General features: G+C 40.6%; 3 protein-coding genes across 4 annotated transcripts; 1 reads left to right on the plus strand and 2 right to left on the minus strand.

The window, feature by feature from the left end:
* Positions 1-54,148: 54,148 nt before the first annotated feature.
* Positions 54,149-56,377, minus strand: snai2 (snail family zinc finger 2). The gene is made up of 3 exons (XM_031737768.2): positions 56,156-56,377; positions 55,383-55,904; positions 54,149-55,085 (listed from the first exon to the last, which is right to left on the minus strand). Exons 1-3 carry the CDS (start codon positions 56,232-56,234, stop codon positions 54,904-54,906), a joined length of 783 nt encoding a protein of 260 aa, XP_031593628.2. The 5' UTR covers positions 56,235-56,377; the 3' UTR covers positions 54,149-54,903.
* A 3,643-nt stretch (positions 56,378-60,020) lies between these two features.
* sntg1 (syntrophin, gamma 1) lies at positions 60,021-100,905 on the plus strand. Of its 2 annotated transcripts, none has more exons than XM_039601900.1 (19): positions 60,021-60,547; positions 72,474-72,793; positions 73,443-73,492; positions 76,090-76,224; positions 78,276-78,332; positions 78,520-78,577; positions 78,666-78,709; positions 79,048-79,089; positions 79,434-79,560; positions 80,114-80,196; positions 80,507-80,637; positions 82,654-82,783; positions 89,102-89,140; positions 92,755-92,871; positions 94,516-94,587; positions 95,028-95,180; positions 95,366-95,458; positions 98,913-99,023; positions 99,154-100,905. In XM_039601900.1, exons 3-19 carry the CDS (start codon positions 73,466-73,468, stop codon positions 99,334-99,336), a joined length of 1,602 nt encoding a protein of 533 aa, XP_039457834.1. In that variant the 5' UTR covers positions 60,021-60,547; positions 72,474-72,793; positions 73,443-73,465; the 3' UTR covers positions 99,337-100,905. The 2 variants fall into 2 exon arrangements, with proteins under 2 accessions (XP_039457834.1, XP_039457835.1); XM_039601901.1 differs by having other exon boundaries at positions 79,434-79,536.
* Positions 100,906-102,900: 1,995 nt separating this feature from the next.
* On the minus strand, positions 102,901-121,554 carry pcmtd1 (protein-L-isoaspartate (D-aspartate) O-methyltransferase domain containing 1). The gene is made up of 6 exons (XM_031737733.2): positions 121,320-121,554; positions 111,049-111,505; positions 110,572-110,674; positions 109,276-109,447; positions 106,470-106,593; positions 102,901-106,128 (listed from the first exon to the last, which is right to left on the minus strand). Exons 2-6 carry the CDS (start codon positions 111,353-111,355, stop codon positions 105,755-105,757), a joined length of 1,080 nt encoding a protein of 359 aa, XP_031593593.2. The 5' UTR covers positions 111,356-111,505; positions 121,320-121,554; the 3' UTR covers positions 102,901-105,754.
* Between the last annotated feature and the right edge of the window lie 342 nt (positions 121,555-121,896).

A 121,896-nucleotide genomic window follows, 5' to 3' on the forward strand; every position in this document is an offset into this window, starting at 1 on the left:
TAACTGCCTCAGTGACCTCGACCCCAGAAATTGGCGGGTCATTCCCTCATCCCCAGACTCTGCTTCCTCCTCGGAAGACGTGTCAGTGGGATTAAGGAGGTCCTCAGTATTCCTTCCACCGTCTGACAATTTTTTCTCAGTCGACGTCAGCAGCGCACCGCCAGCACTATACACAGTGCAGGTAGAGCACCGCTTTCCCCTCCTGAGACGCCTGACGGTTTGCCAGAATCTCTTCGAGGCAGTCCGAAAGTCTTTTTCCATGGCCTCTCCGAACTCCTCCCACACCCGAAGTTTTTGCTTCAGCCACTGCCTGAGCCGCATTCCGCTTGGCCTGTCGATACCTGTCAGCTGCCTCTGGAGTCCCACAGGCTAACCAAGCCCGATGGGACTCCTTCTTCAGCCTGGTGGCTCCCTTCACCTCTGGTGTCCACCATTTGGTTCGGGGATTACCACCACGGCAGGCACCAACCACCTTGCGGCCGCAGCTCAATGCAGCAGCCCGGCAATGGAGACGCTGAACATGGTCCATTCGGACTCAATGTCCCCAGTCTCCCTCGGAATGTTGTTGAAGCTCTGCGGAGGTGTGCGTTGAAGATCTCGCGGACTGGGGCCTCTGCTAGACGTTCCCAGCACACCCTCACCACGCGTTTAGGTGCACCGGGTCTGTCCAGCGTCCTCCCCGCCACCTGATCCAACTCACCACCAGGTGGTGATCAGTTGACAGCTCAGCCCCTCTCTTTACCCGAAAGTGTCCAGAACATATGGTCGCAGGTCTGGTGATACGATTACAAAATCGATCATCGACCTGCGGCCTAGAGCATCCTGGTGCCACGTGCACTTATGGACACTCTTATGTTCGAACAAGGTGTTCGTTATGGCCAAACTGTGATTTGCACAGAAGTCCAATAACAAAACACCACTCGGGTTCAGATCAGGAGGCCGTTCCTCCCAATCACGCCCCTCCAGGTCTCGCTGTCGTTACCCACGTGAGCATTGAAGTCTCCCAGTAGGACAACAGAGTCTCCAGGTGGGGCACCTTCCAGCACCCCCAGGGACTCTAAGAAGGCTGGGTACTCTGAACTGCCACTCGGCGCATAAGCGCAGATGACAGTCAGGACCCGTTCCCTGACCCTGAGGCGCAGGGAACAAACCCTCTCATCCACCGAAAAACCCCAGCGTACCGGCAGCAAGCCGGGGATATAGAATACCCACCCCAGCCCGCCGCCCTCACCAGGGGCAACTCCAGACTGAGACAGAGTCCAGCCCCTCTCCAGGAGACTAGTTCCAGAGCCCAAGCCATGCGTGAGGTGAGCCCGACTATATCTAGCCGGTACTTCTCAACCTCACGCACTAATTCAGGCTCCTTCCCCACCAGAGAGGTGACATTCCATGTCCCTATTGCCAGTCTTGGCAGCCGGGATCGGTCCGCCAGGGCCTCCGCTCCTGGCCGCCGCCCGACACACATTGCACCCGACCCCTATGGCGCCTCCTGCGGGTGGTGGGCCTGCGGGAGGATGGGCCCATGTCTCCTCTTCGGGCTGTGCCCGGCCGGGCCCCATGGACTAAGGCCCGGCCACCAGGCGCCGCCCTCGGGCACCCTCCCGGGCCTGGCTCCAGGGCGAGGCCCCGGTAACCCTATCCCGGGCAGGGTAAACTGTTCCCTCGATGTTCTTTTCATACGGGTCTTCTGAATCGCTCTTTGTCTGGTCCCTCACCCAGGACCAATTTGCCATGGGAGACCCTACCAGGGGGCAAAAGCCCCCAGACAACATAGCCCCTGGGATCCCTGTGACACACAAACCCCTCCACCACGATAAGGTAGCGATTCACGGAGAGGTTTGAAACATTCCTCGGAAAATGTTATTGACGTGAAAGCATCACGAAGTTGATCCAAATGGCATGATGGCTGCATATCTATGAGAATCTACTGTACCATCAGATCTCAAAGATGCTCTACTGGACTGTGATCTGTTGAAGGTGGGAGCCATTTGACTACTGAGAAACCAGTTTAAGATAATCTGAGCTTTGTGATATGCTGGAGGTAGCCATCATGAGATGGGCACACTGTGGTCATAAAGGGATTGATATGATTAGCAACAATACTCAAGCAGGCGGTGGTGTTTAAACAATGTTTAGTTCAGTGCAGTCTGGCCATTAATGAGACATTTTCACTGGTTGATTTCTATTTTTCTGACCATTCTGTGCAAATCCTAGAGATGCTTGTGTGGGAAAATCTCAGCAGACAGGCAGTTTCTGAAACACTCGGACCAACAACCACACCAGGTTCAAAGTAATTTAAATCACCTTCCTTCCCCGTTCTACATGCCTAAATGCACTGAGTTGGGATTGGCTGATTAGATATTTGTTAATGAGCAGCTGAATCGATGCGCCTAATAACGTGACCTGAGAGTGCATTTATCATTGTGACGTTGCTTTTATGACATAATGCAGTGAAGACATTTCGAATGAAAATAAGTTTTATTTTTCTAAATTCTTTCCACAAACAAAAGCCAAATGTGGTTCTTATGAAAAGCCTCATTTGACAGTAATTGAATTTGGAAACTCTAATCACAATGTTTGCTGTTTAGCAGTTGACTGCAGCTGTATTAAAATGATAAATGTATTAAAAGCTCTAGTTTGCTTTAGGAAATTGGTCAGCGAAATGCAAAGTATATGTGACTTCTACTGAATTGGCGAAATTATGCAAAAGCACCAGCGTGACCTTTTGAGTAAACCAGAGACGCAGTTTATTAAAAATGCAAAAGGTCAGTGAAAGTTACAAGACGTAGGTGTTACATGAACAGTCTCCTGCATGGAGACAACAGGCTTCCTGTGCCATGTGCTGAACATGTTTTAAACATATTGGGTTCATATTTGTGGATTTCTTCTTGTCACGCAGGTAATTACCAAAATATTATCCTGCAGTCTGCTCAGGTCTACTGAATAATTGAAGCTACTGATTCAACAAGTGAATGGAAACGAATAAATAAGAGCCTCATCAGCCACTGAAACAGCAGCATATTTGTTCAGGGCCCAGTTCTGGTATTTTCTTACCCCACAGACTTTCAGCTTAATCCCTACACAGTTAACACTCAGTTTCAATTTGCTTTCAGGGTCATCTTCATGCCCTTAATTGAGAAGGAAACAACATTGTGTTGTTGGCTGAAACAAATGAGATGCAGCAATGCTTCGGAGTGAGTCTCGCTTTATAGACCATATGTCTTATTGATGACCCAAACTACCTAAGCCCTCAATTTGATGTTCCAAACTTGAAATTGAGGGCACAGCAGATAGGTGTTATTTTAAAGCACTGCCTCCGAAATGATAGCAATTTAATATTACCAACATATAGGACAGCTATTTCTAGGTCAAAACACCTTCTGGGTCAGACTGGAAACTGTCTATTTTAAAAAATACATCAATTTGAAGCAATAAATCATTTGAAGTCAAAACACAGAAGACAGAAATAAGATCATAGATCTCAAGCTTTTTTCACCTGTTGATATATAGAAAAAAATAACAGCAATTTGAAGACTGTGTAATTTTATATTAGCTAAAGCAGCACTTTGAGATTTATCACAGTTACAGATTTACACTGATCAGCCACAAAAATAAAAACACCTACCTGAGATCACCTTGGTGACGCCAAAGCAGCTCTCACCCATCAGTTAACTCATGCAAGTGCTTTCAGTGCAGCATTAACAAACATTAAGGAGAATCCTAACAGAGAATCACCTAAAGCTTGAATGTTTTCTTGAACCTATGTGACAGAATCCATCTTTTTCCATGTATTTAGTTCAGGGTTACAAAGGAGCCAGAACCCATCCCAGCTGCACAGGGTGAGAATCTGTCCCTGCACATGTTCTCAAAGCACTTATTTCTTAAAGCCAGCATTACATCCATGCCAGTTTTTAAGAGCATGGTTCCATGATGTAAATTAGGGTTAGCAGCATGCAGACTAGAACAGATCGAACCACCAACCTCCCAACTAGTAGGGGAACTACTCTACCACCTGAGCTACAGCCACCCCTTTAAAAGAGGCTTGCCTACCTACTGATTTCTAGATCATGTTGTGCAAATGTTGGCATACGCTTAAAGGACTGGTAGAGTCCATAGTTTCTGCTCTCACATTAGCTGCTCCACAAAATATCAAATAAAGCCATCAACGATAAGTGCTGCAGCCGTCCGGTCTCTGGATTTGTTAATGACCAGTCCGTATCTATAGCAGCTCATGTCTGTTACTAAAATATACTTTTTCATGACTTCTTATGCTTTAATGCATGGCATGAAATTGACTAGATAGCTGAACTGATATTTAGCAGCAACATTACTTAACATCTTTGATGCTGCCTTTTGGTGGCGCCTACCAAAACAATCTGCATCCCAAATCTCAAGGAACCCATAAAGAGAAAATAAAGGTGCCTTTCTGATCAAACAATACTTTCTGCGAATGAACCTAATAAGCTCTAAGTGTCCATTAAGATGGCTCCACATTAACTACCTCTTCCTGGACTCTTTTACTACACATTTATTTCCCAATTAGCAGTAATCCTCTGAATGGCTGGCATAGGATCTTGCTAGCCACTCTGGAATAGGCTACAATTAGACACATTGTGTTGTATTAGCATTGTGGAGCCTGAAGTCAGCCACTGTGAGGGCCAGTGTTTTATTTGTCACCTGGGAGCACTGCTCTGAGGCCGGGTCACAGCTCCGCACAGCAGGGACCCTGTAAACCGCCTGTTGTTGCCGCCTAGGCTGACCTGCAACAGGACTGCCATTCAACCGTCTTGTGAGGAATGTCTCCTGCACCAGAAGGGGGGCAGCTGAGCGGAAGTTACATGGTTTAAAGGGAACAGACGGATGAACCGTGTGCGGACAGTGTTTCCTTTGAAAAGCCATTCAAAGAGTCCTTTGACAGAGACTTTGTCAGCTGATTACAAGTCCTTTGGCTGTTTTCTCTGATGTCAAATGTGAAGAAACACTTCAGCCTCACAGACACTGCAGTGTTATATTGACATTGTCTGCCTGTTTAGTACTCCAATCCAGTTAAAGACCAAAACTAATAACATTTCTTCATTACTACCTCCTTCTGGAGAACTCCTCTACATCAATATATTTTGAGGAATGTTAAGGATGTTGTTGTTTTTCATAACTTTGCCTCTATACTCAACTACAGTAGATTTTAAATCAAAGAGTCCACATGTGATTGTAGGATTTTTTCACAGGCTCAAAATTAATTGGTCAATTGACTGAAAAGCAGCTTCATGGCCAAATGAGGCCCGTTCTCTTGTTATTTCATGACAAATCAAGTTGAAAATCAAGTGCCGAAGTAACATTTTGTAGTTGTTTATCGAAACTCTCAACATGAGGTTCAAAGAGATGTTGATCCAAGTGAAGGAGACCATCATTAGACTCAAAAGCCAAAATAAACCTTTCAGAGAGATAGAAAAAACGCTACAAGTGGCCAAATCAACAATTTCGGGCCAATTTTAAAAAGAATGAATGCACCGGCCAGCTCAGCAACACCAAAAGGCATGAAAGACCAAAAACTGATTGAACAGAGCTTCACGGAACAAATGGATAATGACCCGAAAGCAACCCAAGAGTTTCTCAATGCAAAGAAATTGGATATTTTTCAGCGGTGAAGTCAGTCACCTAATCTCAACCCAACTGAGCATGCTCTTCAGTTATTAAATACCAAACTGAAGGCAGAGAGCAACTAAAGAAGCAACTAAAGGAAAGGCCTGGCAGAGTCTCTCAAGGGAGGAAACAGCATTTGATGATTCAGACAGTCATTAACTTCAGTCGATTTTCATCCAAACAATCCAAAAACATTTAAAATTACATTAGTTTATTCAGTTTGTATAAAATGTCTGTAATTCCTGAACAGTTAAGGCAAAAAAGCACAGTGGACTTTTGTTTCAGTTTGTTTATTTCAGCTCTAGACGAGGACAGAATTTTTACACCCCTATGATATTTGATTTTTTTTAAAGTATTTCACAAGTACTGTTAAACAGAGCAAGGAATTTTAACAGCTTTTCCAAACAGCCTAGTTTGCTTACATTATTTTATTTTGTACTAGAAACTTTTCACAAAAACCAAAAACTACCAGGGTGAAAATTATTACGACCCTCGATGCTAATAGTCAGTTGCGTATTCTTTTTGCTGGGTAACAGGCTGCAGTCGTTTGTTGTAGTTTGCAACAAGTCTCACACTCGTCTCCTAACCAATCCCAGCCCATTCTTCTTCTCAAGCTCTTAAGCTCCTCCAGATTTCATAGCCTTGTGGCACGGACCTTGATCTTCAGTTCACCTCACTGGTTTTCAGAGAGATTCGAGACGGGTTTTCTGCAGGCCAGTCCGTAAGGTTTACTTTGGTCCTCTGGAGGCAGTTCTTCATGTATGTTTTGGATCATTGTCTTGTTGGAAGACAAAGCAATGACCCAGACCCAGTTTTGCTGCTGACTGTTTGAGGTTTTCTTTTAAATTCTTCACTTATTCTTCTTTCTTCATGAGTCCTTCCACCTTGATAACATTCCCAGTTCCAGATGCCCTGAAGCATCCCCACAGCATAATTCTACCACCACTGTGTTTCACTCTGGGGATGCTGTTCTTTGCGTTTTTTGTTGGTCTGCAATCTTGCAGTTCATTCCTGTGCTGTGTTCTAGTGATTATCTTCTTTGAGACTACAATTGCTGACTTGGCTAAGTCATTCATTTGTGTCTTGCCAGTTGTTCTTGGGTCTTTAGATACATCTCTCATTAGTTTTCTTTTCAAAGACTTTGAATTTTTTGCTTTGTACCTCTGCCAGGCTTGTTCTGTACTGTGTCGCTCTCTTTGAATTTCTTGATGATGCTTCTCACTACAGTTCTTGACACTTGGAAATGCTGTGATATACACTGTACATCTATCTCCTGCTTTGTGAGCAATTATTCTTCAATTATTCTTTTTCTCAAGTCAAAACTGATTTCTGTTGTTTTTGGCATGATGTTGTTTTTGGAGTGACAGCTCAAACTTTTGCTTTTGTACTGTGTGTAAATTGGACGGCAATACAAACCTGAAATTATCTAATTTAAATTTTAGGGAATTCAAAGTGGTTTGAATAACGCAAACTGTATTCAGGTCAGTGAAACTTAAAAAAATGAACCCTTTAACACCCTTTTTGACATGCAAGTGTTTGTGAGTTTTTTAAAACCTCTACATCATTTACTCCAAAAAGGCCTACATAAATTCCATGATATATTTTTAAACATTAAATTGCATATAAATAAATAAATAAAATTAAAAAATGCTGGATGTAGAAAATTTGGTCCAAATTAAAGTCCATAAATGCAAATGAATATTCAATTTCTTTTTTTATTAATTTGTCAGAAGTTTCTATAAACAATCTATTTTCAAAAGGTTTTCTAGTGATTTTTTTCATGGTTTAGAGTTTAAAGGGTTAAAACTTTCCATCCTCAAAGAGTCAATTGATTGATATATCAATCTACCCCATCTACCCCATGTTAATGAACATATACAGGTTCATTAAACCCTGATATGAGGGTACATGCATGCATTCATTTAGACGAGAGGCATATATACAAATGTCTGCCTGCAGAACACCTATTCATACAAGACAAACTTTAACCTGCTTCTAGATTCAAGTCAAGTGCTGACTCAGTGCTCCCCCAACAATGTCTCATAGGGTTTGAGTTAACAAATGAATAAAGTTCTCAGAGAAACAACGTCGTCAGAACTTGGTGGAATTATTCTAATGTTTTCACATTAAACAAATCCTCAGTGGGCCAACGAGTCAGAAAGAGGGAAAAATCTGCGGTGATTAAAAAAGGTCAGTCTGGATTTCTGGCTAAAGATGGAAAAATGGCGTTAAACACTCAGACTCAGACTCGCTTCAGCCAAAAGCATCAGGACTTGTGCGTCATCAAATTACCGCGAATGTTGCCAGTCTCAATTGTAGGGTAACATAATGAGTGTGCTTTGCTGTAATAATGAATAATTGCAATTCTAATAGCATGGCATATTTGTCTTCAGCTCTGTGGTGTTGCATCATACCACCCGCTGTTTTTCCCCCCCTTTCATTCCAATGATTTCAGCTTATCAGCAAAGTTTCAGCCTACTGACACAAACATGTTCGGAGACTGCATTCACACGAGACAGCAAGTGTCACGAAACATTACAGCAGTTGTATGAGGCTGTGATTACATTCATCCTTCTGCAGAGCCACTATCATCAGCCCATTCTTCATTATTAAAGCGCAAATGATGGAAGAAACACTTGAGCGAGAATTTCTTAGTCAGTTGATTCGTGCCTCCAGCTACTGTAGCTGTGACTCTGAATAGCCTGTGACTGGAACACAATTAGCTGTAGCAGCAGGGGGCTGATCTTAACAATGCTGTTGTTTTCCTCTTGCCATTGCGGTTTTAGTTTTATGGCCATCCCAGGCACACGTTTTTGCCTCTGTTTTGCATTTACAAGGTAGACACATTGTGATGTAAGGAGCAGAGAAAGGTGGAGGGATTATAAAAATATGTATCTCATTTATTATTTAGTATATTTCAGCTGGTGGCGATGTGTGTCACCCTCAGGGAGACAAAATGTTCTATTTGCAGTTTCCGTCACGGGGGAAAACTACAATTAACTTCAAGGTATGTTTTCAGTCACAGTCAGGTGTCAGATTCATGAATGCAGCCATAAGCAGCTCCAAGTGGCACGCTGGGGCAAACTTGTGTGGTTGTACCTGCGAGTGTGTGTGTGTGCTACCAGATAGAAACGCGCAAAGGACGAGGGAGGTGGTGGCAGGAGTGCGGCGCGGTGCAGTCAAGGATAGACCTCCAGTGTTTGTGCAGGGAGGGAGGCCAGCCAGCTCGGGTTCTGGGGGGACTGTGGGGCTCGTGGGTTGGCTGACGGGGGTGGGGCGGTGGGGGTTAGTGGTGGTGTTGGTGGCAGGCAGGAGGGTTTTCTAACCTAGAGACTGTAACTCATTGTAGCCTGACTCCACTGGCTTGGGTGGCAAAGTTCGTGAAGTCCTGGACATTCATCAACCTGCCGAGGAGGGCCGACTGACTGGAGCCAGGTCCTGTTTTCTTCCCCCCGTCTTCTCCCTCTCACCGTGTCAATGGGATCCAGTGCGACTGTGCCGAGGCAGCCGCCCTGAGGAGACAGACCCGGGTCAGTGCAAATAATCAGGCCTCTGACGCCTTGCCTCGTTACTGGGCAGGGAGGGGAGGGAACCCAAAGTTGAGTGTGGGGGATCCCAGAGGAAAGCTGGGACAGACTTTGGGCAGTGGGTCTGTCTTTCAAAGAGGAAAAGGTCATGATGTGGGCATTCCTACACAAGGATAACAACTGAGCAACAATTAAGATATGCACTCGGTATCCAGCAGCTTTGACGATCCATTACTTTGCAGTCACCCATGTTTGGTCTTGTACATTTAGATGTTAGAACGAGATTAGAAACATGGTTACGTGGTTATTAAATCTAGCTGCTGAAAGGAGATTTCTCTAGTCACCTAAGCCCATAGATCCTATTAAAGAAACCGTTATTATTAATTTATATCATCCATTAATTCAAATCATTAATTCATAATTCATATATAATTTTTTCAGAAAGTCTGCCTTTTGCGCACTTCTCTATCTATCTATCTATCTATCTATCTATCTATCTATCTATCTATCTATCTATCTATCTATCTATCTATCTATCTATCTATCTATCTATCTATCTATCTATCTATGCTTGATGAAACAGTAAGTAGAGAAAACGATCCATAAGCTAGAGAAAAAAACTAATTCTACAAGGTGAGCAGTTTTGCCACAGATATTTAATTAGGTGATCAGAAACAAAAAATTTTGTAACATATTTAAGCAATTTCAACAATAACAAGATTGCATTCCTGCTAATTGTATATAACTTGCTTATGAGAAATTTGACAGAAGTGACTGAAGTTCTGCATCAAGAATGAAATTAAATGTCTTTAGAAATTATTTATTAGATTGCATCTGTTCATATCATTAAAGATGTGGAGCTGACCACTTACCGTCTGGCAAAACTTAGAGCGCACTGATCTTTGTTCTAAATTTCACAGTGAAAAGTTTGGTGCTAAATTTGCCGTCAGCCCAAAATTACACAGCATACAAAAGCCATAACCCAGTCATCTGAGTGTACACAAACACGCTGATTGTTCTAATAAAGCTTTTACTCAGGTAATAGTCCAGACACAATCAGTGGCTTATCCACTTAATTCCTTTCATAGCTGTAGCGTTCTCATGCCTCACACTGCAGCGCGGCTGACCTTCACTAACATCAGGCGGGAGGAAACCACATCGAACGCGGAGCTAAAACATTAGTCTGGACATGAGGGCTTCACTCTGCAAGTCATCAGCAGCTTTCCGATGACTTGGTCCCAGCGATAATGGCGCTGACTCAGGGCCTGAGCTCAGAGCATGGGAAAATGTAAAGGGAGGAATGTGCGGGGGAAATGCTGTCTACCCTGATGACACTCCAGAGTCTGCTCTGTGTCCTCACTCAAGTCTGACTATGACTCAAGCCTTGTGTATTTACATTAACTCAGTCATATTGTATTGTTTAATAACCTCCATTTTTCTGTATTTATCCCTTGGCTCAGACACTTCCACTCACAAGAACAGCTACAGTGCAGCTCTGTAAAATCCTTCTGCGCATTCAGGTTTTATTTGGTTTTGCTTGCTGAACGCTCTTGTTTCCTCGCTTTATGAACTTGTATCATTTTATCTACTTGGAACTGGAAGATTTGATTGAAAGCGCCCTGAAATACCCTGACTGTGACCTGCTTCCACACTCATGTCTCCTATTTCAGCGGCGGATAAAGTTCTCTGCAAAAGTCATCATTTAGTCTCCCGTCGACGTCATCCTCTTCTGCTCATTTAGCGACCCGCGGCTGAGCCAGCTGATCTCATTATCCCTTTTGGATGAGAATATTCAGACATTTGCTGCATCTTTTGTGCATGTTAACAATCCCTGTCCCTCGCTACTCATCAGTTGCAGTTTGGTCTTCTCACTTCCAAATACCCTCCTTTTCTCCTTTTTCCCTGCAACACCACCACCTCCACCTCCCCCGGGGCCTCGTGGGAGCTCAGCAGTACAAATTTCCGTTTATACCAGTGGCTGGGGCTGACGACACCGCAGCGCTCTACCCCACAGATTGACGAGCCCTCAGATGCCGATTTACTGTACATGGCAGCCACTCTGGAGCCGCCGCACATCTGGAGTGGAGTACGCTTACTGAAAAACAGGGGCCAACCTTGGCCCAAACAAGTGTAGCCGAGCAAAGCCGATGAAAGGCAGCCCCTCCGCACACACAGACACACATCCTCAACCCCCCCCCCCCCTTCTCTTCAGAGCGCAGATCTCTCCAGCTATTATAAAGACCTTGGAAGGACTGGATTTTGTAAACAAAAACTTGAGAGAAGCATTAAGAGACATGCTGGAGCTAATGATGTGATTGTGGTGGGAATGTCTTCACCGGAGCTGCTGAAGTCTCCACTTTGAAAGTGTGACTGCGTGTGTGTGTGTGTGTGAGTATGAACACAGTGAACCTTCAGCTTTGACAAAGTTTGCAACATGAAGACTTTGAAAAGTGGCAACTTTAAAGGGAAAAACACTGAGGGAGAGATTTGAATTATACATAGATTTTACAGTATGTGTGTGTGTGTATAAATATATTTATATATATATGATTGCAATGTAAAAACATGAATGATTGGAAGCTTCGCAGGTTTGAAATCATTTCACAAACTGACATGGTATCCAGTAACAACATAGGAAAGCAGATGGTTTCCTGGAGGAACCTGATATTTTGTAATCTCGTCTTTTGCAATTCACGACTGACATTGTTCCTCACAAAAAGGAAAGGTTTCATGAAGCTGGGACAGGGCCAAGTCCGGAAAATGACACTGTAAGAAATAAAAAAACAAAAATCACGTCACACATCACTCACCACAAAAGAGAAGTCAAATCTGCAACTGGTTTCTTTTTTGAATGTAGTTCAAGAAGTCATTTCTTGTAACAGCGCAAGATTAAAACTGACTAAATCTTCAAATTCAGACCTAAAAATTTTAAAATCATTCATTTTTCTTCGTTTTCTCGTGTATAAAAAAAATCAAGTAGGCTGCTGTGGATTTCTCTCAGACCCTTCTTGCGGCTGAGGTCGAACCACAAAGGCAGCGTCGTGCGTTTGAGACAGTGTCGGTGCGTCTGCGAGCGTGTCTGCGTTTGTGTGTGTGTGCGCGAGGTAAAAAGTGTCAAGGAATTCATTGTCTGTTCTCCACCTGTTATTATTCTGGTCCCAATCAACCTGCTAGCCAGTCTGGAGCCAGTGGCCATCTGGAAACACTGCTCTGTTTATAAACTTGGCAAGGATCAGCACTCTGGGGCTCTGACCTCCCACACAAATCTGGAAACAATTAGAGCAAGACAGTCTGGCTGATTACTGCGAAAGGGCCCAGCGTGGATCCCACTGACGGCTGTGGGGACGCCAGACCCTTGTTAGAGAAAATGCAAACTCAGTACTATACAAAACGCCACACACCATTATTACACACACACACACACACGCGTGCGCTTACACTTTCAGGATTATGTAGCTTTTCATCTGCAGTCTCTTTTCTGTGTGTGTGTGCATTTATGACTTTTCCCCACCCGCGACACACAGAGGGACACACAAAACCACCCACACGCACAAACAAACGCAATTTATTGATCTCTTTGTGTTGTTCATGGAGTGACTTGCACCTCTGTTTTTATTTTAAGGAAGCATGCTGCCACAGCCCCTGCCTGCATGTTGACTCATGCCCATGAAGCTGAAACATATTAAAAAAAAAATGCATCTAAATTTAGAAAATGCCTTTAAAAAAAACAATAAGAGGAAAAGATCCAAAAAAATCTTTTGCTTGATAATCTTTGTTTTCTTCATCGCCACAAATAACCTTTTAAAAAAAAATCTCTAACTGCTCGAGAAGCCTGGAGGTTCAAAGGAATCTTGGTTTTAATTTTAGGAGCTGGGAATGATGTGGAGGTCCCTTCGGATCGTGGCTGAACATGTGTATCACTTGGATCCTCCCAGCTCGCTGTAAGAAGATTGTCCTGACATGTGATATCGCGCATGGTAATTTGAAAAACAAGCCCTGGAGTTTATGCAAACATTTGATTAAATTCTAATTAAATGGATTCACTTTATTAGCATTAATTTCCAACGAAATTTATGCACCCTAAAACAAACTAAAAGTCTGAAACTAATTTTCCAAAAAGAAGAAGAAGAAGAAAAAAAAGTTTTCCTCAGTGTGTTGTAAATTGATGTCTGTGCAGTGAAGCAGGATCGGTATCAATAATATACCCCAAACGATTAATTAAAATGGCATATTTTTCCTATTAGAAAGGTCTTATTAATTTGTCATTTTCCATTCAGTCCAACATAAAAGCCCCAAAAACTTGATTATACAGAAATCTGATTATAGATGTCCTGTTCGCATTCATCACTGGCAAATATCAAAACCATACATCAGGTAATAAAAACTTACACGAATCACCTTTTTGTTGTTGTGTTTGTCCAGCAGTTTGCAAATTATTCATAACGTAATACATTCTTCCATTAAAAGAAGTGGAACAAATGAAGAATCATGCATGCTGAGTTCACTCTAAAGTATTGTCCCCTCTCCTGCTTTGGAGAGCCAGTAATTAGTAGGATAATGGATCAAGATGGTAATGATGATGGTGAATAATTGCTCTGCCCATTCCTCTTTCTCTTTCATTTTCACTCTCTTGTTCTCCCTCTTTCTCTCTCTGTCTTTTGGTCTCTCTCACACATTCAGTCTTTTACAAGGATTTATAGTATTCTGTTGCACAGAGCATGTGAATAAAGCAGGAGGGGCTGCTTTTAATAAGCAAAGATTATAGGAAATGGGCCCAAAGCCCAATAGAACATTTCCAGCTGGAAGTCCAGCCTCCGTGCTTAGCAGGAGTGCAGCACAGCTATAGTTTAACAAGGAAGGAGATGGAGATTGAATGCAGATACTACATTACATGGTACTTTCCCATTTCTGTTACTTGTGTTGTTTGCCAAGCTGCTCCTGTGCTTCCAGCGGTGGAGGAAGTACTCAGATGTAGAAATATTTCATTGCAAGTAGCACATTTGTCAAAGCATCAAATACTAAACTATTGCTGAAAATAACTTTTAATACCGATGGATGAAGCTTGTTTGTGCTTTGAAGGGTCAGACCCATTCAAAGCATTAAAAAAATAAACTGTACTTGGTGCTTTTTTTAGTGAAATACTGGACAATTTTAAGTCTTTGGTGACTCTGACACTCCTGAAATGTGAGAGTACAGTATAGAGCTTTCTTTAGGAAGTTACAAACAACAACAAAACACTAATGCTTAGCAATGCAAAAGTGCACAGGATTTACCAAGGAGCACATATGTACCTCATAATTACGAGATCTTGTGTCAAGTGTATTTAAATTCTGGCATTCACATTACTTCTAATTCGCTATGTGAAACGAATAGAGTGTGAGATTTAGCATCTTGTGTATGGCCTTGTAAGGGTAAGGATTTGTGCTGTATGCTAGCAGGCAGCTTAGTGGTGCAGTCCCAGTTCCTTCGGTCCTCATGTCAGTGTGTGTGTGATAGACAGAAGCACTGAGTGAATGTGTGAGTCGATGGGTGACTGGAGACTGGTCAGTCTGCTTCAAGGAAGGCAACAGTAAGTCAAATAACCACCGGACACAACAGGTAGAGGTATTCAGAAGAGCATCTTTAAAAGCAAAACATGTCAAATCTTGCAGAAGACCCCACCGGGTGCCACTGCTGTCAGCTAGCAACAGAAAACTCTGCAATTCACAGAGACTCACCAAACAGAAGATTATTATTCTTGATTTCTTTGGTGTAAACAACCTGGAAGCATGGATCCATCCTACCTTGCATCAACAGTTCAGGCTTGGCACACTTTGAGCTACTTAGTACCGACTGAACATTATTTAAACACAACACCCTACCGGAGTATTGTTGCTGACCATCTGTTTATGAGCAGAGTGAACCTATCTTCAGATGGCTGCTTCCAGCAAGATAACACACCATGTCTGAAAGCTCATCTGATCTCAAACTGGTTTCTTGAACACGACAATGAGCTCACTGTATTCAAATGGCCTCCAGAGTCAGCAGATCTCCAGGCAATTGAGTATTTTTGGGATGTGGTGCAATTATAAAATCTGGACTAACTGCACCTTGTTGAAGGTGTGGGATGAAGCTCTTAAGGTAAAAAGGGGTCCAACCTGGTACTAGAAAGGTGTATCTAATGAAGTGCAGTCTATCCATTTATGTTGCGTTGCAAGCATGACAGTACATCTTAGACCATGTTGTGCAATGTGTCGTGCTTATTACCAGGTTACCCTCTTTGGAGAGAAAATAAGCAACAACTCCAACACTGGACATCTGACATCTTAAAGGTCAGAGAGAAAAGCTCGAGTTTTCACGAGCAGTTTTTAATAATGTCAAGTGACTTATGAATCACTGTCACTTTAATAACGTGACTGGTATTCATGAGTTAGAAATAGCTCAGTGAATCATTGCAGTGCTGCAGTAATCACTTCCTCAAACCGAACAAACTCTTCAAATCTTTCAATGTCTTTAGACTACAGTACAGTTAGATATCAGCCAACTCTGTCATATGTATTCACTAAAATTAGATGCCTTGCTAGGATATTATAACTTCCCTTATAGTAGGAGTCACATGTATGGCAAAGAGCTATTGATATCTTGACCCTTCTCCTGTTTGGAAGCTAGAAATGTTGAACAGAAAAAAAAAACACGAAAGAGTGAAAACAGGATCCTGATCGGGCAGCGTCTGGTGCCGTGAGCTGGAGTATTTTTGACGTACCAAAGGAAGAGCGAGGGCAGTGTCTTTCCTGGTTTTCCACAGCTTCCTGCGCAAACGGGAATTTGATTCAGAGCCACTTGCTGCATTCACTCCCAATGCCATTGTTTCACTGGCCATTGATCTTTGGAGATTTGGTCCCATTGACAGTCCAGCCCTCCTCACCAGTGGCGTGAAGTAACAAGTACAGTTGCTCAACACTGTACTTATTGGCAAATATATTGATTCACTATTTGGAGGTGTGCAAATATATCTACCACATGTAAAAGACAAATATATATTTATTGGAAGGATATAGTCACTGATTATTTTTTGTTATGTTTACATCTGCTGTTGTTGTCAGGTGTAGTTTACGTAGAGCACTGCTAACAGTAGTTTGACAGAAAGGTGAAAAGAAAAGTGCTACATGAATAAAGGTTTTTATTACCATTATTATTACCATTATTATTATTACTCCTTATGAGGGTCCCAAACCTGGGTAAATGGGAAGGTTGCGTCAGGAAAGGCAAATGTGTCAAATCAAATAATGAGGATCTATCAGCTGTGGCAACCCTTTGGTAAATAAGGGAGTGGCTGAAATTGCCATGTCTGCTGACAACTATTGAGGACTTAGTAAAGATTACCTGCTTGTAAATGGTTTAAAAATCATCGTAGAAAGAAGTGACCTAACTCAAATGTGCTCCTCATGTCTTAAGGCTCCATTAGCTGCTGGTATCATAACAGACTCAGTTTTATTGTGGGTAATGTAGAAGCCAGATTTTGATTAGGGATTTATATGTTCGCTTCTGCCGAATTCATTTTTATTACATGTTATTAAAACTGTCCGGTGTAAGTTTGACAGCGTAGAACAGATAGAACAAAACCAATCACAGGGTAAAAGTAATGTCAGTCAAGAGCAGTTTGCACATGTCTTTGCTTTCCTAAGGAGAGATCTAATCAGTGAGTAAAACCCCATTTATGGATGTACTTAGGACGCATGCTTCCTTTCTGCAAATATTCACTCTTCTTTATTTCCACTGAACCCTGAATGAAAGAGAAATTTAATCATGCATTTACTGTTTCACTGCATCTCAGGGCTTACCTTTATCCATGCCTGACTGACGCACGGTGTCAGGAAATGGAGATGAAGTGTGTTTGATCAACACATTCCTACTCCTAAGTCAATAATGTACTGATGCTTGGTCACAACCCCTTCTCGTCCCATTTTAACACTCCAGGTACCCTTTTAGAGTAATTTTACAGCATGCAGGGAACTGCTGCAGAATAACACTTTGCTGAATGGGGGAAAATGCCAACAGAGCCCAGCAGAGCAATTGCTTCTCAGACTGCAGGCTTGCTTGTGGTTTCTAAAGGTAGAATGGGAGGCAGAACCTGCAGCTATCAGGTCCTCTCCTGTGGAACCAGCTCCCAGTTTGGATTAGGGAGACAGACATCTTGTCTATTTTTATGAATAGGCTTAAAATGTTTCTTTTTGTAAAGCTTATAAAGTTGGGGGTTGAATAAGGTGACCCTGAACCATGCTGGAATAGACTTCCCATGGTGCACTAAGCTCGTCTTCTCCACTCCACTCTTTTCACCCCTGATGCGTTTACTGTACATGCTGCTACCGTGTGTCATTACCGTTTGTTTTCTCTTTTCTCCAACGGGTTGTTTGTTGTCTTTGTCTCTGTTTGCACTCCTTTTCTCTTCTTTTTCCCGTCACCCCATGTCTGGGGGCCTGGCTGCCCCTCCCTGAGCCTGATTCTGCCGGAGGTCTTTCCTTGTTAAATTGGAGTTCTTCCTTTCCACTGTTGCCAAGAGCTTGCTCGTAGGGGATACCCTGATTGATTTGGTTTTCTCTCTAATATTCCACCTTGCTAAATAAAGAGCCTTGAGATGACTGCTGCTGTGATTTGGTGCTATATAAATAAAGCTGAACTGAACTGAATAGAGTGGCTGGTGGGCTGCCGGTGGGTTAATCACACCTCACAGTTTCTTCATCCAAAAAAAAGAGTTCAGCTCGCTACTAGGAATGCTATTTTTACACTTCCTTTTTTTGACTTTTCCTTTTTCTGTTATTGTTCAGTATGTTTTTGGCATCAAAACTAAGAAGAGCTCACACTATGGTTTAAATGTCTGCCTGTGACAGAAACACCATTAAAGTCTAAGGAACTGCATGTTGAAAAATGACACTACAGCGATTCCAAATATCCCGACCAGGCATCACTCTGTGACATGTTGGGAGCGACAGTAGGTCTCATCGCTAAAGCATTTTAATGTATTGTTCATACGTCGGATATTATTTGTGATCATTGTGAATATTCCTGTCTTCTTTTAAATACTTTGTACAATCCCAGAGTATCAATAATAGATGTACCATTAAAAATATCAGTTTGAGGATACTGCTGATACATCACTTTGAGCATCAGCATTCTATGATAACATTTACATACTTTAACCTAATTATGGCAATACTTTGAATTAGTTTTTAGTTGTTATTGAATGTTTGCATGCTAAATAATTGCCACTTCCATTTAAGCAAAGATTCTGGATACTTCTTCCACCACTACTTCTAAAGAATCCTCCTCCTTTTCATCACTAAAAACCATGCGAATCATCGCTCACGGCACTCAGCAGGCCTCGCTCCCTACCTTTTCAACTATTTTCCAGTGACATGCAATAATGTGGCAGAAAGTGTGCCAGGTTTCATGTGAAATGTTATCAGTAAGCTGCCATGCTCATCAGTTTCACACAGAGCGCTAAACACATCACAGCCGCGGTTGTGTGGAGATTGCTGTTAATTAAAAAGCTTGTTTTTTGCCTATAATAAGCAGCCTCTCTAGAATTCAGACAAATTTCCCACATTAATTTCACCTTTTCTCATCAACATGGCACTCTGACCAAACAAATGCTTATGTGTGTATAAACAACACATGCTTATTAGGATGACTGAACACACCTGTCTGTTTGGATCCAGGTGTTCCCTGCAGGTGATGCTGCACTGCAGCTCTGCTCCAGCTGGTGGCAACAGGCCCTCACTTCATCAGGTACAACAAACACTTTACACTCCTACACACTGCAGTTAAAATGGGAGGATTTTTTTTAACTCTACAGCACACGATCCCTACCCAATAAGTCTACCTTTAGCGATTTAAATGTTAAATGTCCCTTTGTGTTTTTTTAATAGCCTCAAAGTGTTTCTCATTTAGTTAAAAAATAGAAAAAGTTACCAAGAGAACAAAAATACTACAATCAGTTAAATTAATTTGTTTAACCTCCATTTAGTGAGCTAAAGAGCCTCATTACTGCAATTCTGCCCACATTGGGATAAATTATTGCTAATGCTGACATTGTTTTTCATTAAACTGTTAAACTTACTGCCTTTTCCCCCAACAAAATAGCCCGTTTTTAACCAGCAATTTTGAGGACTGAATGCATCACTACTCGACTTGGACTTAATTGACATCTATCCATAAACAATGGCTGAAAAACGTCCAGTGAGTTCAAGTTTGAAGCAGGTCTGACATTCTTCTGGAAATCCTCCACTCAGCTTGCGTCATTCAAATTGGACAAGCTGAAGCAGCTTTGTCTGACAAACAGCAACCAGGATTTTGACTGTTCAAGCTGGAGGGATTTATTCCATCGATTCTTTCATTAAATAGGAGTCGAACTAACAATAAAAAAGCAAAACGCCACATATTTTTACTATATATAATGTGTGTCTTACACAATGTAAAGTAGGAAAGTGCATTTGTATACAATATATATTTCTCTCTTATTATGAATAAATCTTCTCAACCACACATGCAGACATAGCCACTTCATTAGGTACGCCATGCTACTGTCACGTTAAACACCTTGCTGCCATCAGAACTACCTTAATTCTTCGTGGCACGGTTTCAACAAAGTGCTGGAAAGATTCACCAGAGATTTTGGTCCATACAGACATGATAGCATCACAGAGTTACAGCAGATTCCTCAGCTGCACATCCATGATGTGATTTTCCCATTTCATTGCATCCCAAAGGTTTTCTGTTGGACTGAGATCTGGTGACTGTGGAGGCCATTTGAGTTCACTGGACTACTGTGGTCTTTAAGGGACGGACGTGGTCGGCAGCAAGCAAGAAAGTTTAAATGATGCTCATAAGGGGCCTAAAGTGAGTCATGAAAATATCCCCTACACCATTACATCATGACAGCAGCATGAACTGTTAACACAAGGCAGGATGGATCCATGCTGTCATGTTGTTTACACCAAATTCAGATCCTATCATCCGAATGTCGCAGAAGAAATCAGGACTCATCAGACCAAGCAGCATTTTTATATACTTCTATTGTCTAATTTTGTTGAACTGTAGCCTCAGTTTAACGTTCTCAGCTGACAGGAGTGGCATCTGGTGTGGTCTGTGTGGCTGTAGCTCAACTGCTTCAAGGTTCAATATATTGTGAGCTCAGAGATGCTTTTCTGCATACTTTGGTTGTAACAAGTGGTTATTTGAGTTGTCTCAACTGCACATTTCTGTTTTATACACACTGATTTTTCATTATTGAATAATCTACTCATAAATTTACTGATTAATCAATTAGTTTATCGGTCTAAGGAGTAAATTAAAATGTTTTTTCTAACTGAAAGTATTTAGAAATGACATTCACAGCCAATAAGGGACATTTTCAAAGTGTTTTTCTTTTGGATCAGTAGTAGTCCATCTTTACATGTTATAAGCTGGAGCATTTCTATATTTGTCTTTTTTAAAAAGAGACAAAACAGCAAACTGTGCCTGAGTGACATTTATACTGAATATAATGTTAATTTAATTTGCTTTTAATACTCACAATTCATACTAAAGATATCAGCTCTCCTCAGCCTCTATTAATGATAACTAAATGTATTTATAACTGTCATTTTTCTAGTAATGGAATACTTTTGCACTGAATTTTTGCTCTCTTTCCTGAACGAAAGTATCTCATTGCTTTTTCCACCAGAGATCAGACAAAAGAATGAAAACTAGGTGATAAGAAGCTTCAAAAATTGTCAAGGAAGAAGCCCGAAGATGTGAAAAGCGTTCAAAGGAGCCCCACGGATCAGACACAATCATATGCAACAGAGCGGGTCAGAATTCTGCAGAACGGCAGTGAATGACAATGAGAAAATCAGTGAGGCAGACACACGAACCAGGAGGCCAAATACACTCGTTATCAAGTCAAGTCGAAAGGAATCAGCAGAGCATGCTGGGATGAGCCAATACAGCTGAAGGGAAATAAACTCTGTTGTGTCCAGTGAAAACCTGTAGGTGGAGTGGATCCTCCTTCCTATATGTGGCCTCCAAGCGTGAAGCTTGATCATCTTTCCGCCATCTAACTGTAAAGCACGCTGATGTGCAATCACCATTCCTCCTCGTTATAGTCTGGCAATATCGAGCGCGACACAATCTAACTAACGTGTCTGTTTGATTAATGTGTCAATTAAAGACAAAGGGGAAAAGGTTAGTGAGTAGATGCCAGGAGTGGGTATTATTATTGTGACTGTCTTCTATTTGATTATGTTGGAAGGGAACTCAGAAAGTTCTTCTCATAGCTCAAGCACCCCCCGGGCTGCTGGAATGAAAGAAGAACAAACAGCACACAGTTGAAAGAGAGGGAATAAATATTAGAAAATTGGGGGATAAGCAAGAGCTATGAGATAGTCGTATCTACATTTATGAGCTTAAATGTTCAGGCTCTGTTTCTGGGCTCAGTCTGTCATTTTTTTATGGCTATTTTAGGGTTTTCTGCAGCGAGCCAGCTGTTGCGGATGCTGTGGAGAATACAGGTGTTTCAGATTTGAGTGACAGGTGGTGATCTATGCAGATCTATGCGGCTAGAGTGAGCCACTCCGTGAAAACAGGATTTCTTATTACAGCATGCTGGAATACAAACAGAGCCACTTTAAAGCACTTATGAATGAAACTCCACCCATCCAGTTTCTAAGCCACTTGCACACATGTATGAGTTAAAGACATGTTTTAAAAAAGGACAAACTTGCTTTTACACTTTATTTTAGCACGGCGTGTTTCACCAGTTTCTGAAATGTTTATTTTAGTGAAGAATTCGATGAGCATGTTGATGTCACATTCACGTCCAGTTTAATAAGAAGCTTCGGGGAGGAGGCCAGATCATGTTTGGACAGAAGTAGGTTGGCTGTTTCTCCTTGCTTTCAGTATCTATTGCTAAACCACGCTAATAGGGTGCTGTCTGTAGTGTCATACATACAGCGCACACATGAAAATCACCAAAATTTTCTCTTCTGATTGCTGTATAAAAAGGAAAGTGCCTTTTTTCCTGACACAACTATGAACAACTTCAAAGCATCAGAAAACACTGAATACCCAGCCCTTTATTTTAGCAGGGGGGGAAGCCAATTTTCCATTTCCACTTCTCCATAAAACTGGACAACCACAAAACATTCAATCAATCCCAGCCTTGACCTGAAGCTATGATCTCTAAACTCTACCTCTAAAACTATTTACTAAAACATAGGTGGCTCCGGGCTGCATGTTTTAACTTGCAATATGTGCTTCACAGCTCGCAGCCCAGGAATGCAGGGCTTTTCTACTTGCTTGGGGTGGTGCTGTCGGTCTCAGCGTCAGTCTATCATTATGCCAGGTTTGAAACAAACACACACACATATATGCATGCAGGCACAGGAGCACATAAACATGTGTACGTACTGCTCTGTCCACTTCCTCCAGCACGATTCAGCCTATTTTTGAGCACCAAATTGTTACAACATTATATTCAATGGGATGATGGAAATCAACATTCAAAAAGCTCTGCAAAGTGTTTTGAGCTGATATAAATTATGGATGACTACGGATGCTGTGTCAACATTCATTTATTGTAGTTTCAGATCGCACTATTGAAATGTTATCTGTGCAACACACACACACACACACACACACACACACACACACGCACGCACGCATGCTCAAAGATGCATTAGGATGATGATCACACCTGTACTCTGTATCTCAGTAGCACCAATGATCAGTGAGACTAAGAGATGAAAAGGAGAAAGGGAGAGGATTCTTGTTGCGGTACAGAAAGTGATTCCAATCAATTTGAAGAGAGAAACGCTGCTCTGCTGAAAATGTAGACTATTACGTCCTTGCCTCAAATGACAGCTGATCCTTCTTAGAAGCGCAGAAAAAAGGGAAAAAAAAATCTGACTTCTCTGTAGCTCATGAGAAGGAGCTAAACCCCGGACCAAAACCGTTTTCCACACATCAAACAAAAACCGTGGACGGTGATGAAATGTTTACACTGTGAGTGTGTAGATCTGATGTGTGCTTCTACATAATTTGTGAGCCTGGGTTTGCAGTGACTTGATCATTTTGACAGACTCTGGATGTTGCTGTAGGCATCAGGTTGACAGGCCAACAGTGTGTCTCCTTCCCAGGCAGATAATCCACCTTACAGGTCACTGTCCTCGGATATCTCAGGGGGCAGTCTGTGGCATCACGAGGTGAGAGAACTAGCATTTCTCTTACCTTATTCAGTATTGCATTAATAACAGTTTCAACAGCATATAAAATAAATCTATGTTCTATTATATTAATGATAATTATGTGCGAATAACCTCTTTGCCGAAAAATAACCAAACACAGTTTCAAACTGTCGTTTTTTTAAATAAAGCTCATAATGCTTAGTGTTATATTCATTCTGCCCTAGCCCCGGCCCTTGCGTGACTGGGATGTTTGCAGTCATTTTCACAGTGACAGCTAGCAACCTACCACTCGTGGAATATGCATATTTACCCTGTGTGAATGTTGGTTGCCAAATGGTCATCAACTGATCTAGGCTAGTGCTTAAACAAATTTATATACAGAGCTACATGCTAACAAAACAGCCTTGTACAAACAGCAAGGTATGACTATTAGTAATATATTTAACTTAGTCGAGTAGATTAGCTAGGTTTGTGCAGAGATTTATGTTAACTTGGTATTTCATTCATTATATTGAGACAGAGACAGTATAAAAAATGGCTGTAGCTAGCGATGCTCCTTACTGGTTTTGGAATCTTCATTTAAGCTTCAGCGTTAGCATCTTGCCCACCATGTTGTTTTTTTTTGAGCCAGAAGCCCCAAAAAATCAACATGGTATTTGGATGAAAAGGTGGAATGCTAATTTACCAGCTAATGCTAGTTTGGTTGGCAATCTGTCTCAAACTTTATGCAACACAAATACAGACATATCAGCTCTTTATGCTGGGTCCCATTTGAAGTGGAAAGTTGGAAATCCGGAATTCTCCGACAGAAAGCCGCTCTCACGTTGAATCCCCAACACGGAAAGTTGGACCTCCACCAACTCTGATTCGCCAACTGGGATGGTAGCAGCGAACATGAGTAAAACTGCTGAACCATGGTTGGATATTTCTGACTATGTCATAGTAAGTAAATAAGACATAAACAAAGCACTGACCTGTCTAAGCTAAGCACCAAAAAATGGCTATTAACATCGGCTCTGCCTTGCTCCACCAAAACTTAAGCGCAGGCGTCTGGGATGGTTCATACTTCACAGGAAGGCACCAGAAATATCAGCAGACAATGAAGAGGTCCAGTATATTGACCCAAAGTTGGGGATAAGGACTAGCAGACACTAATCAAAAGATTCTGCCCATGCAGGTTAACTCTCCACAGAGGTAAAAATTAGATTTTGCAACAGGCTAAAAGTGGGGTGCGGGTTATATAGCTTCAAAAATACAGGATGAACAATGTTTTATTGATGCTAGCAGGCAGCATTATTTACAGGTGTCCCAGCAGCACAGTTATAGTGACACAGCATCATTTAAATGTAAGCACCAAAGTAGCCTAGCTAGTGTTTCCCCTGGAACACTTTAAGTAAAGTAACTCGCCAGGAGCTGCACAATGCTGTTGCATAACAAGACGGAAAAATAGTTTCTACCTGGGATGTTGTAACTTGGGTCTGGATTTTTAACCAGCTGCTTAAAGTCCTGTTTTTCCACTGTGGAACAACATCAGTAATTTTCATCCACTGTTTGCTCTTCCTGTCATATGGAGTGCAGCTAGGGAGTGCTCCAGCAAGACTTGGTAGAGTCATTTGTTGACATTTGGGTCACACATCACCAGCTGCTAGTATCTCCTCCATCGTAGACTTCGACAGGAAGAGTTTTCTTGTATATTTAGCAAAGTACTAATGTACCTTATTGTGTTGTGGAAGTTGCACCTTTTTAGGTACTAAATTGTCATCTTAGGCTGATGTGCTGCTTTCACTCCCTGAGTTGCCCAAACTTGTCTCATTTTTTCTTGTACTAGGGAACATAAACACATGATGTTATTACAGCAATGATAATGATACTTAAAAATGTATACAGGTATTATTGTGGATATGATGTGACACAGCTGTAGCTGTTAACCATGCTTTTTAATGCAGCAGCTTCAGGCATTTGGACATGAGAGTGCATGGAGAGTAACTCCCTTTTGGAGCCAGCCTCAAGTGGCCACCAGAGGAACTGCACATTTTGCTGCTCCTTTAGCTTAATTTTCAATTCCGGTTGCTCCTTGAGAATTACACTGCAGACAATTTTCCGTACTTGCTGCTATCGTTCTTGGCAGACACGTTTGTGTTTGATGAAATCTAAACAAACATTACACAGAAATACATGGTGAAATATATACTGAATGTCATGTCTCTACCAGAACGATAATAATACATTTTTACTCAGCCTTGTGTGCAGAACGTGTGTTGATATTTTTAAATCGATTTCTAGCTTTACCATTGTGTCACATCCTGTAACGTGAGCTAGGAAGTCAGTGAAGGCTATTGTTAGATGTTGTCTTAACATGGTTAATGGGTTGTCAGATGTATATTATGTTGCTTTACCTTGAGACATGTTCCAGTCTTCCCTGTAATTTTTCAACATTTCTCAGAAAAATGTTTTTTCAGTGTGCAACACAACAGATCAACATTTCTGACAGCAGCGCAGCAGCAGACTGAGTGTTAGAGTATTGACTCTCTGAATTTTTTCGAATTCATTAAGCTTGTTTTTTTCTTTTTAATTTTGATCCAGCTCGCTGTAGTTTGATTGAGTTATCTGGTTAGAAAATGATTCATACAGCAGATTAGCCATTCACCCCTGTGTGGTCTTCTCAGTGTTTATTAAAAGAAAAATTAATAAATTTACCAATATATTTACTGAGAACACTGAAAGAAACTGACTGTATATTCCCTACACAGTCAGGTTCACTGGACCTGAGAGTAATATGTAATAATAAGTAATAAGTGTGGAAATGATTGCACATGAAAACTATTAAACGTGGCAGATATTAAAGGAAAAATTGTCTTCCCAGCTCCTCTGTGCATCACGTACACACAGATTCTCATGGCAGTTTATGTATACATGAACACTAACCTTTGTGTACTGATATTGTTTCCCCTTTTAAACGAATTCCCGCTCACACCACAGTCTGCAGGCTTTTATTTATTAACAGTTTCTCTTAGATTACAGTTCATTTGTTGCTTACTTTTGTTTCCACGTGCTGTTTGATTGAGTTTAGGGGTAACAATTGGTGAAGTTTAGGCATCAAACCTGCTTGGTTAATTACAGGCAATCAGCTATTTGGTAATAGTTGAGATTAAACTGCAGAAATCTTTAAAAAACTTAAAGCTGCCTTTTCTTGGTTGCCAGCGTGACGCGTCCCCCTCAGGGAAGTTTCAAAAACATACATCGTGCAGGCAGAAAACATTCTTCCAATTGCAGTGCATTAGTTTGAAAGTGATGCTGACTGTAATGAAAAAAACATTACACTATTTCACCGTGACATCAGGCTGACACTCGACATAACATAGCACTGAGAACCTGCCTGCTATTCCTGCACACCTTACTCTCTGTAGTGTGTTAAACTACACACACACACACACACACACACACACACACACACACACACACACACACACACACACAGTAAAGGTTGCAACATTGTACATTTCAAGCACAGAAAACCAGTCGGCTGTTGCATTTTCCTGCACACCTTCCCCTTTGTAGTGTCTGTGTGTGACTTGTATAAAATGGATTGGAGGATGTTTTTTTTGTGCATGTAGTCAAAACATCTGAATCATCGTTTTCTCACACTATGCTGTCAAATTATGACGATAACCAATAAAGAGCTTCGAGTGCATGTATCTTATCCCAATCATCTGTTTGATAAAAAGATTTTCTGGTCAGAGGACCTTAGAAATTATTTTACAGGAGAGAGAAGCCTTGGAAGATGAATAGAAAGTATGGAGTGCATGAATCTTTCAGGTTTGTGCGGTTCAAAGCAATAAGCAGCCACGGGGCTAAAAACTCAAAGTAAACATATATAAGAACTAAATCTTTATAACAGCTGAACAACTCTTTTATTATAAATATTTTCTAGTGGAGATTAATGTTAAATATTACCCAGGATTCATAGTGTTTGTAGCCAAGATAAAGTCAGCACTAATTTCATATTTATTCTACATTTTATAAAAGTTTGTTTTATTGTTTTGGGGTTTTTGTAACTTTGGGGTAAGTAACAAAAACACAAAACACAGGAGTTATTTCAAAATTGAGTGGCATAGCAACTATTACATCAGATACTTATACCAGGACTATGTCTGAGTGCAGAGTACAGTATAAATAATACATAATGTGCAGTTCAGCATATTTATTAGACCACCACCTGGTTAATCCACCACTATGTGCAAGTGCTTTAATTTAGATTATATTTTTAATGCTAAAACAGAATTATTGTTGTTATTAATGTTATGCAAAGTTTTACAAAAAAGCAGAAAAAAGCAGATTATTATTTTTTTCATTCAGTAAGATTCCAAACACATTTATTTACTTGCTTTGCTGAACTGAGTTTTAGTGTTTGCATGTTATAGTTGATTAATTTCTGACTTCTCTTTGAAGTCCAGTGTGCCTCAAATTTAAACAAGTTTTTGACAGATTGCTAAAATATTTGTGTTTTCTTGTTTTTATCACAGGTGGTGTAATCAGTGTGTTCAGCCCTGTATGTTTCTGCATATTTATCAGTCTATCCCACCCGGATTAGAGAATGGGAGACTTTTTAAATGTATTTATTTATTAAGTTTTCACATTATTTTAAAAAATATGAAATTTCAAGGAAATATCACCCACCAACTTTATTAGTCCTTCATCGACTCTTTTTTGAGATGCTCTTAGCTAACATGTGTTGGGCCTATTTATTGCTTACAATATACATATATGTAATATGTTGAATATTTTCCCCCTTTTATAAAAGCCAATTTCTAATTTAGTTATAAATGCATTTGTTAATATAATACATGCAAACAACGTAAAACACAACCTTAAAAATGAACTAGCACAGTATCAATTAACACTGTGACTAATATGACTTTAAAACTGGTTTTAATTTGATTAAAATTATGTTTTTCATAGTTACAGGAACAAACTGACTTAATAGCAGAACACCTGAGATCAATGCAAGCTTTAAATGTTTTTATGTTAACAGAATTTAAAGGCAAGGGTAAGTTAATCTTAGGTGAGTGGTCTTTCTGAGCATGCACCAATTCGGGGGGAGGGGGGCAGAAGGAAGTGCCAGAGAGGAGATGGCAGGTTGGTGTTGAAGCTGTTGGCTGTCACAGTCGCAACCAGTGAAACTTTTTTGAGACTTTTTTTTCCTTTGTGATTTACAGGTGGGGGAGGCATGTGAAGTTTCTAGGCAAGTCACAATGAGAGGTGACCAGCTTTGGGTTTGCAGGTATATCCTTGCTTTTTGGGTGAACAGTAAGTGACATTTTCAGATTGCAAGTTACTTGAGTCCAGTCAAGACACACACAGGGAGGAAACTAGGAGTAAAGACTAGAGAACAGGATCAGGTATAAACAAAAAAAAAACAACCCAAAACCCACTTACAGGCTGATTACCACCACAAAGGTGATGGCAATCTGGCAAAGAGTGGTTTCAGCTAGCCTTTTATTCCCAGGAGATAATGAGTTAATGGAAGAAAGGTGTGCTGGCTGGACTAAAGGCAGAAATGCTCCACCCAAGGGGGCAAGGCACCAAGGCCTGCCCAACTCCGCCTGAGAGCAGAGAGAGAGACAAGGGGAAGGAAAAGGAGCAGGCCTGCCGGGACCATGCCAATAGTACTATTCTGCTTTTAGGTGCCCTTGTAGGGAAAATGTGAAAAATTGCCTGAATGAACAGACGGTGTACCACTTTCAGCTGCTCCCTTATTTACAAGAGGTCACCACAGAAGGTAGCTCCACATATTTTTTTTTAGATGCCCTTCATAATGCAACCCCCAAGGAGTTTGTGCCTCCTCCTAGTCTAAGACTGGGGATCTTTTGGCTGTTAGGCAAATGTGCAAACCACTATGGAGAAGCATGCCTTCACCCTAAGCCTAAGATTTTTCCATCTTATACTCTGCGTAATTCAAAATGTGGGCATATTTAGAATTAGAATTGCACTTTTTCTTTATATCACGTTGTGTGTTTTATTAGCCTTTTTTCAGCATCATGCTTCACTTTTTGTAAACTCATTATCCAGCAAGTTTCTTATTTTGAATAAATAAAGGCTTTTATTTTGTAAGGAAAGCAGCAGAGTGGTTTGCGAGTGCTGAACTCTTAACCTCTGCCTTTGGGCTCTCATAGAGGAACTTCCTGTTGTTTTCTTAGTTACACGCACTGAAAACACTGAACGGTTTGGAAAATCCTCCTTTTACTCGCATCCCTGGGCTATGTTTATAAAATAAAAGATAGCTGCAGGCGGCGTAAAGATCCTTTATAGATGGCCACCTAAACATGCTCTCTTTAAAACGAAAGATTAAGTGGGCATCATTTGTTGAAGTTAATGACTGTTTGCTCTTCCGTAATGCATGAGTATACACGGCTGCCCTAAAAATGAGTAACTTTAATAGCGCGTGTATTCCTGTCTGAGGAAATACAGTCAGTGTGGGAGATTTATACTTTGGCAAATTCCTCTTTGGCAGCTCATTTTCAGTTTAAACTTCCTCTATTTGTGCAGGTATATTTCCCAGAAGTGAGAGCTCCCAAGTCCACCAAGCAAATGCGTGTCTCGGGAGATTGAGTGACATCCCCTGCTTTTAAGAGGATTTTATTTTGTGAAGGCAGGGAGATGGACCATGGCGCTAATCTATTCTGACACTGCCATGCTGGTGGATCTGCTATTCATTCAGGCAAAGAAAACAGGGGAGGGAGAGGCGGATCCTTTTGCTTACTTTGCTCTCATTGTTAAAACCCTCCACTCCTTCAGGTGTCCACAGTAATTGCCCCTAAACTTTGTGCTTTTAGATGGATATCATCACTTTTGCCCCATTAGTTATAGGGACTAAGACAAATTTTAAATACCAGCATATTGTGTTAAGTCCAGACTGAACTTCCCTGCTGATAAAATGCTCAAGGCTGTGGGGCTTAAAGAGGGCTTAAAGAGGTAAATTTAAATTCCTGTGACTCCGTGTTGGTGGGCATTGACGTGATCTTTGATTCTCTAAACCAGCATGAGGGCTAAAAATCTTTCACATCATCTCACTGGGGGGATTTTTTCCCTCTCTCTCTCTCTCTTTTCAACACAGGCTGAAACAGGCTCTGAATCTTAAATATCAGAGCTCAGATTCAACTGCAAACATCCTGATATGGAATTTTGATAAGTTATAGCTAAACACCATCGCATCGAGGAAACCCTCTCCCTCTCTCTCTCTGCAGTATGTCAGAAACAAGTTTGCAAGCAGCATCTTTGATGAGAAACGATTGCCTCGGGCTTTTCATTGCCACTCCTACAACAAGAAAATGTTTTGAGCGAGCGCTGCACATGGTGAGTCACGTCTCCTTCAGAAGCTTCTTCTTTGCATTTTTTTAACACACTGAACCTTTTCATTCCTGTTTTTCCCTCACTCAGACTCCTCTGTGACGATGATTACTGTTGCGCCGCGATGACAGGAATCCCACCTGACATGGCTAGGCTTGCAAGCTTCCATTTGTTGGCGATTCGCTGCAGTGTATGACGGCAGCTACAGGTGCCTCTCTGTGGCTTAAATACAGGGGAGGCTGAGTTTTAATCATCCTCGCACACAGAGCCAGAAGGATGAATAACCGCGAGGGCCCCGATGAACAGGAAGGATGGGTTTTTATTAAGAAACATTTCTGACTGGGACTTCAGTGGAAAATGTGAATCCTCTCCTGGAAAGCTTCATAAGTGCCCTGGTTATTATGTATCCCTCTAAACCCAAGCTTTAGGATTAGTCCACTCCCATAAAAGCTAACATTTCAAATTTTAAATATAACTGCTGAGCACTTGGTGGATGATATATGCCTTTATTTAAATCTGCCTTTAGTGCTTTTTTTGGGTGGTACATAAAAGAGACAATCCCTGAGATTGTAATTGCTGTTATGATGTATTATCTTCCACATTAGCTTCCATGACAAGCGTCGCAACAATCCTATAATTTTACGTTCAAGCCCTGGGATTTTCCAGTTCCTCCATCGCATCTTTAGAAGTGCAAGTCATAGTGTGCGGATCTGGTTAGTTTTTTAGAGCAGGGTGGTGACTGAGTCCTCTAACTTGTCCCGACAACTCGGCAGGTTGGGTACTTCTCAATAGAAACACCTCAGCAGCGTCACGTCTGCTACCTGCACCTGCCACAGGCAAGTGCTTCTGCCTTACAAAGGCATAACTTAATGCCGAAGCAGGTCCCAGCCTGCATCCGCCCCCCTCTGCATCCTCTTACTCAGTCCTGTCTTGTTGTTCTCACCGCCTCATTGTCAGACCACAAGGAAGGCAGGAAAAAGTGGCTACTTGACCCTCTTTGGTCGCTTTCTTTGCCGTGACTTTCACATGAGAGCGTATTTTTTGCTTGTTTCCTGCATTAGGAAGCCAGGTTTTAAAATCATCCTTTCAGTTGATGTTATAGGTCCCTGACAGCTCAAAACAAGTATTAGTATATACACGTTATTTTTTCCAGGCCCTGTGTGCGCGCTGATCAGTGAAGTATAGCTATGTCTTCATTAAGGGCTCTTTCGGTATCCTTCCACTGCTGTTTCTGGACTGAAATGTCAGATTTCCACAGCTCAGGCCACTGTAAAATGAAAGCACTTGGGCAACACTGAATCAGTGAAACAAAAGTCAAAACACGATCCCACTGCGCTCATGATAACTCCCTCATGCATGCCCAAACAGATATTATTTTGAATTCCTTCTCCTTTATCTCTGTCTTCCCCCACATCTGCTGCCAATTACATCATCAGAATGCTTCAGTTCCTGTTTCCTCCCTCCTCCTGAATGGCTGATCACCCCTCAGCGACGGCCGAACAGACCCATGAAGTCCTAAATTTAGAAGGTGCACGTACCAGTAGGGATGAACAGACGCTATTAATGTTGGGGGGGAGGCCACAGCATAGGATCGTTATTCGGTTTCGGGGGGGTGGAATGAAATTTCTAATCAGAAACTACTTTAGGTGCAGGAGTAGAGGAGTGGTATCACAGGAACACCTTACCGTTATATAAAAGATAATAGGGGTGTATAACATGCTCATGTTTTTGTTGATGCTTTGTTAGAGAATTAAGTTTATGGATTTCATTAATAAATCTTTTTAGCTTACTACACATCTTAAATATGCAACACCCTATAGATATGAATATTACAACTTGATCTATTGATTTTAAAGCAGACAGCAAATGTTGGACATTTTTACTTGATAAATAAGGTATGAAAATTGCTGGTGCTTTTCCTACTTATTGACGTCACTAGTAATTGTTTTAACACAACTTTGGAAGAATAAAAAAACAACAAACCACAAGAAGATTGAACAGAGCTTCCACTGCAGACAGATATATGATATAAAGGCCACACTAAGTATGGAAAAATAAAAAAGTAATTACAAAACCTCTGAAATATTCTAGTGTAAATATCAAAACCTACTTTTTTGTTCTCTCTCAAACCTGTAAAAGAAGATGGGCTCGTTATTAGTTTTTCTTATGATGTTTTTAATGATATAATTATACAATATATAATTTACGGTTGTTTTCTGTCAACAGAGAGGCCTGAATAATTAGCAGCCATGGCAACGTGGCTGGTATTGTTTCCAGCTTGTGAGTATATATGCGTGTGTGTGTGTGTGTGTCATGATGATGTTTTGTAGTGGGAACAACCACAAAAGGTGGTTTTTAGTACCTTGGCAGGTGTTTGTCTGTGACAGATTTTAAACAACACAGCGTCAAAGATGTGCAGGACACAGACACAAAACAGGTCGTTAGCTGAGCTGCAGATGAACGCTGAGTGTGAATACATGTGTGGTTTGACTCACGACTGCTGATGTCATGAAGTGCTGGTGATTACTGAGCGGTCACGGTTTAGAACAGCAGAAGAAGGGGACTGGCGTGCTGTTAAAGGGCCATCCTGAGATGATTTCTGGTATTTTATTGGTTTTCTTTTTTTGTAGTTGTGGTTGACACAAATTCTTGGTCCCACTTACATTATCTGAATAAGTCTCGTAAGCCGAGGTGGCTGCTTTTGTGCATGAAAGTTACAGCTATTTTATTAATTTGACGAAAAAAATAGAAAACATCGAGCTCAAGCTAACTCCCGCTTGGACTTTACCCTGTTATAAGGTGTTCCTGTTATTTTGTCCACCACCTGCCCCTATAGTCTGCTGCACTCAATTTCTTGACTGAACAATGTCATAATGCCCGACCCAGTTGCAGAATTAATGTGCACATTGAAAAATTCCCTCTCGCAGCGGATGTTTTCTGAACTCAGTCTATTATTGTATTTTTTATTACTATTCTTTTTTACTCCAGACTCTACTTTGAATGATGGATGGGCATGTGGGTCAATAAGATGACCACATAAAAAATGGCTGCTCTTTTCTTACTGTGCTTCATAGAAAAAAAGTAATTTGTCACTGGTTTTTCCCTGTCTTGGCTTCAAATTACTCTCACTCCTCCGCGACGCCTAACACCTCTGGGAGAGCTGAGAAAAAGAGGACAGCTACACCTGCGGCTGCTGAACAAGTGTATCACTGTCTGGGTGCTCTGTCCTGGCTTGTCAGGCCTCCTCACCTGGAATGTGCCGATGAGACAATCAGGTGCAACAGGCGCGTGGCGGCTTGCTGCAGGGAGAGATAACCTGCTCTAAGACGCTGAGCAAAGAGCGGCAAGGCCTTTCCGCCACCACCACCTTCGCCGCCGCCGCCACCCCCCCCCCTCAAAGTCGACAACTCTCTAACGCCCCGAGACATGCCAGTGCGGAAAGAGAGCCATGTGACACATCGGAGAGCACGGTGGCTGATTTCTAAACAGCTCTTCTCCAGGAGTAACGTCTGCAGATTCATCATCGTGTAGGCTTGTTTGACTATCCCAGCATGACTCACTCAAAGGGTGGAGTGCTGTGAGATTTTGCTTAGCCTGAGGGGGAGAAAATTTCATTTCTATCAAGAAAAGGTCATGAGCAATGTCCTAGCTTCACAGGAAATGCATCAACACACATAATTGGATAACCTATCAGCTTTGAGGGCACTGTGATTGAAATGACACTATTTGCCAGCGATATTTGGTCAGCTGGATTGGAAGTGAATGACAAATGCTGAATGCCCGCACAGCACCAACTGTTGCTGTAGCATTAATATTTATTTTAGCATGCGGTTGCCAAATATCTGGTGTTTAAATATACTGTCACAAGAGTTGCCGAGCCAGTATTAGATTATATTTGTGCATACAATCTAATTATCTAATAAACTCTACTGCTATGCTGTTATTTCCTTTGGCTGGCTCACGCTAAGATCGCTAAGATAAGTGATACAAATAACCACATGACCCCCAAACCGTATCAGTTATAAGTTTCCCCTCAAGTCACACTCCCCCCTCCCCCTGCAGTTAAACAACTTGAGTCTTGTGCGGTTATGTGCTCTTTTTTAACACGTGCCATCACAGCCCTTCAACACTTGTAAAGATGGATTAATGGTTTGATAACAACAGGTCTTATATGCATTATCTTGAGGTATTCCTTTAAAAACAGAAAGAAAAAGCTGCATGAATTTTCCCCTTCTGAAGGGAATACTATTGACCACTGAAACCCAAGCAAGACATTTTGGGGAGAAAACGGCCCCTCTCAAGTGCTCATTTTTCCAGAGTGTGTGTGTTTTTGTTGTCTAGGTTTTCCTTGGTGGCAGTGAACAAAGCGTTCTACTGTGGAGTAGTTTTAGCAATCGCAGACACTGTGTCTGTACAGGGAGTTCCTGTCCCTGGCCCAAACCCACAGACCAACAGCAAAGAAGGACAAGGTCAGCCATTGCCTCGGCTTTCTCTTGGCATCAAGGCAGAGGAGCTTTACCTCACGCTCAAGCTGTATTCCTCCGGGCTTCTTGTTAGCGGGTTTATTTTGCAGCGGGAGATCGAAAATCTAACCAGCCTTAAAAATATGTGTTGCAAAAAACACTTTATGAAATACATATTTTCCAACACTTATTAGGGACTTTTTTTTTATTGGCAAAACATAACAATACACTGGCAGCTGGTTCAAAGATCACAAGGAGTACAACATATGCAATCACTGTAGTCTTTAATCACTGTAGATCAGCCACAACATTAAAACCACCTGCCTGGTACTGTGTATGCTCTGACCTGACAGGGAATGGACCACTGGAGCGTTCCTGTGGTGTTTGGCATTGGGCCACATGTGGCTCTGGCTGTTTCAGAAAGCATCCAAGGGACACTTGATCGGATTGGGATCCGGGGAGTTTGGAGACTAAGCAAACACCTCGGGCGCTCTGTCGTGTTCCTCGAGTCGCTTCTGATCAGTTTTTGCGATGTGGATGGGGACACTGTCCTGCTGCGGTACAGAGCCTCTGACGGGGGTGGGCAATAATGTTCAGGTGGACGGTATGTGTCAAGTAACATCCACAGAAATGACTAGCCCCAAGATTTCCCAGCAGAACATTGTAATGACATGGTCAAGGTTATTCACTTAGATGAGAAGACCAATAGCACTTTTATATCTGTATTTTCTGTGCAGCTAGAGCCTGCAGCCGGTGAGTTAGCTGAAGCGGAACATGTTGTCTTCACATTTTAGTTTTTATATGGATCAAATAAATCCATGAAATACATGCAGCATGTTCATTAGGAGGCTTTAGAGGTGCTGGAAGGCAGATTAGTTATCATAGTCTGCGCTAATCGGAAACTAAGCTGCGTGCGTGAGTGGCATCAATCCTTTTGTGAGGGAAACTGGAAAATAGCAACTGTTTGATATTCTTATTTGATAAATTTAGTTCAAAGAATTGATTATCAAAATTGCTAGCAATGAGCAGACTTCAAAAGGTGCAGCATATGATCGGCCACCTCTTCCAGCACAGAAAGGATTTGCAGAGTAGAGGCTGGGGAACAGTTTAACCAAGACTAATTTCTTATGATTATTATAATAGATGTAATGATGTTTATCCCTAAAATGTTCTTTCACTTCAGAGAAAAGCAGTCAGCGAAGCACGTCGAACTGAAACAAGCCTTAAAGCTCAGGCTGTACGTATGCAGAGCTTCCCTCTGCAGCATCTTTATCTTCTGCTGCTCCTTTACAGCCAAACTCAAATGCATTCCTCAGCTGATCATAACCAGAAGATCTAGCTGAGGGGGTCCGGGGAAAACAACAAAATGCAAAGATTGTATTAGTGAGAGATCCCTCGTGGTAAATTTAGTGACTCACTGATCTGTTTTTTTGAAGTATTTTACAGTCCACAATAGTTTACCTCTCTGCTCGGTTGACCAAAGATTACAAGACAATTATCAGAGGCTGGAATTCCAGACTGTGCTGCACATGATAAGAGAAACTCGGCAGTTGTGGGAGATAAAAGCAGGGACACTCACCAATGAAAACACCACAAGCCTTATCAGATTGCGATACACTTTGTAGATCCTCCCTAATCTGTGTGTGTACTCACTTTGAAAGTAAAAAAAAGAGAAAAGCTTTCACTGTCACATTAAATCACCTGCCATGTGCGATTCGTCACCTGTGTGCGCGCATGTCGTTAAAATTAAAGCTTTTATTCGGTAAAGAGATTTTGATTTACGTTTTTCTTCAAATTAGCCGTGTGCCGCAGCGCTGTTCAAAGCAGGAGGACGATTAGTCTTTCAGATGTGAGAACAATCTATTAAATCGGGATAACAATCAAAATTAATTGTAACAAGATAAAAAAGAAAGAGAGTGACAAGATAAATAGCCTAAATGTGCTCAGATTTGTCTTTTCCTTTTTATACGTGCACCAGCAAAATAAAGTGAAATCTTCAGCCAGCACAAAGAGGACAGGATTTCATAACATGTCACCCTGTAATACGCTCAAATGATGCACGAGGTTAGAAGAATATACCTCACAGGATATTACAGATGATGCAAGACTTATTTTCTGTGGTATTACTGTGACGGAGCGCTTACACGTCTTCTCTGACAACTGCATTAGGACTGCAGGGGGATATCTGGCCTTTTGCAATGCACCAAGCTCCAGCAGCACTTTAGTTCCAGATTACAGAGTCCGCGCGCCTGGGTCTGCGAGTCCGCCCTTCTGCGAGGCTTTAGCAGCATTATGTGGAATCTGACCTTTGACTTCATGCTAACAGTGACATCATCAGCATGTTTGGAGTCGGGGAAACAAGATTGTACAGCACAATCGATGATAAAAACCTGTATCGTAGCGCATGCTGTGACATTTAAACCTGACTACTCTAATATACATATTCAGTTCTTTTTTTTCCCTCTTTTTTTGCCCCCCAACAGCTCTGAATGCTTCTGCAGTTAATTGGTATTCTGAGAGCTACCAAGATCATGTCTTGGCTACTAAACAGGCTGAAGGGAGGAAAATCTCATTATCATATAACTCTCACTAGAGAGCCTGAGCAGTGTGTGCCCGGTGTATTTGGAATAACGCTGATAGATCTGGCTTGTTTTTTGAGTCCTTTATTAGAAATAGAGCTGCTGAAATGCAAAAATAATCTCACAGGACGCTTGTGATGCAGCTGAAGCTCCAAGTGAAGAATAGTAACGTGTGTATTTTTTGCAACAATCCTATTAATTGAGCAAAACCAGCAAGTTTTGCCTGTGTAATTAGAAGCCCTTATGCTGCCGCGTATTTTTCCTACATTATTGTCAGAAAAACTATTAAAAACCCGTCACTGGTACATGCTCCTTCGTTATGTTAAACGTGTTTAGATTTGCTTTTTTTGTTTGGTGGAGCACCGTCATAGTTATCAGTCCAAAATCTGACACGGCTGTTAAGTTGGGTTGAGATCTGACCATTTTTCACACTCATCAGACCGCTCAGTGACCCTTTGTGCTCCATGGATGTTAGACGAGACCCCGCCTATCCGGATAGAAATGTGTTTCATCATAACTCGATGACTCAGAACAATTTTTGCGCCATTTGCAATGATCCTCCACTCTGAAAGGGAAATAAGTGCACGCAAACCACGACAGAGCCTAGATCTTGACCTCATTGTAGAGGTCAAATATCTAGGGGTTTTATTTAATGTGTTACCTGTCTATTTTTATGACTCTCTTTTAAAGCTTCTGCGTTTTCTGGACCTGGAGCTGAAAGATCAGCAAGTATTAGAGACATGTAAAATATATTCAGCATATATGTGACTCAGCACACAAAAAGACACAGACGGAGACTCCCAGCTGCGCACATGAAGAACTAAGCAGTGATGCAATCAAGAACGACCGGACTTTCCGATATTTCAGTGTTTGTTAGAAAAATGTAGTTTATTTAAAAGTTTCTGATGCATAAACTGCACATAAACAGCGCGCAGCGTACACAAAACCTGTCTGTTTCCCATCAGTTTTGTGTTTTGCATGACAAACTTACTCTTGGTATGAAATCAAGTAAGAAGCTTAATAAGATTTCATAAAGTAAGAGTCCAACAGTGACACGTCTGAAATAGAATGAGTTAAAAGTGCTTTACCAAACATCAATATGCCAAAACAACCACTTTAACACAGTGCTGCTTTAAATTATGCAACAAAAATGGCACTTTCCAGTTTAATGCTTTGATGTGACACCCTACAGAGTCAAAAAAAATCACAGCAGGCCTGCACTCGATGATAACAATACAATTATAGGACAATATTGGCCATGGTCGTCTTTTTTAACAAATCGTTCCCTTGCAAGCAAAGCCCCCCCCCCCTTTGGAAGCTTTCTTGTCTAAACCACATCCTAGTGAGTAAGAGCAGCTCCAGACGCTGATGTACGCTGAGCCCTGCCTACTTCTCCACACCTACCACACCGTGTCATCACGGTCAGGGCTACTCGCTGAGCTGTAATTACCTCGGGCTGACACACACAACAAGGGAGATGGCTTCAAGTAAACACAGTCCAGATTTTGTCCCAGCTCACTTCAAAGCTGGAGTACGCTGATAACAAACTAAACCCTGGAGAGCCCTGCTCTTCCCTCCTGTGGTGAGGGTGGCCAGGGCTTGCAGGGGGCTGATAGTGGTGAAGATGTGAGAGAGAGAGAGAGAAGAAGTGTGAAGTGGCTTTTTGACAGCGCAGCACCTGCTGCGTCTTCACTACTAGGCAGCTTCTCGCCATTTGTCTCGACTGACCGGTTACCTCAGACTGAGGGATTAGAGCCTGGGGGTGTGGGGTGGGGGTCATCCAGGAGGCATGTTGATGGGAAAGGGTGGTGTTGAGAGAGATGGGGTGGGTGGGGGGATGTTTTTGTGATTGGACACACCTTCTGTCATCCCGGTGGAACATTCCAGCTGTCTGTGGCAACCAGCGCTGCTGTTGTTGGACGATGACGTTTCTGCCCCTGCAGGCCCTCGATCCATATCCATTCCTGTGCTCAGCGGCATGTCTCATGTCGACGCTATCATCAGTGATCTCCAGCCAGTGGTTGATTTAGTGTTACTTCAATCACACCAGCCTAAATTTGTGTTAATCTGAACGTCATTAGCCCTATCTCCTAATGCAATCCAAATGCTCGTTGCCTTTAAAGGCACGCCTTATCCCACATCACTCCGCGTCTTCTCTGTCTCTTATCAGCTGTGGTTTTCTTTGCGGCTCATGACACAGCTGGATCTGGTCTCTTGTGATCAGTCCGCTGGAATGAGAGCATTGGTGCAGACCAGACAATCTCCGAAAATACTCAAAGGCTGCGGTGAGAGCAGAGGAATGCACCAAAGACAGAAGATATTTATGGCAGGGAAGGCTGTGACTACTAGCTTGGAAAGACAAACAATCTGTTTCTCGGAGGGGGATTGTAATATTGATGCAGTGTTTATAAGACTCATAATTGCAAAACATCGCTCCATACAAATATTCAGCTGCTTGCTGGGTTGTGTTTGAAATCTTAGAGTGCTGAAATATTTCCGATCCCTCTTGAAAAAACAGGAAAATAACAAAAGCAAGTTTTGTTCAGCATAAATAAAAACCGGCAGTCCCTGAGGAGTTTACACTTCACCGTGGGCAGTTTTATTGGATACCGCTGTAAACATTGTTATGTCTATTCTGTTCCAGTGATCACAGAGAGATCTGGGTTAACAAGAAAAAAAAGTCATACTGAAGTTGTCTTTTTGTGATTATGTAACCAACAGTTTTGTTAAATGTGGCAGAGAAGTAAAAGCACTCAGTCCATAAATCTTTAAAAAATAAAATATGATCTATACAGCGCTGTGAAAAAGCATTCGCCCCCTTCCTGATTTCTTATTTATTTTATTTACATTTTTCGCACATTTGTCACACTTGTTTCAGATCATCAAACCAATTTCACTAGTAGACAAAAATAAACCGATTAAATAAAAAATGCATTTGTTAAGGGGTTAAAGCTGCCCTTGTTAAATCATGAATTCACTGTGATTAACCACGCTTCTTGGAAAGCTGAGTTCACTTTCACTAACCACTACCAGACCTGTGGAATCAAGAAATCACTTAAACAGAACCTGTCTGACAAAGTGAAGTAAGTTAAAAGATCTCAACACGTCGAGCCACGATCTAAAGAAACTGAAGACCTGGGTTGTGCCGCACGACATCGATCTACCTCTGAATGGCTCAAAAGAACAAAATGGTTTTAGATTGGCCTCGTCAAAGTCCGCTCAAGCTTGAAAACTCTTCAATGTGGTGAATTAAAACAATTCTGCAAAAGATTGCCAGTTATCACAAACCCTCGATTGCAGTTCTTATGCCAAGGTTGGCACAACCAGTTATTAATTTTACTTTTTCACACAGGGCCAGCTATGTTTGGATAACTATTGCATTTTGTGTTTACTCAGGCTATCTTTGTCTAATATCAAAATTTGTTCGATGATCACACACGTGTTATTGTGACAAAAAACAAAGAAATCAGAAAGAGGCAAATTCTCCTCCACACCGCTGTGTACATAAAACACACCAAAAGGAAGTAAAAAGGAAGACCTCCAACCAAAAAAACGAGGCTCTTTTTTGTAAGCGATAACCAGGTTCAGACTATTAAAGGCCTCATCGACTCATTAACGCTCTAATAACAGACATCAAACACCAAATTAATTTCCCGGCTGGGAACTGAAAGTGTTGGGTAAATATCCATAGCATTACAGAGCGTTCGAGGCGTTGGCTTGTGTAAATGTGAAGCTAGGCATGAGGAAAGGTCAAGGGGTCACTGCAATTAGTGGGTTGCAAAGTAAATCTGAGGAATAACAAGGTGATAGAAAAAGAGGAAAAACACTGAGAGAGAACAAAGCTGCTCACAGTTTTACTCTCACCTGTGCTTTCGTGGTTGATTTTACCTGTTGGCTTCGTTTTAATTCCAACCAAAAAGGTTGCAAAGCTCGACTGGCCCATTTAAATGTCTAGATTAGTTATATCTGTTTTGATTACATTTTTGTAGTTTAAAGCGTAACACCTATACGTAATCGAAGGCAACAGTCCAAACTGACACACAGCTAAGTCAACACAGAGCAACTTTGTTAGTAACAGCTTAATGAAAAGTATTTACTTCAAGGCTGCTGTGTGAAGTTGTATAACATCCCCGAGGTAACTTTTTTTTTAATGTACTACAACAGTTGTGATTATGTGGAACTAAAGATACAGATCATCTACACACTTTTTTTTCCCTTAATCCACTGAGATCTCCAAGCAAAGGAGTCGCACTCATCCCTAGAGAAGCTTCTCTGGAGGTTTGTGTCTTGTTGAGGCTTGTCAGCCGAGTACAATACCCGGAGTCTGAATAATGTGGCCGGGAGCTAGTTTATTCAAGCACCTTTTGTTCGCACTCCATACTCACCTTTTCCCTCCACAGATGATCAGATAACGAGTAAAAAGAGGGTGGAAAAAAAATCCAAACCATCTCCAGAGAAGCCTTAGCTGCCACTGGCTCTTTGCAGAATGTGTCATAGTGGATATTATAGTGTGATTTCATACTGCATCGTGCTTTAGGGCTAAAAGATCCATCTAAGAAATCCAAAAGAACACTTTCAAGGCCTAAATATCATGTGGATTTTTGCTTAATACCTCTCAGGGGCCCAATGTCATGCCAAACTACAGAGAGGGCCTTTCTCAAGACCCCAAGAAGATTCAGTTTCACTATTTACTTCTAAGTTAAGAGAGGTCATGCGGTAATGTGTGTGTCCCTGAACAGCTGCTCTTTGATGTTGCTACCTAGGACTCAATGGGCATATGCATATTCCAGTCACAAGCCCACAGTATTGGGACCAATATGAGCTTTTTTTGTCTTTAAGGAATAGTTTGATGTTTTTGTAAATGCATTTATTTATCATGTTGTCAAAAGTGTGATGACAAGATCGACTCAGGTATTTCTTAAATATGAAGTTGGAGTTTTTTTAGGTTAGGCCATAAAATGTTCACATGTCAGGACATTAACTGTATATGGAAGATGGACATAGAGTAAAGGGTAAAACTGCATTATTTTTAATGGCCAGCAGGGGGAAAGTTTAATGTCTCAGTTGCTAATTTTGAGACTTATTTAAAACTAAATTACATTTTGTAAGGTCTAACCATTTATAGTTAAAAATAAGGAGTAAAAGTAAAAAGTTTTACTTTACTTTTTACTTTTTAGTTGAAAGTTAAATAAATAACTTCTTTAGCTGGGCATGCTTACGGCATGGTATGAGCCCTGTTGCTTATCCTGGTGACTTAAAACCAAATAAATAAAAATAATGAATGAATCAATTTAAAAAACAAGATGACAATGATTATAAAACAAGAATACAATAATACAAACATTTTTTATATTTATTATGTTGTTTTATATTTGTATTGCACCTTTCCAAAATAAGAAGACTAAACGCAAATATGAAGTAAAAGCTGCTTTATAAAGCAAATATGAAAAAGTTCAGAATAATCAGTAAGGATTTTGTTTTAAACTGTTTTAAACGGTCACAGTTGCTACATCCATCTTTTATATGACGGTTTGATGCTAACCTCAACTCACTGAATTAGACCGCTTCAGCCTTGTTGTGGTGTTGATGCCATCTTTATTAGTACAAAGTAACATGGCATTATGTTTAACTATACTTACAGCCCGTCCAAATAGTGTGCTCCAGTTTTGGTGGGTGAAATGATCATTTTGCTTTGTTTGGCACCCATGCAATGCAGCTTGTTAACCAGCTCTGGCATTGCTATATTAGACATTGCTATACAGTCGACCCCCAGTACTCGTCGAGGTTGATGATGACAACCACCTGCGATAAGCTGATATCCACAAATACTTGAGACTCTCTCTAAAAACGGATATAACTGCCTATTTTAAAAGTTCAAACACTAAATATACCTTAAACTGTCATCCTAATGAAAACAATTAGCGAATATTTTAGATATGCTATATATACTGAACCGTGAATAGGCGGGGGTCGACTGTTTACTCATATGAATAATAATAAAAATGAATAGATAAATACAGAAAAGATAAACACTAATAACACGAGCCTATAAAGAGTTTAGAGAGCTTGTCTTGACAAAGCGAATGCTTCTGGCACAACAGCATTTAGATCATGATTCTGATTACAAAAGTTGCAGACAAGACAAGTTTGAAAGTCAAAACACAAGCTTTCTAGGATTAGCTGATAACTTTACTCATTCCACCCTCTCCAGATGTGGTCCATTATGTCGTTAAAAAACACAAACAAACATGGAAGTGACCAAAACCCTAACACTGCTGAAGCTTCACAGACCAGTGGGTGACATCATGGTAGCAATGTCCATCTTCCAATGGGAGCGGTGGCTTTCTGGAGTCTTGTTCTTGCTATGAGTTTGCCAGATTACCACTGCAGGCTACAACAGAGAACATCACTGCACCCAGCCAAGAGGGAGTCTTGAAGATAGTCCTTTGGTGCGCTTTACAGGTGCTGTCACATTTGGCTAGATGTTTCCGATTGATTCCAGGCTTCCAGCCCACTGGCTGTTTCATATTTGCACAAAACTGGAATTCTGTTTCTCGCTTACTCTTATAAAAAAGTGTCACCGAAATATCACCTCACATCTCCTTCATTGCATTTCCTGTGCTCAATAATAACAGTAAGTGTCATGAAACTTCCCTGATCACCTCTGTGGTGCTGAGTACATCTCTGTTCTGTTTTGCTGGTTTGTGGAGGCCGTGCATCCCGTTGGTGTCGCGTGCGCAACCACTTAGACACGGCTGGTGGCTAGACAGCTTCTCCCAGCCCTGATTCATCATAATTAGGTCACTGGCTCTGTCTGTTGGCCTCTCAGGGATCATCTCGCGTTCATACCCTCACATACACCGCTGTGCCCTGTCTACAGTGCTCAGAAATAATCAGTGATAAAAATAATACACAGTGAATGTGCAGTAATCTTCCTCTTACCTGCAACCCTCTATTTAGTGCCACTGTTTTCTTATGAAGCCATCTCGTCTTCCTCGTTTCAGTCTTCTCCGGTGTGATTATTATGGATTTGGAGATTGGAATCAATGTAGGATAATAGCTTTTACCATGTGTCTCCTCATCAGTGGATTTTATGAGAAACGCCCTGTGAAATTTTCTATATTCACAGATAGATTGAAAAATAAACGCACTGGCATGCAACATGCGGCCCACAACAGCGAGGACAGTAATTTCAATAAGTGACTCGGGACACAGCTGTACAATTAGAGAGGACATCCTGTTTCCATTTGTCTTCTAAAGTCCGGCTGTTTCTATTCTCTCATTTCTCCTCCTTATCTGGACGTGAATGAATGCAGCCCCAGTTGCTATTGGACACAAACAGCTGGTAAATATGCAACTGGCTCGGACCTTCCCACTGTTAATTTGTTGCTCAGAGCAGAGTTGATTGTAAAATTGTATAATCACGTCTGAAAGTGGAGAGCCAAGATTTGGTTCTTCTAGCTGGATTGAGTTAAGATCCCAAAGGGCAAACACCCACATGTGCTTTCACAATAAACATTTACCAGCTTATTTACAGCTGAAGCTTTTTTCTTTCTTTCATAAAACCCACACTATTGTTCTCCTGATTTGTCATTTAACTGTTGAACTACCTTCGTTATTACCTGTCTGCTACCTTTTAGTGTTTATGCTTTTTTGAGTTTGGTGGAAGACAAAACACCCAGCGCTTGAAATTTATTATGATAACCAATTAGTGTGAACCTACCATTCTGTGTGAACAGACTGTATGTGAAGCTCCAGTGGGATCACTTTACTTGTAGCTTCCAATCGCTGTCAAAACATCCTCTGAAAGAGGCATGCCAAGTTTCGTGTTGTCTTAGTAAATGAAGAAAATATTAATATTTCATGTTTTTGAGAATTCTGTTGCTGAAAATAACGATCAAAACCTTTGAGATGCGAATGCAAAACAAAACACCTCCACATGATCTATTTATAATGTTGAAATGAAACAAGTGGCATACAGATAGTGACAATATCTATAGACTGGAAAAATCTTAGTTAAAAAATGGTAAACAGAGAGAATTAACCAGACTTTTTTTAAAAATACACCTTGCAAAGAAAACTTCCGGTGTATCCCTTTTTCACGATGGCTTGATCACGTGAACTCAGTCTTTTATAGTTACGCAGCTTTTTAAAAAGACATTTAATCAGCACTGTTTTGTTTCTGCATATGAGAGGAACTTTTCAATTTATTTTAAATCAAAATTCAGCTCCATTCCCAGGAGAAGTAATAATCAAAAAGGTCCCGAACAGCTACTAAATGAACCTTATGGTGAGATCTTTTGTCAACGTTTGTTTCAAAGGTCAGCAATAAATTTCCCGGTCTCAGACGAATTAAAGAAAATAAATGAAGTGCTATGCAATACAATTAAACTGATGATGAAGTCTGTGATTGTTTTCTTCCTCAAACCTTCAGTCTGTTTTATGCCCTGATTATGCTGCAGTTACACTGGGGAAAACAGTGGTTGGAGACCACGGCATGACCAAATATATTGCGACCATGTGCAGTAAACTTGTGTTCTGTTGCCTTTGAAATAGTTGTTTGAAAGCTTATTTAGAGTCCAGCCAGAACCTCATACATTTTTAAACATAAATTTAGTTATGTAAGTGTTGCAGGCTGGCGATTTAACTGCAAATCAGCAACCTTGGTTTTACACAGAATATAACAGGAATACAAGCAGTTGGCAACCAACTGGAAACCAGTGGTTGCTGGAGGTTGCTGGCACTCACAAGTTGAAACCAGTCGCAAAGAGTTATATAGTGCTGCACAAAAACCTTCCTTGTGATTGCTTTGGTGACTAGCAGATTCCTACAGTTGCTCTGAGTGGTAACCACCTATGAAAAATGTGATGCAAATCAAAGATGGAAAACTTGTTGCAATGTGTCGGCTGTAGCAGTGAGACACAACTTTTTCTGAAAGATTTTTCAAGTTTTACTACCACTAACCCAGTAGTTAGCGACTTGCAGTCAAGTTGGTATCTTTTATGTAAACTGTGAGCAACCACAGCAATCACAAGGAATATTTTTGTGCAGTGCCTTCTTTGTGGCCGATTTCATCTCAGCAACCGCTCGCCGACCAGTCAGGGAATACAGATTTTCTGTCATGACCAGTGATTGCTGGATGGTTGCCAACCAGTCGCTCGGCTTGTGTGAACGAGGTCTAATATTTGTTTTACGATGGTCACATATATGGTTCTGTGATATTTTTGAGCACACCAGCATGCTTAAAATCTCCTTACATGCACATGGATGGCATGTCAGTTAAAAACTGCTTTAATGAGTTTAATGAAACTTTAATAAGTTAGCTTACAGATTTGTTTCATTTGGCATCAAACACAAACTATTGGGGCTGATCCAAAAGGCATGAGCTGTGCAGGTTTTTGCTTATAAGTGACATATAAGTAGTATTGGACAAATTACAAGAGTGGGTCTTTTGGCCTTCAGGACACTGTTTTTATACAATTTTAAAACTGAAGTCAAGTTTTTATTATTCACTCTGACGGGAGCACCAATCACTGAAGCAAATTCTATGGAATCCATCCAAAGGCCTATCAAGTCATTTCACTCTTAATCTCACATCAACTTCATGGTAGCGCTAGAAGAAAAATTTAATGGATCGACAAAGTAAGCAAAATTCAGCTTCTGCTGACCTTGAAGCTCAGAGGGTGCTAGAACATCTGCACAGATCTGCTGCCAGATGCAGTTATGGGACTTAAATGTCACAAATATTCGGATTAGGAAGCTTTAAAAGAACATTTGGAAAGCAGCAAAATCAAACATTGTGTTTACAAATTGAAGAAAGCATGAATGAAAAGAGGGTTGGCCCGAGCACAGGCCCCAAGGAACTCCAAATATCATGTTCACTGAAGAGAAAGACGAGTTCCCATATGTAAAATAAAAGTTTCTGTTATATAGGGAGATGAATCAGTCAAGCACAGGACAGGTGATACCACCCAGTGCTTACGGCATTCAAATTTAAATTGGATGATCAACGGTGTCAAAGGCAGCTCTGAGTACTAAAAGGATTAAAAATGAGCAATTTGCTGCATCCGCTTTTCAAAGAATGTCATCATCATTATTCAAATTAAAAGAAGGCTCACCCCACTTAGTGTGACAGCAGATTTATGTCAAACCACCAGTCTCCTGCACCACACTGTGAAACTGACAACCATTCAAGGAGGATCTGTGGCTTTATAATTTTCTCCATCTGATGGACATCCAGTATTACTTCATCCTGAAACTCAGTAGAGGAGACTCCTAGATGGTCTCTGTTCCTATAGGATGGAAAGGATGTGGATTGAGCTGCATGAAGAAGGAGCCACATATGGACTGGCATTTCACATTTTACACACAACACAGTGTTTAAAGGGTATAGGGCTGGAAAAAGAGCTCAAAATTGTACTTTAACCCCCAAAATGCTACAAGCTTTTAAGCTCTTTGCAGGTTTAACAGTCGGTGCAGCGACAGATGACAGAAAAGTAGTTTCTCAGAGCGACTTCACGATGGAGTGATGTCATACAAAATACTGCAGCAGAGCATTATTTTCAGGCTAACAAGTGTGCAGACTCAATCAGTTGTTATTAACACACTGTAATGTAGTTTTGCGGAGATAAAGAGGCATTTGTGATCATCGGTTTATTTATCAACAACATTAGCAGCCTTTGAAACATCCTTAACTGTTAAACCAGCAGTTTCATTTGTTACGCAGTTAAAATAGAATAATCTTGAATAACATGCATCTACACACATAAACAAACCCACTCAGTGTCTTAGACTAAAACGCTACACCCAGTTCTGAAACAGCCAAACACAGGGCAGCAACTCAGTGTATTTAGACATGTAGACATGGTCAAGGTGACCTGCTGAAGTTCAAACCAAACAGAATGAGGAAGAAAGGTGATTTTGGTGACTTTGAATGTGGCATGGTTGTTGGTGCCAGGCAGGCTGGTATGAATGCTTCAGTTCTGTTCAATTCAATTTAATTTATATAGCACTTGAAAGCACATTATTTTTTAAGGTAAAGACCCTACAATAATACAGAGAAAACCCCATCAGTGGTAAGGAAAAACTCCCTTTTAATAGGAAGAAACCTCCAGGAGAACCAGGCTCAGTTCTCTGGGGGAGGTCAAAGGTCAGAGAAGAACCACCAGTCTGCTTGGAGCTGATAGTCAGGCAACAGTAATTCAAACAACCACTTTTTATAACCAAGGTATGCAGAAGAGCATCTCTGAACAGACAGCACATTAAACTTTGAAGCAAAAGGCCATACTGGGTGTCACTCCTGTTGGATAAGAGCAGGAAACTGAGGCTATAATTCAGATGGATTCAACTAACTGAATAGAAGATTTGATGTATAAAATAATGGATACATTTGAGCTCATTTATTTCATTTAGCTTTGTAAGAATGGTTCAGAATACTGATGGTGTAATGGTGTGAGGGATATATCTCTTTGCACACTTTGAGCCTCTTAGTTCCGGCCAAGGATCATTTAAACACCACAGCCTACCTGAGTATCACTGCTGACCATGTCCATCCCATTATGACCACAGTGTATCCATCTTCTGCAGGATAACGCGCCAGATCACAAAGCACAAATCATCTCAAACTGGTTTCTTGAACATTATGGTGAGTTCACTGCAGTCAAATGGCCTCCACAATCATATCAATCCAATGCATCACCTTTGAGATGTACTGGAAGGAGAGCTTCACATCACAGACATGCAGCCAACAAATCTACAGCAATGTCTGATGATGTCGTGTCAGTATGGAACAAAATCTATGAGGAATGTTTGTTTCCAACCCAGTGCACCCGACATGTAACTAGTGAAGTGGCCGGTCAGGGTCGTTTCCCAAAGCTCAGGTATGATTGTGCGATGCAGTTGTTCAGATTGTGAGCTCGAAAACCCCCCACGGCATTAACAGAATAGAGCTACTCAGATAGCTAATGCTTAATTCTAAACCATATTCTATTGATGAATCAAACATATAATTTTTAATGATTTTTGTTTGGTATTCCACTAGCATCAAGACAGTCAACAACATGAACAAAGCCACAGCTAAATTCAGCACAATGTAGCTTTAACTCAGTTTTTGACTCTAGTGAAATTTATGCACTTTGCTTTGAATCTCTACAGTGAATCTAATTTTCAAATGTATTAAACTGTATCTTGCTCATTCAGAAGCCATGAGAATCAGAACAAAAACAGCCTTGCTGGTATTCAGAGGTCAAGCAAACAGGTGGTCAGGGGCTAGTCATGCTCCACCACAGGCGACCAATAGTAAAGCCCAATAGGGGAGGAGCTCGGAGGGTGTGCACCAACTTAAAACAGGAGTTTTATGCAATAACTGCTATTTTTATAGCAGAACCTTTTACAGAGCCATTTACCTGTCCCAATTTTCCCCGTGCCACCCCAGTGTAAGTAATGGCTTCAACCTGTCCACTCCTATAAAACTGTCTGGCTCCATCACTGCTGGAATTACATTCCTCAGAAAGTATACAGGCCTGTAAGTGTATAAAGTGTATTAATACCAGGCTAAAAGGCTAACTGTCAGACTTTATACTATGATAATTTTACAACTAGTAATCTTAACTTACTCTAGCAGACTTAAATTCTTTACACTGTGATTTTCATGGTTGTTCAAACATGCATGCTGTTTTATAACAGAATTATCCGAAACCCATCCGTTTAAAATTAACTCGAAAAATAATTCGATGCTGCGGTTAAAGTGCAAACATCACATGCAGAAATACTTCGTCAGTAACGCTCTTAAGTGACATGATAAGCTGGTGGTAAGACATCTTCTTGAGTCACGGGTGAAGCTGGTTTTCTTTCCCAACAACAAGGCTGCAGTCTATTGTGATTTATTTACCCTCCAGATGTGTTTACTTAAAAATACTTAGAGAATAGATTAATCTGTGAAGCAGGGACCGAAACAGTGAGCTCCCCTACTTTGTGGATCGTCTCCAATGGATAAAAGAATAAACCCTTATCTCTGCCTTACAATGCGTCTGTGTTTTTAAATCATTTATTGCTGGTTTGTTTACTGCTTAAATCCTGCAAGAAACTGAGAATCTGAGAGTTTAACGTGTGAGTTGCGAAAACTGTTAGAGAGTGAAAAAAAGGGCACCTTTAAGCCTGTCAGATCATTTTGTGGTCACAAAGGGCTGTGTTGTTTACAGTGATGTTCTTTTACAGCTGTGGTCATGGGGTTTAGTGGGCTAAACATTAAGGAGGAAACACAATCAAGTGAATATGATCACAGGATTTTCTGACAGCTGACCTCTGCTCGAGAAGAAGGCAACAAAAAGAGGCCACAGAGCTATTGATTAAGACAACAGAGCGCCGTCTGTCTCTGCTGGACTCTACACTTCACTGCTCGTAATGACGTGCCGAAGAAAAAAAATCATTTATGACCTACATGGAGGGTCAGCCACCATCCCTCGGTGCATGACTCGAGCCTGGCGCACATCAAACAGGCAGTCTGCTCCTTATTTCATCGAGCTATAATCCAATTTCTTCAGTCTTTAAACAACTGTTTGCATTAATTCTTTTACTTTAACGAGATAAAGACATAAAACTGAAAGAAAGCGAAAAAGAAATTCAAAAGAATTCATCTTCCCTGCTGATTAAATCACGCTGGCTTGATCCGCATGAATCTAATTTATCAACAAACACAAAGGACAATACACAATTAGAGGAAAACGGTATTATCTGGAGAATGCGCTAAAAGAAAGCAGAATCATTCTAAATAGCTACCCAGTCACTTGAGGAGGCAACGGAAATAAAAGAGAATAGTCTTTAACAAGACACGGGAGCTCAATAAACAGGCAAACCTTCCTTGAGGCGGTCGGAGCGAAGGGGAATACACAATCATCTCCTTTCTGATGTGCTGGGGTTAGAGAGGAGGGCTGGGGATCACTTCCCGGCCAACGCAGTCGGAGCTCAGAGGACGCCCTTAACTGTATTTGTTCCACTTGATTGTCATAAAGGAATCACACTCCCTGATTCACCATAAAGTCAGCAGGTTTTTTTGGGGGGTGCGGGAGAGTAATGCCCCGCTTTACATTCAGCACAACTGTTCTCTGAGGCTTCTTTAATATGTCACCATGGGTGCGTAAATCCACAGAGTGAGGACATTTATTTTATGTGTGATTTAATGCCTGCGATGAAATAAACAGCCTTATGAATGCAGGCTTTAAAGGTGGTCAATGACGAAAACGATGGGAAGTGATAATTAAATAACATCTGAAGGAGTGGCAAAATCTTATTTTAGAGCCGAAAGGATTAGTCGATGAATCCATTACTACAGATGTTTTGATATCCAGTTAATCATTTTAGTCATTTCTCAAGGAAAAAAGAAAAAGATTTTCTGGTGACAGCTTCTCAAATATGTGGATTTTATGCTTTTCTTTGTCCTTTATCAAAGTAATTAAATACGTTTTGATTTGAGGTTTCGGTCCAATAAAGCAAGCCATTTGAATACATCACCTTGGGCTAAGGGAAAATTATTTAGTGTTAGGATTTTTGAAAAAAAAAATCAATTAAGAAAAGACGCAACAGATTAATTAATAAAACATGATGCAATTGCCAGTTGCAGTCCTGATTTGTACTAAATGGGGCTAATAGGTTGCTTTACATGTGCTAAATTGCCTAATTAAATTCATTTTATTTGATTTTTGGGGGAAACAAATGAAAGGTAGCAGTACACAGCCAAACTGAATGAAAGCTTAAGAAGAACAGACCAGGAAGAAATGACTATTCTAGCTTATCCTTGAAAACATTACTTTTTTTTTCCCTTTTTCCTTTTGAATCTACCCCTTAAAAAACGCCCACAGGGTATCTACCTGCATTTATCCTCTGCAGATTTGCAGCTTAAAACAGCCTAGTGCGCCTAGTAACGGTCTCCACACCTAACAAATACTTGATATCACATCCTTTAGCACATCTTCTAATAGCCATATGCTTTGGAACAAATGAGTTCCTGCTCGTTCTCCTCCCCATCTCCACCCACTACTATCACAGCAGCTAAATCAAATATTCGTGTTGGAGGGGAAAGCGCTTAACACGTTGTTGTTATCTGAGAAATCAGTCATGCAGTTAATTGTTGTTGTAAAAGGAAAATCTTGCAAGATTATGAAGCTAATAGTCATTATACATGCATCGGGGTTTTTTTCCCTTCCCTCCCCTAGCTGACACCAGAATGATAAAGTGTTGCCTATGGAAAGAAGATATTAGGTTCTCCAAAGAAAAGCGAGGACAGGCGGCGTTTGTGATAGTTTAGAGGCCCTCTTGATGGCACTTTCCTTTTATGAGGCAAATGATCTGAATAACAGGGCCCGCCGCTTGTAACGTTTGCACATTAGGTCATGGCTGTGGTTTCTACAGTATCAGCAGACCTGTAGTGACTGCAGTTTAATGTCCTTCCAGCTGCACCTGCTTTTCAGCGAGGTTGAAGAGCCCTGGAGCCACCTGGCCCAGTCCAAAGAGCTGCAGCGAGCACCTGGAATAGCTTGACGATGACTCAGAGCGAGGAGAATCTACCTACAGGGGAGTTCAGCCCCTCGCAGCTAGAAAAACAAGTGTCTGTTTGTCAGATCACATCTTTCTGGTCCGCAGGTTTGGGGCATTAGGGCAAATGGGAGCGCACTCTGGGGTTTGTTAGAAAGAGTTCAGCTTTGACTGTATCCCTCAAGGCATTGCACTTTCTTTTTTCGGGCTCTAATCTCTATCTGCTTCAAGACAGCATATGGTAAAAGACAACAAAACGTAGCCCGGGGAAGTCTATTTAATCCTTTATGGCAAGCATCCCAGAATTCAAGGAGGTCGTCAAAGCAGATGCAAATTTGATCTTTCTGCAAAAACATATTAAAACCTGGAGATCGGTATGCCCTGGCACCCTGCAGTGATTGTTGTGATTGAGCAGGAACATAAAAGAAAGCCAACTTTGCTTCGGTTTATCTACTTTGATGGCACGGGTTTCAAAAGCGAGGACGTCTTTCTATAAGAACAACTCCCCTCACAGTTAAAGCTTACAAAAACTCGGGCAAAGAGGGTGTCGCGGGCCCTCGGAGGGGATAACAAGTGAGTGCAGATCAATATAGCCAGTATGTGTTAAATTTCAAGATTGTTTGATGCCTGGACAGGTTCACAGGGAACAGGTTCAGGCCTGATTCAGAGCTGAGTCACCTCTCTCTTCATTTTTTCCCTTTTTGTACATCTTCATAGCACGAGATGGCGCAAGCCGGATTATATATCATTTACTTTTGTGGTCTTTATTCCATTTGAAGCGTGCGACGATCAGTCAAAGGAGCTGCTCGTACATCAAAGAAGGCTTGACAGAGGAAAAAGCAACTCATGCACGATGCCAAAGGAATTATACAAAACGTCATGAAACTTTATTTTCAAAAGTGTCATGATAATATGAAAATATCAAAATCATTTAGCATCACAGTTTTCACTGCTAATATACAATCATCTCAGTCACACTTACATTCAATATATAAAAATAGAAAAAGGAACCTGTCGCTGGAAAATGCATATTATTGCTGAGTAAATCTGAGGCACTTCTATTGCTTTCTGAGTTGCTGGCGAACTGTTTCTAAAGACTGTGCAAAAGTTATAATAAATTCACCCTAAGTCTAAGTTTGCACTTGTTCCCTATCTAGCAATGGCTTCAATATTCCTCTGGTTATACTGCCATTCATTCAAAATGCACCTTTTGGTATTGCTTGTATAAAAAAACGAAAAAAACTGCTTAATAGCCATTGAGAGAGACATTGGTACAAACACTGTAGATAACATTGTGAAGGCATATAAAACTTTCTAGACATGCAGAAAAGTGCATGAATAGCACAGGTAGGTAAGTACATGGTTTGACAAAGCTCGACACTGATTGCAATCACAGAAACACTGCTTGAAACGAGAGGCTTGCGAGCACTGAGCTATTTCGCACTCTGAAATGAAATCGACCGGTAGTAGAAGAAAAAAAAAACCCACTTTGGTGTGATTCCCTGACAGTTCTCCTGGGTTTGGGGAAAAAAAATAATAAAGAAGAAAGAGAGGAAAGGGTTTTTTTTCTTTCTTTCGTTTTTTTTGGTGGTGGTGGTGGTGGAAAAGGTATCCCAGTTCAGTGTGCTACACAACAACCAGATTCCTCATGTTTGTGCAGAAGAGACATCCTGGAGAAGGTTTTGGAGCAGTTCTTGCATTGGTATTTTTTCACATCCGAATGGGTCTGTAGGTGAGCCCTGAGATTGGACCTGTCTGCAAACGCCCTGTTGCAGTGAGGGCAGGAGAAGGGCTTCTCTCCTGTTGAAGCAGAAATGAGAGAAGACGTTTGTCAGCGATTGCACACACAGAGAAATTGTGGACTATATATTTTTGTAATGGTTGCAACACAGTTTAGAAGGCAAGCACTGCTGATGACTCAAAAGAAGAAAAAGAAAATAAAAAAGAATATCAGTCTGAGAGTTCAGTCTCACTACAACACAGTGGGGAGCTGTTAGAACCACTACATCATATATCAGCATGTTGAATCTGCTCCTGATGAATCTAAAGCTGCTTCTTCACACAGCAGGCCCCACTCTTATCACCAAGTCAACTCACCAGTGTGCGTCCTGATGTGTCCCTGGAGCAGCCACGGTCTGGAGAAAGCTTTCCCGCATATTTTGCAAACACAAGGCAAGGTGTGAGTCCTGATGTGCATTTTGAGAGCCCCCAGGCTAACGTACTCCTTCTCGCAGTATTTACAGCTAAAGGATTTCCTCGTTTGGGCGTCGCAGTGCAGCTGCTTGTGCTTGAGCAGTCCAGAGTATGTGGAGTAGGATTTACTACACAAAGTGCACTGGAATTTCTCTGCCTCAACTCCGTGAGGGTCTGTTAGCTTGGGCAGCATCTGCTCGTCTTCATCGCTCCTCGGGCTCTCGGAGCCGCTGTGGTCTTTAGAGGAGGTGTCGGAGAGCGATGAGGGGTATCCAGAGATGGGAGAGAGGTCACTGGGGAGCGGAGATAGCGGCAAGTTGCTGGTAGTCCACACTGTGATGGGGCTGTACGCCGCCGGGCTCAGGATCTCCGGCTGGGGGATGACTGACAGGGGAAGAGCCTTGTAGATGTGCGGTGTGATGAACACTGGAAAAAATAAAAAAAAGACAGCAAGAGTTATGAAATGTTTGGCTGTCATGACTTCAGTGAAAAGCACAGATTTCAAAGCAGGTAGTCCAGTGAGTTTGAAACGAAACTAAGTTCTGCAAAGTTAAAAAAAACAAAAAAAAAAACAAGAAACGCGTCTGCCTGTGGGAAACACAACTTTTTAAACTTTTTAAAAAGTGAACACTGCTGCTTTATTTCTAAAAACAAAAAAAAATCAAACGAAACTTTACCTGCTGGGCTTTCCAACTCACTATAATTTGGCTTCTTTGCGGAGTTTATGTGTTTCTTGACCAGAAAGGAGCGTGGCATCTTGGAAAACAAGAAGTCAACTTTTGGCAAACTTTTTTTTTAGTTCTTAGTAAAGAGGAGATGAGCGTCAGTTTGCTGCGCGAAGACGGAAATCCTTATTGCTTAAGTCCAGTGGAGTGTCATCCTGCGTCGCTGCGCACTTGGAAACAGTGTAGCTGTAAAGAGCTGTAAATACTGCCTATCAGGTGCATGGGAGGAGCCACCGACTGCTATTTACATAAACTGGAAGCTCAAACCAATTACATTTCGTGTGTACCGCTGAACTGCAAAATGCGCGTTTAGCCTATAGTGGCGCTTGCACACCCCTAAGGGGCTGGGCTAGTGCCATTTATTCCAGTAAGACAGGTGCTTTGTGCATAGATGTGCAAAAACTTGGTTGTGATTCAAGCGTGCAAGTAGGTTAGTTAAGTGCAGTGAGATGAGGAAAAGGAGCAGAGTATTTTTTTTAAATATCGAAGTAGCGAAAGAAAAGGAATTAGGACTTCAGGGTGACATAGATTAGCTACTTAAAATGCCATCGCTAATGCAATCACTGCACGGAGTGTGCACAGTGTCACTGATGATTGTTGTGTTATAAACCTCTGGGGACTTGATTATCCTTTATGGGTGGCATGCTTGAATTGGGGGAAGCTCCCACCAACACCAGCATGCATAATAATGTTGATGATGATAATAAATGGCTTGAAGGGAAAGGGGAGGTTTATAGTGCACACACATATTTATATATACATGTTTATTAAACAGGCAAGTGACTGCAGGATGTGTGCAAACCACCAAATGGCAAAACTGCATGCTGCCATCCACATTCTCATTCACTGGCTAAGGCAAAGAGTGGCCCCCTTTCTAATGCAGTTTTCTGCGGGGAAAGCCACACATTTCCTTGCCAATAATGCAATAAGGCATTCATCCTTTAAATGTAAATTTAAGTGTAGTTCCCTCTCAAGGTCAGCATCATACCATAATCAAATTTATCCCTGCTGCTGCTGAAGTGGACAGGGAGAGGCAAACTTAGCAGTGTACGCCCCCTTGTGTTGGAGTCAGTTCTAAGAGAGAGGTGTGAGTCTTACATCTAAACTAACAGGGCAGCAAAAAAAAGAAAAAGAAAAAAGAAACCCACAAAGGCAAAGGCTTAGCTATGGTGATATTGAAAAGCAGCTCCTGGAGCACTTTGATTGGCTGGGTCAGCAGATATGAAAAGCTCCTTATGTCTGGGGCAAGCCTTAAGTTAATTGTGAACTGCTTATCTTATCTAGAAAACATAATTGCAGATCATGAATAGTTTCCCTTTGTGCCTGCTTGGATTATAAAGGGAAGGGAAGGTTATCTGTGCATAATAACTCCCGGCTACTGTCACACATTCAGCACTCTGTAGGCACGTAGGATGGGTGAGAAATGGTGGTGTTTGGTGGTGATCCAGCAGAAAACATTGTGCACTGTAGAAGGTAATGCTTTGAAATCAATATTACCCAGCAAGCAAGTGAAGCACTGCGTGCATGCTTAGGTGAAAAATGTCTCCTTGCAGTTTTCATGCTTCAGTTATGTTCTCTGCATTCAGAGCATGAGGATGCTGTTCTACTGACAGTAATGAAGGGAGGGTGGGCAGAAGCTCGGGGCTTGACTGAAATCATATCACTAATTCTGAAAAGCAGAGGCTGGAGTTTATGAGCTCTAAAATTAATTAACGGAGAGGAAGCCTTGAATCCCTGGCCCTACATCATGTCAAATCAGGACAGTGTAACGCCAGCAAAATAAATAAATAATTAAATGTGCTCGGTTAAAAAAGACTGTGTGGTCAAGCACAGGTGTTTTCTGCCACACAGTCATGTTTTTCATTGCAGTTGAGTGTGATCCATCAGGACAGTGCAAAACTGTTTTCCCAGTGTCACCTTTTCATATCACAACCAAAGAATTTTCCCCAGCAAATAGGAAACGATCAATGACTCTCATCACATTTGAATTCAAATTCAATTTCCAACCAGTGCAGGAATATGTTATCACCATTTTCCTAATGAGCCTTTCCCACTTCGGACCAGTGAGGAGAGCACAGACGAGAACACGTACGCACGCACAGAAACCTCTCATGTGAAATAACTGCAGCTGTCCTCGTTTTGGCACATAACTGTCTGTACGTGCAGACCCTCATCACTCATAAGAAGCTGATTAAGAAAATGGGTATAGATCCATTGCTCCACCTTTGTTGTTGTTGTTGTTTTTTTACAGTCCAGTCTTTGATAGTGTACCTAAAATGCAGATTAATCTGACACAGCGGCCAATTTTTCTTGATTTTAACGTCTTTAGGGAGTGGCATACATTGAAATAACTTGTATGGCCTGCCTGCTAAAGCAGTAAAGCTGAGTAAGCTGCCATAATAGTTATGACAGAATTATTGCAAGTGATGGTGGAAAGTCTGAATTTTTAATGACATAGCCAAAGAAACTGTAAGTCAAATAGATTAAAGTTGTAATAAGGTCAAAATATCTCCAAGGCTTCTGTTGGGACCAACCTGAGGAATATATAACAGCATTAGTATAGGTGTGAATTAGCTTTGGTGATAATGGATCACAGTTAAGCTTTTGAGGAGGACAGCCTTACTGCTGAAGACACCTATAGAGGCTGCTGTTGTATAGTGAAGTGTGAAGTCAGTGAGCACTTCCATTTATTATCTCCCAATCACACGTCTCCCCTTGGCATAGAGAACCAAGAGAGCAGCTGCAGGTTGCTGGAGCAGTACTGTGCCGTCCAGTGCAGCAGGTTTTGACCCTTAATTAACAAGCCTTAATTAACAGGCTGGAAATCCGGTATACGTGGACTTCAGACTGGAATGTGCACGAGTGCTGCACAGTTTATGAGTAAATGCTGCCCGAGAAGGCAGCTTGAAACGTCAGAGGAGTCAACTTGCTTCATGTGGGGAAACAGCGGGATCTTTCAGCTGGCATGATGACAGCATGGAAAATAAGGAGCACCTGGTCAGCCTGCGCAGCTGCTCACGAGAGGGCCTGAGGGAGAGAATCCAAATACTACCAAGTGACTGAATGCATATACAGTGTGTGTGTATGTGAATGTGCTCACTGACAGCAAAAACTGAGTCAGTGTCTGACTGTGCAAGACTGAGAAAATCCACCCATGCCTTTTTTTTTCCTTTTATAAACCATTCAGCTCAGAGCATTGTAACTCACATGCGCCAATCATTTTTAAGAATGGTCTACACATGTAAGCAGACATGAAATTATGTTTTTCTTTTGGTCATCTGCACCAGGGCATAGCTTGGTAGAAAAATCTATCAGAAACCTGACCCTTTAATCTAAGCCTAACCTTATCCTGACCACAGCTTCAATCTAAAAAATCAGTGATTCATGTCAAAGGGGCTTGCAAATCTTAGCCAGATCCCCACAATGTGACAGTTTGGACAGATTTATGTCCGCACAACATGTGCAATACTAATAAGCACACACTTTTGGATTGTAGTTTCCAAATAATGAACCTAACACTAGTTTAAGCCCAAACCTAATCTAACCCCAGCTCCCCCCAAAAAGCCTATTTTAAGCTTTGAGAAAAAGTGAGCAACGGCCACGATGTCCTCACATTTCACAAATGTCCTCCCATCCCAAGGTCTAAAACTCAAACCGGTCCTCACAAAGATAGGCGTACGAGCTCACAAGCACACGCAAGCACAGAGGACCGCAGTGCACGCAAATGTGATTGGTAGAAATAATTTAAAAAAAAAAAAAAGGCTTTGTGATATATTAGTGTGTGTAATGTGGGACAGAGCGACAGGCGTCCCTGAAAACAGCAAAGAAAAAAGTAGAATCATGTAATATTTATGGATCCGGAGTTGTGCGAGTGCCTTGGGTAAACGAAGGCGATTGACGCGCGCGTTGAACCAGCCGCATGTGATTTCCAGCCTCAGTCATTTTGGCAGCGCGATGCGAGCGAGACAGAGAGAGAGGGAGAGAGAGAGACAGACGCGGAGCTGTGAAAGCGGACCTTCTGCCAGAGATGTCGACGGAGAGGAATCCCTGAAACCACCGCTGCCCAGGAAATATGGACAAATCTGGTTCGGCGTGCGAGTGCGGGCTGTTTTCTGTCGGTTTTTGCATATTGCTACAGTGTAGTGGACCAGGATACCGTGTGGGCGATGCTGCCACAAGGGATACGTTGTGATTTCGCAGAGATGTTTTAGCAACCGATGCATAAATTAAAATAAGAAGAAGAAGAAGGAAAAAAAAAAACAATCACATGATTGATTGATTGATTGATTGATTGGAGTCCAAAGGAATCTAATAGGACATCACCACCTGTTACTAGAAAACCAGGTAAGCCTCACATACCTTTTTGTCGCTTTTACATTCATAGCCCATGACGAGCATTGGTACTTAATTATAATGTCCAGCATCTCTGAAATGAAGCATTAACCCACGCGTAATGCACTTTTTTTTGTGGAGATGTTATTTGCTTTAATGGTGCGCTGAGATGTATCTGTCAGTCACCTATGGTGTGATGGATAATAAACCGTGGCATCCACGAATAGTTACGTTTGTGTGATGCAGTTAGCGGAACTTGCGATGGGCCTCGTGATAAATCAGTTTCCTTAATAGATGACATGCATGCGATATATGGGCTTGTAGAAACCTTTAACACTGGCTCAGTGCAGGTACACAGGCAGCACCCGCAGTTCCTCCAGCCAGTGCAGTGGCAGCAGACCTCCATAGTGCTATTCAGCTGCGTTAAAGTAGTCTCTTTGCACTGGATGCCAGAAATCGACAACATTCCCACTTTTTTTAAAAAGGCCATTTTTACAGCTCAAACGTCACTCAACTATTCACAAATCCTTCATCATCCCTGCATCTTCTTTCTCGAGCCTTCCCAGCTTCTGCTTCTTACAGAAAGCGTCAAGGCAAACGTCCATCTGTGGTAAACCTGAGGAGTATTTCAGCCTGCTGCTGCTGCTGATGAGGATGATGCTGCTGGCCCTGTGTGCTTTATTAGCCTCGCAGAAAACTCTTGAATCCCCGAGTGTTTCACAAAATTTACGATGCCTCTCTTGCTATAAGCTGGTGTGGCAGGGTGCTTACAAGGAAGGCTTGCTTTTAATCCATTATGGGCTGACAGACAGTCAGTGCAGTGTGCATCTATGGAGCTCACTGAGATGTAGAAATCAGGCTTCACCTCAGTGCTTTCAGGCTTGTAGCCTCAGCGTGTCCAGCTCGCTGCTCGTACAGGCATATTGAGCTGAGCTGCTCCATTCCCTGGTCATAGGTCAGGTGCAATCTGTTTGATATACTGTGGGTCTCACTTCCTATGGAGGGGACACACACATTGACATGTCATTGATGATTTTATGTCCTAGCACATGCCTCCCTCCCACCCCGTTTGTGCTGATGTTCTAAATCAAAAAGGTGTTGGGTCAAGGCGGCAGAGGTACACTGTCAGGAAATCGGGCCTGAGTGAAACGCTGTCGCTCATGTCTGGTCCATATGTCAGGCGGGAGATAGCCAGGGACAAGTTGTTTGAATCCTCCACGCTGCTGTGTTGCTCTCCGGATCTGCTGATAACTGGAGACTAGACACTGAGTTGTACCCAACAAAATCATGATCTAAAACCTTCACCCATACACACATTGTTGATTGATTTGGAAACAATGTCTGCACTGCACAACCAAGTGTTCCTCCACACACTAATCAATAATCTGCTGTTCCTCCTGCAGCTGTATCCCACTGGGTCATTTAAAAATCGGGACTAGTTAAACGTCTTGAAATACACACGTGGGAGAAGCCGTTCTAAGGCATCACTAGAAGCAGGGAATGTACACATTGCCATTAATTATGTAAGTTAACACATTCGAAGTGCTGTTACACTCCCCCAGCATTACCCAGCAGCTTGATATGTAATAAGAGTTACTCTGCATATTCAAGGGTTCCACTTTCTGTACTCTAAGCGAGGCAGAAGTTCATTTCTTTAAAATGCCACATGGCTTTATTCAGTGACCTATTTTGATCATAAAAATGAGTGCCGGGCTGAAAACGTAGCACAAATTTCTTGACAACAGTGGCAGAGGAAACTCAAAAAGTGGCAGCCAGGGTAAGGAAAATAGAAGGTGAAAATGAAAACATTTAAAGGAAGTGTTTTAGTCCTTCTGACATTTTTCCTCCAGCAGTTTGTTCTATCTGAAAGGCATTTGAAAGGCCGGACATCTTCATTACAATCTAGCCCCAGAGCCCAAAATGCATAGAGGAAAAATGTATCACACCTGATGTGTCTGTGGGGCTTTTACAGCAACTGTTTGTCCAGCCATCCATACAAGCTGCTCCAGATGTTGAATCCACAGAGGAGGAGCCATATGCTTTTATTTGCAGCGTGATGTATGAGCAGCGCAAATAAAAAGAGAACTGTATATATTTCTCTCCGAGGGAGCGCGTGGGGAAAATATATTAGTGGTCTGTGCCACAAAGTCACTGTCATGCAACAGGAAAACCATTAGTCTGGCTTAGCGGAGACTGATGGCTAATGAAGCAAATGCGCACCAAACTCTTCATGGCGGGGAAAACAGAAGACACAACTCTCATTTATATGCACCTCATATACCAGCCCATCTGATTTAGAGGTTTGAGACTGTAATGTAGACTTAACTCACTGAAAGCTACACCTAGATGATAACCGCTTTGAGGAAACCAATAAGAGCTTATAATACCAATAATGATTAAATGAGACGAGCATGCTGGAAGTAACAAAACCCGGTGTAGAGAACCTTTATACCGGCACGAGTGGATTTCTGTTGAGGGTGGGCAGCGTTTCCTTTGTGCTTTACAACCTGTAAGGAGCCCAGGCTGGACAATTTTAGGTCACATTTGATTAATGTGGAGAATCTGCTTGTTCATTAAGCACTGCTGCCCTGACAGCACGCCAGAGTTGCAAATCAGCCTCAGTGGAAGCAGGTCCTGTGCACTGTAAACTGCGGTGTTGTGTTTCCTTGTGAATGATTTGCAGTTCATTCAACATGTGAATAGTAAAATAGGGCAAACATAGTAAAACAGCCCTCAGCTGCACACTTTTTACTTACAGTTGCGGAACAATTTTATGGGCTCAACTTAAACAACTGTGGATTGGTGCGCACCACAAGTTTATGTCTGGGTGAAGCAGCTAGTCAGCCAAAGTTATTTTATTTAAGCCATGAAACACCGTGGCGTCCACTCTTGCAGGAATAACTTCAAGAGCTTCAACGGCTGTAAATGATAAAATATAGATACATTTATAACTGGAATACTTGATATCAAAGGGGAAAATCAGGGACTTTCATCCAGTTCTCGAGTACATCCTTCCACAAAGAGCAGAAAAGGAAGCACATATAGGTTCTCTAAAATTAGATAATAAGCAGCCTGGAAGCCTGGCTGGTCCTTGGGACCTACTGATTAAAAATGCCTCAGCAGAGGCCTGAAGGTTAGATCATTGCACTCCTGCAAAGGCTCCACCATGCATGAGCCTTATAGATCTCTCCAGAGTAGTGAGACATCACCAAAAAAATAAATCAAGCTTTAATACTGCTACAGCTTCTCAATTGTGAGGATTTCCTGTTTTCTTCTTGTGTTTTAAATCACATTGACTTTAATGCATTTTTGACGATATCACTCTGATGAGCATTTTAAACTATTTCCCCATATTATATAGAATTAAAAGTTTGTGGATTATAAATAATGCAAAGGGATTTTTTATGAGCAGTTTTCTGGTAAATATGTTTCAGATCAAATGACCACAGAGGAATCATTCATATCTTTGAGGCTTTTTCCTGTATTAATTCATATAAAAAGCTTCCAAAGAGAAGATTTACCCATGCACAACATACATATACGCTCATCAATCCCCCTACCCTATCCCAAGATAGTAATTTTCACATCACACATTATGAGTTTATAAATAATTTGTCCAAGCATTTGAGAGATGGCTCTATACTTTTCTACTTTATATTTAGTAAGTGAACAGCTGCGTCCCTCGACTGTGTAGCATCATTTCAGCGTGGCCCAGCCTTCAGCAATATGCTGAGCTTTTTAATCCTTTCATGTACTCAACACACAGCATGGTGCCATTTCCAGGCCCCAAAGTCCTCCCCTGTGAGGCACTCCAGGCTTCATTGGTTAAAATCTAAAAATGATGACATGCATATTGTATATATATTTAGGATCTGTTCATAATTAGGAGAGTGAATTTTATTATTCAGTGTGGTATAAAGGCTGTGGCTTTCATTTGATGAACCCAATTAAGACCCTCGTGTATGATATCATGCTTGAATTGCCCAGCCTATTTATCCTTAGGCATTGCATCATAATGTCATGTGTAATATATATTAAAAAAAATGCAATTCAATTAAAGAACCTGTCAGCAGCAAACATGCTGCGGGATCGGTTTAGTTTAGAGTTTGTTATCCATCGTGTGCCTGTTTCTGCCCCCAGATATCCAGCGATGTAATAGGGAACCAGTTTGTGAGATGATTCTCACTGATTTAAGTTGGCACCTACCTGATATCTGGTGGCTCCCTGCTGCCAAAAAACATAAATCATAGTCAGGAAGGTCATGAGCTCAGTCTATAAATGTGTCTATCACTAATTTACTCCTCTGCCTATCATTCACGAGCATCTGGCATGAAGAGTGCCGCTGGCTGTAACTGGAGATCTCAGGTATTGACTTACGAGGTAATAAAATACTTTTTTTTTTTTTGACAAATACGCTAAAAGAACTGAAAACGTGGGGAGATGCTCTTTACATCTCGCCCCAGTGATCGATCTCGAACATAATCAGAGAAAAAAGAAAGAAGTGTAGCACCTCTAGCGTTACACTAAAACAGGCCCTGTTGAATACAAGATGTACTCTGTAAATACGCAACTGTTCAAACAGCTGCCTCTTGACATGAGCCTGTTCACTGCTGGAGTAAGGCTGAGGGGTGAGCTTATTAGCGTCAGCAGCAGACAAGCCAGCACACAACAGTTTTAGCACAATTCTTCGTGTCAAAACCAAATAATCAGTCAGAAGAGAATTATTCTGGCTTCAGAGTTGTGTCCATTTGTTGTTACTGCTTCGAGCTGCCTGCTGTTATTATGAAAGTAACAGCCGATTCACAGATTATCAAAATTCAAAGATTTTTGCTTCTCAAATCTAATTGTTGCTGCTTTTTTTGGTCTTCTTTGGTAGAAAATGGAATTTATTTGGGTGATGGATCATCGATCCCAGAAACTTCAACGCTTACTTTGTGTGCAGAATTTTTGTATTTTATAAGAAAATTATAGCTATAAAGTCAAGTGTAGTAAGGTGAAGGTTTTCTTTATGTGCTGTTTGTTTTTTTGTGAAGCATATAGTTCATACACCAGAAGACAAAGTCGAAGCAGATCACTGCGCTGGCTCTTAAAACTTTAATCCGTACCTACCTAGAGGACACCAAACCCAGGGTAGCTATAGCTCTCAGATTCTTCTCAAAAGAAAAATGAAGAGTAGTCACAGCAGGCAAAAATAAAACAGCAAATTTGGTGGTTATGAGGAGTCTGAACCAACTCGTTGCAAAGCGATTTACAGGTTTAAATCCCCAAAATATCTGTGATTATTTTAAATATAAAGATAATTGTCTTTTTGTTTGTGTTGCTGGAGTTGATCGAGCCTAGCTGATATCAGCAGACCGATACTGCACACTGGCATTAGCTATTTGCTGATCTACTGGTATCGGCATTTATAACAGATATAACAAGAAAAGACAAGAGAAATACCTACTTGGCTCACTTTGGTTTTGATTGTTTTCCGTTACAGTTAAGTACCACCAAATGTGCATGGGGTTGTTATAGCAATGTATGCAACTCAAACACAACACGACAATGGAGGACGAGGAGGTGATGGTATACCTGTGTATGGCGTTTTGTCAGACTTGGTTACCCGTGATTTGCGTGCAGGCATTTGCTTTATTGCCGGGTTTGGCGGTTTTAAGGAGTCGCTCTCATGATTCATCGAGTGATGTTATTGACTGGCCGATCGGTGGAACGCAGTCTGTTGATGTCATATTTTCGGATCGACTCAGCTATTTTGGAAACCCGGATGTGGAGGTGCTTAAAAAGTACTAGGTCCTACCTCCTAATGGAAAACCCTAAAAACTAAGTTGAACCGAGCCGAGCAGAGAAGGTTCTAGTGGGAAAGGACTACATGTTATCACTGTTAATGTTGCATAGTTTGCCCATGGCAATCTGTAACTTCCCTGTTGGCCACACGTGTGGATCAACAACCAGCTGATCCGAGCAGTTGTAAGCGTAAAGGAGTCATTAAATAACCACACGTAACAAATGCTAGGAAAAACTGTTTAGCTTTCAAGAATCTGAAATAAATATAAATCTGGCAGTATATCAGAATATTGGTGCTTTCCAGATTAAGTCAGTTTTTACCTCTCTGGCGCCCCCTTAACCTCGGATTTCCTACTCAGAAAGCCAGAGCTGCCCCACTAACCCTGAGCCAACAATTCAAGATAGCAGCAGTGAATGTAAACATTAATAAAACTATAAAACTTGTTGTGTCGTGTTTTTGTCACTTGCTAAATATTCAACGCACAGAGCACTGACAAGATGGTTTGCATGACTGTGCTGCAGCGACGTTCTTAACCCCAAATATTATGTTGTAATGCTGGTGGTAATGAATGACTCTACCTTGCTAAAAAGCAAGACAAGTCATGTTTTTCTTTGCTTCTTCGACTTTCCTGCTGGAAGGCACTAACTTGGGAGTGATGTCACCTCCATGTTCCAACATCCGACTCCTAAGATAACTGTAACGCTGCACATCCCTAAATATCGGTATCAGTATCTGTCTTAAAAATCCTATACCAACTGGACTTTAAGAACGCTTGTCTGTAATAATAAACAGTTATGATCACAGATCAGAAATAACTGTTGGAGGATGATGATGTAAATTTCTTTACAAAGCAGCTAAATGTAATTCATACTTTGCCCACGTTGTCTCTGTAGCTTTAAAAGTTATAGGCTGGATTCAGAAGGTAAACATATCCAACATTAGATGAAGCTGCCAGCTCATAACAGAAATGTCATTGTTTTCTCACGTGAACTGGCAAATCTTGTGAAATTTCATCAGTGCAATGCCGTTGCTGTTGAGTGGAACTGCTTCTGAGACGCCATAATATTTGAGTAACATAATACCTCCTATCATCGCTCTCCAAATTAAAAAGCTGCACTCTCAGGCACCATATGTTCCAGGTTGCAGAACAAATGAACATACAGTAAGTGAAACCCATCTCAATTTTCGAGAGGGAAAGCTACGTTTGGCGGAGCACTCTGCAGACAGCTGCTCCACCTACGCACAAACGGCCATTTATCATCCTGTATGGGCCACAGCTGTCCTCAGGTCTACGAGATGGAGATGTCATGTTACAATCTCCACACCATCTAGCCAATCTCACTCTGTTCTCTTGCTGTGTTTTCAGCCATTGTGTCAAACACAAGAGCGTTATTTGAAAAACATTGCTTGGCAAATTGGTAGGACTGAAAATATCTGATGGCGTGGTTGTAAAAGGAGTTTTGCTGACTCGACTTAAAAGGCACAAAAGGTTCGGCCTATTTCATCTTTGGAGAAGCGCTGGCATCTGACAGGATATACAGGAGGGCACCTGTGAAGACAAAGTGCTCGTATCAGAGCTGCAGACACATTTTTCAGCTGACCATGTGAAGGCATTCATTTTTAAAGCAGGCCTGCAAATGATGTCAGGATTTTTCTTACATCCGTTACAAATAGCCGGCCTGACTCTGACACTGACAGTTTGGAGAGCAAGTGGAGGCAAAAGCTTTAAAAAGTTCAACCTTTAAAGTTAGCAACAGCGCTTAGCACAATCAGCAAATCAGTGAAACTAACACACTTTCACAAATTTAGAAAAAAAGATGTCATAGCTGAAAATATTTATTCTTCTGTAATAATAATAATCAGAAATAAACAGGACAGTTCATGTCATAGATGTTCAAATCTCATTTAAAACAACATTTATTACTGCTTTCTATATCTTCCACTAATCCTTTCAGTTTACTGTGTCAGGAAATTTCTAACTTTGGGAGTCACTAGACTATTTAAGCTGGTTTTATCTTAATAAACATTCATTCAAACTTACAAATAATCCAGTTATTTTTGGAAAATACAGAGAAAAGCACAAAAATCATGAAATGATGAAATTTAAAAACTAATCAAAGTTGGTAAAGATAAATTCTTCTTATTAACTAGTAGTGGTACTATAATGCAATACAGTTCACGCTACACTGTAAAGAACAGTTTCAGACTACAGTCAGATGCCAGTTTATTAAGAACATCTTGTAAAGCAAATGCAGTGCAGTATATTCTAATGCAACACAGTCTCACTGCAGTTTGTGAAACAGCCTGAATGTGTGATATATGTTACCGGACGGGAATCTTACCTCCTTATTTTTGTTACCCTGAGCATGAGTTGTCATCAGATCAGTGCTTTATTCATTCATTCATGTCCATGTACTTGAATCGAAGATTTCCCACCTTTAAAAGAGGAAAACTCCTCTTTGGAAGTGGCTTAAATCATTTCACAGCTCACAGGAAGCAGCTAGGACAGGGGTCTGCAACCTTTTACACCCAAAGAGCCATTTGGACCGGGTTTCCACGCAAAAGAAATCACTGGGAGCCACAAATAGTTTTTGACATCTAAAATGAAGATAACACTGTATATATTGTTTTCTACCTTTGTGTGAACAACTAAGGTGTGCTGCTTATGAAATCCATGAAGTGCTACAGAGAAAATTAAATTATATTTATGTAATCAACACATTTTGAACTCTTAAAGAAATATAACAAAAGGAAAGACACCAACCTGAACTACAATGATCCATGTAGCAAACAAAAACTGTTGTCAGCCGCCACCCTTATATCGCCTTTGGGCTTTTGGAGCCTTGACCTGACTTTTAAAAAGTAATTGGAAAAAAGCTCTATGCTGCTGAAAAATGAAAAATAGATATTTGCAAAATTCTGCCTAAATATGTATTTTACCTGGTAAAGCGTGCGGCAGGGGCGTGGTTTGCAGCGCCGCTGCAGGGGAGGTGGACGCACCTGAGCGACACCCGCAATCACGCCTCGCCGCCTTAAAGTCTGTGCTCTCTCTGCTGTTGTGTTGTTGGTGGTGTATGTCGGGCTGTGAGCTGAAAAGCTACAGCCGGCTGTATGCGTACAGCAACCGTGTGTGAAAAGTGCTCAATAAAGAGATTCTCAAAAGCATGCTCATGGAAACATCGTCGGGTCTGCCGTGATTTGTTTACAATGGGACTTCTGCTCCTGAACCTCTGCGCACAGAGTCCGCAAATCGGGGCTATACGAAGTCAGTTTATGCAGGACAGTAAGCTGTCATCTGTCAGGCGTGAACGGTGTTTGTCTTTAACATAGTTCACGGTGGAGAACAGCTGCTGACATAATGTGGATCCGAAGATCCATAATTGGCCTACCTGGGGTTGAAAGTCTCGATAAAATGCGGCGTTTGGTGGTATACCGGCTTCCGCGAGTGTGGCGCTTATTTTGAGCGATGAAAAAATAATAGAATATAATTTTATTTTTATATTTCAATATCACAATAATCTTCCAATTTAGAACTACGAGTTAAAAAGAACTAACATAAATAAAATACACTTCAGCTAAATACTTCTAATTTATTTGTCCAATCCAGGCGGAGCCGCAGTATAAGGACTAAAGAGCCGCATGCGGCTCCGGAGCCGCAGGTTGCCGACCCCTGAGCTAGGACAACAAGGATTGTTTGTTTTTTTTGTTTTGTTTTTAAAAAATTCCTAATAGGCATTTGCAAAAAAAAAGTACTTGATTGAATCATGAAGAAAGAGATCATGGCATAATTTCAATAAACAATGAAAGGTCCAAAAATGATTGCCACCTTTTTCAAATCTCCACTTTCTCGGTTGCCAGGGTAACTATGAAGACCACACAACATACATGTTACAGGCTGGAAACATGCTTCCCGTTGAAAGACTCAAAGCCATGCTGACTGTGTTATAAACACAGGCTAATTTGGGCCCGTGTACACAAACATATGGATCGTTTTGCCATAAATCGAGGTTAATAATATTGAATAGGTGAATAAAAATCCACCTCACTTATAGTTAGTTAGTGAAGGATTATTTATGCAGGACATCCCACTGAGATGAAGACCTCTTTTGCAAAAGAGATCTGAGAACAAATTACACAAAACCTCTACAGTAATATCATCCGCTAAAGACAACCATTTCACACACACACACACACACACACACACACACACACACACACACACACACACACACACACACACACACACACACACACACACACACACAAAATGTATGAGAAATATGAGCTAGTAAAGCTTTATAGCCACCCAGAGAAATGAGTGTCTTCACAGCTTCAAGCTGTGTTGCAGCTCATTCCAGCATTAAGGTGCTTAATACTGGAAACCAGTCTTCACCAGTTCAGACTTTGTGTGAGGACTTTTCCTCTCTCCTGGGAGAAGTTAAATCAACACCTTTCTGAATCACATTCAACAGAAAACAAACACTGAAACTGTCATTGTGGGCTTTATTACACTGTGTTAGCTGGTATTTAATCTATTTTAGGTGTATTGATTGCTCGGTGTTGGAAACACTTTCTAAGGGAAACAAATACTTGCTTATTTTCTAAAGACCAAGAGAGGAGATATCGGTGAGTCATTAGCTAATAATTAGATCATAATGATCCGCTACTTATTTTAATTATCAGCTACTGTTTTCACGCCGCCTCAGATAATAAAGCATCTTGCTCAGTAGATACTCAGTAAATGATTGTTACTTTGGGATTACTTTGCCATACCTGATGTTTGTGTGTCCACTCATGTAACATTCTCACATCATAACAATGAAAGGTGAAAGGTGAAAGAAAACTGCGTAGATAAGCTATAGTAAAAAAGCATAAACACTAAACAGACATTATTCATGTTAAAGAGTTCAACATTCAAGTTCCCAAAATGCGACACAGCATGAGAAAGAAAGTTTAAAAGAAACTGACTAAAAGATCCACGCTGCACCCGCAGGAGCTGCTCATCCATTGAAACCCATCCCACGAAGCTCCCAGTGCAGAGTTTTTGTGCTGCTGTTAATGTCAGAGGAGGTTTTGGGGACCCAAAACCAGCGACCCCGCTCTGTGACATTACGTGGTCTGTTGAGGTGCTTATCTAAACTCTTCCACTTTGCAATAAAACCTCTTAAAGTTAATAGCTGACCATCTAGGAGGGAAGAAGATTTCACCTACTCATTTGTTGCACTGGTGGCGTCCAACACTACCACGCTCGATTATGTTAAGCCTTTTAATATGATCCATTCTTTCCCAGACTTAAGTAAGAGGTGAGGCCCAATACTTCTGTCCAACAGCGTGAATCAGCAGCTGGAGATCTGTTGAAACTGATCATTTTTTAAAAGCATAATGATATCACACAGCTATATTGAGTTCTTGCACTGATTCTGACATAATATTAGTATTTTAGTATTTTCTGAAAATTTCTTCTATTTCGATTTAGCCCATATTCCTTAAAGGTGCTCGCGCTCTTGTTCTCTTCTCTGTTCTCCAGTGATTAACAAACATTTGCAAGTTTCACTAAGTCTACTTTTACAGTATAATCAGAAGTCAGTGATTTATGCATGAAATGTGGCCTCAAATGCATATACTGTGAGTTCTTTTAATCGCGCGGAACAATGATCAAAGTAGCAACGCCGCAACTCAACAAAAGGGTGGCAACGAGCCAAAAATACATACTAACGAGGAGGGTTTCTCAAGGATGAGCAATTGGAAGTTAATAAACGTGTTGAGACAGTCATGTGTGCATAGCATACGAAAAACACAAGAAAGGGGAAGAATTTGAGTTAATTGCATTTCGGCATTTGCGTTCATGAATCGACAGTGGGGTCTTTGAGTGCATCTTTCATCTTAGACTGAGAAACGAGATTCACAGTTGTGAGTTTGTGTTTGGATCTCTGCTTTTTTTTTTTTTTTTAACCAGGTGGTTATTTAAAAAAAAAGCTGTGAATTTGCTTCTGATTCAACATCCCACATAAACGCAGCATTTGCAGTGAAAACACACTTGTCTGTATTAAGATTACATCTTTTCAGCCGTAGCCAGAAGCATGTAATCAACAGTGAGCCTTGTTTCAGAGCATTACTTGAAGACTTGCATTTTCTTTTGTTTGTTTGTTTCAGCTCTCGAGTGGTTCTAGGATCAGGATGATACCATAGGCACATCCTCCTCCTGTTACTGCAGCACGACCACCGATAAGGGACCTCGAGGAGAGAAACCTCACTTCACGATAGCCTCTTTTTGCTCTCCAGCACCGGCTCCTCCGGGAATAATCCTGCAGCACTTACAGAGTAGCAGGAGAAGTGACAGCATTGCTCCCCCACCACCCAAGTCTGACAACCATGATCCGGGAAGGCCCTCTGCTACGGCTCAGATCGGGGATCAACTCACTGCTCGATGGCTAGGGCTGAACGTACAAAGAGCTGGGGGCCTTTCTGCTGAGGTAAGTCTCCGACTCCCTCTGCAGCACAGGTTCTATAATTCAAGTATGAGCCATTTTTGCTCCGCGCTCGTTTTGTCGAGTCAAGTGGCAGTCATGTCTGATTATAACTGAGTGGAACCGGTTTATGTAAATGCGGCTTTCTCACAACATTACTCAAAGACTACTTGCATCTGTATGGAAGCAGTCAGATAATTTAAAAAGCGTGCATGTTATTTTGGGCAGAGGCGCACTTTTACTTTCTAAACACATAATCTGTAGTAGTTTTGTAGTAGCACTTTCCACAGTTTTCTGCTTCCACCAGTAACACGGTTCATTTCTGGGAGCGCTGGATTCGATATTGAAACATTTATTAGGATACCTGGGCTCTCACCTTTGTAATAAATTATTCATTAACCCTTAATGGTCTCCGGTTGTCTCCTGACATTGCTCAGTGGGGATTTTTTTGTTCTTGTCGCTTAGAAGAGGCACGTTTGGATGAAAAAAACATTTCTCTCCTTTGTCTGTGTTCTGTATGAGACTATAATGAGAATAGACATCCCGCTAACAATGCTGGTTTAAATCAGCTCTGTGGTTTTGCTGCAGCAGGACGGTCGTGTCTTTAAGCATTTGTCTCCACCGACTAACACAGTCTTGTTTTTCTCCATTGCAGTATCCCTCACTGCATAGTAGCACATGGATTTCAAGACTTCAAATGAAGAGGTTGGTAGAATTTAATCAATGTAACAATTGAGCAAGATTATAGAAAGCGGCAAGGCATTTTCAGGCACTTGGAAACAGTGTTAAAGCATGCAAGGTATCTGAGAGCCTGTGGCTACAACAGCAGCGGGGCACATACAGTGCAGTTTGTGCATGCGCAGTCTCACTGGGCCCCCTTTATCCCCTTTTAATCTGTCAACTGTAAACTCCCCCCACAAAAAAAACAAGTAAAGCTACACAACAAAACACACCACTTAATGTCTTTTAGCTTTCACTTTATGAGCTCACCTTATCTGACATCCTGAGCAACAAGGGAAGGTGGTATTGATGGATCTGCAGCTGATTTACTCTCTGATAGCGTTTCTCAAGCAGAGACCATAGCCGCTTCATTTATCACCCAGCTATCATAAATTAGCAAGGCTAGCCATGTAACATGCCGGCACAAAGGCACACCGAAACACTCTGTGCTTTTCATCATGCTAACTTCTGCTTACTTGCATCCTCTCTCCTTCCCTGACCTGGAAAATGCACGGAGAGTGGAGGCTACTGGATGAGTAAGAGTGAGGAAACACAGGTGTACCCTGTGCTGAAGTCTTTTATATGCTGGAATGATGTATACATGCTGCAAGTTTTTTCTTGCAGCGCCTATGACAGAACAAAGTTGCAGTTGTGATGCAACACAATACACTCATGGGAGGGTGATTAATCTTGACAGTTCAGAAAATACAGGCTGATTACTTGCTAAATGTGTTGGCGTCACAGAGTCGCAGCTTTTTTCACTCGCTTAATGGATGAATGAGGAGATGTAAAATATACAGATCATCAGAGCCGCAGCTTTTTATTTATTTATTTTTTAAATTTGCAATCTGACGCTGCTGTATGGTGCATCATTGTGCAGATGGTGCTGCAAGTAAATAAATAGCTCGGAAATCATAACAAAAAAACCCACCCCAACAACACTGACTTAGAAGATTAAAAGGAATGTTCAATGATAACTAAATCATTAACAGTGATTCTGCCATTACAGAGCAGCCATGTTGATCAAAGTGTGCATCGAAACAAATAAAGACCTCTTTTTTATGCTACAGGCCTGTAAGAGAAGAGGTTCTTTGGGCGCTCGTACCAGCTGGGTTGACAGTTTTGCAGCACATCACAAGTAACTGATGCTGCTAAAGACTGACCCGAGGAACCGAGGATTTCTCTTTGGGCAGCTTCCTCGCATCTCTGCCTTGCATCGCATCTCACAGCTGGGAGGAGCTGTGATGCGAGGCACGCGATGTTGACAAGCTGGTTTTCTGTTTTTGCTCCTCGACCGTCTTTTCTCAAAATGCAACAAAGTTCACTGCAGGTCCTTTTGATAGGAAAGATCAGAAAAATGTATTTTCCTTTTTAAAAAATTTCATCTTGTTTGGCGTTCGCTGTGATGGCCCTTGATTAAAATAAGATTTCCTCGTAGTTTGCCACATGCACGCCAGCAGACTACAGCTGATAATGGTGGGGTGTTTCGGGGGTGGTGTGAATCACAGTGAATTATAAAATAGGATAAAGGATGAGGTTCATTATGTACAATACAAGCACTGCAGCGGGTCAAATAATGCTCAGTCACCTGAGATGCTGTCTGACCCGGCTAATATACAAACACTACTACCCTCATTTCGCTTGGCTAATGACTTTCACACAGACACGCATTACCTCAAATAATGTGAATTAATGGCTCCCTCATTTCATTTCTCACGCTGCAGCTGCAGGCGAGGGCTCGGCTCTTCACGTTCCTCATTAAGGGTGAAAGATAATATGCTCCGCAAACTGACTTTGATTCAAGTTTGACCCGCAATTTTTGAGAGATACTCTCGCTCTCTCTCTGTCTGAGAACAGCAGCCGTGCAACCAGCCTGTCTTGTTAACTGATGAGTGGCGTATCCTGGGCGACAAGGATGCTGACACTGGTGGCTTTCTTCTATTAGCAGTCTTGTCAGGTGAAGGTGCTCCTTTTATGTAGACCTTTTTAAGTCAAGGACAGGACAGGCATCACAATTAGCTGGGGATGAGGAAGGATACGCAGAATGCAAATGTATGCAGATTAGCGTGTTTTAAACGGTTCACTGGAAACACACACGCCGCTCTCACGCTCGCTCGTGGAAAGCAGGGAGATTCAAATGCAGAGGCCGATTTGATTTGAGCCACTGAATTTCACAGCTTCTTAATTTGTCACCATTTGATATAATAATACAATGTGATGATATAATTTGGGTTTCTGTGTCTCAGTGTGGAGGTATAAAGCACACAGAGGGTACAAAAGTGTTATTTGGATTCGCAGAATGCGGCTTATAAGCCATATATCAATTGTTTTCTTGTGTATTTTGTTATCCAAAATGGTTGTTTATTGCTCAGAGCTGCTATTGTGGTTATTTGTTCCGACATTAGCCTTAACAAGAAGAGTAATTTAAAAAAGAGAAGAAGAAAATAATAGACACCAAAACCCTGTTTCCTAATTTCCATGTTCATTCTGCAGCGAGTATTCTCAATGACATTTCATTTCATGGCCAGTTAATTTAGTCATGGAGGGATGATGAATGATTTTATCTCTCTGACTGTTCACAGACAAAGACTGGGATTTATTTGATGCAAGAAGGTAATGAGGAGCCGTTTAATATTCGACTACACTTGGCCAAAGATATTCTGACCATTCAAGAGCAAGATGTCATCTGTGTGTCAGGAGAACCTTTCTATTCGAGCGTAAGTAACCCAGACATAATTACAGACGCTGAAATCAGTAACGTATACAGCAGCGCAGGGTAATGAAGGTTACAACACGAAAACGCTGAGAACACAGCTCAGTGTCTGTGTTAATGGAAAGCCTACACGAGTGAATCTATTCCTCATAAATCAAGTGTAGTCATTAAATAGTAATTCACCTACTGAGTTTAACATTTAGCTCTCACTTGTCATCACCCCTGACAACTTTTCCTTCACATTAATTATTGCGCGGGTTTCTTCTGCAAAAAAAAAATATTCAGCTGAGACCCGAGTCCGTGACCTTTCCCAAAATGGAATTATTCATTCAATAACATTTTCCTGGATAAAAATCTTCAAATGACAAATGGAGGTTTGTGTCCTGTGAAACATCATTAATAATCAGCGAAAAGGGCAAAGGCACCGGTATGCAAATACAACTGTAACGTATCAGTCCAAGTGTTGGTGACCGAGTTCAGTTGAATATTTGGATTGAATTTTACATTTCATTTAAGAAATTGCTGAATACGCTGCATGCATGCACCTTGAGCAACAGAGTGTTTTGATTGTGGCGGATCATATTCGATGCCATACAAGCCTGACTGTCATTGAAAAATGTATCAGAGCCCACCCGAGACAATTTTTAGCTTCAAAAGATGTTGCAAAACATAAAATACACTCACTGGTGACGTTAGTAGGTACACCTTCACCTACATCAGCACTTCTTTAAATTTTCATGGCATCGATTGAACAAGGTGCTGGAAACATTGCCTCAGAGATCATCTTTTGGATCGTGTTGACACGGCAGCGTCACACAGTTGCTGTGGGTTTGTTGGCTGCACATCCACGATGTGACTCTCCTGTTCAGCACAACCCAGAGGTGCTCTGTTGAGACTGTGGGGGCCATTTGACTACAGTGAACTTATTGTCTGTCAGTCTGAGATGACTTGAGCTTTGTAACATGCTGCGTTATCCTGCTGGAAGCAGCCACTAGAAGATGGGTACACTGTGGTCATAAAGGGATGGATGTGGTCTTCTGTGTGGCAGTGTTCAGGTAGACTGTGGTGTTTAAAAACCCAGAAAATATCCCCCCACACTATTACACCACCACTAGCAGTCTGAAATGTTTACACAGGTCAGGATGGATCCACGCTTTCATGACGTTTATGCCATATTCTGTCCCTGCCATCTGAATGTTGCAGCGGAAATTGAGACTTATTAGACCAGGCAACGTTTTCCAATCTCCTGCCTGCTAAGAACATGAACTGTATCCTCAGTTTCCTGCTCGTAGCTGACAGGAGTATCACCTGGTGTTGTCTTACGCTGCTGTAGTCCACGTCTTTCAATGTTCTTGATTGTAACTAGCTGATATATGCCTTTCCATCTGCTGGAAGCAGTCTGTCCATTCTCCTCAGACCTGGCATTTTCACCCAGCTCTCACTGGATATTTTTTCTTTTTTCCAACCATTCTGTAAACCCTAGAGATGGCTGTGTGGGAAAATCCCAGTAGATCAGCAGTTTCTGAAACATGTTTCTGAGCACAAACAACCACACTACATCAAAACTACTTCAAAATCACAAAAATCACCTTTTTCCCTGCATTCTGATGCTCATTTTGAACTTCAGCAGCTTGTCTTGACCATTTCTGCATCCTTAAAGACACTGAGTTGCTGCCATGTGATTGGCTGGCTAGATATTTGCATTAATGAAGAGTTGAACCGGTGTACCTACTAAAGTGGCCAGTAAGGCACTGTAAAAGAAAATCCATAATCTACACCTGAGAGAAGAAAACACACAATAAAGCAAAAAGTACCAGAAGAAGGCAAATATTTGTAAAATGCTCAAACTTATGCTGAAATCAATAAACTACATTCCTGTTTTGTATTAAATAATGTTGTAATCATTAAAACTGCTAAAGAAAAGCTTCAGGAGTTAGATAGCTTTAATGACTGGTTGGTTATCTTTGTCCATGTGGACTTAAACATGATAACGATTCCACATTTCCACAGCCTGAAATCATGTGCTGCAGTCTAAACTCTTCTTTCTAACTGCAGGAGAGGACTGTAACGATCAGGAGGCAGACGATTGGAGGGTTCGGTCTGAGCATCAAGGTAATTTAGATCCCAGCAGATTAGGGCCGCTCCTCCCAAGCTCCTAGAATTAAGTCTGAACAAGTGGTATTGATTATTTCCTTGTCAATGTGCAACAACTGTGTCAGCCAAGGATGTTGATCTCAAGAGTCTTGTTCTCCATTTGCGATACCTTCGTAATCCAATTCTTTTTGATTTCTCTCTCTAGGGTGGAGCAGAGCACAAAATCCCTGTTGTGATATCAAAAATATCAAAGGAGCAGAAAGGTATAATGTCAGGGTTTTTTTTCCCCACTTCCTGTCGTTTTTCCCCTCCTCTTGTTTGTTTCCGTTAAAGCGACTGTTCTCTTTCCAGCTGAACTGTCTGGGCTGCTTTTCATCGGAGACGGCATCCTTCAGGTAACACGCCGCATTAATGCGCGTTTACACAGCTCATCCCACACCGCGAGGTAACACGTTTCCTCGTTCTTTAATAATTCATGCGCCACATGTCCATAAAACTGTGTGGCATAATTATGCATCCCTATAGGCTAATAAAGGTCTTTAATTTGTTGCATCTCTTACAGCCAAAATAAATAAATAAATCGATTAAAGAAAATCTCCCACATGGCAACAGTTTTCGCCGCAGATGTCATAACAATTATTATGCTGGCCCCATTAATCATTTTGAAGATAAAGCTACAGTGATATGATGCCAGCAGTATCATTTAGGCTAACCGTGTTATTGTTGTTTCCAGATAAATGGAATAAATGTCAGGAGCTATCGCCACGAGGAAGTGGTAAGCTGTCAGCTCATATCTCATAGTTTCTCACCACTGCAACAACTCTTTCAACAGCTTATCTTGTCTCACTTCATGATTTGTATCTTTCTGACATGTAAAGCCAATTTTTTTCCTCTTTCATTCCTGCCTAAATTCATCTGTAAGCAATATGTGTGAGTAAGGAGCATAAAACTTGCACTCTGTAAATCCCTTATCTTGGATTTCCATTCTTAGCGAGGCTTTGGCACACCATGTTTCATCACAGCAAGCAATCAGCGAGAAAAACCTCACAGTTTACAGCTCCTGTAAAGAAGACCCAAAAAAATATATTCCCAAGGTTTGTTTGTTTTTTTGCCTTCCAGGTCCAGGTTTTAAGAAATGCTGGTGAAGAAGTGACTCTCACGGTCTCTTTCTTAAAGAAGACTCCAGCCTTTTTGAAACTGCCCCTTTGTGAGGACTGTACATGTGAGAACCCTCTCATTCACCCCGGTATTAGGTCTAAGTACATAATCACTATTACCGCTGTGGAAAATAATTGGCCAAGAGTATTTATAGCTGGTGGGGGTTTTTTTTTTCCTGTCTAGAATTGGTCGCCCTGGAAACAATAAATTTGAGTCGACTTGAGAGAAATAAAGAAAAATACGCCCAGCTCCTGCTCCATTTATTTTGGACTTCCTGTCTTGTTAAGCACTGAGTAAAGATGCTGCTTTGAGGAGTAAACCCATCTCAAGCTTCACAAAAGATGCTAAAGACTAAACTGAAGTAATTAACAAAATGGCGGGATTGATTGCTCTCGTATGTCAGAGCTTTATTGTGAGACAGGAAAGCGTTTCATGAAATCCTTTCATTTGCGTATATAGGGCAGGTTGACTGGCCATCCAGCCAGTCAACGGAATACAAATTGGCAGAGAGCTGGAGCCGACTTGAGCAGCAGAACAAAGTAACACGCTTTAGATGATGGCTGTGATTCATTGCTGCTAGAAACCTTGAAATAGACGGGGGTGTAGCTGTGGGTTTATTGTTGTTTTCTTGTGTGCTGCAGGCATCCCCAGTGACCAGAGTAGTGGGACCTCCTCTCCTCTGTGTGATAGTGGCCTGCACTTGAACTACCATCCTAACAACACGGTACTTTTTCATTAGCCTTTCTTTTGATTGGCTGATTCAGTAGCTGTCCTTTTGTAACTACACAGCATCAGCGTTCCCGATGCCAGAAAGTTGTTTCCATGCAACTGTCACTGCTTGCTGATAGCTGGGATGTTCTATCTTTATCTTTTGAGGACGGCAAATCACTTTTAATCTGCAGCTTGTGCTGTTTGTGCATGCGCAACAACCGTATAGTTGCAGTAGGACTCGGGCTCTTTGACATGTGAATAGCTTCAAGTGCTGGAGGTGGGAAAGGGCCATCTCTTCTAACTTCGGTTTCGCACTTCTGCAGGACACCCTGTCCTGCTCGTCCTGGCCCACGTCCCCAGGGCTTCGCTGGGAGAAGAGATGGGTGGACCTGCGCCTTATTCCTCTGCTACACTCACGCTTGTCACAGTATATCCCCGGCTCTGACGTTTCCAGGTGAGCTCTGGGACTTCGTGCTGAAGTGTCAGTTTCTTTCTTCTTAAGATGTTAGTGCAGAGATCTCTTACATTTTAAATGCTTGGGGATTTTCAAACAGAGCACACTGCAATGCTCCATCTATAAATAGACTGTGTAGAGTATCCCATTAAACACAGGGAGTTTTCACTCCCCACGATCAGTATTTGGCTGGGTTAACACTTTAACTTATGCCTCACTGGTGCCTTGTGGTTTGGTTGGGTTAGTGAGTAAAGCCAGATTTATGTTCCTCTGCTTGTGTCAGTTTGGGCAACTCTTTGGATATGCAGAGAAAAGGATTATGGTAACTGAACCAAAGAGCCAATAGTTCGTTGCCTGACGCCTGTCTGGAGCAGAAAAGGGACATGATAGTGAAGTTTACCACGAAGCGAAAGAAACTATTTTATATATACAGTAGTACATATACTGTATTTGTAGTTCCAGTTCACAACAGCTGTCTGATGGTGCTTTACAGTGTAAAGTAAAACCCTACAATATTAGAACGAACTCCCACAATCATACAGTCCCCTGTAGGAAACACCCGGTGGCAGCTGTGACTCAGGAGGTAGAAGGTGAAACAGATCATCTACCAGTCGGAAGGTTGGTGGATCGATTCCCTGGCTGCTGTTAAAATACACCTTAAAGTACTCTTGTGGAAGATACTGAACCCCAGATTGTGTGCACCCAAAGCTTGTATTAAGTGCTCAGTTAGAGTAGAAAGGCTCTATATATGTAAGTTCAATAAGGAAGATCTATAATCACTCATCTGCCTGCTTTCCTGGGCTGCCAGTCTGTTCATTACATCACTGCCACTTTCCCACACTATCAAACTCAATGCTGACATCATCTTCTTTGAGCCAATCAGCCTCTACTCTGTGTGGTTTAAATGTGTTCTCCGTCATTCTTCCTTTCTGGCTCTCATTTGTGAAACCAACCTCCCCATCTCCACCTCACCCGAGTCACTCAGACCTCCATCCAACCTTCATCTTCATCTTCATTTTCACCACCACCAGTGTCTAGACATTGGGAGGTGCACTCCTAAATCCCGTCACCAATGGGATCTCGTTCCAAGTCTTATCACAGAATAGATTCATTAATTTCTCTTTCGCAATAAATATCTTTAAATCGTCCAAACGATCTCTCCTTATTGAACTGCCAGAGGACTTAACATGTGTTTCTAGAAAGATTTGTATAACACACAGAGACTATCAATCCTCTACCATTAGATGGCATTTTATAAGTGTGAGCAGCTTCACTGTCTGCATCTCTTTATAGTTACTCCTGCAGGTTCCCTTAAAAAAAAAAAAAAACTGTGTGAACACAAACCAGAAACAGAACATGTTATACGACGCCATGCAGCTGCCAATAAATACATTTAAACCTGTAATCTGGGCAGATCACATATGTAACTGTTCTGGTTTTATCTCAATAACTGCATATTGCTGGATATGTTTTTGCATTTATTTTTCATATTGCAGGCACGGCTTTTGGTTTATATTCAAAAAAGAAGTGAACATCAGCTATTCCTTTGGAGCTATAACCTGATTCACATTTAGTCTCTTCCATTTTAATATTTTGAGGTGTTTCATCACCTGAACAGCCTCTTCCAAAAGTAGTGCAGTATTCAAAAAAATTAAAAGAGAGAAAGAAATATAAATTCCCCCCAAACTGTTGTCATATTATGCATGTGGATCGCCTAAACAAGCAAAGTAACTAATTAGTGAGCTTGCACTTAGCTTACGTTGCTAAATTAATTAATCTTGGAAAATTGGACGCTCAGTTTTTCAGGATTCAAGTTATTAAACAGCAGCATTTTTCACCACAGTCAGTTTTGCTTAGTTTGTTATCACAGGAATCCCAGAGGAAGAGTTTCCAGTGCTGGGATGTAATGAACTGTCTCTAATCCCGTTTTAAAATAAAAACAGAAACTAAATATCAATGTGTAAAATATTTGAAATCCTCCCCTGATCTTTGGCTTGTGTTTTTTTACTCTTTCAGGAAAAATGCTTTCCAGGTCATAGCAGTGGATGGTGTTTGCAGTGGAGTTATACAGTTTCCCACAGCAGAAGAATGCTTGGACTGGCTTCAGGCAATCGCAAGCAACATTTCCAGCCTCACCAAGCACAATGTGAGTAAGAAGCAATAACAGTTGTTAGCTCTCGTGGTCCCACATGTAAACCAGCAGGAAATTGGTTTGGGTGTTCATGCAACACGCTTGCAGTTTGTGGATTATCTAACAGTTCCTTTCTGAATGTCACAACATTAAGGGCCGTAGACACGTACTAATGGGCCTTCTCACTACGAATAAAGTTAAATTTTATTCCTGAGTGCTCGAAGTCACAATAACAGCAGCCTCACTGTACTACACTTATTCCTTCCAGCTACCAGTATGCACTCATATTATCTATAATTCATCCAAAAATATTGCATTAAAATGAAACCACAAGGCAGCAAGAAACTGAGAAATGACTGCGTTGTATTCTTTCTCTTATTGTGAATACAATTTTCCAAGCTCTACTTCAGCTTTGTGGAAAACCTGTTTATGTGTTTTCAGATGAGTGGTCATGCTCAGCAGGGGTCTGAAATACCAATACTGCTTAACAAGCTCCATTGCTGCACATCATGGCTCATATATTAAAAATTGATACATTTAACATTTTATATTTAGGTGTATTTTCATTCTTTTCCATGTAGAAACTTCTGGTATTTTTTAGGAATTACTATCTAGGTAGATAAAAACATGGCACTGACTGAGCAGCAGTTAAAATCAGGGATTTGTAATTATCATGTGTCCCTTGGCATGGCGGCATGTGTGTGCGTGTGTGTGTGTGTGTGTGTGTGTGTGTGAGAGAGAGCGAGAGAGAGTCTTGGGGGGATAATGGAGCCCTGATTAATTGGAGTGGACGAAGTGAGGGACATACTAAACATAACACTGATGACTCACTGCCAGCAGTTTTAACAGTTGAGAATGTATTCCTGTTCTGGCCTGAGTACTTAGTGAAGTGTGTGAGTGAGCTGGTAACATACAGTAGATGGATGTGGATTGTGAAGATATCTGCTGAGAGAAAAGACGTCGTACTGAATGACATTAAAAAAAAAGATTGTTTATTTTGACTTTACTCATCAGAAAGTGATCTTACGGTTATTTTTGCAGCTTGTCACTTGTCTTTCCCCTTGGTGATGATTTCTTGTGGTCATCAGTCACATGCTGATGTGACTGAGGAATTCACATCAGCATGTGAATTGCATGTGAATGTGAATGCAGAGAATGTCCAGATGCAGTGTAATATTCCATGTGAGATGGGGTTTTTAAATTTTCAAAATCTGCACTGATTTGTTCATAAAGCATCACCGACTTCAGCGGTACTGCTGGTGTTGGCCTTGTGTCCTTGAGCGAGATACTAAGCCCCAGATTGCCCTCGATGTTTCCGCCGGTGTGTGAGCTGGTGTGATAGCTTAAGTGCCTGGAAAAAAAAGCGCTGTATGACTGTGTGTGGATGGCTAAATGTGGCTCGCAGTGTAAAAATGCTTTAAGTGGTCAGCAAGACTAGAAAGTGTTACACAAATACATGTCCATTCACCACTCACCATGGTCACAAACTGTATTGTTGTTTACACTGCATCATTTACAACCTTTCACTATCGTAGGAGTGAGCAGATTGAGGAAAATACAGTGAAATATTGCGCACAAATAAATTTAAACTCCACATTAAAAACTATGTGATCATCAATGTGATTACAGTTCATGATGAGAGGATGATGATAAAAGGCTGAGAGTGCAAGCTGTCCAGTTGTTAACACAAATGTCACAAGATGAAGATGGGCTTTAAAAAAAAGTCAGAGGTTCCCTGTCTTAAAATTGCACTCTGTTTTCTTGGGATTTACAAATCTGTTATACTAACTGAAAGATATAGCCTCGAGGTCTGAATGATAAAGCTAGTGGAAGCTGCATTCTTTCTAATGGCCAGCAGGAGGCGACTCATCTGATTAGCAAAAGGAGAAGGTTGCAGTAAGGCTACAAGAAAAGTAGCCCACTACTCACTGGATTTGTTACCTCAGTAAACATTTTTCAGATGATTTATGGTCTCAGTTGCTAATTTCAAAGCGTATTCAAGATAGCGTCTTTTTTTCTTTTTAAATAAAATGTTCCCATTTTTTATAATATCAACAACAAAGTAGGGCGTGCGTATTGTCTTGGCCTTTAGAGCTTTCTGTGAGACAGACTCGTTGAAGATATGCATTTGTCTCTTTTCTCGAACCTAATCAGGTAATTTTGTTGCCTAAACCTAAACTGTAAACATGCTTATGAAGGTGTGGAAATGTCTGTTTGCTGTTTGCTGGTACCCAAGAACACTTTCTTCTAGTCCCCTATTCAGAAGGAGTCACTGCAGTGGGTAGCTCTGCATATTTTCAGTTGAATTAAGTACAATTTTAATTATTATGGTGCCAAATTTACAGCAAGATGTTTTATATTGTAAGGTAAAGACCCTCCAATGATACAGAGAAAACCCCAACAGTAAACACCCCCCTTTGAGCAAGCAGTGTGATAGTGAAAGCACTATTTGATGCCCTTCCTGACGCAACCCCAAAGGAATTTGTGTCTCCTCACAGCATCAAACCATGGTTGGCACATGTGTAAATCACTATGTTGTTGAGTTACTACATTAAAAATATAAATAAAAATGATCCAAATCAAAAAAATTGTCTTATGGGAAAAATCATGGCTAACTTCTCCTGCTAGTGCTTCAAAACTGTTGAACATAAAGCTTTAGGTGACATCATTGTGACTCCTTCCATGCATGTTTGGGAATCACAAATCTGTCCAAAATCTAAATCCAGATGCAGATGTTGAGATATTTTAGTCTGGAGCAAATCACCAGACCAACATGTCTGCACAGTGTAACTAACCGCACATACTGTAAGTATTAGAGAGTATTACATAACTATTTAATTTGAGTCTTCCAGCTACATTGTGAGTCCAGATACACTTTACCCAGTCAGGGTCTGGCATATTTTAGAATTTGCATAATAATTGTATTTATATTACATGCTAATGTGCTTTGTGGTTTCATCCTGTTGTTATTCCACCACTATAAAACTGATTACGCTCCAGAGACAAATAAAGGATTTATTGATTGGTTGATTGTGCTGCACATCAGCCACAAATTGTCCTACAGAGATTTTAAAAACGCCATAAAACCACCAAACTTATTTGTGGCTTTGCATCGTGAGCTCAAAGTAAATGTTAATAGAGTGATAGACTTAAGAACCAGAGAAAATCATGGAAATGAGACAGAGATATATTAAAATTAAGGCTCTAATGGAGGCCGGGGGTCATCCTTCGCTCGCTTACATTTCAGCTGATCTGTTTGTACTCAAACACTGAAGCATTCATCACGAAAAAAAGTGCCTCCAGTTCTCTGGGCGATGATGGAGGAGGAAATCCACTCAGCACTACACAAATCCCCAAAAAGGCTCCGTGATGTTCAGGTCTGGTGACTGGAGAGGCCATCCCGGTGTTCATGAAACCACTCTTGAATTTATTTAGCAGCGCACTTTAAGGCATCATTTGAAGGAGTGTGGAAACATTATGAAGGGAAGTTTTTTTACTCCATTGCTTCTAACAACTCCCACTAGTCAGCTGCACAGCGAAGCAACAGATATCGTAGGCTGAACTCGTCCTGCCGCCTCCCTTCCAAATGTAATTGTGAATCAAATCAGAAGTAAGAATGAGCTTGAATCGTGACTCATTCGTCATGACTCATTTCTTTCTTGTTTACTGCTCCCCACACCAGGTTATGTCTTTGTGCCTTGACCTTGTGGTTTCTTTAGCACAGCTGTGCTTCAGGTTTTCCAGCTCGTTCCAGTATTTTCTGCTGAGACTTGGGCTCACAGGTGCTGATTCGATTCTGAGGCAATTTTCAAAGCTGTAGCTCAGTGGCATTGAGCAGCTCCACTGTTAAGTGTCTGTCCACCTCTGTCAGAGAGCTGTTCACCTTTCATTATGCAGTTGTTTGGTTTACAGTGTGCTGTCATGAATTTTGAGACCAATTTCCTTAAATTGGAAGGCAATTTAGTTGTTTTTATAACAGCCTAAGACTGAATTGCTCTGTTATTTAGTTGCTAGAAACACCCGAATAAAGCACAAGCACCCAGTGGTGGAAAGCACCAAAGTATATTTATACAAGTACTGTATTTAAATATAAAGTTATTTATGTTTTCTCTGATGATTTTCATTTAAACTAAATAATATTTATTCATTTAAAGGTTTTAATTGCAGCTGTTAACTTTAAGATTTCAAATAAGTAAATTAGAAGATTTCAACAAGGAAGAAAAAAAGGTGTTTTTAACACTTCCGCTGAACAGTGTTGCTTCTTTTATGGATTTATTAAAAACCCCTTATATTTATCACATGACCTGTTGGAGAGTCTGGTACCCAGTGGATAGTATTCTTCTTCTACTATGAAGTGCAATCCTGTGTAATGCGTAATCCAGTAAATTCATCAGAACTTTTATTTTTAGATTTACTGGCTAAATTTGTGCAGTTATACTATATAACTATATGAATACAGGGTGTTTTTGCTGCTGGGCTCATTAGCCTTTGGTGCAGTTCATTTGTGCAGATGTGACCACAACACTTGCACTCATTTGTGGACCAAGCAATCACCAAAAGACCCTTTGGAGGAGGTGGTCTTAGTGCGGTTACAAGCAAACTCCAAAGTGGTTTATTTCAGGTGAGAATGTGATCTAAGCCTGATCCAACCCAACTACCAGGTGTACGCTATCCTGTTGCCAGGTATGCTTTCCAACCCATACCTGGCAACATGTGGAAGCGTATCATAGCTGTGCAGAGCACATAAACTGTACCAACTACCAGTAAAATGAACCAAGGGCTTGCTTGATATTCGCTAGTCCAGAACACAGCACCTTCTTCCTGTACTTACTTTTGCTGCTCCCGCCTGAGACAGATCTGCCCAATAACAGGACTTGAGCGTTCTCATGTGGTGTGTAGTGACACATTTTGATTCACTTTTGAGAGTTTTCTCTGTGTGAAAAGAAACCAACCCACAAGAAAAACCTGCAACTTTACAAACTGATCAGCTGATTTAAATTACAGGTGTGAAAATGCCCTCAAAGAAAGGGTCCAAGTACTCCTTTCACCACTGCCAGCTCCTGTTGTGACATAGGGTGTTTTTAGCCTCTTTAAACATTGCTTTGTTTTCCCCCTTGGTGTGGTTCATTTGTACAGATCTGGGCACAGTAATCATACTCGGGTAAAGACCAGAAAAACTGTACTGAGTCTGTTTGAAGGAGGTGTTCTCAGTTCTCAGAGTGCAAGCTCCAGAGCAGTTTGTTTGTTTTGCCTCAGGTGCCTGAAATATCACACAGATAAATAAAAACTCATTAGGAGTAAATTATCCATGTTTTCCACTAATCCAGAATATAGTTCCTTCTTCTTGTGTTTACTTTTGTGGCTCCTGCCTCAGACACATCCGGCCAGTAAGCAGACTGGTTATTCGTGACGCATGTTGGTTCACTTGGAGTTCACTTGGAGTTTTCTTTGTGCGAAAAGAAACCAAACAACGAGAAAAATCTGCAAGTTCACAAGCTCATCAACTCATTGGGAGCAGAATGAACAAACTATAGGTGTGAAAACGCCACCTCCAGGGCGCCCACAAACTTCAGTCAAACTTCTCCTGTTTGTATTTTTAGATACGGTGAAATGTGCACAAGCTCCTGCAAAACTTGAAAAACCAAACCCTTCAGAATTTCCTAATTTGTGTTAGAACAGGATAGACCTGCCATCTGAACAAACCCACCGTCACTGCTCACATATATTCAAACCCGGCTCACATCCTGACAGTTCATCTTCTGGAAAAAAAAATAAATAAAAAATCTTGTTTTCTCTCTGGACCCAAACTTCAGCTACATCTCACAGTAAGCTGCTGCGACATTTTTCTCCTTCTATAGGAGGACGGCATGAGGACCGGACAGCTTAATTTGCTGTTCAGCTCCTAAGGAAGAGTTATTTTGATAGTAAAGTGTGGATTAGGTGCAAGTGATACCTGTGATCTGAGGAGAATGTTTTAATTTAAAGGCTGACTGCTCACTCTGTAGTCCCCCTGCTTTTATTACCACAGAGAGAATGGATTTTAAAAAAAGGATTTCTTTTAGGAACAGCCTCGGGTCCTTGTGGAAATGACTCTATCTCATTTTGAAATTTGCATGCTTTGACTAAATGAAGTAGCTCAAACTGTTTTCCTTCAGTGCCGTGGTTAATATGTTAGCACGGAAACTGTAATTCATGTTTATTTATTCTTGGAAGCTTTGTCACTGATTGGGAGGCCTCGTGGGGTCCTGCAAATATGTCAACCTTGTCAGCTGTGTCTGATTGTTAGCAGGAGATATTTTAATGACTTATTGACATTCTCATTAAATTTCACAGGTGAAGAAGATTAACCGGAATTTTTCAGTTAACCAGCAGGTAAGATGTTTTTCCTCATGCAGCGGTTGCGTCTTAAGATCTTCATTTTGCGTTGTCTGGCATTCATTTCATCCTTATCCTGAAAATCAGAAGTAAATATAACCAGTCAAGAAAAATAAATAAATTAAAAAGAAGCCATCTATTGCAGCACAAGAAGAGCGTTTGCATCATTTTTGTCCGTCCACTGAGACATGATCAGAAAACTGTTTAAGTGCTTTCAGCCAGTTAACTCGCAGAGCGTCATCTTTCATTTAAAACACCACAGCGAGGATCTTCTCTGTTACTTTTTCAATCTGGTTTTCTGACCCACAAAGAGACATGAATCCACTTGACAATTCATTCAAGAAATTAAACAACGTGAGACGTGTTTGTCCCAAATCTTTCACTTGCTTGCAAATTCTTAAAAAAAACATAAAAAACTAAAAACCTGCAAAAAGAAAAGCAAACAAACAATTTTCTCTTGGCGCAATCAACCTGTGGCTTCCTGAAGAGTGATGCTATGATATGTTTAATATCTGAACTGATGTCTTGCAGCACTGCTGATAGAGGCTTTGCTTTCTTTTTCTTCATTTCCCCGTGCGTCTAGCTGCTTGTCCTTGTTGCGAGTGCTAAATTACAAAGCGTTTGCTGGGGTAGGCAAAAGAATGAAGTACACACATCAGCCACAACATTAAAACAGACAAAGTAACATCACATGAATGTCAGGACCCAGAGTTTCCCAGCAGAGCGCTGCACCGTAGCAAAAAGACCAACATCACCTGCCGGTGGTTTTAATCTCGTGGCTGATGGCCGTGTGTCATGAAGAATCAGTGTCAGTTTTCTCTGTAACTTTCCTCACCCACACACATCACATGTAATTGTTTTGGTCAGACTACAATATAAAGGACTGAAAAGGTGTACTTGTGTAATTGGACACATAAACAGATCCGTAAGGTGTGAAAAATTAAACTTTCAGGTAAATTTTTTGACTCACATTAATAAACTTTAAACTAATTCATCAGAGAAGAAAAAAATGCACTAATACAATCAAATACTATAGCTTTACAGGTGATATGAAGCTATGGTCAAATATATTTCAGTTCAGTTCAATTCAATAGTTTATTGTCCCACAAGGCAAATTAGGTTAACAACAGGGGCCACGACAACTAACACCTGCAGCAGGTCGCTACAAAAGCTCAATGATGGCCCCTTATTAAATATAACCCCTAAAGTCTTGTGTCTGCTTAAAGCAATGGGACAAAATGCTATAAACTATTTATTAAATGCTGTTTTTAAAAGCTTAATAGGTAACTAAACCTGTCATACTGCAGTATTAAACACCTGTAGGCCTTGTAGACCTTTGTGGGCAAATCTAATAAACTGTTGCTTTCTAATATTGTGTTTTTATATGTGGACTTTGCGACCTTAATTTATCAGGTTTTAAATCTGTTGGAAAAACAAAAAAAGAAAGACTTCTGATTTCCAATCCTACAAGAAAAGTTTGTAATTTTAGTAAATTCACTTATTCGCTATCCTTTCTGAGACTCTGATTTCACTCTCTGTGCTAAACGTGAAGCTACCACCCTCAGCATTGAGACAGGAAATTGGGAAAAGGATCGTCTTTCCAAAAATAACAAAATCCTACAACATCTCTAAATCTTAATGATTAATACCTTGTAGCTTATGTGTTTAATCTTTCCAAAAAAACACAGTGTAAAACAACAAGCCAGCGTCTTTCGCGAGAATTACGTGTCACACATATAACACTGGTCGGCACCAGGCAGAGTGTGGACCCAAATGCAGGATTTAAAAGCAGAATTTTACTCAAAACAGCTTTATTGCTGTTTTGAGTTAAATTCACTAACATGCAAAAACTAAGATAGAGCTGGAGTCAAAAATGCGAGAGACTCAGAATCTAAGAGGAAACAGGTAAAAGGAAACATGCAGCTCGAGAGGATGACATGACAAAGAACTGAGGACTTAAATACACACATGAGGGAACAAGGCAGAGTGGAAAGACCTGATAAATCATTTCTTAAAACCAAAACAAATCATGAACTCAGAAAGAGCTCAAAACCCTGAGTCCAAAATGCAGGGACCCTGAAAACCAGTCACCAGTTTGTTCACTGATCTTGGCCAATTTGGTAATTCTGAAGTGGGTTATTTATAATAACTGATAATTTGGTACTTTATTTTTGGATGTTTATTAAAATAATAACATGTTCTATTTGCTTTTAAGAAATTATACAGTTAGCCTTGTGAGACGTTGGCAACTCTAGGTTCAGGGTGTACTCCTTCATCGAGTCCTACGTGTGTTTGTATAAACGACTAAAATTAAAAGTAGCATACAGTACTTTGCTCAAAAATAAAACATATAGCATAAAACATATAATAGTTTTAAAATAGTAAAAGTGTGGGGTTAGCCAGTTTTAATCGCATTTTGACTATAACCCAGCAACAGATAAACAAAGCCAGCAAATAAATTTATGTTAGCAAAACAAATTAATTTAAAGGCAGGGGCTGTTTCAGGTTTTCCAGTTAGCAGGGGGGCCCACAGGAAATCAGAGTATTTAAACTGAGTCAGTGTAGAAAACAGCCCCCCCGACATCTCTGTGACATATTAAACATTTATTATTATGTGAAAAGTGGACCTGCACAAAGGTTTAAATATAATTTTGTGTTGGGAAATTGTTTTGTAAAGTGAAAAAACTTCAGTTACTTCAGTAAAAGCTACAATCCTACTTAAGTAGCTTAATAGTGCACAGGTCGCATATTCAAAACATATTTAAAGTAGCTAAAGTAAATGTTTTAATTAGGCGGAAGGACTGAGTCATATACGCAATATTTACTGAATATTGAATTACTGACATGTAAATCTTCATATTGCTGCAGTTGATGACTGATTTTAATCACTTATATTGTTGTTGATCTGTTATAATACATTTAACAGCAAAATAAAAAGTAATTAAAGCTTCCAAAATAAAAGCAGTATAACGTGGAAATCAAACCTCGTTAAAGTACTTAGAGCTAATATGCTCCGTTCTAATGACGTTGGAAATCACAAGATTAACAGTACTCTAATCTGGTGCTTTAGTGGGAAGAATACACCAAGTAATATTTCAGGGGGGGTGGTGCCACCCCATGGTGGGGTTCTGGGAACACCCTTGAACATAGACATACTTTTTTTTAGAAGTTTTTTAAAAGGTTTTTTTTTTTTTTTAACACTGCTATTTTCCATTTCATCTAATTTTTTGTGAAAGCCACAGGAAACCAAAGGGAGATGGGAGAAAGAGCTGATGTAGCTGTGGAGCCACACGTTTGAGACACCTGAGCTCAACTAAAAATAGATTTTAATTTAAATCTTTTGTTATTAAAGGATCATAAAACCCATATTCAACTTTAATATTAGATCAGTATTTCTCTAAAAGACTACAGTACACAGCTTTTATGACTACTGCACAAGCTAAAGCCTCCAATTGAGCCATTTGTACTCGGTCAAATATAGCAGCACCGAATAACCACTAAACTAAACTGACTAAAGTCTGTTTTTAGAGCTTTTCAACAACTATTTAGTAGATTTTACATAGTGGCATAAAATAAAATGCCTTTTTATTGTTGTATTTACCCTCTGATAGATTATCTACATGGGCTGGGTTGACGAGAAGGAGCAGGACTCCGTTCAGGACCGAATGTATTCACCAAAGTTCCTCGCTTTGAGGGGTTCCTCCCTCTTCAAGTTTTCAGCACCTCCTGTAAGTTTTCCTGCCAGCGTCCGCATTTGAATGGATCTCATTCAGCTCCATCGGGAGATTTTCATTTGATGCTAATATATTGTTTAGGGAGAAAATGCTTAGGCAAAAAGGAAGCAGCTCACTCATAATCATTTGTGCTGCATTGATCTTTCACTTGATTGATGGCGATCATTAAATCTGTTTACATTCTGCCAGCCACTTAGGTGATTATGACAAGAGGGATAAGCTGTCGATGGTCCGGGAGATGAGAAAAGATTGATAGATAACTGAAATTGCCTTCTCAATGTGAATGTGCTGATATAAATGGAAAATGCTAATGTGAATAGATGGTGGGATGTAGGAGCCTGCCTATTCAGCAGTGAGGACCAGATTCTTTATTGTTGAAGTTACCTGTGACAAATATTTCCATTCACGTAGCAAGGAGACAGCTGAATCCGACAACCATTCATCAATAACTGTGGACACAAATGGCTATTGTACAGTCATGTTTTAGAAATCTGTGGATGGGCACGGCAAGCCTCGAGGGCTTTGGATTTCAAACATTTCTACGAAAGTATAAAGAGTATAGGTTGGTGGCTTCTTTTTTGTAGACTTTTCAAAACCAAAAATGTAAACGTTAAAGTGTAAAAGATTGATAAATGAGTTTATCTGTTGAGTTATTACCTACAGTGTAACCTCGGATTTGTTCTAAAATACATAACATTAACCAACTGTTTTATATCAGTGGGTAAAAGATTACAGTAAAACAATTCTTGCTCAGTACAACAGACTATATAAGCTTTTTAGAGCCAGCATGATGTTACCTATTAGTATTACTGCTTCTGTAGGAATCTATAGGGTAAGTAGGAGCCAGGTGCTGCTAAACAATTAACTGATCATCAGCAATGCCAGTCTTCCCAGGAGTGGATGTTCCTGCAAATTTACTACATGATAAGACCGTGCAATGCTCAGAGAAACTGCAAAAAAATGTTCATGACAGTACAATTAGAAAAACACTGAATAAGTATGAAAGGGGGAAGCCTCTGTTCTCTAAAAGAACATGGCAGCTTTAGGTGTGCAAAGTTGCATTTGAACAAACTCCAAGACTTCTGGGACAATGTCCAAAGTGGAGACGTTACCCACAATGTGCAACATCACACCATATCAGCACAAACACCTCATATTGACTGTGAAGCACGGCGGTGGAGGGGTGATGATTTGGGTACCCTGCAGTCACTGAGTCATCATGAACGTCAGTGTGACTCTAGAAGCTAAAGTTTGTCCTGTTACACTGGATCATGTAACAGGACAGGGATCCCAATCACATCAGCAAATCTAATACAGGATGGCTGAAAAATGGCCAAGTCAATATCCATGTGTCTTTCTGTTGTAAACTTTCTATGGGGATTGGCTCTCTTTTGGAGATAGCCTCAAGTGGTCATTAGAGGAACTGCAGTTTTTGGATTCATATAGTTATATTAGTTATATAGTAAATATAGTTGCTCTTTATTCGATTTTATATTTCAAGAATGAAAGGCAAACTTATCTTTATGTTGTCCTGACATTGATTTTTTTGCAAATAACTGCAATATTATTTAAAAGTATTTCTACCAAAGCAAATACATTCCTCAAATAAAATATGAAAATTGGATGTGACATTTTCAGGTGACAACATGGGACTGGACGAGAGCAGAGAAAAGCTTTACTGTGTACGAGATAATGTGCAAGATTTTAAAGGTACGTCGGTCCTTCTTTTAATCTGCTTCCCTGAACATTTACAGAAGCATCTCTCACACTGGATACACCGAGAATACTAAGTAGCAAACTGAATCTGAGGAATGCCCTTATATAACTCACTTATTAATTTGCATGTGTTCTTTTCCAGTCCCACAGAGACACTCAAGGTTCACATTTCATTGTTCATTCTCTCCAGGTTCGAGGTCACTTTGAATTTCATAGTGGGAATTTATCTTGAGTTCATTATCTAGAAACTCATTATGGCAAACTTAATTCATATAGATTCACATATTCAATCAGATATACAGTAGGCTGACCTTAGCCTGCCTGTACAATTTAGGTTATATAAAGCTATGCAAAGACCCACTGGAGGAAAACATTGTCTGCTAAAATGCTTTAGTAATTCGCTTCAGGAGACTGGCTTGCTGTACTTATTTTAGGACAGTGACCTTCTGGACAAGAGGAAGCACTGCTTCAGTGTTCAGACAGAGAGCGGGGAGGACATGTTCTTCAGCGTGGAGCTGGAGTGTGAGCTGCTGATCTGGGAGAAAGCTTTCCAGATGGCCACTTTCCTGGAGGTGGAGAGGATACAGGTCTGCGTCTGAACAGCGGGAAACGTGCCGGGAATTGTGACAATTTAAATCTTGCATGCGGTTCCTTCTCAGTTGTTTTAGTCCAGAGATTGATAATGCCCGTATGACTTCTAGCAGAAGAGCAAAGATGCTCTTGTGTCCTTATGTAACTCCTGTGGGTGACATCTTCTTTTCTTGTTCTGCAGTGTAAAACGTACGCCTGTATTATGGAAAGCCACCTTATGGGACTCACTATTGACTTCGGCATGGGCTTTGTGTGCTTTGATGCTGCTTCAAAGGTGAGTGAAGGACAGTATTTTGTCATCAATACAAAAATGGGACACTTACAATAGGAGATTTCAGACATTATTATTTTACCCAGTTTGATGAACCTAATCACGACGCCTCAGCTTCCCCTTTTCCTTTTTATGGTGCTGCTAAGTTATTCTGCACTGTGTGCATTTTGAGTTTGAGCACATTCGTTTTGACAGCTGGTTCCCCCAAGCTCAAACCTCTCACTCCTGCCTGCAGTTCATTTTGGCCTTTCACCAGGTCTTAGAGCAGACTACTCAACTGGTGCACATTATGTGGATGAGCAGGACACAAGCACTGCCATATTGTTCTGTAAGATTTTGGCTCTAATTCCTGCAATATGAAGCTACAGTGTCCCCCAGGGATGAGAAAAAATGTTGCCAGAATATTGTTTACAGGCAGACATGCACAAATTACAATCCAAATGCAAACTGCAAGTGCAGACAAAAACATGGAGCAGAATTACTCCATGATTGAAAGCAGGAAAAGGCAGAATTTAAAAACCAGGTTAATGTGAATTTCAGTGAGGAAGAAAAAAAGGCAGAAATAAAACTGTGGTGTTTTTTTCATCAGAATTTGCATTTGCCTTTCCATAAAAAATCTTAATGAAAGATACAATTAAAAGGTGAAAACTATCAGTATGATATCTGTACGGTAAATAAGATAAGATATGGAGACAATATGGCAAACACAGGAACAGTTATAATGTAAATGTGGCTAGAACTTGTGTGTAGGACAGTCTCTTTTCAGCCTACAGGGAGACAGAAATCTTGTTGTAAACTGCACTATTACACTCATGCAACACAAGTATTCACATCCTCCACTTTTGCAGGCAGAGTGAAAAAAAAACACATGAGAAAAAAACCATCATTTTTTTGTTGATGGTTGTTTGTTTGGAGATTTTAAATCAAAGGGCCACTCGTGCATCATAAAAAAGAAGTACACCCTGGAAGAAAGGAGCCGTCGCGTATCCTCGTTGTAACAGTGATTTATATAGGAAACAAAGAAATCATAGCTCCCGCTGACACTCTTGCTCTTGTTAAACATCAAAGACCCTGATGCAGTCACTCTGGTGCTTATTTTTGGCAAAAAACTGAGGCACTTATAGTGCTGTTTAACCTATACAAAACAATAGAAATTAAACAGGGCAAATACCAAGCACTAGGTTACTACATTAGATAACTTTGCTTACTGGAGACAAAGTATCCAATCAGTGAGAAATGTTGAAAACATCACATCTTTAAAATCGTCTTGCTGTTTATTTTGTTCTGTTTCTCTGGCCACTTAATTAAATTCAGCTGCTTCGTAGCTAAAATATTTAATCAGCCCATCACAGGATCTGCACAAGTTCAAACTGAGTATCAGAATGGGAAAGGAAGGTGATTTAAGTGACTTTGAACATCGGCTGCTCTGAGTATTTCAAAAACTGGGATTTTCCCACAGAACTGTCTCTAGAGTTTATAGTACAAGGTCCAAAAAAGAGAAAATATCCAGTGAGCAGCGGTTCTTTGGGGGAAAGTGCATCAAAGGATCAAAGATTAAAGGAGAATGGCCAGACTCCCCCCAGCAGATGGAGAGGGAACAGTAACTCAAATAACCACGCGTTACAACCAGCATGCAGAAGAGCATCTCTGAATGCACCACATGTTGAACCTTAAAGCAGCAGAAGACCACAGCAGGTGTCACTGCTGTCAGCTAAGAACAGGAAACCGAGGTTACAGCAAACCAAAACTGGACAAGAGACGATTGGACACGCGTTGCCTGCTCTGACATTCAGATGATAGAATTTGACGTAAACAACATGAACGCATGGATCCGTGCTTCTTTGTGTCAGTGGTTCAGGCTGGCGGTAGTGGTATTGATGATCTGGGGGGTATTTTCTCAGCACATTTTGCATTCCTTAATATCAACTGATCATTTACGCACCAAACCCTTCCTGGGTAATGTTGCTAAACCTGTCCATCCCTTTATAACCACAGTGTATCCATCTTCTGATCGCAAGTTTCAGCAGGATAACACACCATGGTCACAAAGCTCAAATAATCTCAAACTGGTTTCTTGAACATGACAGTGTTCTCTGTACTCAAATGGCCCCCACAGTCACTAGATCTGGCAGATCTAGTGACGGCAGATTCTCATTTTGGATGCGCAGCCGACAACTCTGCTGAACTGTGTGATGATGTCATATCAATACAGACCAAAATCTCAGAGGAATTAGTGCAATACTGAAAGGAAAAGGCGGCCAGCAGGAACTAGGAGGGTATACACTCGCCTAATAAAGTAGGCGGTGAGTTATTTCGCAGTTAATTAGATCATTGTCCCTGAAATGAACAGCAAGACTGAAATGATAGGTTTTCATATAGTCTGTATATGACCTACTCACTGCAAGGAGCTTTTCCTTATCAAGCATTACAGTTGCCCTGTGAATGAAAAATAATATCGGATTTCAATAAACTGAATATTTAAAACAAATGAGCAAAATAAATGATTGTTACAAACATTCTCATTATACAGGTCATTAAGCACTCGTACTGCTATATTTTGGATTGTAATACTGACACAGTACTGTGCAAGCCTTGGTTCAATGCTGCAAGCAGTCAAAATGGAGATGCTGTGATTTAGTTCAGGATTTGTGGTAATTTAATCATATCATAGAGTATCAATATTTACTTCTTTCTTTTCATCTGTGAATGAACTGCAAATTAATGTGTTGATTTCGTGGTAGAAAATAAAAGATTAAAAGTAAAAGCAGGAATAAAAATGTCACAGTTCAAATGAGCATTGCACTGGTCGGGTATGACCTTACCAGGAAGCTGATTTTGCTCTTAATCTTTCATGCAAGAAAGATACAGATATGAAATGCGGTGATTGACATGAAGGAGATGGTGATATCGGCACCTCTGACAAGGTTAGCGGGAGCCAGATTGAATTTTAAAGGCAAAGCAGAGGAGAGGTGACACTTCTGCGGTTGCACACCGAAAATGCTTCGTGAATATCTGCTTTAAGTCATATGAAAAATGTTCCTCTGTATTGCAGGGCTAAAAGATTTAATCAGACTGATGTTGCAGTTTTAATTAGGCTGGTGGGAGTTGTTTCAACAGTATAGGAGTGTGTGAATAACTTGGCTAGCTGTCTACAAGAGGAGCCATGAAACTGAGTCAATGCACAGCTTTTGTTTATTCGGTTCGGCATTAATTGAATCACCGAAGCTCTGCTATTGCAGGTGAAATTACTGTGGCTGGTTAAATTTCCCAGTGGCAAAAATAACACTCCAGTTTCTGGTTGATCTGCTGACGTGCCCCATTTCTCACCGGATCCACGTGGATGTTAACGTGAATTATTCATGAAAAAAGTGACACCAGAAGTGATTCACAAATCCGAGCGCGGTAAATAAAGACATATTGTTTTTGCTTTAGTTATGTTGATGGGTTTGCGTTGCAGGCAGTGCTGTGGAGATACAAGTTCTCCCAACTAAAAGGGTCGTCTGATGACGGAAAAAGCAAGATCAAGTTTTTATTCCAAAATCAAGACTCCAAATCTATCGAAGCAAAGGTAATTCAATTTGACGGATGTTTAATGTTGCATGCCAGAAAATAAGTCAACAAGATTTTCAAAGCAGCACCGTTCTATAAAAATTAATCGCTCGTGTGTGATTTGAGGATTGATTTTCTGTCTCTCTCAGGAGCTGGAGTTCTCAAACCTCTTCGCAGTGCTTCACTGTATTCACGCTTTTTTCGCTGCCAAAGTCGCTTGCCTGGACCCGATGTTTGTGGAGAGCCAAGGCACCGCGACTACCACTGGGATCGCTTCTCTTTCCAGTCTCTCCTGTAATTCACAGACACCTAAGCTGAAATACGCCACTTGACAGGTGCTGCTTTCACTGACCCCTTTTAAAAAGGACGCTGCACTTAATCATGAATGTGGCCTGTGTCGATGGTGGACAGGAGACCTGGAACACGTACAAACTCGGACATTATGGGGGGCAGCTGTGCGCACTGCTGGAATAAAAGACCTCTTTGTGAGAGATTACTTGACGTGTCTGCAGATTTCTCACATTTCTGGAGCAACTGTGGGCTGAAACTTCACAGAAAGACTCAATGGACACATAAGGTGTGACTCAAAAGGGTTTTTTTTAATGTGATTTTGTCTCAGACATCCTTATAATCAATTACAAAAGAAAATGCAGTTCTTTTCCCAAGGCAGTCTGCTTTTCTATGTAATTTTATTGACCACTTGGAGTTTAAGCAACATAGATTCTAGCCTTTTTCCCCACTTCAGATGGTACATCACTTGAATTTCTGCAAGGTAAAGCGTGGACACTGGATATGATGGTATGGTGTGTAATTTGTGATACTTGATACCTTACTTTTTCTTTTTTTGGTGTGTTTTTGAGGTGGAAACTTTCATCCATAATTCAATTTGCTGAAAGAAAAAACATTTTTTCAGATTAGAGTCTAACTAAAAGCTAAATGGCAACATCAGTCTGGTCTTATAACACAAAATCAGTTTAATTTTGACAAAATTTAATTACACAGACGTTCGCTGGCAGCGTTGCTGGATGAAATGGATTTCTCTATATTCATTTCTTCTTTTCTTTATATACCTGTGTGAGGTAAGAATATTTCTATGTCTTGGATTACTGACTATGAAGGCACTTTGATGATCAGCTTCACCATCAGCTCAGCCATAAAGGGACGAAAACACTCGAAACGTGATTAGAAACACCTTCCACGATGTTTATAGCACTTTTTATTTTTTACCCCCAAACCTGATTATGTAAATAAACACTGACATTCAGATGAACTCAAAGAATTATGAATTATGGTGATTACTTGAGGGATTACTTGTAGGGATTAAGGCATTTGTTAATTTGATGTGCACCCTAGACAACTAGGTAGATAGCTCATAACCTTGTGCTCTCTTCATCATTTACTCTATGGACCAATTTAGAGGAATAAAATCAGCTATGGTGTATTTTTGAAAACATTTTACCTTTGTTTTTTTGACCTGTAAATAAAACGAAGAGAAACTTTACATTCACAAATGAGAAAACAGTAGGAGGAAGATAGAAATATGTAGCACCGTTGCCTCCAGATGTTCCAGACACCCCTTTAAATTCTGCACAAACCGTAATGCTGCAGAGCGACAGCTAAACTATCATAGTCAAAAAGAGTTCAGGTCAATTAGCGCAATTAGTGATGCTCTTACCTTCCACTTACAAAGAGGAATCCAAACACAAGGGGCCCGTTGGTAAGTAAACTCTAGAGGATTGCGAATTAAACGGGGTCAGTGCTTTGTACTGTGCGGCCTTGTTAAGCTGATACGAGTGTTTGATGGGAACTAATGGTGGTGCAGTCTATGCAAAGAAAGTCTGAGCTTTTGTGCTTTAAAATTATCCTGGTCGCATATACCCTTATAACACGAGATCTACAGAGTGAGGTTGATTTTATTTTTTGCAGATGTTTTATTAACAAATATCCTGTGTAATAAATGAATAAATGAGACCTTTTATATCATGGCTCACTTGTGGTCGGCTTTACTTTTTTACAGTTTCTGGCTACGCCGCTGATTTTACGAAGAGAACTCACTTCACTTTTCTTGAGAAGTCCTCAAAGTTGTATTTTAAAATTCTAGTACATATCTGCAGTACACAGCAATTTTGTCAGCTTTCTTTTTTTTTTGGCAGCGCTAGAGATGTCATTATACTCATCTTTGCTGAGGTTCATAAAAAACCTTTAACACTGAATAAAAGATGCCATTGAGTACTCAAAGTCAAGATTTCTCTGCCGCTGCTCCATTTTCACATATTCTTCTTTGTGTCGGCCTTTTGTCTGTCCCCACAGTGCGCCGCTAAGCTCCCTTTGAAGTCAGAGAAGTCTTTTTTTCATATTTGTGCAAATTAAATAATCAGTTTTAAACAAATGGTATATATTTGACTTTTTTTTCAATAGTTTTAGTTTATTTTAAACTTTTGTTCTTAGTTCAGTTCAGCTCACATTTACTTTAGTTTTAATTCTTTCACATTGTTCCATTGTTAGCTTTAGCTTTTCATTATTATAATGCAGATGGTGTATGTCAGACCCAAAGTTTGAGACGTTTACATCAGGTATTATGGGACAAACACGCACAACTGAGGGCACTTTGTACATATTTATACTTTAGTTTTGGGAAGACAATTCTCATTTTTCTCTTTAAACTCCAGTTTCCTTTATTTTGGTTAACCAAAACAGTTTTTCCACACTGTTTTTAGCCTAGTGTTACTTAAATATAAACATCCTGAGGTAAAGCAGATTCATAAAGTGTACATTTTCTTAACAAGCAGCACTGTGATGCTGCATAATTAAACTGGGCAGCCAAATCCACATTACTTTCTACTATTAATGTCAACTATAATGTGCTAAACACATTATATTAACACATATTTTATATATAGACATTATTATATTATTAGGGCTGTTTTAGAGGCAGGATACACCCTGGACAGGCCGCCAGTCTGCTGCAGGGCTAACACATAGAGACAGACAACGATTTGCACCTATGGGCAATTTAGAGTTACCAATTAACCTATCCCAACTAACTGCATATCTTTGAAACGTGGGAGAAAGCCAGAGTACCCAGAGATAACCCACACGAACAAAGGGAGAACATGCAAACTCCACACAGATGGCGGACCTTCTTGCTGGGAGGCAACAGTGCTAACCACTGTGCCACCGTGCTGCCCCTCGGGAGCATTTAGTTGTGTTTTAATACAACACCACAATCCCAGCAAATTCACTCCAAGGTCAGGTTGTACAATGCTCAGAGAAGCTGCAAAAATCACCCAACAGCTATAGTACATAGACTATATAGGCCTCAGTCACATATGATAGAAAAACACTAAACAAGGATAGCTTGTTTAGGAGGGTCTCTGAGAAAAGCCTCTTCTCTATAAAAAAAGAACATGGCAGCAAAGCCGAGTTTCCAGTGTTACATCTGAACAAACTGCAAGACTTTCCTGAACAATTTCTTTTGAACAGACGAGCCTAAAGCAGAGATGTTTGGCCATAATGCACAGCGCCATGCTTTGCAGAAACCAAACATGACATGTTAGCACAAATTTTATACCAAATGTCAAGCACTGTGGTGGAGGGGTAATTATTTGTGTTTGTTTTGCATCCACAGGCTCTGGACAGCTTGCAGTCACTCAGTTGACCATGAACTGCTCTGCATATCAAAGTATTCTGGAGTCATATGTGACAGTGAAATCTAACTGGAAACTGGAGGTTTATAGGTCATTCTAAACTGGTCATAGGTGTGTGAGTGCAAATGGCTGTCTCTCTGTGTTAGCCCTGTGACAGACAACCTGTCCAGGGTGTTCCCTGCCCTGTGGTAGCTGGGATAGGCTCCAGACCCTGATAAGGATAAGCTCAAGAGAATGGATGGATGGATCTTTTTCACATCACTTTTTTTAATTGCAAAGTTTACAGTTTCATAAATTTCACATTCATAAATTTGCTGCCAATAAATTTACTGAACTTTCCAAAGTCCATTAAATCTAGCATCCAAAAATCCAGCATTAGCCAACTTAGCTTAAATATACCATGGTCCACTGGGTCAACAGAAGCATTGACACTGATGTGACATCCATCAGATATTATTCACTCCACAACTACAATGTGACACAAGAGCAGTGGCAAGAAATCTAAAAAAGAAAAAAAAGAAAATTATAATTATTGTAAAGACTCATTTAAGTAACAGACGACATTTACACATCCTTGGTAAATAAATAAGATCAGAAAAGCAGAGTAGTTAGAATGATTAGAAGACACATAATGTGATCGTGACCTTTATTTTTGTGCCAAACGTTACGGAGAAACACCACATTTTCAAAATGAACTGCACACACTATGAGTAATCAACCTATGCCTCAAAAAAAAAAAAAAAAAAAAAAAAAAAAACAGGAATAGAACTCTTTTGGCTCTGAACAAATTATCTTAATATAAGAGCACATAATTGGTTATGACTTGGTATTTACCGGGTGCCATTTTTGTAGTCGAATCTCATCCACATTAAATGTAATCACAGCAGTCCCATTAACTTTGGTGCAAGGCGCGACCTGAGAGTCAAGGTTGTAGGTCCCCTGCTTTCAATACTTAATGTGCTCTCTAATTAGCAATTACATTTTAGATAATGGTATATAAACTGTTGCATGGCTGTAATTGGTCATGTGAATTTTAATGGATACCAGGCAAATAAAATGGGACTATGTTGTTATTGGTAATTATAAGCTGAGAAATTATTCCATTATTGCTTACTTGCAAAGCTCTGCAATGAATGAATTTAAAAAAAAAAAAAAAAAAAAAAAAAGCCTTACAGAAAATAAATGTTACCTCTTCACACACAAAAACTACTAAATAGAATAACCAGCCCCGTTTTCAAACAAAATATTCGTCATTACACCAGAACAAAATGAAGACCTATAGCACTAATATCTTATCTATTTAACAGACAGCAGTGGAGATTTGATCTACAGAGTTCCCAGTGTCAAGATACAGTACAGCAAGAGGGCGCTACAACAAATCAACTGCAACTTAATTCAACTGTATGCAGAATCATATGATAACAATACATATATAGATATATCACTTTAATATTGAATAGAATTAATATCAAGAACATTCAACTCAGCTTTTGGAATACTAAATTTATGCATTCAAAGTAAGATGAAGGAACTTTCCAAACGCTGTGATGGTAAAGCGTGAAGAAAAACGGTGACCTGTCGGATCAGTGATGTGCCGTTTTGTTTTTAGTTTTTTTTTTTTTTTTTTCCCTTTTTTTTCCACTGTGGAATGTTTTTGTAGAAATATATCATCCTTTATTGGGGAAATTTACTGTGCTGGAAAACTCACAGAAGTCCTAATGTGATGGGGTGAGGGATGTTGGCACTTAAAAGTCATCACTATCAGGAAGGTTCTGCAAGCAAATTGTACTTAAAGAGGATTTACATGACATTAAGTCCAGTCCACAATACAAATGAAGCCCAAAAAAATTCATCTTTTTATTTTTTTTTCATTTTTTTTCCCCTGTCTTGAGGACTGCAGATTAAGGTGCTTTGTTGTCCATGATACAAAAAGGCGTCAGATTTTGCATTGTCGTTGATTTCGTTTAATTAAAAAAAAAAAAAAAAAAGTACTATACAGAATTTGAGATTTGTGTCAAGGCCATCAATCTGGTTCACCATCTTGAAACCTTTTTTTTTGTCCTTTGTAAAGAAACATTTCAAAGCTTGATCACTTGGGACATCACCTCCAGTGACCAATCACGAGAAGCGAAGTCAGGAACGCCCATATACAATATATTCATGCATGTATTCATTATGGACGAACATCATGCCTTCACCAGTTCCCCTCGAAATTAGGTGAATATTTAAACCACCATCATATCCATGTCACCCTTATTTTAAAACCTCTGATGTGGTTTATTCAAATACTAAGAATTAAATCATTATATTATATTATATGAATCCACAACAGGGCAAAATAAAAAGAGAGAAGGAGGCCCGCGACAGCCTATCAGATCAGGTAGTAGTGAGGAAACAAGAATGTCAGCACCCTGTAGAAAAAGTTTCATTAAAAGGTGCCCTGTAGAAAAAAATTATGAACCAGTCTGATCTTTCAGTGAACTCTTGTAATAGGAAGTTATAAAACACATCACCCTGAAATGAAATACCAAGAAGAGTAATGACATACGTGCCCCATTCGGGCTTATGCAGGAACATCTTACTCTTTAACTCTCTTTAAAAAAAAAAAAAAAAAAAAAAGGGGAGAAAGTGGCTTTATTTGCCTTTCAGTGTCTCCTCTCAGTATCATTAAATCATCAGACACTGAAAGTAAGTTAAAGCTTCTAAAAAAGGTGCAATAAAAGTCTTCATCTTAGCATGATCGTATTTTAACAAATATAGTAAGAACTCTTTTTTTCATACAATTTTTAATCTGCACATTTCTGCAGAAATTCTGACATTGCGATAAAATCTGAATCTCAAAATTGATTTTTGAAACTATTTTCATTTACTTTTTATGTTTTTTTTTTCATTTATAAACCAAAAGAAAAAGAATGTCAACAAAAAATTAACACTCACGACAATCATAACATTATTATCCAATATTATCTATGACGTCTCTTTCCGTTACAGTTTTGCCATCAAGATTAAGTGGAAATAATGCTACATTTGTACTGAAAAAAGATGAAGAAAAGCATTTCAGCATTTCGCTGCACCCATTAAGAATGGATATCAAGTGAATAAGTCATTTCTCTCTGTAATACAGCAAATATGCCTTCAGTGACTCAGGCAGCGGTAAAGCCATTATTTGGTCTCTCAACACGTTCACTTGCTTGAGGGGTTCATTGTCGCCAATGTCTCTGTCCTCCTCTTCCTCCACCTCTTTGTGTTCTTCCTCCGTGTGCTCCTCCTCTTCGCTCTCCACCATCCGCGGGATCAGCTGGTTGCCTACAAAAACGTAGGTGTTGATGCGCCGCCTGCGACAGCGCCTGCGTTTGCGCTTCTGGGGGACTCTCTGCGTCGTCCCCTTGCCCTGACTGTCCTCGTTGGCCAGGTTTCGGAGAGTGCGGCGTATGTAGATCCGAGAGAGATCCTGAAGGCTGCGGACAGTCACTGGGGCTGAGGACAAAGAGAGATGACACGGTGCTTCAGGGCGGTGCGCCACACAAATAAGAATAATCCATACAGCCGCACCAGTCCTTCAACTAGGTCAGCATAAACGAGCGAGGATGTGAAAGAGAAAAGTGTCTCGGTATTTCAAGGAGAGGAATAGCTGGGTCTAGGAAGCGGCCGCGGTGCGAGCTTCATATGTCAAAGCCAATAACGCTTCAGGAGTCGTCACATCACGCATTGAATTTAAAATATTGCCTGCTTTGCACTTCAAGATGAGTTAAAGATAATGAAACACAAAAACTGGGAGGTTTTTTTGTTTGTTTGTTTGATGAGGCTGGGGAACTTACGCAGATGGACAGTGTCAGGCTTCTCTCCATCAGCTCTGCTCTGCTGGACCAAGGGGGCAAAGGACACCGCCAAGATGTTTTTGCTTTCCCACGTGCTCTGGCCAGTCCTGGTTATCTGGGTCAGCTGTATAAAGAGACAAAAACTGAAGTCTACACTGAAAAACATCAAATGCTTCACATTTAGCAAGGAGCAGTGGAAACATTGGGCTCAGGTGAATCAAAAGATAACTTTTACTCGAGTCGACATGTACACCTGTTACTGTGGGTGTAATAAATCCCAATCCAATAAGAGGCCTCTATCACACCACCATGGGGAAAAGTCATCCTTCTAACTGCTTCCATCCACACGCACCAAGTCTTACACAACCACAGCATGCTTGTTAGGCTCATTTGAATTGAACAGACAAGCTAAAGGTAGCTTCATTTTCCATATACCTTCCAAATTTGGCTTATTCTTGTAAACTTAGCTGCAGGCTTAGACATCCCTGCCCCAAATCTCTCTCTCTAGCGGCTATAACCTGCAGGCACTGAATAAAAATCAGAGGACCAAGGAGACGACTTCTGTCTGTGCTCCTCGTTGTTTCTCACCTTTACCCAGTGTATTCATGCCAGAAACATCATTTAGTTTTATGACTTTTAGCATTTATTTCCAATGAGCTATTAATGGATTTACACTGTGGGTTAAATTTCATTGCCACACTCTTTTTTTTTTTTTAAATAAACAGAAGAAAAAAAAAGTACATTATGAAATTTTCCAAATACAATTAGCTTCCAGCAAAGACTCAAAAATGTCTGAGCATTGCATAAAATTGTTTGGCCATATAAAAGCAACCGCTAATCGGGTGCATTTAAACTCCTGAAAAAAGACATTTATCACACAGAAAATTCAACAAACATTAGATATTCATTATTTTAATCTGATCTCTTTTGCAAAAGAGAAGAGTTAATTAGAGAAAAGAACCACAATGCAAGCACTCCACTGCTGCTCTTACTACAATCTGGCCGATACCAATACTTGTCAATTTAAAATCCGATGTATAAGCCAATAGTTACTTTCTACTTTCTTGCAGACACATGACACACAAACAGATTTCGCTAACATATTTACTTGATTACGATCTGACGACTCTGCTAGGTTCAGCTGGTTGTTCCAAACAAGTACTGCCAACAGGAAAGTTGCGGCCTCTAGTGGACAAACTGGTTTAACAGTTTCTCCTGCCACTTTTTCAAATTGTATGTATTGGTTATTATAAGTGCTGTGGCGGCACATAGCTGACATTATCAGAGAACATCGACCTGCTGATAAATCAGTCGGGTTCTACTACCGTGAAAGATAAAATTGAAACAGAAACATTTTGCATCTGAAAAGCTAAAAGCCTTAAAGTCTTTGTCCTTTTGCTTCATGACATATCAATATCAAAAGACAGAAGATTAATCCAAGAGACATAAATGATTACATGAGACATCAATCACCCATCATTATGTTGGCTCGGGTCATAACGAGTCTGCACTGTGACAGTTCTCAAAACAAGTTAAAAGTCATATGAGGTTGCTGACTCAGTGTGCACTGTTAGAACTTCGCAGGGGGAGGTGTGATGAGGCTTGGAGGGGGGCTGATAAAGAAGAGGCTATGAAGTCCATCCATTCATAGCCATCTGTAAGGGGCACAGACCAACTGCAAGGTCTCTGTGTGATTAAGACAAGCATCTTTTTTGTGACAGCATAATAAATCCACAATTTTCCCGATCTCAGTATTTTTGCCATAACCGAGCAGTTCTCGGCTTTACTCTGACATTTTTCCAAGTCTAACAGTAATTCCCAAATGAACGCATGAAGACTTTTATGGTTTGTTTTGGACATCTATAACATTCACTTCCTTGTGTCAATGTATAAAATGAGTGGGGGGGTGGATACAGATAATAAAGTTTCTTAATGCTGCTTCCAGTGCTGAAGGGTGTCATTTTCAAAAAGCTCCACACCGCCTTTCCCCTTACTGGAATGGGTGTTTCATATTTGTCCACTCTGGGGAGTAATTTCAAAAAGCTCCAGAGGAGATGGAGATGGGGGATGTCGGCTTGGTGCTGATGAAAGGCCACAACAGAGGAAAAAAAGATGCGTTTTGAAAATTATCCACATCAGTGTGAACATGGCCTGGGTAAATCTGGGGCTGTAGTGCTTTCAAGCCGTTAGATCAGAATTGTGTTAATTATTTTCTCTGCCATGATTAATAACTTTGCTGCCACCCTCTCCCTTCCCTTTTTTACTTTATTTAAAAAAAAAAAAAAAAAATAGTATAAAATCTGATTGATTTCCTTTAAGCATGTTTTCCCTCTATGGTCTGACTTCAGAGTGTCGTCCTGTGTAACTACTAACATAAAACATTCAACCCTTGGGTCACGATATCTGATCAAGGCCAAGCTTTACTTCAGTTCCTTTTATGGCCCAAACGCACTGACCATGAATCCGTCACAATCTTTAAACTTCTTACTGGAAAAGGTTGCTGTCAACCGTTTCCCCACCAACATCCCGAAATATCCTCAGTGCCCTCTTACATGCCCTGCAGACTGTCCACACTCACCTATCGTACTTTTTTAAATAAAACATTTATTTATACAGCACTGTGTGTACTCTGTACACGGCTGCTTAAATCCAGGTGCAGCCGCGGCTCAATAATGGATGGGAAAGTTTCATAACTAAGCCTACTAGGTCAAAGCCATTTTCCCTTGTTTTCCCTTGTGTGTTAGCATTTTGAGCAGCAATCACAATGTGTCGATTTCGTATCAGTCCGGTGACTTGCAGCACTTACCTGATCCTCTATAGGCATCACCAGAATGCCTCCAATTTTGAGCAGTACTTTCATGTAATTTTCATGGTCCTTTTGCACTCCAGCGCCACAATAAATGCGATCGTACTGGTGGCTGTCTGTGGAGATTTCAAGGCAATTCCCCACCACAAAGACAGGTTCACAGAACTCAAACCTGTGAAAGAAATAATCAGACAGGTAAGGAATAAAATAATGTTTTGGGGGGGTTTTTTGCAAAGCCCATCATCACATTTGTAGACTGCTTGGCAGAAATATACATGAGAGATTACATATTTAAGACGGCAAACGGTCACTAGTGCCTCCTATTCAGTAACAGCCACTTCTTTTTCAAGAGGACACTTTATGTTTTGGGGGATAAATTTATTAGCATTCTTTTGGCAGGGCGTTAGATAAGAGGATTGACTCTCACTCTCATGTCTTTATGATAAATATGCAGCTGGAGCCAGCAGGTGGTTAGCACAGCTAACCCATTTATTGCACCGGTGTGACAATTAGTAACAGATTAATGCATTTAAAGGCTTATGAGATGCCACAACAGAGCAGAGCACTTTGCAAAAGTCACACACAAGATTCAAAAACTGTGAAAAGCCACAACTATTATAAGCAAATTATGTGCAATGAATAAAACTTGGGTTTTTTTTAATCCATTTTTCTGTAAGAAAAAAAAAGATCAAAGAAGTCTGCACTATAAAAAAAACAAAAACCAAAATAACTGCATGACTCTTTTAGTCCCTCAACATATACCATCTTTGAATAAGCATAAATGTATTCAATCTTTTTTGCAAGCAGCAGTCAATAAGACTAAATTGGCCAACTCTGATGTTTGGCAGATAAATTGGTGCATCGCAAACAGAAATTCAGTATTTCAGTAAGACAGAAATCTACCAGGGATGAGTACTTGCATACTGAGAGGAACCAATGCGGCACCTTGGCAAAGGACAATGGTTTGCAGCAAAAGTTGAGCTTGGTTCAACTTTTTTTTTGTGTGTCAAATGACTTGTTTTGCTGGAGTCCTTCGTTTTGGCATCCCCGCTGCACTGACTCACTGGCTTCAGTCAACTGAATGAGAAGGCTGCTTTTTGGGTGCAGGGCTAACGTCAGCCTAAAAACTGCCTGAACACTTACTCGCCGTTTTACAGGTGGTCATGTGTGGAGCGGTTTCCTGCCGAGAGCCGTTCACCAGGCAACCACCAGAGATTCAGGTGAACGTGTAGTCGGGCAGGTAGTGAAAGCGAGCTTAAGAAATAAAATGGCTCTCCCATATAAGCATATACTCACTTATCAAAGCTGTTGCTATTCTTTATGAAGTCATCCAGTTTCTCTCTGGCATATTCAACGACATCTTTGTGGAGCTCAACTCCATGGTTCACACCAAATGGCCCTTAGGAGGGGGGGTGCAAACGAACAAAAGCGGGAATAATATCGTCATTTAACTCAGTCATTAGATAATGTGTAAAAGTGCTGCATATTAATTCATGGCCTCCATTATTTACCAAGCAAAAAAGCCCAATTCTTGCTGATTTCTGCTTCTCAAATCTGAACATATGCAAATATACACTGCTTATCTGACATTTATTAGGTTTTTAGTGCTATTTTTGGGGAACATATTATAAACCAATTGATCGACAAAGACAATATTCAGTAGCATCAGTGATGTCATTTATTGGAGTCACTTAATCATTTCCTCTAAATTTGTCCATGTGGACTTTAGAGAACATCTAAACACCTCCCACAATAAGGGTATGCCAAGATTACCTATGATGAGGCCAACCATTGTGCTCAGGTAGCCGGTTCCACTGCCCAGATTGAGGAAAGAAAGTCCCGGCTGCAGTTTCAGTGCCTCCATCACCTCGGAGTATATACACGGAGCGGACAGGTGTATGTTACCGTGCTTCCAGGCCAAATCTTTGTAGGCATTGTCCCGATAGGCGTCCAAATAGTAGTCACCGCGGTCTATGGCCCGAAAAGCCTGCTCGACTTTTTCTGTGCGGATATACTGAGCCTCTTTCAGGTTATCAATTAGGTCATCATTGTCCTCTCCGGCGCTCACAGCTCCCCCCATGGCGAAAAGAGAAGAGGAAGCCTTAGGGGCGAACTCGTTTTCAGGATGACTGTTTCGTCCTCAGAGGTGCATGGAGATGAACGGCTGTGCTGCCGCTGTGGCTCCTCGAGTGTCAGTTCAGACAGAGTTCATGTCCAGGCAGCAAGTGACCTGAGAAACACAGAAAAAAAGTGAGATAAACACACTATGGCATTAACGCCTGTGAGGGAGCAGTGTCTGGTTAAATCTACAAGTGAAGTGCAGATTTAAAGTGCTGATAAAAAGAGTTTTATTAATCCACAACTGAGATTGTCTTATGATGAAAAATTAATGAGTGAGAGAAAGGGACTAAAAGAATGAAACATGTATTTTACTACCATTTTTTTAAGCATCCCTTCAGGATGAAACAGATTTACAAAGTATTAAATGTGCAGTGCCTTTGTAAAAGAATGGCCATCACGCTGTCATGATGAAACAAATCCAGTAGTACAGTGACAAGCAGGCCTTCCCTCTACTGTTGGTTTATGCTTTATCTAATGTACGTAGACCCTTTTCCCCAACACATATCAGGCATGTCACAGCACAAATACAGTTAGTGACCCTAAATTTAATTTTGTTACAGAGGCTGTGGAATAACACATGGCTCGCTGTTGCGGCTTACAGGAAAATACTTAATGGAAGAAAAGCATCATTAATGCAATTTGTTATCTGTGCTTCTCTTGCAACAACAAGACAAAACGTGATATAAAAGAAGCTGAAGAAGAATGCATCACACTGTCTGCTTTTGCTGTAGATGAAAAGATTTGTTTAAGAGAATATTTAAAAGACAAATACCAACAGTTCATCATTTAAGGTTTTAAAAACTATTTATAAACTGTTAGAGCCCTGCAAAGATGTGCTGGACAGTTTTGTGATGGGCAGAAATAATTCCCAGTAAATCAATAATGAAAATAACCATCAACATTTTCAGAATCATATTGGATCCTTTGACTTTCAGATATTTTCACAATAAAAACCTGCTGCGAGGCATCTGCAGCTGAGACTCTGTGCCCCAATGTCATGTCATATTCTACTGTGGAGTCTGTTATGTCCACAGGGCAGATGTGGAGTGATGTAACAGAAAGCTGACATTAGAGGAGGGCAAGATGGACACAAGCTTCCATCACAGCACATATGAAAGTTTCTAGAAACAGTGTTAAAACAGCTATGAGAAAACACAGCAGTTTTGGGGGTTTTTCCTTCTCAAGCCAAAAATAATATCCAAATCTTGTGCAAGACTTCCTGATCCTCAGCACTGGCTATACGAGCCTGCACGCTGAGAAATCTCAAAGAAAAAAATTCCCTAATGCAACCATTCCAGCAAAATCTGCAATGTTGGAGTTATCAGTCTGTACATCACCATAATGTCAAAGCCCAAAGATTAGCCTGATGCTAATCAAATTATAGGTTTGTTTAAGATAGATTGTGATAAGAGATATCTACAATGGCTTCTGGCTTCTTCCCACAGTTCAGAGACATGCAGTTAGTGGAGTTAGGTTAGTTGGAGAATCTAAATTGCCCATAGGTGTGAACGTGAGTGCGGATGGTTGTCTGTCTCTTTGTGTTAGCCCTGCATCAGGTTGGCGATCTGCCCAGGGTGTACCCCGCCTCTTGCCCTATCGTAGCTGGGATAGGCTCCAGCCCACGGTGACCCTAACAAGGATAAACGAAAGAGAATGGATGGATATCTACAAAGACAGACAATGTAAACATAGCCATTTAGAGCTCAACCAATATAGAATTTTAAAACCGATACTCATATTTGGCTATCCAATACTCTGAAATGTCGGACAATATTTTTTTCCTTTTGACATGTTTCACTCACTCATGTTTCATTCACTTGGTCAGAATCTCCCCGACTCTGCTTGGATTGAGAGGTTGTGTATGTGCCCTCTATGCAGCATCAAATCCTGTCATATCTTTACTTTTTAAATTTCCATGCAGATAAATAACAAACAAATAGCCAATATCGAGTGATAATATCGGCCTTGTAAAATAATCAATCGGGCTATAAAAATATTTTAGTTGTAAGCAAGAATGTGCACATAATACAGTTATGTTGCCTATAATCCACTTTTATTTTCAGTTACATTATGGAGGGTTTTTTTTTTGTCTTCTAAATCTTTTTTACAGGTGCATCTTTGTCCTGCCCTAAAATGCATCACCCAGTCACCATCGGGCAGGTTACAATTAGCTTTAGCCAAGACGACTGAACGACGGCTGAGATTCTATGCCAACAAAAAAGGTAATAAAAATCAAATAATTAAGCAAAACAAAAGTGTTTCAAGAAGTTTGTGAAGACACAACAGAACCAGTATATCAAACACACAATGTTTTTAAAGTCAATAGTTTTAACTATTTGTGATCTCAAGTTTGAATCAAATTAAGTGGGATTTTTTTTTTCCTTTAGAAAGAAAGACAAAAAAAACCCCATCTCTAATTTTCTTTACTTTTCTTTTTTTTTTTAATATTTTATTACTTTTAATTGACCAGACATTTAAGCTACTTCTGGCCACTTAACACAATTACAAAAATAAAACTGCTGTTTATTTGAATGTCTTACAACTAATCAAGATGTGGTGTTAAAAAAAGGAACAAGGAAGGAACCAAACAGCTGTGAAACCTGCCATTTAAGGCTGAGTTTCAGCTGAAATATGAACTGCTCTTTTGGTGCTTACATTACAAATAATGACCTGCTGGATTTCCTATGTAATACAGCACAGTAGCTGTAAAGAGAAAACTCCTGACATGTGCCAGTTTCTCAACATTTTATAAAGCTTTGATAACAAAAAATATCAAACCCTTTACACCCTGCGATGCAGCCGAGGGAGACAGGTTCTGAATTCCTTCTCTGCCTCCTCAGCATCTCCACATCTGACTCAGCTAATAAAGATTAAATTCAGAGGTGACTTTGTAGTGGGAGGCCTAGTAAGGTAATTTTCCATTGGCAAAAAAAGAACCATTGATTCGCTCACCATCACTTGATGTACAGCAGTGTATTTTTTTTTTTTTTAATCCTCCTTTTTCACTCTCTAAGCACTGAAAGAAAATCCAGGAAAATGGGTCAGTGGAGGTATTCAAGAAAAGTGCTTTTGGGCACTGCTGTACACTCAAACCTCTGATTATCAACAAAGTCCTTTAAAGACAAATCAAGAAAGACCAGCCAGGCAATAAGCTTATTTTAAACAAAGAAAAATACCTCTTTGTAACAAGTATTCACTGGTAAACACACACATGACGTCCCGAGTTAGGCCCCCCACAAACTGAAAGTGCGTCAGCGTCTCAGGTCATGAGTGTCTGCTTGACCCGGTTATAAACACCTCACTGAACGTGTAACAGATCCTCCAGCAACACAGGATCAGCTCTGGAGCTGCAACCAAATACGACAGGCCTGTCTAGGCAGTGCACCAGCACAAGCACTCGACCGATCAGCAGACAGTGTGAGGTAAACTGATAATCCCGATGGTTAATAGCATTTAGTGTGTAAACTCAGACAATTTACAGCCTTGTTGGCAAAAAACAAGAAACTAAATGCCTATGTGCCTGTGGCTTAATACCACGGCACTTTTCCAACACAATTTGTATTTGCAGAAAACTAATCAGTAAATCTTGTAAGAAAGGTACAGAACTAGTCTCAATTGTGCTATAAAGAGCAGGCCGGAGTCATTCTGATGCTGTAAAGCTAGGATTCAAGCAATGAAAATAAATACAAGGTTCAAGAGGAGAACTTAAAGCTGTTCACCTATAAAGTCTACTTTTATGATACCTATAATGTTAAGGCTTGTTGACACTGTCATAGTGAAGTTAATTCTATTACCTGTTTAGTGAATTTCTACCACATAAACAGCTCCTAACAAAATGCAGTCCAGTGCAGCACCGCCTTCAACTTCAAGGTCACTATGTAACTAGCTGGACTTTAAACCTGCATAAGCAGCTGTATTCGAGTACTTCATTTGTACTGGTGACAGATGAGGACATTCGTGATTCAACTTTTGTTTTAATTGAAGTTTCTTGAGGGAAATTTATGATAGTTGTGTCTCAATTTTACTGCAGCAGAAAAAGTTAGGATCAAACGTCTACTGCCTGTTTTGTCCATTTATGTAATAATTAATGTAAGTAATTATTAGTACAATGTTGATGTCTGTTTTGCTCTGCAGAGAGAGATTGTTGGAATTCAACCAAAGGCAGAGGCTGGACTTGCATGCAGCCCTCCACAAAGCTAACAGCACGTTGCCCAACAGTAATGATGCTGTGCATAGGCTGAATGCTGATTAGTTTACAAAGTTGGCTTGAACAGGAGGAAAAAAGCAACAGTGGAAGTGCAAGGAAGAAAAAAAACAAAGAAGCAAAAAACATACTTGACTCCAGGTGAGAATACATAACTACAGCATGTAAATGGTGGTTTGCTTCGTAGCATCTGCACAAAGTCCTCTTGGAAGCAAGATGCACTTAATTTCAGTGGTCTCCAACACAGAACTGCATGTATAGAATCAGTCAAATTTTTCACAAAATAAAAAGGCTATAAAAATCTTTTTTCCCCCCGCTGGGAAATTACACTTCTACCACCATCATTGTCATGTCTCCCCTAGATTTCATTCCAGGATTGTTTAATTTGCCACATCTCTCTTAGGATATTTCTGACCTGCAGACCACCAATGCACTCCAATGTCAGAACCTTTCCATTTTAAAGAGTGCACTCAATGGGATTCAACCTAATTGTGTTATATCCATGTCTGTATCTGCTTAGTTCATGTGAAGTTTACCTAACGATACAGTAAATACATTTCATTGCAAGATCTGCACAATTCCCATGAGAAGTTGCGATGGTGGTGAGAAAATTTTCATTTAGGATTACTTTTGATTTGACAGAGCCTGTTCGTGTTGTACTGAAAAGGCCAGATCTAAGCATTTTCCCACACATATCTACATTAAATGCTGCAAAGACTGGAGTTCCAGTCATTTACTTTACAAGCCAAGTTCAACCTTTAAAAACTCATTTTCCATTAGAGCGGTAAATTACAATGATAATCTCTCTTTAAGATTTAATCTTTTATTTGCATGACGAACTAAGATCCTGGAGTCCAATGTGCTGCTCACCAATGTACAACCCACGCACATGCAGGTCATGGAGAGGCTTTTCCTATGGCTCCACCATCAGGCTAGTGGTGGTAGCGATCAAATGAAAAGTGTTTTTGTTACGTGTGTAAATTTCACCACGCGATTCTGTGTTAATTAGCCACAAACAGCGAGAAGACATGACAGTAAAGGTGTGTGTTGTACCAGGCTAACAACAGGGGCCGACTCTTCATTTGTGCAAACCTGCTCAGATTTATTAATTTTTTTTAAAAATCCACCAGCTATTTTTACTTGAATCCTCTAATTTTTGCCCCTGCCGTCTTTGTGTACTTATGATTAGGAGTCACACAGTTCCACGATAACAGTGAATTTCTGGGTCAAAATCAAAGCAATGTTTTTACTCAAGTAGGAATTACTTTATCTCAGTTTGGTGCTAGATGAAAAAAAAGGAAGTTAAAATGAAGTTATTTGCATGTTGCCTTTGAAATCCATTAAACAGTTTCCTAAACAACACATTTAAAATAGCAGTTTGAGAGCAAAAAAAATACAAGATATTCAAGGATATTTTCTGAAAATCTATAGATTTTTACTCAAATATAAGAATGTAATCAATAGATAACTATGACTGCAACTTACTGTTGTTGAATTATCAGCATTTACCATCAGAAAATTTATACACTTTATTATTAAAGTTTTATAATTGTCATAAGCTAGGTAATATAAAATGTATCAATTTACCTTTGATAATACATTTAGACATCAACCACTAAGATATACATGTCACACTTTATTGGTTTGGAATACACCTGGTTTTGAAACTGCTCCTATTATACTCTGAAATTATGTTTTTCTACTTTTGTTTCAAGATAATTCTTTTTTAATGTTTTCCCAGGTCAGTGGCGCTTAAACCTTTATCACAATAACATCAACAGGCAACTTTACCACTGGTCAGGACCCTGAACACAGACTTTTTGACGGTCTATCAGCCTGGAACACATTACTGCTGTCTGTTTTTAATGTCTGTATCAACAACTATATTGAACGCAACGGCATTTATGAATTTCAGTCTAAGCATGTATGGTGGTGCATCTCAGAGTCACACTAAATGTGTGGATAGTCATGGGTCATGTCTGCAGACCTAATTTTTAGTATCCAGAAACATAAGAACTCACTGCTTCTGGCTTCCAGCTATTGTCTACCTTATGTTACTGCTCATCGTTCTTATCTACTTTGACTCTGTGTTAGTCCTAATCTCTCGTGGACTATTCTGCACCTGTCATATAGCTACAGTTGTGGTCAGATTTTTAAATACACTCACCATGAGCATGAGTGTCATGGTAATGTTGGACTTTTAATGATTTCTTTGAACTGTTGAGTATAAATAAATACACCCTTGTAAATATTTGAGTAGTTTAATGTCTCTTACCGAGTTGCACCTCGACCAGATACTTTTGGTAGCCATCAACAAGCTTCAGGCATAACTCTGGCTGAATATTTGACCACTCTTCTTGGCAGAATTGGTGGAGTCCATTTAAATCGATCGGTTTTCTGGTGCGCACCCAGTTTTTAAGCATAGTGAACAAATTTTTAATAAGACTGAGGTTAGGGCTTTAGGAAAACTACTCCAGAATATTACTGTTGATTTCATTTTACTGAAGACCAGTTCTGATGTGTGTTTGGGATCACTGTCCTGTTGGAACATCTGTGTCCAAGTTTCAACTGTCTAGCTCAAGGGTGTCAAACTCATTTTCCACCGTGGGCCACATCATGCCCACTTTGATCTTAAGCAGGTAGCTCATTGCTCAGACTGTCCAGTTTTCTTTTGTTGTTTTTTAACTAGTCATTAAAAAAAAGATTTCTATAGCAATGGTAGATTGGTGCGCAACAAGAAAGCGAATAATGCAGCAAATAGATTTTTAATGGGAAACTACTGGTCTCAAAGTACACCAAGAGAAAGCAGTGCAGGAAGTACGATTTTATTGTGGTGGAAGCAAAACAGCAAAGGTAACAGAAAAATCACTACGGGGGGGGGGGGGGTTGTTTGTTTTTATAAACATGAAGCGTAGTTTTGGTCTTCTTTTGCTGCTAGTTCAGCGAACTTTAGTCAGAGATTGATGAAACCTGCAGTTTCAGGATGTGTCAGATGTCTGCTTTCAGCTCCTGACAGCACATCTGTGTATGCACCATGCGCTTTGTTTACATCTTTTTGCAGAATCTGTTCACCTGCTTTTTAATTGTTTGCCGTTTTAGCTGTGTTTGGTGGTTGCTGAAATGGTTTTGTGGGCTTTGAGATCCTGACGTTTCTGTGGATACCACACGTCTATATTCAAGTAACAGACCTGGTGGTACATCGAATTAAACCAGATGTTCTCCCTCTCGCCTCTGGTACGGGGGGGCACTGGGGTTGAACAAGTTAATTGTTTATTGTTTAATTACTTTGTGTAGCATTAATGGCCATAAGGGAGGTTTTTATTAGTAGGAAAAGCTGTAAAACTTATGAAAATACAGTTAAAAGACCAAAGTTTATGCTTGTGCTCGTTTGTGGTGAGCAGCACATCAAACAAGTTAAGAATTATAAATGGCTTCAAGCACAAATGCAGATGCTGAGCCATGGCCTGCTGGTACAGTTACAGTTAAGGTGAAGTTCAAGAATTTGGAAGTAGTCCTTCATTATTCTCTCTACCTTGTGCAATGTACAAGTACCACTGGCAGCCAGACAACCGCAGAACATGATGTTACCACCACCGTGCTTGACAGTTGCTACAGTGTTCTTAGGTTTGAAAGCTTCACTTTTACTTCTCCAAACATGCTTCTTGTCGTGGTGATCAAATATCTGAATCTTTGTTTCATCTGACGTTAAAACTTTTCTCCAAGCATTTGGCTTGTCCATGTGGGCAGCTGCAGATTTCAGTCCAGCTTGAAGGTGTTGATTTTAGAGTAGGGGCTTCTTTCTTGGTCTGCACCCTCTCCGTCCATTGATGATGTAAAACTCATTTCACTGTGGACAGTGACACTCAGGTTTGAGCAGTTTCCAGTTTGTGACAGGCTGCAGCCTTGGTGGTTCCTGGGTTGTTCCCGACACTGGTACGTTTTCATCCTTGGTGCAGGTGTGAACACAGTAATCGCACTTGGTTGCGGACCAAAACAACTATATCGAGGGTATGTTATAGTGTATATATATATTTAAGCTGTGTGTATACTTCTGACCTTATAGATAAGAGAAAATCCAAAACAAATTTAAACTTGTGCACCCAATTTTTGTTTATTTATTTATTTGTTTTTTTTAAGTTCTTAAATGTGTGTTGTACAATCACTCCATCCTGGAAAAAGAACAGTTGAAAGAAATCACTAAAAGCCCCAAATTATTGTAACATTCATGCCATGATGAATGTATGTAAACTTCTGACCACAACTTTAAAATAAGACAGGGGTGTAATTTCCTTGCATAAATAGACTGTATATTTTCTTTACTCGTTTCAGTTATTACCAGCAAAATAGTTGCATGTTTAATCATTTGGGAATTTACCCTGATTTATTTATTTATTTATTTAGACAGAGATCTTGATCCCCCCAGTCTTCAGCACAAAGTTACGCCGATGAAATAAGATGAGGTTTATGGCAAGGGCTTAGCCTACAGGTTTCCATTTTCTGGTCCCTTGCTCATATAAGTAAATAATCATGAGGTTATTTGATAAGTTAGTTGCAGTCATACTCATCAGAATTCAGAAAAAAATACTTTAGTTTTTAAGTTGTGGTGCCTGTATATCTATATAGGTATTACAACCTACATATATTTTAGTTTTTTAGGCTGTTGAATGGACTAAGATACAATCAGTGACACGTCCCCAATGAGGTGCTGTTTATGGGAGGAATGCAGTCCCCAGGTTTGCGCCGTTTTCTGGTCACTCGGCTTTTACATGCAATGGTGTCCACAGATGTTCCCCAAATTCCCACAACTGACACCTGGTGAAGCCAATCCGCGCGCAACTTGGTCACGTGTTCGCGGTTGCCACACAGACCGCAGCTTGTCAGCCAATCAGCGGCCAATCAGACTTTCTTCGCACTGCGTGTGACGATGGGGCAAAACAACAACAACAACGGCGTTTTCATGAAACCCTGTCAAGCGTTATTAATCACGGCTCACCCTCAATCAAAGTCGTCCGCACCTGTGAGAAACATAAGCCAAGCACTCATTAAAGCAGCTGTCAAACAGCGAGAGGCTGTGGTGTGTTTGAGGCTTTCATGCAGCTTTTGTTCCCACTTGTCGACCAAAACGCAGTTGCTGGCCAGCTCTCTGCAGTGCGATTAACCCCAATCTTTAGCAGCAACTAGCTAAACCGGTTTGGTAAGGAGAGGATAAAATATCAGACTCGTGTATCATAACAGAAATATTCTAACAGGGGAAAAAAAAACCGATCATAAATAAGATCTTTCGGAGTATAATTTCGCCCGAGAAAGCTCGCACTTCTGTTAGAAAAGTCACCCCGGGCCCACTCGCAGCTTTAGCGTGTGCGCTCAATATATAAATAAAGTAGAATACGAATTTAGATGTGAAATTATGTGTTCCAGGTAGAAGCTGAGGGTTTGAGTTATCATTCAGTGCAACACAACGCTATGCGAGTTGCAGTTAAAGCGGGCTAACGTTAGCTTTCTGTGGGCCTGAGTGCGCCATCACTAAAAACAGACAAAGCAGGTTAGGTAAGCTCGCCTCTTTATCCTGCCGTTACACAGTTAGCAAACACACAGCGCAGGTACTTAACCATGTCACACCACGGAAAGCTAATACAGCTGCCAACGACAACACAAAGCGTGTAACTCTTACACAAACAGCCGCTGGCTAAATAACGAATTCCAAATAAGAAATACTCACAATGCCGTGTCGCATTTACTCATTCCTCGTAAAGCGCTGTTCAGTGCGACGGTCAGTGACAGCTACTTTCACACACCAGCGGCTTCTTCAAGTGGTTAAGTACCAGTTTACTGCGCTAACTAACCAGCTGGTTGGTTGGAGAGATAAAGTAGCAAAAGCGAGCAGTTGTGTCGAAGTGCAAGAAGAAAGAAACAGCTGAGAAGAGGATGTAAACAGAGGTCACGTGGTTTTAAAACGTCGTTAGAAGGAAGCACTGTTGCTCTCGCTGCTATCTATGCTATCTGTTTATCTTTGCAAAACCAACTGGGATTTTTTTTTTTATTAGTGTTTGTGTGCGCGTTTAAATTATGTTTGTTTACCTTTATTTCATCAGGACGTTCCGCTCAAATCAAAAATCCTTGATTTGAGCGGAAGAGTGACGTGGCCGAGGTATAGTAGCCGCACAAATTTAGTATATTATAAATGCAACAAAATACAACTTAAAATGCAAGATATACAACATCAAATCTTCTAGTGCATCTCACAAATGTAGAATGTTGTGAAAAAAGTTGTTTTGCTTCACATTTTTATTAAAAAC

This window comes from Oreochromis aureus, linkage group 18 (assembly GCF_013358895.1).
Source record: "Oreochromis aureus strain Israel breed Guangdong linkage group 18, ZZ_aureus, whole genome shotgun sequence".
Taxonomy (NCBI): domain Eukaryota; kingdom Metazoa; phylum Chordata; class Actinopteri; order Cichliformes; family Cichlidae; genus Oreochromis; species Oreochromis aureus.

Coding starts and splice junctions, on each gene's coding strand:
- snai2 (XM_031737768.2), bottom strand. CDS start 56,234: ATGCCACGCTCCTTTCTGGTCAAGAAACACATAAACTCCGCAAAGAAG. Junction 55,905..56,155: donor TGAGTTGGAAAGCCCAGCAG/GTAAAGTTTCGT, acceptor TATTTTTTCCAG/TGTTCATCACACCGCACATC. Junction 55,086..55,382: donor ACACATCAGGACGCACACTG/GTGAGTTGACTT, acceptor CTGCTTCAACAG/GAGAGAAGCCCTTCTCCTGC.
- sntg1 (XM_039601900.1), top strand. CDS start 73,466: ATGGATTTCAAGACTTCAAATGAAGAG. Junction 80,638..82,653: donor CCCGGCTCTGACGTTTCCAG/GTGAGCTCTGGG, acceptor TTACTCTTTCAG/GAAAAATGCTTTCCAGGTCA. Junction 95,459..98,912: donor GCTTTGATGCTGCTTCAAAG/GTGAGTGAAGGA, acceptor TTTGCGTTGCAG/GCAGTGCTGTGGAGATACAA.
- pcmtd1 (XM_031737733.2), bottom strand. CDS start 111,355: ATGGGGGGAGCTGTGAGCGCCGGAGAGGACAATGATGACCTAATTGAT. Junction 109,448..110,571: donor AATAGCAACAGCTTTGATAA/GTGAGTATATGC, acceptor TTTCTTTCACAG/GTTTGAGTTCTGTGAACCTG. Junction 106,594..109,275: donor TGATGCCTATAGAGGATCAG/GTAAGTGCTGCA, acceptor CTCTTTATACAG/CTGACCCAGATAACCAGGAC.